A 137,396-nucleotide genomic window follows, 5' to 3' on the forward strand; every position below is an offset into this window, starting at 1 on the left:
TATAAATCAGGATTTAAGGAGTATAGCGAGAGTGTTTCCTGGTTAATGTAGTATTAATGGGTCGTGCTTACTATTTATACTTGTTTTATGTATGACAACAGAAAATATAATGTGAACAGCTTTATTGGGCATTCAGTTGTATTACAGTTGTAGAACATCTGAAGTGCCAAAACTCGTCTGAATGCAAATTTGACGCAATTACGTCATGAATATGCAAATTAATGTGTGACGTCACCTGCCACCACAAGTCTCACAAAATCCTGTGGGAAACTAGCAATCCACATTCAAAATAGAAATTTGAAAGGTATCTTCTGTGGCAAATCGATCAATATTAATAAGCCAACTGGCTGATGACACAACTCAGTCTTTGAAAAATAAAGATCAAGTTCTTTTAGACAAAATTAAGTTTTTTCCTCTGCTTCTGGTTTGTGTCTTAATATCCATAAATGTGAACTTTTACCCATAAAAGATTCTATTGATGTTAAAATTTGTGACATCCCAGTCAAATCTGAAGTCAAATATCTAAATATAATTATATGTAAAGATCAGAAAAAGAGATCAAAGCTTAATTTTGAACCTCTTATACTCTCTATCCGACGCAAATTAAATTCTTGGTTACAGCGTGATCTGTCATTAAAAGGTAGAGTGTAGCTTTCTAAAGCAGATGGGTTATCTCGGGTTATCTATCCTGCAATGGTACTGGATGTTTCTGTGGAAATTTGAATGCTGGACAAAATTGTGACCCTGGACCACAAAACTTAAGTCTTAAATCGCTGGGGTATATTTGTAGCAATAGCCAAAAATACATTGTATGGGTCAAAATTATCGATTTTTCTTTTATGCCAAAAATCATTAGGATATTAAGTAAAGATCGTGTTCCATGAAGATATTTTGTAAATTTCTTACTGTAAATATATCATAACTTAATTTTTGATTAGTAATATGCTTTGCTAAGAACTTCATTTGGACAACTTTAAAGGCAATTTTCTCAATATTTAGATTTTTTTTGCACCCTCAGATTTTCAAATAGTTGTATCTCAGCCAAATATTGTCATATCCTAACAAACCATACATCAACGGAAAGCTTATTTATTCAGAGGATTTTTCCACTCTTAATAATTCGTTTAAAGTTAAATGGATAAAGACATTTTTAAACAACCCCACATCCTGTTGGAATTTTATTCCAAATCATATATTTAATTCAGCTGGAGGTTTACATTTTTTGTTTACAACTTTGACATCTCTAAAATACCTTTAACTTTATCTAGTTTTCATAAACAGGCTTTAATAAGTTGGTCACTTATACATAATTATATTTTTTCTCCACATAGCTATTTTATTTGGAACAATAAAAATATTAGATATAATTTTTTTTTTTCGCAATTGGTTTGATAAAAATATACTTTTTGTCAGTCAACTTTCAGATGATTATGGTGTCCTTTTTACTTATGAAAAATTAATGCAAAAATTATCTTTTCCTGTCCCCTCAAGAGAACATGCCATTGTTTTTGGTGCAATTCCTGATTGTATTATACCTTTAGTCAAGTCTGGCCCTAAAGATTCTTTATATATATATATATATATATATATATATATATATATATATATATATAATGTATACATGTAATTTTTGGTTACTCTTTGAATTTAGACCCTTCTCACTGCAAATTTATTATTAATCTATTGCTATTTCTTGCTAAATTTTACGTTTTACGGAAAATGAAAATTTTCAAAGAAAGTTCCTTACTTTTTTATTTTCAGGAATAATTTTGATGTGTATGTAAAATCTTTAAGAAACTAAAACTAAACTAATTCTATTGCATGTAAGACTCTTTCGTGGTGTAAGTTTTATAAGCTAACGTAGTATGCTTTGGATTATTGTTTGTAACCATCATTGTCTTTTGTTCTTACTTTGTCTTTGTTGTTCTGTAATTGCATAATAAAACAAAATAAAAATTTAAATCCTGTGGGAAACACTGATGACATATTAGTTACTTTTACTTTACTTTTAGTCATTTAGCAGACGCTTTTATCCAAAGCAACTTACAAATAAGAAAAATTAACTAAAACGAAAAGTTAATACTATATATACCCATGTAAGAAAATAAAGAAATTAAATAAAAATGACAAATGCATACATTTCAAAACTACACATTTAAATGAAAACAAAAAATAAAGCTAAAAACAATTCAAATACTAAAACAACAAAAGGTATGAGTATAATAATATTCTAACATAACACTAAGCCAAACACCAAAAAAAAAAAAAACTACGTGGATGTACAGCCATACACGCGCACACACACACACATACATATATATAGAATATTAACTAATATATTTAATATTTAATTTGAGTTATTTTAGTACATCAACATACTAAATAATTTATATATATATATATATATATATATATATATGTGTGTATATGTATGTATGTATATATATATATATATATATATATATATAAATTAAATATATAAATTATTTCATTTCCATTTAGTATGTTGATGTACTAAAATAACTCAAATTAAATATTAATTAAATTAAATATATTAGTTAATAGTTCTGTGCCTCAAAAAGTAAAATCATAACATAATACCTTTGCAAATCAGCTAATGATTAATTAAAGCAGACAACTGGAAGTTGATGTATATAGCTTTGACCACTGTGGTATCGCTAATTAACATAAGAATTTACTCATTAGCTAATATAATATGTTATTAGGGGAACTAATGTATTGACACGTTTAACTAATAACAATTTATTTATTACTTATGATTCATATAGAATGTTTATTAGTTGCTGATGTAGTAATCACTAATAAATGGTTTAGTTTTTCATGAGTTATGAGTGATTATCTGTGCATTAGTTAAGCATGAATTATGCATATTTGTGCACCTATATTGTAAAGTGTTACCGTGTTTGTTGTTCTCTTTTATCGCCAGCGCGCGCTGATTCGAATCACTGAATCATTTTACGAATGATTCTGTCCAGATGATTCGGATTCTCAGTTTCTCTCTTCTTTCCCGCACTTGAACGATGTACTTATTCACGATATACGGAGAGAAATGAGACGCACCTTTTCTGTTATTAATGAGAATATGCTTTACTCTCAAAGATAACGCTAAATAAAGTATTACAACGTTATATTTAAGATTGATTAATTTATTTTAGGTCGTTTGTAAAACAAAGTGATATAATAGTTTGAACTGATTGAAAAACCACAAACCTTTCTTCAGCCAAATCTCAGCAAATGCAGGAGCGCGGCGCAGCTTTGTGACGTCACAACACCAGACCAAAATAAAAGTCCCGTTTACACAATAAGGTCTATTATATGTTTATGATAACGCATTTCTACAGTTAGCATCATATATATATATATATATAATTTTGTTTTTTTTCATTGAAACAGTTTCATCTATTTTTTTTATTTTGCTATTGGGTCAAATGAGAACACAAACATATACAGTGCCCTCCACTAATATTGGCACCCTTGGTAAATATGAGCAAAGGCGGCTGTGAAAATTAATCTGCATTGTTCATCCTTTTGATCTTTATGGGCTTTCTGACCCCAACTTCATTCATTCATTCATTCATTCATGTCCTCTTCCAGGCAGATTTGTAACATCTTTAGTTGATTGGAACCTCTTAATTATTACCCTGATGGTGGAAATGGGAATTTTCAATGCTTTAACTCTTTTCTTACAGCCACTTTCTGTTTTGTGAAGCTCAACAATCTTGTTCTGCACATCAGAAATATATTCTTAGGTTTTACTCCTTGTGATGGATGATTGAAGAAATCTGGCCTTTGTGTTCCTCATATTTATAATCCTGTGGAACAGGAAGTCATTGCTGGACAGTTTCATGCTCCCAGTGCTAAAAAATGTAAATATGAATGGGAATATACTTAAGAGATATTTTACTCATAAGAATTTCTAGAGGTGCCAATAATTGTGGCCAACATGCATTGGAGAAAAACATTTATTTCATCATGAGATTTTCTCCCCACTTTCAATTGTTTTACTTCAATGATAGGTTAGAATTTTGTGAATTGTTTTAATGAAAGATCAAAAGGATATACAATGCAGATTAATTTTCACGGCCGCCTTTGCTCATATTTATCAAGGGTGCCAATATTAGTGGAGGGCACTGTATTTGTTGCAGTTTCCATTCATTAATACAGAAGTTTACACAACTATGATGACTTTCTCTTCCGAGAGCCCATGTAAACCTTGTAATCGTCATTTATTAACAACTCGACAAAAGTTCTAAAACAAGTACATAAATAGGCTTTGCTGGTAGCAAGTTGATACCAGAAGGGTTCAACACCCCCCACCCCCACCCCCACCCCCAAGTTTACAACAATATGTGCTATTGCATAGACCTGAACAAGCAACAATCACTTAATTAACCCTCGCATTGAGTTTCTCCATGAGACTAAAATTTATATTAAATGCACCAGCTCAGCAAAAATGTGGAGGTTACTTGCTTGCATTGCCTTTGTGTTAAGGGATTCCCTTTGTCCTCTTTGTAGAAAGGGGGTTTCCCGAGGTTGCTGATAGGCTGACAGTTCAGCGGTCGTTCCTAGTGAAGTCTTGGGAAGCCAATGGTTGGATATTGGCTGACGAATGGTTTCAGAGTCCATTGCTAGTTGAAGTTTGAAGCGGGTGCAGTCGGAGCTGGACTTTGTGGCAAACTTAACTTTTGAACACGAAACTCAATGGAAAGAAAAGAAACTAAAGTAAAAGAAAAAAATGATGTAACAAGACTTGGTGGTTTTTCTTCTCATCTCAGCTGGCAGGCAGGCCGAAGCACGCTGGAATGGCGCTCAAAGAACGCAGAAAGTGATGACAAAAAGCATGGCTAAAAAGTTAGAAGAGAGATTTGATGGTGTCCTGAGTTTTTAAACTCGGCTTTTGGACACCTCCCAACTGGTGTGTTGACCAATTAGATATTATCTTAGCTATGTTCCGTTTCTCCTCCTCATCATAAATCATGTATCAGTCACATGGTCCGAATTTCCCTGCTCTTGTAGAATATAATTTGGGACATGATTTCTATAACCAGAATATGATACATTTGACAAAGAATTAATTGAAAGAAGCGTTTCAAGCATGATTTTCCAAACTCATACATACCAAACATGAAAATGAACACTTAAGCTATTCAATATTTATTAAAAAGACATACACAATATGTGATTAAAACATGATAGTCAAATGTGTGGGCTACATACATAATATGGAGTTATGCATAGAAATCATTAGTTGCTCATAAGTCCTTTTAAGATGATTTTAGGTGCATATGGAAAAGACAGTGTCTGCGTAGTTCTGTGTAGAACATAAGGACATGTTCTGTGAAAAAAGGAATTTCAGTCTGGTCTGTGTCTTGGGTGGGGGAAACCAATCCAAGAAAGTCTGTAGTTCGTGATTTCTATCACAGATTTACATGCGACGGTCATGCGGTGCATCTTAAGACGCAGAAGTTTCAGCAAAGGATTAATGGATTTCCAACACTAAAAATCACTTGCAGTAGCTCTGCTACTAAATTTATTTAAAAATGCCTATCCCTGTACAGCTATGATCAGCTGTTCCTTCATCTTGGCTGAGCTTTCAATGTTGTTATGGGAAAGGATGAAGCTGATTGTTTGGTTCTTGTCACATGACCCGTGGTGCACTTGCGGCATTCTGAAAAGTTTAAATGTTTTTATCTCGATGCGGTGTGGACGCGCCTGGAAAAAATGAGCGCGTCGCTTCCATTATGAGCACGTCTGCTGCACGTCTACATTTGAAATAACGAACTTGAGAGTGCAAAAGACGCGATATGTGAACGGCCCCTTACAGAGTCACAGCGCGGACCTTTTCTATCCCGAAATCAACCGTGTGCAGAGTTGTACATAAAATCGCCTGTGAAATAAAGAATGCAGTGGCAGCAGGCTGGGTCATTTTTCTTATCCTCGTCCAGACCAACTTCATGTCATTAGCCTTGGATTGCGCAACTGGCATGACATTTGGATCTTACCGCACTGCATCTTATTTCATCTCTGTGTCTGATTTGAAGCGGGCAGAATGCTAGCGCTAACAAGCTGTAACTGACGAAAATTTTTACCCTTCTGGTCAAATATTGCGCTGCAAAGAGCAATCATAGTTTTAACTTGTCTATAACTTGGCAAATGACTATGAAATCAGCGGGATAATCAACGGCTAGCCGCGCATTAAAGGATTTTAAATGCACTTCGTGGTGGTTCTTTGCCTCCATGTCATACATTTAAAATCGGTGTGATCGTGGACTTGAAGCTTAAAGTTGAGGACTTGCAACTCAACTTGGACTTGACTCGAGACTTTTCTGTCTTGACTCGAGATTTGAATGCAAAGACTTACTTGTGAGAGATTTACTTGTGACTTGCAAAACAATGACTTGGTCCCACCTCTGATAATTCCCTCTCATGAATAATTCTCCTTATAATACAGACTGTGTCAAAACACTTAAGAGATTAACAGGAAAATTCAGATTCTGCTGTAAAGCAGGTTTAAGTTTGAAATGACATAAATTCAGCTGTAAACAGTTCTACAAAAGACAGCAATGTAGTTATTCAATTAGAAACAGTTCAGTGTTGACTGAATTCAGTTAGGTACCAATGTCAATATTGCAAGATGCGATTCAGCTGTAAAGCAGCTCTACAGAAGATGGTATGCCATCATCCAGCTTATGTGAAACTCAAGATTTGCTTTCTTTCTGGAAGTCTTTACACAGTGAATGCACATGACAGGCTTCTCTCTGATGCACCTGAATGATTCCTAGGTTTTTCTTGTCTGTAAAACTCATTCCACACTGATGACATTTAAACAGGTCCCTCTTGAGTAAATCTTCATGTGGTACCTAAGGTTACCTTTTCAGTTGAAACTTCTCTCCAGTGTGAATTCTTCTCATGTGGGCTTCAAGGTATCGTTTTTGATTGAAACTCTTTCCACACTGAAGGCATGTGAAAGTCTTCTCTCCAGTGTGAATTTTCATGTGAACTTTAAGGTTTCGTTCTCGCTTGAAAAATGTTCTACACAGATGGCAGATGAAGGGCTTCTTTCCAGTGTGAACTTTAATGTGGTAATTAAGGTTTCCTTTTTTGTTAAAACATTTTCCACACTGTTTGCAGGTGAAAGATTTTTCTCCAGTGTGAATATTCATGTGGATTTTAAGGTTTCCAGGATGACTGAAACTCTTTCCACACTGATTGCATGTGTAAGGCTTCTCTCCAGTGTGAATTGCCATGTGCCTGTTAAGGCTTCCTTTATGAGTGAAACGGTTTCCACACTGTTGGCAGGTAAAAAGGCTGTCCGTGTTGTGAATTTGCCTGTGGATGTCAAGGTTTCCTTTTTGATTGAAACTCTTTCCACACTGATTGCATGTGTAAGGCTTCTCTCCAGTGTGAACTCTCATGTGCGTGTTAAGGCTTCCTTGTTGATTGAAACTTTTTCCACACTGATTGCATGTGTAAGGCTTCTCTCCGGTGTGAACTCTCATGTGGACTGTAAGGTTTCCATGAAAACTGAAACTCTTTCCACACTGATTGCATGTGTAAGGCTTCTCTCCAGTGTGAATTCTCATGTGCGTGTTAAGGCTTCCTTTACAAGTGAAACTGTTTCCACACTGTTGGCAGGTAAAAAGGCTGTGGACGTCAAGGTTTCCATTTTGATTCTCATACTGATCTTTCTCCTCAATTTCATTCAGTACGTCCCTCTCCTCTTTCAGTGCCATCAGGTCTAAGGTGGAAAAACAAACATATAAGTTAACCCCAGTTTAATGGCTCAAAGCAATCAACATCAAAACATGTAGATATGAAATGCATGTATGCTAGATTCTACACCAGGGTGTCCAAACCAGATCCTGGTCAGCCGGTGTCCTACAGAGTTTAAGTTGGCCATTATACAATGAATTAAAAAAACTACATTATCTAGATTTCCTAAACTCAGTCATTAGATTTAGACTGATCTCAGTATACCATTATGTCTCCTATAGGATAAAATGCAACAAATTTAGAGGGAGAGGAAAAAGGAAAAGGGGACAACCCCCTGCCCCCACCATCAGATGAAAAATGCATCACACATTAATTCCTTGTAAGGTTTTATTAAAGGGGGCAATGATGTTAGCCAATCATAAAAGTGGGCGGTTACACTGACCTCTTGAAACACCCCAAAACCAACTGTTAGTCAGAGAATGATAAACAGGGTGGAAAAGGTCATAAATTACTTCATTTTGAATGTTTTTCATCCAAAAAAACTTTAATAATATTATAATTACACCTCAGGGAACCTAATAAAAAGTAACAAAACCATGTTTAATTTGCGGGTCACCATGGCTACAAGAACCATGATTTTTTTTTATTAGTGTTAAAACCATGGATAACTTTCGTAAGGGAACATGGAAACTCGGAGAGAATATTAGATGTGTTGGTGGTGGTTCACAGGATTATGAATGTAGCCTAACGTTACCTGAAAGGTAATGGGCTTCGTTTTCAGCCTTCTTTTCTTGGCGCCGGATTGCTGATGTCTTTTCTTGGGCATAGTTATCCATCAATTATGATCATTTGCATTCAGCTGCAAACATGAGGTGCGAGCGGGCACGAATGTGGGAATGGTGCCATGTTTTTTTTGAGCAACTGGGATGGTGCCCCCCTGGGAGTTGGTGCCCTACGCAAACTGCGTACTCTGTGTATAGGGAGCAGTGGTACTGCTAATAATGTAATATATTAAAGCTGCAGTCCGTAACTTCTTTTGGTTAAAAATGATCCAAAATCAATATCTGAGCAAGTACATAACCAACCAGTGTTCAAAACTATCGCCTTACTTTAGCCCGATTCACAACGGTTAGCTTATAATAATGTGGAGGTTTTCGCGGGAAATTCGAGCATGGCACTTCATCATTATGTCTCATCTGTAAACATAAAGAAGTTTTGCCGGCTAGTATGCTATCGCATGTGAGGATCCTGCAGGTGACGGATCGTTTATAGCCTTTTCTCACAGCAGCTAGAATAATGAAATGTTTGATGGCGGATTGTAATCCAGAAAGGATTATGTGTTTATGAAACACGTGAATGAAATTAAATTATATTTCAGTTTTAAATGTGCTTCTGATTACAGATAGCCTGGGATTACACAAGATTTGTTTTTTAAAGAAAACCAGTTCGAAGGGAAAATAATTTGCTTTTTGGGTTAAAAGAATTTCTTAATATGAAATTCGAATGGTATGACAATTAGATATTAGACTGTACAGAAATTTAAATCTACACGCTAAAACACACTATACTCAGTCACGCAATGCTGATGTTGTTAACATTATTAATTTGAGAATAAAGTATAACAATAATAATACTTTGCATGGTTTGATGTGATATGAACTAACTGATCATTAGATTAAATCATTGATAGCACGATTTATGGTAATGCTTTCTTCCTTTTTTCGCAAACGTGGCAGACTTGTTACTTGTTCAGATGGCAATATACGGGGGAAAATTCTTGTTTGGGTCATATATTCCAAGACACAGGCTAGAATCTGTGATTGCGAAGTACAGTAAACATTCACACTGGTGCGGTGACTGACAGCCACACATTCACCTCAATACATCAGATTCATTTAAACTTAGTGCAAATAGCCCCTGCTGAATACATGTATTCTAAATTCATTTCCATATGTGGTACTAAATACGATACAGGTCAACTAAAATCAATGACGCTGTCAACATTGGACTGATTGGACTTGTTTGAGAGTCTCCTAGCTTTGCCTGGAATTTAGGCAAGAGTGAAGTAAGTGCAGTCGAGACAGACAGCTGTCATATCTTATAGTGCAGTGGTGCCCAACCCTGTTCCTGAAGATCTACCTTCCTGCAAAGTTCAGTTCCAGCCCTGATCAAACACGGCTTAGCCAGCTAATTAACATCTCTAGGAGCACTTGATAATTAAAGGCAGGTGTGCTGAAGCAGAGTTGGAACTGAACTCTGCAAGTAGACAGATCTCCAGGACCAGGACCAGGACCAGGGCGCCACTGTTGTAGTGTGTCAGCCACCTACAGTATGACATCAAAGGAGGATAGTGTGATTCACACTCATGTGCTTTGTTATATAGATGTAATTTAAATTCTGTTGTTTTGATATGAAAACAAATATTATTTATTAAGAAAACTAAAGTACTTATGTAATTTGGGAATATACACATGAAATTTGAAGATAAATTAAAAAATAAAAATAAAATATTTTAGAAAAGAACAAAACATCATGGTAGTTCAAACCAATGAGAATTAAGTTGCCACCAGAAGGTCATTTCCCATTCTATCTTTTAGGCCTGGTCCACACTAATTTGCTTTTGTTTGAAACCTTCCGTCCACACTGAGATAACATTTTTGTCAAGGAAAACTGAGCTTTTTGAAAATGCTCTCCAAAGTAGATAAATTTGAAAACTGCGTTTTCACGTTTTAGTGTGGACTGTGCAAACGGTGTTATTTGAAAACGATGACACGTTTAGTAACTGTCCTAGGTAATTTTAGACCAATCTCCAGCCTTCCCTTTTTTATAATGTCTTAGAAAAAGTGGTTAACACACAACTACAGTCTCATTTGGATAAATGTAATTTGAATGAACCATTTCAGTCTGGATTTCATCCTCTCCACAGTACAGAGGCTGCGCTTCTAAGAGTAGTGAATGACCTTCTCCTTTCTGGAGAAACTGGAGTTGTCAGTCTTCTAGTCCTCTTGGACCTGAGCACAGCTTTTGATACCGTTTCCCATTCTATACTCCAGTCTCGTTTGTCTGCGGCCGGCATTACAGGAACTGTCCTGCAGTGGCTAAGCACATATCTCTCAGACAGGCAACAGTTTATTAGCATTGATAACAAGTCTCGTTCTGTCACTTCTTCCTGTGGAGTGCCTCAAGGATCTGTTCTTGGTTCACTTCTGTACTTAATCAACATGCTTACTCTGGGTCAGATCATCAAGTACCATGGTATAAATTTCCACAGTTATGCTGAGGAAAAATTGAATACTGAAAAAACAGAGATTCTGTTAAGCCCTATTCGGACTAGTTAGAGAAATGTGTGTTTCACAGACGTACTTGGTGATTCTAATCCCGTCCGAATCTGCCATGTCTGTGTTTTTCTCACACAACCTCTGTAATAATTCCAGAGCAAATTACCTACTGTTTTTCAGCAAACTCAGTGATCCTCTGAGAAAACTAATCCCGTCCGAATGCGATGTCTGTGATTGCCGGTGAGATTTTTTTTCACAACGCGATTTCCTTTGTGTTTTGGCCAACGTGAATCACCGTAGACGCTCTTACCGTGCTCAAGTTTTATATATTTGCCTCCCGGCAAGGAAAAAATAAGTAAATAAATTAAAAACAATAATAAAATCAAGAGTCGGATCACGTAAACCATTCAGACTGGCTATTGTAATATCTGCGTCATCTAAAATTACTCGCGTTCATTTCTGCACTCAATTACATAATGTTTTAATTACATATGCACCTTTATGAAAATTAAACACGGGTTTACTACAAATAAATAACTAAAGTAAAACTAAAGCAACCACACATTAACATGGTTTTGGTATACTAGCCATATAGCTTCACCATGGTATTTGTAGTAAAACTGTTATACTAATGGTAATCAATCCGAATGACACACAATGCACGCAAACAGCGCGTGACCTTTGAAACGTACAGATGTACCAAACAGACCCTCCCACCTCTGTAATAAACACAGAGATGTTAGTCCCGTCCGAATTTGTACATGAAAATCGCAGACGTCAGGTGATAAGAATCGAAACTCAAACGTAGTTTAGAAAACTAGTCCCGTCCGAATAGGGCTATAGTTGGCCCTCTCCTCTCATCTTGACTTTTCTAATATCGAGTTACAGTACATTCTTCCCCTACTGAACATAATCTTGGTGTACTATTTGATTCTGCTCTATACTTTGAACCCCATATCAATTCGTCAAGTATTGTTTTTACCAACTTCGCAATATTGTCCATTTACGACAATCACTAAATTTCAAGGATGCTGAAACTGTTATTCATGCTTTTATAACTTCATGCCTGGACTATTGTAACTCCTTGTTATATGGCCTACCTAACGCAGCCCTTAATTGCTTACAGCCAATTCAAAATACAGCTGCTCGTGCCCTTACATTTACCAAAAAATCAGCCCACATCACACTCATATGACCCTCTTCATAAATATCATTCATTTCTGTAGAGCTGAACATTTTTTAACGATCAAATGAGTGAGTTCAGCTTTGAGAATGAAAACCAACCTGTTTGTTCCTCAGGATCTTCATGTTTGACTCTGAATGTTTCTTCAATCCTCATGTCTTCACTCTCCTCTTTAATAAACGCCATCTTTGTTTGTTCCTCAGTATCTTCATGTTTGACTCTGAATGCTTCTTCAATCTTCATGTCTTCACTCTCATCTTTAATAAACACCATCATTATAACAGTGTGTCACGTGAATCTCAGTTGCTTCAGCAGGAGTTTTTCTCTGCGTGTGGACACTTTGTCATGTTTAAGAAGAAAATAATTAACAGAAAGTAAATTATTCTCTAAAATAAAAGTAAACTATATCTATGGTGCGTCTCAATCAGACCCCTAGTTCAGTAGTCAGCGCACCGGTAAGGGAGTCAGTCTGACTGACAGTTATGCTGCCTTCACGTACTTTCGGAATTATCGTAAATACGAGTTTCCTAATCGGAAATTGGACGTGAACGGCCTCTCAAGTCGTATTTACTACTGGGAAATTCGGAAATAATTTTGATACCAGAGTTTCCGAGCTGGGTGGGTCATGAACTTTAAACATGGTGGAGGTGACAATCATTGCTGTTCTCACAACAACTACATCCCTTTGTCTTGTCGCTAAAGTAGTGTATTTATAGGCTAGATATGAACGATCACGCAAAGCATATTGTATGTTTTATAAGCAGTGAAATAAGCATATTGACAGAAATACCAGAATTGTCAGCAAACTGCATGTATAGAGCGGTGAATGTTTATATGATTGTCAACCAATGAGATGCTACATTTTATTCTTTGCGACATTAAAACACAACTTCATAAGTGGGAAATAGGAAATTTCCGATAGCACGTGAAGGCAGCATTAATGGACTTAAATGATTTGATTAAAATATATAGGTAATAGTAGGTATTTATGATTTATATTTGGTATTATTATTATTAATGTTTTTTACATATTAAATAGATTCCACTTTAATGAAACCTGGTTTGTAAAAGTTGTTATTACACCGTTTGTGTTTGTGGTAACACTTTACAATACGGTGGCACTAATATGCATCAATTCATGTTTAACTAATGTACAGATAATCATGAGTTAATACATAAGAACTAAACCATTTTTTAGTAATAATTTATTATTATAATTACTGCATCAGCAACAAATTAACATTCTATATGATTCATAGATTAAGTAATAAATTGTTATTAGTTAAATGTGTCATAATGTATTAATTCCCTATTACATTGTGTACATAGCTTTGAGCACTGTGGTAATCAACATATGAATTTGCAGCATTAGTTAATATAATATGTTGTTAGGGAACTAATACATCGACACATTTAACTAATAACAATTTATTTATTACTTAATGTTTATTTGTTGCTAATGTAGTAATCTTTAATAAATGGTTTAGTTTTTCATGAGTTATTAACTGGTGATTATCTGTGCATTAGTTAAGCATGAATTAATGCATATTTGTGCACCCTTATTGTAAAGTGTTACCGTGTTTGTTGATCCCGTTTATCGACAGCGCGCGCTGATTCGAATCACTGAATCATTTTACAAATGATTCTGTTCGGATTAGTTTCTCTCATCACTTCTTTCCCGCACTTGAACGATGTACTTATTCACGATGTAGGGAGAGAAATGAGACGCACCTTTTCTGTTATTAATGAGGACACGTTTTACTCACAAAAATAACGCTAGTAATACACCGTTATATTTATGATTTATGAATTTATTTTACGTAGCTTGTAAAACAATGTAAAGCTGTTTGAACTGATTTAAAAACCACAAACCTTTCTTCAGCCGAATCACAACAAATGCAGGAGCGCGGCGCAGCTTTGTGACGTCACATCGCCAAACCAAAATAAAAGTCCCGTTTACACAATGAGGTTTATTATATGCGTATGATAACGCATTTCCACAATTAGCATCGTATATATTCATTCATTCCCCTCTTTTGGAAAGTCATTGAAATGGATTTTTTTCTTTTGCTATTGGGTCAAATGAGAACACACAAATATATTTGTTGCAGTTTCCATACATTACTACAGAAGTTTACACAACTATGATGATTTTCACTTCCGAGAGCCCCAGAAAATGTGAAAACGGTCTATACATACAAAAGGTAAAAAAAAAATTTAAAAAGTGAATGTCTTTGGGATGAAGAACATCCTAAATGCATTTTTATCTTTGCCTAAAAGTTGTGTTTTCTCTAGGAGGCCAGCTAAAACCTCAGCATACTTCAACAGTCTGAGGTGTTTCTCCTCGATCGTAAACTCACTGGTGAAAAGAGAACAGTGGAGAGAAACAGTCTTGTGGACAGTACTCACAGTGAGCTCATCTCCTCTGACACAGACCCTCAGTGCGCATCAGGAAAGAAAAGTTTCTGATCCAGAGAACTCAACCCATATTTATATTGAGATCAATGAGCCTTTTCAGGAGAATATGTGTCTTTACTGAATTTCACAAATAAAACTCAGGCATATTGTTTAGGGTGCATAAGGTGTTTGTGTATTAAGCAGGGTGAGCACAGCCTCTGTCTTTATTATGTGTGAACTGGAGTGGATCTAGCATTGATTCATCTAGCATTGTGCGATGAATCAAACAACAGAAAAACCGACAAAGAATTTGTCATCCTTGCAAGAAGTTATGATGAGTCCAATCTGGAGGTGACAACGAAGTTCCTTGAAATGCCCATATGCAATGTGGGTAATGCAGAAAAGCTATATGAAAAGCTGTCCGTAGCATTGACATGAGGGAAATGCACTGTGTTTACCTAAGTTTGCATTTAATTATAACAGCTAGAACATTTTTATTTCAGTTTCACATGATCACAGTTTACATCAAAGCTTTTGTCAAATAGGTTATTTTGTAATTTTGGGCGTATTGTTTTGATTTCCTGTTTTCAATAGCATTTCCTAGCATTCAATAGCATGTCCCATGGGAGAATGTCATTGCCTTCAACTCCGACAATGCAAGTGTAATGAAAGGCAGACACAATTCAGTGATTAGCAGACTAAGAGGAAGCCAGCCTAATGTCCAGGACCTTGGCTGCATTTGCCACCATGTCCAGCTTGCCACTGGTTGTGGCATCAAAGCAACCAAACTTCCAGTAGAAGACATGTTGGTTGGAATATACACCCACTTTGACAAAAGGTAAATGTAAAATAAAAGTACTCACTCACACACACATAGCTCTTTATCTAGTATTACACCATGAGCAAACTGAGACCACTTACTAAACTCAAAATTATTATTTCATTTCAGTGCAAAAGAGATGTGAGCTCTACAAGGAGTTTGTAGAGTTCGCAGACTCTGACAACCTTGAGCTGCTGAGTACCGGATGGCTCAGTCTGCTTACATGCATACAGAGAGTACTGAACCAGTGGAATGCTCTACAGGTAGGATTGTAATGGCAAACTCCACTTAGCAGATATCTTGTAAATGTATTATGGTGTGCTTCCATTGCATTTTTTAACCATATATTCCCACCCTATATCCCTAAATCTATAGGCATACTTTGACAGTCTTGAGGAGGTGGAGAGGAATGTCAAAGTTCGTGATCTGGCAAGCCATCTCCGTGATCAAGTTATGAACCTGCCTTTCAGGTGGGTGTCATGATCTCTTGGGATAATAATAGATTAATAGTCACAAACCGTATGATAATACAGTATGTATTATTTCAGTTATTTTATTGTGGTTACCTGTACTGTCTACAGTCAGAGGGAGAACAGATTCACAGGCTTGAAGAGGAGATGTGCAGGCTGATCAGGCGGTTTTTGGGCTACCTCATACCAGCCAGGGCCATCTTGGATGTGGCTCTCAGGGAGGTGAACTACGGAGAGGGACATCAATTGGAAGATGAAGACCTCTTCATTGGAGCAGAGACAAGTATAGTTTCAGCTATAGAATTTAAAGGGGTCATCGGATGCAAAATACACTTTTACATATTGTAAACATAATGTAACGTTGTAAAAATGTAAACATAAATGTGTGTTTGCAGTGTGCGTACACATCCACCCTATAATGATAAAAATCCACCCAGTTCTCTGTTTTGTTTTTTTTTAAATCCAGTTTCCCATACATTGATTTATTTGTGGCGGCCCGCCACAATATCAAAACTGACCACCACAAATAGATTTTCCGAAAGGCTTGACTTCGTTGAATAAACATGAGCACTGCACGTTTCAAAATTCAAACCCGGTGCGGGTGTTTTTATATCACTGAAGGAAACCGACTGTCTTCTGAAAATTTTGGATGTAATTTTCATTTCATCTTGCATGTAATGCCTGATAAAGCAGCGTTTGTGAGTGGAGCACTGCTTTTACAGCAGTACAGCAGTTACTGGGGAAACCTCGATCTCTCCCACTCTAAAAAAAAGTGCCTCCTGCTGGCAGAGAATGAATTTGCATATATATGGCGCCACAAATAGAGTGTAAGTCTCTGGGAAACACTGAAATCCCCAATAATAATGATCACTTTCTCAGATCAGGCTCTTCTGAGATTTTTGCAGAGTCACATAGTTCTGCACAGGCCCCTCCCACGATTGTTGATTGACACTGGCGTTTAACCATAGACCTGCCCTGAGTGAGCTGTCATCAGTCCACCATTGTTTCGACGCCGGAGCAGGAGTGGACAAGAATGGCTCCTAAGCGTGTTCTGTTGTTGGATGTAATAATGAACATAGCAGTCGTCATTTACTCCCGACATCTGAGCCACTGAAGACGCAGTGGATTACATTTGTTTTTGAAGGGAATGTGCCCCCTGATCTACCTAAATGCCTCTATGTTGGCGCAAATCATTCGTGATCCAGCTTTACAGAAGAAGTGAGAATACGGTTTTTATGAATCTTTGCAAATCGCCTTTCCTAATAATGTGCTAGTTAGCAAGTTTCACAATGAAAGCGGCTAAAGTTAAATCAGTGGTTCAACCGTAATTTTACGAAGCTACGAGAATACTTTGTGCACAAAGAAAACAAAAATAGCGACTTTATTCAACAATTTGTCTCCTCCACGTCACCCTATAGTTTTGGGGAGTGTCACATATGTAAACAATGTATGCTGTTCTGTGTCAGTAGAACCGTACACTGTTTACGTTGTTTACGTTTTGATCTTAATGTAAACAATGTATCCGCGTACATACGTTGTTTACATAAGTGATACTCTCCAAAATGGTGCCAGGGTGACGTGGAGGAGACGAATTATTGAATAGTCATTATTTTTGTTTTCCTTGCACACAAAAAGCATTATTGTAGCTTTATAACATTATGGTTGAACCACTGATGTCACATGGATTATATTAACAAGCTCCTTGCTACGTTTCTGAGTCTTGTAAGGATCCTTGCTATCTATGGGAGGGTCAGAGAGCTCTTGGAATGCATCAAAAATATCTTAATTTGTGTTCCAAAGATGAACGAACATCTTACGGGTCTGGAACGACATGAAGGTGAGTAATTAATGACAGAATTTTCATTTTTGGGTGAACTATCCCTTTAACAGTCTCTCAGAGAACTGCTCATCACCTCACTGAAGAGAGGGGCAGGGTCAGCAGAGCTCATTAGCATTTAAAGGGACATGCAACAAAACAAGTTGCTGTGAAAAGAGCTGTTGTTGACAAGGTAAAAAGGGTGCTGTTTTACACTACCATTGAGAAATTTTAACCAAAGTATGTTATATACTTTACATTAAGACCCTAACATCCAATGACCCCTTTAATATAGAATGCGATAGTGTAAGTTCATCTGCATTTAAATGAATGGGAAAATCCACATATTGCTTAAATGTAGGCAGATCTTCAAATAAATTACAAAAATGAAAATCTCCAAGAATTCAACTGGGTTGATCTACAGAATGATTGCAGCATTGTAGCTCTTCTCTATTCTCTCCCGTTCTGTCCGGGTACATAAATAAATATAACAATATTTTCTCTGAACTCCAGAGGAAGATAAAATGGTCTAGAGGAGATTGTTAAAATATCAAAATATGGTACTGTGTGGCCCAGCTTATGTCAACAAACACACCCAGCCCTCCTCCAATGGATTTAGATGAGCTACTCTTGTCTCTGTCCACTCTTATTGTTGTTACCCTGTTAGGCACGGCATTGCATGATTTAAGCCAAGCTTCTGTAAAGCAGACAAAATTGCTCTGATTTGCTACGAGTAGTGATTGTGAGGTATTTGCGGGAGTTCCACAGGCACCTGAAGGTAATCATGTGAGAGATCTAGCTTGCTAAACCGCTGACCTCCAGCCAGTGACGCAAATAAATCCTCAATCCGAGCTGTTGGATTTACAGTTATTTTGAAGCCTCCGCAAATTCTCACATTGCCAACCTTCTTGACTACTGGCACGATGGGAGTTGCCCATTCACTGAACTGAACAGGTGAAATGATTCCTTGATTGAAAAGGAGATCTAACTCTGCTTCCAAATTAAGTCTAATCAGATATGGCACAACTCGTGTTTGGAAGAACTTTGGCTGTTGTACTGGTTTCAAGATCTGGGCCAATCTTCTCTGTTGGCCCCACTGCGGTCACCTGCGCCCCACACATTCACCCGAGTATAAGGAGGAGAAGGTTTCGGGAGAGCCTGGAAGAAGATGGTTCTCAAGCAGGTAGCTAGTTGACATAACATATGCCATGTTCTGGATGGGGTATTTCAAAAGAAAAATGTACAGGACTGCTATAACTGTGGATGTAAACGAAGATGAAAAAGTAAATATGTACTTGTCAGGTTTTGGAGAGTTAGGCTAGTTGACATAATGTATAATGTAATGATCTGGCTAGCTGCAGAAGTATTGTTATGATAAACACAGCACTGGCAGCAATGTGTTTTAGAAGTGTTCAATTCTAAATGTGAGGGTTAAATTGTTTTCAATACAGGTGCACGTTGAGGCAGGCAGGCAGGCAGGTAGTTTCACTTTCACAACGAAACACAGCGTCTCCAGGACATGGCGCCAGCGGCAGCAACAATACTACAGCGAAAATAAAAATCACGCCCTCTTTCTTTGCGTATACATTTGGGCGGTGTTATGCAAATCTTCCCACACCGTGACGTAGACATGGGGGCGTGTTTAAATGAGCTGTTTTAGGAGGGTGTGGACGAGTCTTAACTTTTATAAAGAATATCTCTTTGGGTTTGAGTCTTTAGTCTTGGCAACTTGAGGGATCTTATCTATGCACAAACAGCTTGTAACACTCCAAAGAGAAAGGAAAACTTGAAATTGCATCATGACCCCTTTAAAATCTAATAAACTGTACTGATGTCCTTTGAATAAGCTGGGTTATAATAAATGAAAATTTGGCATTTCAAACAATCAAGGTAATTTATTTATTGTACAAGTTCGTAGGCCTTTCATGCTACACACACAGAACTTACAACAGATAATTAAAGGTATATTAGAATATGGTAACATAAAAATAAAACAATGCAGTAATTATATATATATATATATATATATATATATATATATATATATTGTGACGGATCGGTGGCCCTCCCCCTCATCATCATCACCACCCCGTCCCTTATTCGCCGCCCTTCACCAGGCTCCCGACTGGAGTGGGTGGATGAGAGGAGGGGAGTGGGTGGATGAGAGGAGGGGCGTGGGATCAACGCGGGCTGGCGGCGTGTGATGAGGCACAGCTGGACTGAATGAAGCCTCATCACCGCCGCTGTTAAATGCCCAGCGCGCCTCTCCTCGAGAGACCGGTCTCTTCCCCCGTGCATGCACGCTGGTGTCCTCGTGGGTCCAGAAAGGGTGCGTAGAGGGACATCGCGCCACCGGAGACGTGAGCTGCCGAACCCGCGGTCCGGACGAAAGCCGCACCCGTATTACGGCCGTCGGACCAGGATGTCGGGCCGTACAAGTCCTGCCAAAGGCCGTGGACGACGTGTAAGAGCCGCCGCTATGATGAAGCCGCCGCCCTCGCGCCCCGGACCCGAGTGGGAGCGCGTGCGGCCGCCGGACTCCGCCCCTTCCCTGGACCATTCCCCTCCTGGAACACTGCCCTCCGGCACAAGCCCCGCAGCACAACGAGGACACCAGACCCCCCTGTTTATTTTGGACACTTCTTCCCCTGGACACTTTATTTTGTCAATTTTGTTAATAAAAAGCCTCTCCGAGGCCTGACGCCACACCCACTGTGTCTGTCGTTGGATCCTCCCGTCACAATATATACGGACATACGTATTACACCCATTAACCTGTTTTGTGACTTTTCAATCCAGTGAAATAGTGAACTCTGTCAGGGCTGGAAGAAATTTGACTGAAGGAAAAAGTTTGCTTCCATTTCTCCAGTTGTTTTTTCAATTTGTCATCTCTTCCCTCAGCATGACATTCTCCACCTCAAGTGCCACAAGACTTTTTGAAGTACTAGGGGTATCTGCAGTTGCCATGTCAGCATCCGTTCCCTCATTCTCACCACTGCTAGGGACCATTTGTTTCTGCTGTTTAGGGAGATGGCTGAGGCTGATTTATATTTTGAATAAATATAATTATTCATCAATGAATCCTTATAAAAATACCACAGCTTCCAAAAATTTAAATAAGCAGCACAACTGTTTCCAACATTGATAATAACTGAACATTAAATCAGCATATTAGAATGATTTCTGAAGGATCATGTGACTGAAGATTGGAGTAATAATGATGCTAAAAATTCAGCTTTACATCACAGAAATAAATTGTATTTTAAATTATTTTAAAATAGAAAACAGTTATGTTAAATTGTGATGACATTTCACAATATTACTTTTTTCTGTATTTTTGATCACATAAAGGCTGGCTTGATAAGCATAAGAGACAATTGACCGGTACTGTACCTTGTTCCTTTTGTTTCATACATGTTATGACTTTGTGCCTTTTGTATTCTTTCAGAACACAAAAGATATTTTAAATATGACAATATGATGAAAGAATTTATTTTTGTGGTGAACTATGTCATATATTATTTTTTCCATTATTTTTTTCTCCTTCTTTACCACACACTTTATAAATCTTCTATGATTCCAGTGAGCCACACATTTTAAATGTATTGGTTCAGGCTGGCTGTATGGGCCAATGAACTTAGAAGCCATTCTGGTGGTAAACAAAAGTACAGAACTTTAAAAACAGCCTGGTTAATGGCAAACTGGACAACTGCACAACTTCAGTGTTGTTGATGGTGTTATCACTCGTGGCCAAAAACAAATCAATTTGTCCAGTGAGCAGAGTATTCTCTAGTTTTTGCAAGATCAGTAGACCTTCCTGCTCAAAACGCTCATTGAGCGCCATCTCAACAACATCAAGGACCTGATAAAACTCACTTCTGTGATGCTCTGTTGCTGTTTTTTGGCTTGTATGTGCTTGCTTCTAGACTAAAACGCTTAGGCAGTTGTCTCAGTTCTGGGACTTTGATAGGCTCTAGGTTTAGCGAATTGACAATCACAGTTGCCTGCTCAAAAAGACTTTGAAAGGCATCTTCATTTCTTTTGTCTTTCAAAACAGACTGAACACAAGAAACTGCAGCTTTCATGCCAGAGATAGTTTGTGTTTTTCTTTGGAGCGAGGTATTCAGACATTCCAACTCTCCAATCACAGCTCCTGCCAACCCTTCTAAAAAAAACAACAGAAGCCCAATAGCAACAATCACAGAAATTCAAGTGGTTTCCATTAAAATACCATTATGAACCATTAGCTTTTTCCAGTAAAACCATTACAAAATTCCTTTTTGTAGTGTGTTCTGGGCATTTTTCCAATAGGATTTAACATCCCACCATTAGAATCCATCACATACCAGTAGACACCATTATAGTTTCCATTAAAACCAGTACAATTCCCATTATAACCATTAAATCCATTACATTTTCTATTGTGTTTTGGGTAGGGAACACGAGACCCAGTACTGTCTTGCCTTTGAGAAACTGTTGGTGCATGCCATTGGCAGTGGATGCACTAGGAGCATTGCTTTTTGACATTTCCTCTAGGGAAGTGAGCACAGAATCATACTGCTTGAGAACAGATGTTATTGCTTGGTGTCGTAGCATCCATCTTGTTTGACAGAGAGGCTTTAGACTGCTTGAGATACCATGATCTGCCATAGCAATCTGGTTAAACATTTCTTTGAATTTACCAGACAAGCCACACAAATTTCCAAGCTGATGCACCCAGTCAAGAGAATCTCTCAGCAGTTTTGAAACTGTGCATGCCTTTTGAGTGACTAGGTTTACACAATGTGCTCCAGTCCTGCACGGCGTTGTAATTGCTAGTTTTTAATATTTGGGGGGCTTTTGGATTTAGGGCAGGTAACAGCCCTTGAAAAACTACTGAACTGCCTTAGTTTGATTGGGACTATGGGTCTCCAAATATTGAGAACAGGGCCCGTATTCACAAAATATTTTATCTTACCACTAAGAGTTCTCCTAAACAGCAGTAAAAGTTTCGGTAACACTTTATTTCGATAGTCCACTTTGACATTCTACTAACAGTAAGTAACTTTGCAACTACATGTCAACTAGTAGTCATTAGAGTATTAGTAGACTGTCTGCTTAATATCTTCTAACACTTTATTTTGATGGGTCCACAACATACTGACTATGAGAAACTTTGCATGTCAAAGTATGTCAACTTATTCTACTAACACTAAACCTACCCTACTGAGAGTTAGTAGACATGTAGTTGCAAATTAAAGAGAATTAGTTGACATGTAGTTACAAAGTTACTTATAGTTAGTAGAATGTCTGTGGACTATCGAAATAAAGTGTAACCAAAGTTTTTAGCTAAGAGTTGTCTCTTGAAACCTATTCACAAAGCTGCCGAGACAAACTTTTACTAAGGAATAGAGAGAAGTCTTAAAGGAACACACCACTATTTTTGAAAATAGGCTCATTTTCCAACTCCCCAAGAGTTAAACAGTTGAGTTTTACCGTTTTTGAATCCATTCAGCCGATCTCCGGGTCTGGCGGTAGCACTTTTAGCTGCAGCTTAGCATAGATAATTGAATCTGATTAGACCGTTAGCATCTCGCTCAAAAATGACCAAAGAGAGTCGATATTTTTCCTATTTAAAACTCGACTCTTCTGTAGTTACATCGTGTACTAAGACTGACGGAAAATGAAAAGTTGCGATTTTCTAGGCATTCTGGCGTAATAATCGAGGAACTTTGCTGCCGTACCATGGGTGCAGCAGGCACATTGATATTATGCAGCGCTGAAATACCTGGGGACTATTTTCAGGCGCTGCGTAATATCATTGCGCCTGCTGTACCAGATTCAATGCTAAGCTGCAGCTAAAAGTGCTGCCGCCAGACCTGGAGATTGGCTGAATGGATTCAAAAACGGTAAAACTCAACTGTTTAACTCTTGGGGAGTTGGAAAATGTGCCTATTTTCAAAAATAGTGACATGTTCCTTTAAGCTAAGAGTAAAGTCGGGGTTGACCTCGTTGCTATGGATGATGTCAGTATGCTTACTAACTATGCACACAGTGATTGGCTGATAGGGGGGGGGGTCTCTGTCAGAGATTTATTCATAGAAATATTGTAGAGTGCGATATTATTTTGGCATATTCAAATAAAGGTTTAAAAATGCAGGCTAAGTGTCACTAATTAAACAAGTACATGTTCAGCTAATTGACAGCCTCTTGTCAGCGCTGGAGTTTTAAATTCATGTTCTTTTAATTCAGAAAGGAGATCATGCTGTTATGTATCGATCTGCCGTTGGTCACACGGTGTCACGTTGATGCGAATTCGCAGGGCAGAGTTCACCAAGCTTGAACTTTGGAACGCAGCGAAATGCGAAAACTTTTCGCACGGGCTTGCGTTTCCGTTCTGATGCATTCGCATGCGTATGAATGGAAGTCAATGGAAGGAAAAGTCTAGTGTGACCGCGGCTTTAGGAGTACTACTCCTAACATTTCACAGATTTAGGAGCTAGTTTTAGCGCTAAAACACTTTGTGGAATACTCTTAGAGCAAAAGGACTGGCACGCCCATTATTTTTTAAGATTTTCTCCTAAATCAGCAAGTTATGAGCTACTTTTAGCCTTAAGATGTTTTGAGAATACGGGCCCAGAATAATAAAGAAACAATGGAGTCATGGGGAAAATCAGTCTTAAATATCCTTGAATAAAAACAAAACACTTCACTCAAGAACTTATACATTTTTGGACAGAACCAAAATAAATGACCTAACTTTCTCTCATTGGATTTGCATCTAATACATAACGGTAGCACAGAGGGGTATATAGAATGTAACCTGGTGTGAGAATAATGCAATCTGTGCACAACTTTATATTGAATGAGCTAAAAGTTAGAGCTGGTGGAACACTGTTACGGGGCTGACGAGACGAGAGGCGTGCGGATCCATGTGCAGACTTTTATTTGCAAGAGACGTGGTCATAACAGGCAGGGTCAAAACAATGGCAAACAGGTATAATATGGGCGAGACAAAGAGTAAACAGAGACAAGCGTGGGTCGACGATCGGCGTACAGAATCCAAAGGGGCGAGACAGGAGAGGTAATCCAAAACGTTAGCTATAGTCCAGGCAGGGGAAAACACAATCCGACAAGGGCAAGGCAAGGCAAGGCTAGGAAAACTAACGGGCTCTGTAGGGCAGCGATAATGCATACAATACTCGGCAACGGAGGAGAGAATGTCCAGGGTTGAAATAGTGTGTGTGATTGGTGATGCTGTGTGATCAGGTGTGCATGTGATTGGTGCGATGAGATATTAGTGACAGCTGTGATCAGAGTGGGATGATGGGAATTGGAGTCCATGTGATGTGTGGTGTGAAAGTCCATGTGGTGAGCGGGTGACCTCTAGTGGTGAGTGACCGGGAGTGCAGACCAGATTCGTGACAAACACCACCTAATGTCTTGAAGTGTCTTCTGAATATACCTAGGTCTTTCTCCCAGGACATCTTCAAATTTTGTGGGAGAAACCCTTTGAGTCATTGAAATATTCAACAAATCCAGAAACAAGACCCTTTGATTTTTGACTTCAGATGTCATACGTAGATAAAGATAGTCAGGGGATTTGTATGTTTCAAAATTGGTATATTACTTTTAACGTAATTCCATATCTAAAGAAATGAGAAAGAAATCGCTCCTTTTTCTAAACCTTGTCACTCTGAGGAAAACAGCAATTTCTTCCCAGAATGAGTTTGTAAATGATGGTTCAGTTCATTTAGATTCTTGAATAAAGGCACTTGTAAGGTCTCGCTCCTGTATGAACGCTCATGTGAATCTTTAGGTTCCTTTTTACTGTGAAACTCTTTCCACACTGTTTGCAGGTGAAAGGTTTCTCTCCAGTGTGAGCTCTTGTGTGTTTCTCAAGGTTTGCAGTGTTTTTTAAACTCTTTCCACAGTGATGGCACATGAAAGGCTTTTCTCCGATGTGAATTTTAAATTCACATTAATACTTTTTGAATAAATTATGACAGTAGTTGTATCTGTCTGTTATATCTTCTGTTTTATTGACAAATGGTAGGTTTAGGGGCAGGGGTTGGGTTACGTGCTCATAAATGTGTAATGCAATATAAATAAAACTGTTGTGGCTGTTTACATTGAAAAATCACACCCCAACATATATGCCATAATGGCAATGTTGTTACCCAATATATAATTTACAACCTGGTCTCACAGAATTCCGTGTAATGGATCCGTGCAGCATGGACCACAGCTGATGCCTGTCACTGACTTGCATTGGTATCACTTCTGTGAGCCCATCATGGAAATTCCGGCGATTCCGTGATGCCACCACAGATTCGGAGTTAAGGGTCTGTGGTCATTACATGGAATTGTGTGAGACCAGGTTAATAAGAAATAGTGAAAGCATATAAGATTTGCATGGAAGCAGGATGCAGTGCTCATTAGCATTGATAAACATGACTGAACATCTGATTTGTTTAACAAACAAGGTGTCACATGCACGCAACAACAGTTATCTCCTCACCTTTGAGAAAAACTGAGAATTCATTGCACAGACAGAATCTGAACTAAAAAGGCAAACTAGTTTCGGAAAAAAAAGAGGTCAATATTTGACTGTGCTCTACTAAAGAACTGTAGCAATAAAATAAAATACTAAGTCTATTCAGTTCATAATTTATTAAACTGATTTGATTGATTGGTGGCACTCAGAATACAATGCAGCATTACACCAGGTTCACACATTCTCTGTTTGCAGTTTGTATGCAGTGCAGTCCCTCGGAACAAGACTACGGGAACCAGACGCGTCCTCTGCTCAATCTGACTTGTGCTGCAGCTGGTTTCATCTAGCCAGAGGAGAACGGGCCCCATGACTGAGGCTGCTTTCTCCCAAGGTTTTCTCTCCATTTCTGTCACCGATGGAGTTTTGGTTCCTTGCCGCTGTCGCCTTTGGCTTGCTTAGTCGGGGACACTTGATTGATTGCACAGACACCATTGGAAGAGAACTGAACTGGATGATGACATCACTGAAGCGTCAATCAACCGGCTTTAGCTGGAAAATGACTCTTTGTTATTGTCCTCTTGCACTGTTGACAAACTTACTTTCTGTTGACACTGTAAAGCTGCTTTGACACAATCAGTATTGAATAAAGCGCTATATAAATAAAGGTGACTTGACATATTTTTTTCTCATGCCCATGTTAACAGGTTAGAGCAGGGGTGCCCAACCCTGTTCCTGGAGATCTACCTTACTGCAGAGTTCAGTTCCAACCCTGATCAAACACACCTGTCTGTAATTATCAAGTGCTCCTTGAGATCGTAATTAGTTGGTTCAGTTGTGTTTGATCAGGGTTGGAGCTGAACTCTGCAGGAAGGTGTATCTCTAGGAACAGGGTTGGGCACCCCTGGGTTAGAGTATTCACAGTTAGGGTGAGTAAAGTTTCATTTTTGGGTGAACTATCACTTTAAGAGAATATTACCATCTTAGTCCAACTGTGATTAAAAAATAAATTGTTCTTTCTTTAGACATAATGTGTTTCTGTCCTGAGTCTGTTGTTTCTGCCTGAAGCTAAACTACATGATTATTCAGTATATGCTCTCATCTGTCTCATTCAGCACATCACATCACATCATTTGGTTACTACTCTAAAAAAAAAAAAAAACCTTATTCATTTTTATTTCTTATTCGATACGTGTCCACATCATTTCCCTGTTGGACATATTTTCTGTGATTTATTTATTTTTTTAAACATTGAATGTTTGAATGTTCTAGAGAGTGGAGGGTCTGTACCTTGTATTTCCATAGCTGCTTCAACCTCAACATTTGCATTTTCTATTTTTATCATTTGTTTTCCATTAACATTTTTTGGCTGTTTATTAGTACTTATAAAGTACATACAATAGTATAATATAATTTTTTTTTCAGATCAGACCAGCACCCAAAAGATCCACCAGCACACCAACAATTCCAAGCTGGTCCCAATGTGTAAAACATACCTTATGCTGGTCCACCAACACACCTGCTCACCAACACAACACAAAACTCGCATGTTGGAGATCAGCAAACCAGTAGCCAGAGTCCCATACTGGTCCCAGCATGCAAAACATACCTTATGCTGGTGACCAGCAATGCTGGATTAAATTTCCTGTCAGGAATAACCAAGCTAAGCAGACTGTGTAAAAGTGATATGATGGCCCTAACTTAAGACAGGAACTGCACTCCAATGGTTTGAGTCTTACCTCTCAGATAGGTCCTTCAAGGTATCTTGGAGAGGTGAGGTATCCAAGTCGCAACATCTAGCTACTGGGGTGCCTCAGGGCTCAGTTCTTGGACCACTTCTCTTTTCTGTCTACATGGCATCACTAGGTTCTGTCATTCAGAAACATGGCTTTTCATATCACTGCTATGCTGATGACACTCAACTCTACTTCTCATTCCATCCTGATGAACTGAAGATAGCTGCTCGCATCTCAGCATGTCTAACAGATATTTATTGCTGGATGAAGGACCATCACCTTCAACTCAACCTAGCCAAGACAGAACTGCTTGTAGTTTCAGCAAACCCATCACTTCATCACAATTTCACCTTCCAGTTAGGCTCATCAACCATAACTCCTTCAAAAACAGCCAGAAACATTGGAGTTGTGATTGATAAGCTGACTTTCTCAGACCACATTGCTAAAACTGCCTGGTCCTGCAGATTTTCATTATACAATATAAAGAAGATCAGGCCCTTTCTCTCGGAACATTCAACACAACTTCTTGTTCAGGCTCTTGTTCTGTCCAGACTTGACTATTGCAATGCTCTCTTGGCAGGTCTTCCAGCCAATTCCATCAAACCTCTACAATTAATCCAAAATGCTGCTGCAAAATTAATCTTCAATGAGCCGAAAAGAACGCATGTCACACCTCTGTTCATCAATTTGCACTGGCTACCAGTAGCTGCTCGCATTAAATTCAAGGCATTAATGTTTGCCTACAGAACCACCACTGGCTTTACCTAAATTCATTACTTCAGACTTATGTGCCCTCTAGAACATAGTTTCCCAACCGCTGTGCCGTGGCACACTAGTGTGCCGTGACAAGTTATCAGGTGTGCCGTGGAAAATTGTCAATTTTTTTGTAAATACATTTTTTAAAATTATTTATTTATAATTTTAAAATATATTCTAAATATACAACAACGTTTCTACAATTAAGAATATATACAAATTTGTTGTTTTATTATAACACAGTAAGAACTTTACCTGTGACCTCATCGCGTTTCCAAGTAATCTGGGATTTTCCCATATGCGAATTTCACACTTTATTACAACCACGCTAATAAAACCTACAGAAAACATGGATAAATTCTTGAAAAGAAAATCTACCGACCCTGAACCGGTACCTGGACCCTCTAGCAGTGGAGACATAAGAAAGAAAGCAAAAACGGTGAGCTCGAGACAATACAGTGACAGTTATCTGTCGTACGGATTCACTTTCACCGGGGATCCCTCGGCAGCACTCCCCTTATGCTTAATCTGTGGAGAAGAACTCTCTAACCATGCAATGGTTCCTAGCAAGCTTAAACGCCATCTACAAACAAAACATCCATCACTTATTAAAAAAGACAAACTATTTTGTGCGTTTGAGAGATCAAACAGAGAAACAAGCTTCTTTGATGAGAAAGAGTACCACAGTGTCTGAAAAAGTTCTCGAAGCTAGCTGGATGGTGAAATCATCAGAGATAATTTTTTTTTTGCAAAGAGTTGCCATCAAAAACAACAGGAGAGGAAATATTTTGGGTGACATCTGATTACATTGAACATCAAGGGTTAAAATGGGAAAACTGTGTAAGTGTGTGTACCGACGGAGCCGCATCTATGACTGGGCATCGATTCCCGTCTCGAGGTCCTTTGCCGATCCTGTCCCCCCTCTCTCCACCCAATGCTTTCCTGTCTGCTCTCTACTATTGTCCTATCTAATAAAGGCATAAAAAGCCCAAAAATATAACTTAAAAAAAAAAAAAGTTGTCGCGTGTCTACAAACTGAGGGAAGAACTGAAAATCTTCTTAACAGCAGAAAAATCACAGTTCGCGTTGCTGTTGGCAGATGAGGAAATGGTGTGCACGGCTGGTATACATGGCAGACATTTTTGCACACCTCGATGAACTGAACATGCGAAGGCAAGGAAGAAATGAAAATTTACTAACTAGCACAGACAAACTGCATGGATTTCGATCAAAGCTTGCTCTTTGGCGACAACACCTGGAAAGAGGATCTCTTGAGATGTTTCCCCTTGCCCAAAGTGGACATTCAGACAACACTGCTGCATTGTGTGAGGTCATTTCTAAGCATCTATCAACTCTTGAAGAAAAATTCTCTTTTTATTTCCCCTCAACTTCACCTAAAGCCTTTGACTGGGTTCAAGACCCATTTAGCTCATCTGCAATGGATAACGCAAATGGACTGTCACTGCAGCAACAAGAGCAGCTCACTGAAATGAGACAGGACCGTGGTTTAAAAATTACATTCTGTGACCTACCTTTGGACAGTTTCTGGTTGACTGCTGCCAGAGAGTACCCAGTCATTGCAGACAGTGCAATCTCAGTGTTGCTATCATTTTCCACAACCTACTTATGTGAGCTCAGCTTTTCCAGTTTGACTTACATAAAAAACAAAAATAGAGAAAGACTGAGAGCAGTTGACCAAGAGCTCCGTGTGTCGTTGTCATCAATTCCAGCAAGGATATCATCTTTGTGTTCATCAAAACAAGCTCAAGTTTCACATTGACAACACGTGAGTACTTTCAATATAATATACTGTTTTATCAAGCCATTTGAAGCATTTCAATGCATCTTTGTGCAATAGTAGTGTGCCGTGGAATTTTTTACTCATCAAAACTGCCGTAACAGAAAAAAGGTTGGGAAACACTGTGCTAAATGACTAAATGTAATGTAAGACAGCACAGTGTAATAAACTCCACAGCTTCATTTAATGTACGTGAATTAAAAAGAGAATGTCCATTCCTTCTTATGAAGAAGTTTTTAGTGCAACACTTCACTTCGAGCCTAAAGAAAGACTGAGAGAATGCATTGCTGGAAAAGGAAGGAGGGTGCTCTAGTTCTTCAAAACTTTTCTTCACTTTTTTTAGAGAGAAGGATGATAAAATTTTTCTTCTTGCTGATCTGAGTAATTATTTTACTGGATTAAAAAAAATTGCCAAATTAATATATTTTCTGAGATGTCTCAAGGTTTGATGTGCTACTTCTGTCTACTTTTCTGTGTGACCACTACCCATGCAGATAATAAATTTAATTCAAAAGTTGTTGTAGTGCAAAATTTCTGACTTGGGTCTAAAAGATAATGCTGCTCTTTAAAGTCAAGTTTACAAATTGGTCTTTTAGGAGATTCTACTCGAGACATAAAAATTAAATTAAATTAAAATAAATAGAAATAGGATAACTTCACATCTTTTATGTCTGTCTTCTTTATTTCTTTAAATGTAGAGTCTGCATCAACCCTAGAATTCAGAGAAAACTTTTGACGAAAATTTGGACTTTACCTTTTGGCATGGGCGGATCAAGATGAGTACACTCCTGGAAAGTGTAGCGTCTGAGACAGATGAGACATGCAATTATTTGTTAAATATAACAAATAATCCACAATACTTCTCAACCAACAAGCAAACTATGTAGTAGAGTTCTGTGAACTACCCCTGAACTGCAACTAACAGCCAGACAGATCCAGGCCTCTGGTTACCAAGGCATCAAAAACACATCGGGAAGATACAATGATGCAACTTCATTTACTTCGTAAAACAGTATTGAAATTATCTTCTTTTGATATCCTAAATAATGATGTTTAGTATGTCACCATAACTTATATAATACTGTTTTAGTACATTTCTGTTTAATACTGCACAAATCCTCCAGACCCCCATAAATATGCAAATAAGTTGTCAGACGAGACAGAAACATTTTCCCACTCAAAACTAAAGACTCTGAGATATGAAGGATGCAACTTTGGGGAAATAACCCAAAGTATAGGTAATATTTAACCCTGCTGTTAACCCAGAGTTCATTTCAACTTTTGACTGGTTTCACATGAATAGTTTAGAACATGGCATAACACAGCACTTGGATCAAACCAACCCACAATGTGTTCTGTCTCATAGTTACATATTTTAATTACTGATAGCCAGGAATGCAAGCACAAAACCTTCAACTGGTAACTTGCAGTACATTAAAACCCCTCTGGTATTGTTTATTTACAACCCCAATTCCAAAGAAGTTTGGACATTTTGTAAAATGCAATAAAATCAAGAATCTGTGATTTGTTCATTCTCTTTAACTTTTACTTAATTGACAAAAGTACAAAGAAAAGATTTCCGAAGGTTTCACTGTCCAATGTAAATTTAGATTTTGATGGCTGTGTAACGGGGCTGACGAGACGAGAGGCGTGTGGATGCATGTGCAGGCTTTTATTTACAGGCATGGTCAAAGATACAGGCAGGGTCGAAACAATGGCAAACAGGTATGGCAGAGACAAGACAAAGAGTAAACTTAGGGCAAGCGTGGGTCGACGATCAGCAAACAGTATCCAAAGGGCAAGACAGGAGAGGGAAACCAAAACGTCAGCGATAGTCCAGGCAGGGGAAAACACAATCCAACAAAGGCTAGGCTAGGCTAGGCACAGACTGCTGAGTTTTTGAAGTCTTGTATCAAGCGAGACTGGAAAAAAATTTGGCTTGCAAAACTTTAACAATTAGTATCCTCAATGCCCAAACAATGAAACATTGTAATTAAAAGGAAGGTTGATGTGACACAGTGTTAAACATGCCTCTTTCCCAACTTTTTTGGAGTGTGTTGCAGCCAAAATTAAAATTTGTTCATATTTGCAAAATACATTTACGTTAGTCAGTGAAAACTTTGGAAATTTTTTATTTGTGCTTTTGTCAATTAAATAAAAGTTAAAGAGATTGAACAAATCACATATTCTTGATTTTACTGGATTTTACAAAATGTCCCAACTTCTCTGGAATTGGGCTTGTACAAAAGTACTTGAGATTAAACAGAGGTTTAGCTAGGTGACAATCCGAATTTTTCATTTTAAGTCACCATTATGGTTATTGGAGTTTCCTTTAGTTGAAATCTTGACTCTTCATTTTTGTTAAATTAACTCTCTTTCATTAATTGCAATAGCACTTTACTAAAAGCACTTGTGTATTATTACGGAAATAGATTGAAGGTGAAACAGCTCAGCTGAAGTTAAATGTTTATAACTTTCAGTTGACTCTGATACATAGATAAATAACAAGAATCCCCCAAAAACTTAATTATCTCATTAACTGCAGCACTTCTTTTATTGTAGTTCACTTCTCAACACTTTGGAAAGTGTTCATTTTGACCAAAAGCAACCCAAGTATGACTACTCTTTTAAAACAATTTTTTTTTTTTTTTTTTTAAACAAGAACCCCAATAGTCATAGTCTATGTGTCTGCTTATACTAACAGCTATGAAAAATTGACTTTTAGAAAAGAATGGAAATTGAAAGCACATACATACATACATATACATATATATATATATATATATATATTTTTTTTTTTTTTTTTTTTTAAGTAGTAAAGTATAAACACTTTTTTCCACGTTTATAATGATTAATTGTTAATATGAGTGTACTCACAACACAACAATGCTATTTGATTTAAATTTATTTGACAAGAGGAAAATTAATACTAATTATTTCAGATTTATTACACTTCTGAGATGCAAAAGGGTTTAGTCTGTTATCAACTAAAAAAAAGTTACCTGGTTTCACTATGGCATTTTCACCACATTTCACTACACATTTACGAAAACTTCTCTTTTTGTTTTATATTTTTTGGTGGTTTTAATACTTATTATCTCATAAAATGGCTAGCTTTGCCATTTTTCATAATCACCTGAGCTCCACCTTCTTCCCCTTTCATTCTGTGAAAAAGCAGTTACACTTATGACATAAAATTTGCATTGGCTTACCTCGGAAGTCTGAACAGAACTTCAGAGTAAAGCACGAAAAACCAGCTGAAGAGAGGATTTTTTCCCCCCTGGTAAAGCAGTAAATATACTTACTCTACATCTGAATACCTTTATACAAATTTGTATGTATGTATATAAAACTAAAATGTTAATAATTAATCAATTTCCTTAATAATTAATCGATTTGGTAATAAGGGGATTTATAATGGCTAGAAGGGCACTTATATAAGTGTCTTTGGAATCGAGAATCTGCTAAATGCCTTAAATGTCAATGATATAGACCAGTTTTAGTTGATAACTATAATTCTACTGATGATAATAACTACTATAGCATAACTGCATTCATGTATGTAAACAATATAAAGCCCAAGTTTATTTCAATACGTTTAAGTAAAAAAAAAAAAGTGTTTCTTTTCTTTTCTTGTTAACAACAATGCTATTTGATTGTTTTTCTTGTTAACAAAAAATCTATTTCATAATCATATAATTTACATGTTTTGATTTACTATGATTTTGTGCAGATCCTGAGACGAGAATGTCGACTGCCATACCCATGAATTCTTTTGTCATCCAGCTGCAATCACCAATACAAACAACAGCAGCTGGGACAAATGCTCCTGCGCCTGTTTATGTACAACAGGTAGCAGGACTTTCACCTCTTCATGGACTTCAGGGATTTCTGACAGGCCAACCAAAAGCTCTTGGGGTGAGAAACTTTTCATAAACCCAAATAAATATTTTTTATTTGTACATGACAGTGTGAGGTAAGAAAAGTACATGAATCAATTCTAAAGAAGGAGGGGTAAACACATTAACAAAGCATACACACATTTTATTGAAGAATGTGACTTTTTGTCTTGGTGACAATGCAACAAAGACACAAACATAAGATGAGATTTATCATTTAGAGAGCAAAATTGTAAAATTTACAATGTTTTAGAAGCAAACTATCAAAAAATGTGAAACAATGGCCAAATTTAGCATATCTGCAAATCAGTATGTGAAATTATGCATTGAAAATTGTACACTTGTAGATATATATATATATATATATATATATATATATATATATATATATTTTTTTTTTTTTTTTTTTTTTTCCTGTAACTACAGCTGCAAAAAAATTTATTCTACATTTAATACTGTTTAATTTTATAAAAGATTCTTCTGTGCTATTCAGAATGTACATTTTTCTTGTCCTACACAGACTGTCCAGATAATGATTGGTCTGATGACTCTCCTGTTTGGCATTGTGGCTGCAGTTTATGCAGAATCCGCCTTTGTCTTTATCGGTGTTCCTTTCTGGGGATCTATCATCGTAAGAAATTACACACTTTAGCGTTCTGTCTTGTATAATATAAGTTACAGTAGGTAGTCAACCAAAAATTCCTGTTACTGCCATGTGTACCTCCACCGCAAGGACATGACAGTAAATACAACCGTTTGAGAAATTAACACCGGGTGGCACAAAGAGACAGCTGTCAGCATTGCGCAGAACTGTACTACTCCTTTATAAATTAAGATAAAATAATGAAGTAAATTACTGGCAGCAATAATAATATCAATGATAATGTAGCATTCTAATATTTAATCATGACTAATTAGTTACAGTTTATTTTACTGTTACAGTAAAATATTACAGTGTCGGTAGTGCTTGAAGTGTGCTTACTTTTTATTGTATTGGTGTGCAATTATACGATAAAATAAATAGAAAATGTGGATCATAATGGGAACATTATGAGTGCCTTTTCTAACACATTGATTTATTTATTTTGTCAACATTGTGACCACATTAACTACTTATGTCACATAAAATGTTTCAAATTTACAATAATTCACTGATGCATTTCAACAGGTCTTAGGCATACTTATTTGTTACACTAGGTGTCCTTTTTTGACATTTATTCCCTTACAGAGCCCTGTAAAAGACTGAAAAAAACTGAAATTGAAAAAACTAAAAGGTAGTGACCAATGTGCTAAATCAATGGAACTAAAACTCTACATGTTTCAACTACAGCAAATGATTAATAAAACATACTAGTGAGTCGATTTTTTTTTTTTCACACACGGCCGAGGCTACACATTTTCAGTGTAGGTCTACATAAAATCTGAGGACGGTTAAAGGGATAGTTCTGTCATTAATTACTCACCCTCATGTCGTTCCAAACCTGTAAAACCTTCGTTCATCTTCGGAGCACAAGTTAAGATATTTTTGATGCATTCCGAGAGCTCTCTGACCAGCAAGGTTACTACCACGATCAACGCTCATAAACGTAGTAAGGACATTGTTAAAACAGTCCATGCGACATCAGTAGATCAACCGTAATTTTACGAAGCTACGAAAATACTTTTTGTGCGCAAAGAAAAAAAAAAAAAAAACTTTGTTCAACAATTCGTCTCCTCCGTGTCACCCTATAACACCATTTTGGAGAGTACCACATACATAAACAACATATGCACGCGGATACGTTGTTTACGTTCAGATCAAAGCTTAAACAACGTAAACGGCGTATCCGCGTACTGTGCTGCTGACACAGAACAGCATATGTTGTTTACGCATGTGATACTCTCCAAAATGGCGCTATAGGGTGATACGGAGGAGACAAATTGTTGAATGAAGTCGTTTTCTTTTCTTTCTTTTTTTTTGTGTACAAAAAGTATTCTCGTAGCTTCGTAAAATTATGGTTGAACCACTGATTTCACATGGATTATTTTACCAATCTTGCTACGTTTCTGAGCCTTGATCGTGTAAGGATCCTTGTTGTCTATGGAGGGTCAGAGAGCATTCAAAGTGCATCAAAAATACCTTAATTTGTGTTCCGAAGATAAATGAAGGTCTTACGGATTTGGAACGACATGAGGGTGAGTAATTAATGACGGAATTTTCATTTTTGCGTGAACTATCCATTTAAACTTACTAATTTTTGCTGGTTACGCAGTTCAGTGATTGTGTTCCCTGTGTGATTTGATGTATAAATGAGAATTACAAAATCTGTTCTGAGGCCAATATGTCATTTCTGTGATTCGTACAGTTTTGGTGTGCATGTGGTTAAGGGAACACAACACAAACTAACAGTTTCCTCATTTAATGATATCCATTTATATGTCACTGCATCACATTCACATGCATTTCTCTGAATGACAACCCTTGATTCACAAAGTTTACTTCCAAACACAGAGATAAAGTGTAGTAAAATGTGTCAGATTATAAATGTAACCATGGTTCCCTGAGAGGTGGAACGAGACTCTGCATCTGCTGATGCTATGGGGAACGCAATCAAGCAAGTGTCTTAAACGCAATAATCTTATGATACACATTGCAGTAAAAAAGCTTATTCTGGTTGAGTACCATCTGTAAATATTCCAACAAAAGCCTCAATGTTTGCCCTTCTCTCTCCTCTCAGTACATTATTGCAGGCTCACTGTGCATTGCTGCAGAAAACAAACTTAATTCACCCTCCAGTTTCTGTTTGGTATGTACACAACACTTGCTATTTTTAAGGGTCCAAGCACCTGAAGCGCTGGAACACTATTGTGTGTACTGATTTTTTGTAATGATTTCTGATGTTTAATTTCTGAAAATTAAAGACGTGCACCAAATTGCATCAAAATTGAACCTATTAACTACAACTGAAATACCTTAACGTAACTGTAGGATTGGCAAAAAAAAAATCAAGCGTAGCGTTAGTTCTAGCAGGTCCGTAACGTTATGAAGCTACGAGAATATTTTTTGTACGAAAAAAAAAATATATATTCAACAATTTGTCTCCTCTGCGTTAGCGTAGCGCCATTTTGGAAAATATGGCGACGTCTTTCATACTTTTCTGGGCTAAGACAGTGGAAATATGGAATATGAATTATTAAATTTGTAATTATGAAAATGTGCATGAAATATTTTGAATTGAAATATTCACAGCTTAAATAAACAACTATGTTAAATTTCAGGACCTAAAAATGCAAGCCCTGGAAATACAAGGCATTAAAATGCAAGCACTGTTAATTGCAATGCATCTTTTTTTTCGATCTGTGGAATTCAGCATGCTTTGTTTCAAAAACTATTGTCATTATTATGCTTCCATAGACCTTTTAAATACGTCTGAACATATAAAATTTTGAGGTGCAATTGAAAATTCCACACTTATTTGAAATTGACATTGTGTTCATCGAAGTGTAAATGTTTAACGTGAGTTCGCCTACAAAACATCCCTTATGATCACATGCCTTAAGACAATAAAAATTTGTACTGAAGTGTACAGAGATTTTTTGACATCAGCATATTTACTGTAACCTAATCTTTCAGTGAAGATTGGCTGGATTTTGCTGTAAAAAAAAACACATTATGAAAAAAAATGCATTGGAGTTGTATCATTAAATAATCGACATAAGGCATTGGTGCTTGGACCCTGATGACTATTTTATTTATGCATGTCAAGTAGTTTATTTTTATCACACTCCATATACTTTCACAGCATATGAAATAATGTTATGCTGGTTTTCTGCCGATAGGTGAAAGGTTCACTTGGAGTGAACATTTTCAGTGCTATAACCGCAGGCATTGCCCTTTTTTGTATTTCACTGGATTTGGCTGTAGGAACACTCAACAATTACTCGTACACTTACTGCACCACTTATGAATTTTACAGTATGAGAAAGTATGAGGTATGTCATAAGCTTTTATATGCTTAATTATATTTACAGTAAGATCACTGTGTGGTCAGTATACTTGTCAAAGGGTCAAGCCTTAATCTGCACTCATCTGTCCAGTCTTTTCCCCAACATTTCAGAAGTAGTTTATAGATCTCTTACTATTATTTATCATTTACAGAACAAGAAAATATTGACATTATACATTAATTGATCAATAAATATATTACCACATCAACCTTAAAAATAATAGATACCTGACTGCTGAGCAGCAAGTGTAGCTGTTTGATTACTAATTATCAATTATTTTGTTATTATTATTATCTGTGCTAATGTTGATTTTTCTCTCAGACTCTCTTTAAGGGAATCAGTGGTGTTTTGCTGGTATTCACCCTCCTTCAGTTTATCATCTCCATCTGTCTGTCAGCATTTGCTTGTAAAGTCTCCTGTTGCCGTTTTCCTCCTCCTCAGGTGAGTGATGCATCTAGTCAGGGGTTCCCAAGCTTTTTTTGTCAGCTGAACTCCTCAGATATGTATATGCATGGATATATCTACACACTTGGGTTCACACTTTACAAGAATCAACAAACACTACAAGTTACATTACAAAAACTTGTCTGCACTCTTAAAATGTTCAAACCCTCTAGCTTTTGATGATTCTGTCCACAAAAAAGTATTATGAATTATAAATCTGGTTGCAAGCATGTTTCCACACCAGGACATTTCAGAAGCATTTCTGTCTTTTTTCAATTCCATTTGAAGTACAATGAGGTCTACACACCTGTAATACTGGAACTGTCTGCCAGTTTTACTGCATTTATGCCATCTGACAGCAAGAAGGCATAAAACATTATAATTATGTGCATTTTCCCAAAGGTGCCGTTTGTTCCACCAGTTTTAACTCCACAGCCCCCTGATTTCAGGCCCAATAATTTCCATGATCTTAAAAGCTCAGAGGTAAGAGGCTTGAAAATAATTCATTATTTGGCTTTAGTGTTCAGTGTATATGTACTGGACATGTGTAAAGCACTCAGTATGGGTGCAATAATTGTTTAATAAGCAATCAATAAGTAAGGAAGCTGAAAGTATACAGTTTTTTTCTCTTGCAGATAACTGTGGTCAGCAAGTCTTCCATGAACCACCATCATGAAGAATCTCAATACAGTAATTGTGAATAAATATTAATGGTAGGCAAAGTTTGGTCCTGCAGTGTGTGATGGGACTTTCATGGGACACATGGGTTTCCCAACAATTTCCTGTCCGTTATCTTTAATGTCCTTTCATCACTTTATCAGAAAATAATTGGATTTTTAAAAATGACGTGTGCAAAAAAAAAACTATTCAAGACTAGATATGCTATTCCGTGATTTTCTTTATTTAGTTTCAAGAAAGTCAGTGAAACTGGATAGATTGTTTTGAACAACTGTAATTGCTTAATACCATATAATCTGTAAGAATAAAATATACAGAAGGAAAAATTTGCTAATTCATGTCTTAATTAAAACAGAAAAAATGGTGTTTCTTTAACAAGGGTGATGGAACTGTGACATTCACTCCTCAAAATAGCCTTACTTCTTTTGCTTTAACAATGATAAACAGATATAAACATAGATATAAAACAGGATTCTGTTTGTAATAAAGTGAGCTCCATCAGCTTGTTTGAAATGAAATTCACATGTAGAAAAACACATATGGTCACATATGCATGTGATTCTGCACATGTGAAATTTCACAAGTTTGTTTCACTTGTGTTTCACAATCTTAGCATTAATGGTAAACAGATTTGGCTTGATGTCCGCAATGGACGGCTCAGAGAGACTATTCTACTCGAGCTCCGATAGCCCCCCTATAGACAGAAGGATAAATGAAATAAATATGTGTAAAGGAGGAGATGGAGAGGTGGAGGGATGCCGAAAGAGCTAATGACGGAAGTGGTAAGAGGCTGTCTTTTATACTTGGATATTGATTGGAAGATTAGATGGGCGTACTCCTCCCAAAATTACGTTAATAACTTCATGTCCTGTGTGAAAACATGAGAAAATCACATGTGAAATGTGCTTTTGGAACATTTTGATGTGAATCCTGTGTGAATTCCCACGTGAAACACATTAGATCACATGTGAAACACGTATATTATAAACCTGCTTGTGTTGCAATCCTATAATTGTGAAATGACTTTAAAAACTCTATTTCACTCACGCACAATATACATCTAAAAAGATACATTGAGTAAACATCAATTTACCACAGCAAATGGTGCCATGTTTTTCCTAGGGCCTATACAGCCATGCTTCCCAACATCAAAACAACATAACAGATTCAAATTGAGCTTTTATTTACGAACATGCACTGGAAAATAATTGGTCCATGAAAAGTAGCTAAATTCCTTTAAATAAATAAACAAGTAATACAAATTGAACGTTTGTTTGCAAACATCTAAAGCAAAAGCACATTAACAAAACTGTCAAAATAACCATGAAACCATAAAAAAAAAAAAAAAAATTGTGCAAAGAAAACAAAAATGACGTCTTTTTTTCACATTTTCGTCTCTACTGCGCCAACATGATATATTTAATATTAATATTGCATGAGAGATGTAAACGGCATCTCTCATTCAAACTCGATTGCTCCTGCTCTTGTTTTTCAGCTTGTCTGTTCTTGGATTGTGGGTAATAGTGCTTCAGGGAGCGTACTTCGGTTGTACACTCGAAATCAGAATGCATTGTGGGTATAAAGTAGTGAATAAATGTAGGGGAATTAAGTTGTTCACTCATAATTCAGAAAGGACTATAAAATGGCAGACACTCAATATAATGAATGTGCGCGCATGCTGAATGTAAATAACTCTGATTACGTTCTGGGGTACTCTCCAAAATGGCGGAAGACGGTAACTCGGGTAGAAGAATTGCTGAATAAATGTTATTTTTGTTTTCTTTGCACAAAAAAGTATTCTCATAACTTCATAAAATTACAGTTGAACCACTGATGTCACATGGACTACTTTGTTGATCATCTTGGTACTTTTCTGGGCCTTGAACCTGGTAGTACCCTTGCTGTCTATGCGAGGGTCAGGGAGCTCTCCAATTTCATCAAAAATATCTTAATTTGTGTTCCGAAGATGAAGGAAGGTCTTACGGGTTTGGAACGATATGAGGGTGAGTAATTAATGGCAGAATTTTCATTTTTGAGTGAATTATCCCTTTAAATTACAAAAAATGATAATTTGGTGGATGATTTAAACATGATCGTTAATCATCAGGTAGCGTGTATATATTGTTCTCATAATAAGTCCAGTCCAGATATGTAGAACAACTCAATTTTATTTTGTCTCTCCAAACCCCAAACTTAACTAAGGCTGCATCCGAAACCGCCTACTTCTCTACTATATAGTAGGTGAAAAGCAGTAGGCGAGCCAATAAGTATGTCCGAAACCTCAGTATTCATAATAGAGTAGTCGAGAAGTTCCCGGATGTCCTACTACTTCAGCCCAGATTCTTGAGTGCTCATCGATGGACACTTTTCAATCCCAGAAGCCCACGGGAGATCAATACGTCATCATCGAACGTGATGGAGAACAGCGACGCGGGTGTTTACAAATGTGAGTATTACAAACCAAAAACACAGTTTCCTGTGTTAAAATCACATTTGTTGAGCTACTGTAGAGTAAACTGTTGATTTGCTGAAGGTGTGAAGACGCTAGACAATAATGTTACAGTATATTTGTGATTTTGTTGTAAAAACATGTCTTATGTATAGCGAACAGCGGAGCTCCAGTAAACACATGCACGTCTCCAGAGTGCATTTACATAAACCATATACATCTTAAAGACGATTACTAAATGTCTATTTAATATGAGACAGGAAAATGTACTAAAAGAATTACAGATGAGCGCATCACAACATGAACACACATCTGAGTGAGTGATGTATGTGTTATTATGCAGAATACACTGATGTCAACACGGCTTTAGATGAATGTAATGTAAATATACAAATCTACGTGGAGTAACTAAACATAACTTATCTGTTTTATTTGTCCATTAGTATTGTAGATAAACTGAGGAACATTTGTGTTGAATAAAAAGTGAGTTAACGCATCAGCGTCTACCTCAACATGTAAATGCAGTATTGATCAGATAAATCACAGCTGACTGACTCTTGTCTGGATGTTACAAACACGAGTGTTTATCCGCTGAAGACTGACTGATGGAGGAATGCTGCATCAAAGGCTTTGAGTGAGTACACTATAGAAATGAATAAAACATCTTTTAAATCTGAAGGTGTAGTTTATTTTGAGTTGGGGGGAACACGCACACACACACACACACACACACACACACAAGGAGCACAGCATTGAGGCAAGTAAATAATGAATGAATATAAATATATATGTTTGAAGAAATAAACTAAGAAATAAGCAGCTTTATTGAGCGTTTGTGCCAAGGCACAAAATAGCATTTACATTTAAATGTTAATTTATTCATTTTTTTTACATTTACAATTATACATTTGGCAGACACTTTTATCTGAAGCGACTTACAATGCTCTTATTACAGGGACCCCGATCCCCCCGCAGCAGCTCGGAGTAAAGACACCGGTGGTGACGACTGCGGAGATCAAACCAGCAACCTTCTGCTGATCAATTCATTACACCGCAAAAGTAATGAAGCTATATAAAAAATTAGCATGTAATTGTAAACATATGAAATTTAAATTTGTCAAGAAATGGAATGCTGACAACATGAGATGTAAAATGTTTTGCTCTGTGTAAATGTGTTACAGGTAGTTGTTCTCATAGAGAGCAGCACACAGATGTTTGAAGCAGACACAGCAGCAGCTAGATTGTCTCACACGCGTTCTCCTGCTCTTGTTCAAGATTGTGTGTTTCAGGGAGCCTCATCCTCTCTGTGCACTCAAACAATGATGGCCTCAATGTCTCTTTCTCATCCATGATCAGATTCAGTGTGACTGCAGCAGTGAGGGACGTGATGGACGGCAGAGACAGGTGAAGGTGGACGCGTGGTGGTCTTCATCAGAATAAAGCTGCAGAACTGGCTCAGCTGTGTTGAGATGGCAGTAGGATGTGGGCTCACCGTCTGTAAATACATGATTGTTAGAACAATATGTTTGAATAAAGCTTTGTTTCATGTGTTGTTGACTTGTATTTATTTATTGTCATGGTTACTTTTATTTACATTTTACTCATTTGTTCATGTTTCCTGTTGTTGTCAGTAAATTGTTTATAATTTAATTTTATATAATTGTTTCATTAACGCATGCATTAATTCATTACTTGTCTGAAAACTGAGATGTATTCACTTTGGCTGCATTTGTCTAGTGTGTGTAGTCATGCATAGCTATGGCATATGAAAAAGCAAATTACATTTTGCTTGTTTTATTAAAAAATATAATTATTGGTCAGCATTTATGATTATTATTGTTCATAAGTGTTGGGCTACCACTGCTTTCTGAGGTAATCTTAAATTCTAAGTAGTAATACTCACATTTTTTGAGTAAAATCAACAGTCTTCTCCAGAGATGAGATCTTTTGAGCTGATCGATGTCTCGTTTGTGCAGATATTACAAACATTGCAAACATGGAGGAAAACGTACTAGGTATTGTGGATTTATAGATGCTATGAGCTGTTTGTGCGCCTGTCGCTTTTATTTTCCTTTTATTATTATTACTGAAGAACATACAAGCTCAGGGAAATATGGTAGTATCTGTAACAATGAACAATCATAATGACCAAAAAAAAAAGAAAACATAACTATAATGGGTTTACGTACATCATAGTATGATATTATACACAGGAAAAAAAAGATTGAATATCTTTGAATAATCATAAAATTCATATCATGCATTAAAATTGCATTTGTTTTTGTTATTTATAAGCCTCAGGGATGAAACGAGAGAGATATTCAACCAGAAAAAGAGGACAACAAGGAGATTTAAGCCAGTTTTACGTGTGGGTGAACAATTTTGCACATGAAATTAAGAAATTAATAGCATATTCAAGAGATAACAATTTATAATTTATTTTTAATAAAAATATATTTAAGGATTAAACTGTTGGTTAGTCTATATTAGTAGTTAAAAATATAAAAACTTAAATCAACCCCAAATTTATTGGTTATAGCCTACTACAATCATAAGGGCAGCTGTTTCTTCAACAAGACCAAAAATGAGCAAATTTCATCAACATCAAAATTTACAGATAGATGAATTAAGCCTGTAGCTCATATCTGTGTCATATTGTGTTTGCGTTTGTTATAACGTCATAAATCACATGATAACGTAAACATGGCAGACCGCATTCATACTCAACAAGATTTGCTGTAGAGTACGTACTCTTTTAGCGCTCGTTAAGTAAGTACTTCTTAAAATTAAGTACCTACTCATTGAGTAGGCGGTTTCGGATGCAGCCCATGGTTATGTAGGGTGTGTGATTGTGTGATAGTTCTCAGGTGTGAGCGTGTGATTAGTGCAATCAGCTGTGTGTGTCGTCAGTGCAATGGATGATGGGAATAGTAGTCTGGTGAAGTGCAACAGTAGTGTGGTGCAAGAGTCCATGTGATGAGCAAGTGACCTCTGGTGGTGAGTGAACGGAAGTTCATAGACCGGATTCATGACACTTATAAGGAAAACAAACTTTAATTTCATGTTTTTGAAGGCCTAGGACCGATTGTTCCAATAACCTGCCACCAAGATTAGAGAATGAACATCTAAATGCACATCCAGTCACCCACTGAGGAAAATAGCTCATCTGTTAAATTCATCGATTTAACAGATGAAAACGCAGACGTGGTAAACTTCAAGTTTGTGTTGCTAAGAGTCCTGCCATCACACATTTTCTTATCACGTTTTATGGTAGATGCTCTTAAGAGTGTCTTTAAAAATGGTATTTAATTTTTCTAAATTTCCTGTCTAAAAATATTGTCAGGAATACTTAAGTGAATGGCGGAGGATTCGTGAGGAGCAGGATGAGGAATATTATCAGTCTTTGATAGCAGATCAAGCCAAAGTATGTTCGGTAAACTTTATAACAGACATTCATGACATTCTGTGTAATCTTTCTGTCGCATTACAATGTAATGTCTGATTTTGTAATTTGTTGTTTCTGGAACTTGTGAAGAATCTGAGAATAGACGCAGAAAGGTAAGTCTAAGTAAAGGGAATCAGGATTTTGCAGCCTTTTAAGACATTAAATATTTACCTGTAATGGCTTATGTGCATTTATATAGCAGTTAACTTGAAGCAAATTACAAATCGAGAATATTAAAAAAATATTTGCCACTAGATGGCGGGCCAGAACATAGTCAAAGGATAATTTAAGAAATGAATTGATAAAAAAAAATACAACTACAGTTGCCTGACAGACTGTTACAGTATCTTTTGTAACTGGTAGTGAGCTGTTACTCTGTGTTAAATCCTGGAGGACAGTCATTAACAAAAAGACACATTTATGTGGCGGTGTCCGGCAGAGTATGTGAGCGGAGTGGAGCGTCAACAATATTCCCTCCGTGCTCCGAGCATTTAAATTTGCCGCTCCCGCTCCACTCCTCGCACGCTGATATCAGAAACACCGCACTGCTTTAGCTATCTCATGAAAAGTATTTCAGTAGATTTGAAATATCACAGTTCTGTTCATAAAAAACATAAAATAACAGGAGAGTTTCAACTTGGCTTATTGGCACACTAGTGTGCAAACTTTTCCTACCACATGAGCTAATAACATGGTTGTCAGCATTAACAGGTATAATTGCTGCTTTTTGCAGTGCAAATTTTGTTTGTGATGAAAATAACACGTTTTCATCAGTTATTTTACCTACAGATCGATGCATTTCTTACAGATTTCTGCTCATTCGAAATCGGATACAGATGAAGTAGCACTGTAAGATTACATTTGTTTGAATGCATTATTGAGAGCGCGATTGCGTGTGAATAGGTGTTGTAGTACTTGTTTAAATCATGCCTTCGGCTGAAAATATTCACTATTATATTCACTGAGAACTGCCTTCACATTCTTTCTGATTTGAGTAATCCTTCTCTATCAAGCTAGCTTAATATGTTTAACATGTGAATTCTTGCTAAATATGCAGTTATATTAGGAGCTGTTGGCATGAATTGTACTCGGGATGGAGCGAGTGAAAACCACCACGCTCCAACTTGTAAAATCTCTGCTCCTTGCTCCATTCAAAATCACACCGCTCCACTCCGCACGCCGCTCCCGTACTCTGATTGTGAGTAACTGTTGCTGTCATGACGGATCTATTTCAGAACCAGCCGCTATCAAAATAATCTGGCTGTGGGCACGGGCCAGATTGTCACAAACAGAGTCGGAACAAGAGGTGAGTGAAATAACAGGATGATTTATTGCACAAAAGCTGATCATGAGGAGAGAATGGCAGGTGAGTATCTTGGAGATAGGAACAGTTCAGTGGGTCTTAGCTGTCAACTGATGTGAGTTTCTTTGCAGGATCGATGGAGAGCGGGAACCAGGAACAGGGGAATCTTTGACGGAGAGGAGTAGGAGGATCATAGGAGAGCTGAAAGGTAAGTATATACGGGTACACACTGGGTCTGGAGTCAGTTCGGGGTAGTGAAAGGTAGACCGGACGATGAGTGTCTGAGGAGTGTATTTGTAGGAGTGATGATTAGTGGCTGCAGGTGCGGGTGATCAGTAGACAGGTGATTGTGATCTGGTGATTGTTGTGGTCGGTGACTGGCCGTTTCTCAATACCAAGTACGCAAAGTTCGGACTTGCGTACTCGGTAGTTCGGACTTCGCAAGTTCGACTCTGGAGTGCGGACTCCTGAGGACGGAAGGACACAAGTCCGGTAATTCTGCAAATGGAACAGCAGCGTACTTGATAACGTCAGTCAGCTCGCCTAATTTATCTACACTGTATTACAATACGACGAAATACGATATTAAACACCACTGCCTCTTTTTGTTTTCATGTAAACAAGCCGCAAAAATGTAGTTCAGGGAACGTACATACATTACAGTGAAACAAAATATTACATCAAACAGTGTTGCCTCTTTTGTTTCATTTAAAATATTAATAGCCACAAAAATGTGGTTCATGCAACAAGTACACGCAATAAAACTAAATTATATTAAACACCACTGCCTTTTTGTTTTCTTCAAAATATAAAACATTAATATGTGGTTTAAGTAATATGTGCACATATACTCTGATTATCACTGTATTTATAATAAAATGAAATATGACAAGCACAACTCTGCCTTTTTTGTTAAATGTCAGTTTTAATGAACAATAATAGCCATTATAAAAGTATAAGAGATCTATGTAATAGGAAATAAAGACAAAAGCAAACAATTCAGTCACGTTAACAAAGTAAGCACTGTATTACGATTAATAAATAAATAATTTATGAAACATAACTTTGTGTTCAGCCAAAACTATATGACCTGGAAGAAATAATAGATTCATGAGACCAAAGATTGCCTGTTAGATTTACCCCAAATGAATTTTACTTCATGTTTAACCACTACAGAGACATCAGAGCCAGTGGTGAGTGTCAGAAGGACTAGCCGCGGTGAGGCTGCTCTCGGCTGATACATGAGCACTGAGCGCACGGTGATCGCGTGGAGCTCACGTCTCCGAAATCGGCGAAACAAATTTTCAAATAGGCGCTATCTTTATAAATAAACCGCAGATTTGAGTTTTAAACAACTACATTCTCGCCTGAAATACTCTTAGAACGGCATTTCATGACACAATAACAGTAATATTTCGAAAATTTTGCGGTTTTCACCTCTGGCATTAACTCTCGCTGATTGGTGCGAAATGCATTCTGGGATACCTGGCTGCCTCAAGTTCGCACAAGTCACCTCTGGATGAATCCTTGATAAAAGGGGCGGAGCAAGAACACATCCGGGGATGTGAACTTTGAATTGGAACAGTACTTGGGCGACTACTGATGACGTTTCACAAGAACACAAAGTACAGACAAGAACACATATTGAGAAACGGCCTGTGACTGTGACTCCCTGACACTGATATTATTGCTGATAGTTTTGGCCCGCGGGCCGCCTGTTGCAGACCACTGCTGTACGGTCTAGTCTCATGTATTGTCAGTGGTTTCATGTTAATTTTCTAACACCAGTCAGGAGGAGTGCTCCTAATTTCACTGCATGCAGAAAAATACAATGACAATAAAATCTTTCAATTCAATTTAAAAGTTTTATTTAGAAATTTAAAACAAAACTCAAAACATCATAACGTTCAACTATTAAAACTAAAATTATAAAATTACTTTTTCCCCTATGTAAATACAACAGCAGACCTTTAAAGTTGTTGATAAAATATGAAGATAATGTATTAATAAAAAATAACATTCAATAATTACATAATTTACACTTCAATTATGAGACTACTTTTCTTCATACTATTGATTTATTTGTGGCACCTGCCACCATATCAAAACTGACCGCCACAAATAGACCGGACTGGGATTGGGAACCGCTGCTGTATACCAACACAACACAACAACAAGAAAAGCTAGTAAAGTTAGTGAAGCTAATAGGTTTCTGCAGCACGAACACAAACATGAAGTCTGCCATTGTTATTGTTGTTGCTGTTATGTGAAGTAGCGGTGTCTGACTAGTGTAAAGATGTGGGGTGATGACTTCGTAGTGGTGGGCGATATGGAAAAAATATCATATCTGGATTTGTTTTTTTTTTTTGTTTTTTTTAAGTATCACGATTCACAATTGTATCATTATTCTTTGTCACGTCGGTTGTATGAGCATAACAGCCAAACTAAGTTTCTCATTTTCCTCTTTGGTTTTCAAAAAGCACAACGGACCAACACCAGCAGATGACATTTCACCCCAAATCACCACAGACTGTGGAAACTTAACACTGGACTTCAAGCAACTTGGGCTATGAGCTTCTCCACCCTTCCTCCAGACTCTAGGACCTTGGTTTCCAAATGAAATACAAAACTTGCTCTCATCTGAAAAGAGGACTTTGGACCACTGGGCAACAGTCCAGTTCTTCTTCTCCTTAGCCCAGGTGAGACGCCTCTGACGTTGTCTGTGGTTCAGGAGTGGCTTAACAAGAGGAATACGACAACTGTAGCCAAATTCCTTGACACGTCTGTGTGTGGTGGCTCTTGATGCCTTGACCCCAGCCTCAGTCCATTCCTTGTGAAGTTCACCCAAATTCTTGAATCGATTTTGCTTGACAATCCTCATAAGGCTGCGGTTCTCTCGGTTGGTTGTGCATCTTTTTCTTCCAAGCTTTTTCCTTCCACTCAACTTTCTGTTAACATGCTTGGATACAGCACTCTGTGAACAGCCAGCTTCTTTGGCAATGAATGTTTGTGGCTTACCCTCCTTGTGAAGGGTGTCAATGATTGTCTTCTGGACAACTGTCAGATCAGCAGTCTTCCCCATGATTGTGTAGCCTAGTGAACAAAACTGAGAGACCATTTTGAAGGCTCAGGAAACCTTTACAGGTGTTTTGAGTTGATTAGCTGATTGGCATGTCACCATATTCTAATTTGTTGAGATAGTGAATTGGTGGGTTTTTGTTAAATGTGAGCCAAAATCATCACAATTAAAAGAACCAAAGACTTAAACTACTTCAGTCTGTGTGCATTGAATTTATTTAATACACGAGTTTCACAATTTGAGTTGAATTACTGAAATAAATGAACTGTTCCACGACATTATAATTTATTGAGATGCACCTGTACACATTAATACAAACATCTTCAGACATACACAATGTGCACATGTTCTTGTATGTATCTATATACATACATACATACACATGTACTACATGGATACATACAATTACACACAAACGTCTGCAAACATACATAATGTGCACATGTTCTTGTATGTATGTATGTGCATTTATACAAACACCTACATACTGTACATCTGCAGTCATGCATGCATACAATTGTGGGAAGTCCTCTACCATAAATTACATCCCAACATACATCCAAACCAACATCTGTACCTGCCTACCCCATACATGCATGCCTACAGTGAGGTTCTGGGAAGTGGTGTTTCTTACAAAAAAAAGGAAAACATTTTTTTTTAATCTAAACGTGCATACACGCATTTTCTAATTATGAATTGTCATCCCTTTGACAACAGACCATCTTTTATTTACTTTAAAAAGCAAGGTTGTATTACAAGCAATTATTTATATTATTATAAGTACCTTTAAAGGATTATCATTTAATGTGACTACCATTTATATACAACCTAAACTTGTGTGGCTGCATGTGCGGCATAATTTAGAACTTTTCAAAAAACCTTGGAGTGAGATTTTGTCAGGGGTGATCAAAATTATGCCGCGCATGCAGCCACACAAGTTGGTGGCTCAGATATCAGAGAATTGGGATTAATTTGATGTTGTACCCTGCATTCTGGTGGTTTGTGGGAGGCCCAAAGCCGTTGATAGGGGCAGCCTGCTGGAGATGGACAATATTGGTTACATTCAGTGAAGCAGACATAGCTGAAGGTCCACCCCCAGGAAATTTTGGATTAAGTAGATGTGATTTCCTGCATTCTAGTGGATTTTTGGGTGGTCTGCTAAAGATGTGCAATACCTGAACTTATTCTGATTCATGTTCGGCATAATGACTTGTAGGGCCTTCTAGACTTGAGCTGAACATTCAACCAGAAAACTATTGTTGTGCCTAAATGACTGCCTATGTACCACAATAAAGCCTTATTCATAGACCAGTGTTTAAGATTTGATCAAGGTAGGTTGATTGATATTTTGATTAGAAAGCCCCAGTAACGGCTGTAATCTAAGCAGGTCCGCTCATGAACGCTACTTTATCAGATAAAATGAAAATGCCATCAAAACTATTTTGAAGACAGTATGTTCCCTTCAGAGATACATTCATATAAATCACCCGCTTTTTGAAACGTGCAGTGCTCATGTTTATTCAATGAAGTCAAACGCCACAAATAAATCAATGTATGGGAAACACTGGTAATGTATATCGGAAATGTGTTTAAAAATCATATCACTGTTATTGAAAAAAATTATCGCGATACATATTGATATTGAATTATTGTCCAGCCCTAGCTTAGCGCTACCTCCACTTGAACTGAGTGATACTAATATTACTGTACATTAAACAGTATGCTTTACATGTAGGTTGAACAGAAAAAAATCGACAAATCAACTTCATGTCAGAGTAATAGCTTACTGATGTTAAGGTCGAGACTGAGGAGCATTTTGCAAAGGGTAGCGAACTAATGTAGCAATAACGTAACTTACTTACTTCATAGCTATTGCAACAGCAGCCTCACGAAAAAAAAAAAAAAAAAAAACAGCAGCCTCACACGGTAATCAACATTTATACTGGAACACCATAATTTATAGCATATACAAATGCATTCCGTCCTGCTCTACAGCAAACTTAATTTAACTAGCAACAAACAGGCTAATCTAACCACCAACATAACCCAATTACTTCAAAAATAAGTTGTGTAGGGTTAAGGTAACCTTGCCGTAGGGTTGTCATGATACCATAAAAATATCTTACGATACTATGCCAGCTGAAGTATCATGATACCATGCAGTATTGTGTTAATTTAAAATTCAATTCTACAAAATTAATCAAAATTTAATAAATAAATAGATGTAAGTGAAAACAGACAATATTATTCTCTGAATACTTAATTAATGTGAATGAATGACTGGCTATTGTTATCCATGAAATGATCTAAACAAAACTCATCTTAGCACTGAATAATGCACAGAAGCTGCATGAAGTGACATTTTTTGAATATAGAAATATGTTGGAAAATAATGTAATATGCCTACTTTTAGATGGGAAATTTAAAAACGGCCTGCAGGTGGGAGAAATTCGTGATTGAATCACTGAGTTATTCAAACGATTCTTTCAAAACGGCTGAATCCTTCAGGAGCGAATCAAATGACTGTGTCTGCGTCCCAATGTGCATACTATCCATCCTAAATTCTATGTGATATTAGTAATTTTCAATACTATTTAGGGCAGATAGGGTGAATAGTATGCACATTGGGACGCAGAGTGTTTTTATGAATGGCTTAGTGAATAAGTGATTCGTCCCAAGCCAACGCGGATTTGGATTCGAACACAAAAACAGCACTCTTGCTCGTGTCGTATTGCCGAACTGTCAGGACCATTTTTTTGCTTGCATATCTTGAAATTTCCGAGTTAGCAGCATGTATATTAAAACATAACATTATAAATGAATAAAAATATATAATGATTGATAAGAACCAAATGCAAAGCCGCTATGCTGATGAATGGATTTGCATTCGTGATCGCAAAGATGCTTCCAGAAACAAACTATTACACCTGTTCTAGAAGTGGTCAAATTAATTAAACTGTGAGAATACTTTCTTGTAAGATATTATGATGTTGAATAAGTGATGCTTTAGCTGCTGTTTTTTAAAATGACATCAGATGGTCTGAATCAGACCCTTTCTTCTGATAAACTGCGGCATGAACAATGACGTGAAAGTGCGACTTCTTATTGCAAACTGAACTGAAGCATCAGGAAACACTCAACACCATATAACTCAACACAGACTATACTACACAGAGCACAACAAAAAGACATTTGACAATCAACTTGTAATGTTTCTGCTGGCATGCATGTTCAAATGAACGTTTTAAACAATGTTCACGTCGTGCATACAACATATCTTACGGTACTGTATGGACGATACTACTGTTTAAAAAAAGCAATGGCACCGCGGGTATTTTTAAGCTTTAGTATTGCGATACTACCATAGTACCGGTGTATCGTGCAACCCTAGCTTGCCGTTAGCTTGTTCCTTCACATTTTACGTAGCCTCTGGAAATATGGACAGTCGCCTGCAGCATCTAAAAGTTATGCTTCAGGAGTGAGATTGGTTGGATGAGGGAAAGAACATTAAGGTAAGCCAATCAGAGGCAGAGTAGGGCGGGTCCATTCCTTTGCCAACAGGGGGGAAAAAAACGCCACAGGTGACGTGACTAGGGCTGTAAGATTACGAAGATTTTTGGAAAATAACCAGAACATTAACAATAACACCGATAGAGCTTGTGGTTTATCTGTCAATCAGATGCACTCTCAACCTTTTTTTCTTTTAGAATTATCATTGGCTGATAGAAATAAAAAAATTTATTTACAAATTGTATTTTTTTTTTTTTTGAACTGGTTCATTAAAACTATCCGAAAGAAACTTTTCGTGGAAACGAATCAGACTTCTAATCACTTTTAGCGAGCATGAGGTGAAGGGTAAATATAAAAATGAAATAGATCTTTTATATATAAAAAATAATCTTTTATCTTTTATCTCACAGCTCTCGTAATTATGGCTTTTATCGAGCATGAGGGAGGTGAATGGTGCTTCTCAAACGAATCCTCAAATTCTGATGATCTCAGTACCGACTCGTTTTCTTTCAGTTTATTTTCGTGAATTTAAATGTGTGCAGCCTTCGTAGGATGTAGCCTTCCATTTGAGAGGCACCCATAGATAAGCTTTGTTGAACTGAAAAAAGCTCTGAATGAGGAGTGCTCTGAATTCCCAGCGCCTCGGAATCGATTCTTTTTGGAATCGTTTCCCAGCTCTAGACGTGACACAGATGACTCACAGATACGACCCCCACCCACCAATTTTATTTATTTTTTGACAGATCTACACGATTCATGTGAACGACCTATTTCAAGGTGAAAACGGCGAATTTCGCTGAAAGGTGACAAGTTTGCACCCCTGAAAAATATTGACGACTGCTCTCTCTGAAGAAGCAAGTTGAAAGAAGTGAAAGTTGGTACAGTGGCTTGGAAGAAAAGCAGGTACACTTCCGTCATAGGGTCAGTTAATGTCTGCACAAGGCTCTTGAACCTGGCCTGATTTTCATCTTGAATCAATCAATAAATAACACAAAACAAGAGGTTGTCATTAATACAAGTATGTGACTAACAATCCATGTAGTTGCTGCCTAATGAAATTGAAAATTGATGACCATACTAGCAGATTTGTAGTAGCTGGCCAGAGGTTCGTACAGCCTCAGGATCCTGGTCACACAATGTTCAAGGCTTAGCCAACGAACCGAGATATGCAGGAGGACCTCCATGTACTCCGCTTCATGGAGCTCACAAAACTCTGTTTCAGACATTTAATTCTATATCATATATTTTCTACAGCTCAGCATTTCAATATTACACTTAATAGTATCAAACAGGCATACCTGTCAGGTATCCTTTCCGATTTGTGCTACCCTTGAACCAGTAACCGATGTCCACTACCATATCCTCCAAATTAAAACCGGACACCTGCAATGCATTAATCAAATCATAACACATTCAGTCAATGCACGTAATTAGGATACAAATATCCTAATGTAAATCAGGCCTTAACTCACTTTAAAAAAATCCCACTCCTGCAGCTTTGGCGGTGTTACGTGCCACATGACAAGGACAACCATGAATATAGGTGTTGGGATGCTTCTGGAGGACCCTAGAGGCAATGGAATTATGTGATCCAATGTTCACTGCTGCATTGTTGACTGAGAGACCAGTGCAGTTCTCCCAAGGGATGCCATGCTCCTCTAATGTGGAGTTCATTTTGGTGAAGATCTCACTTGCTGTCCCATATCTCGTCCCACTTGTGGTGGACAACTTTGCTGCCCATGAAGACCCGGACAGTAAGCGGGTTCATCTTTTGCACTCCTATAATAATGACAAGTTAGAATCATACAGATGTTCATGTTGTTAGATGTTTAAAAATATACAAAGCAAATGCTTTGCAGAGGAGAAAAATCTCAAATAGTTTGGGAAATACCAGTGTCATTCGACCCATCTGTAACAAGGGTATACAGGGCTTTTTTCATCTCCTTCACAAGCTGCTGTGTGAAATATGGTGTGATTGCTTCATTGGTGATGCAGGATGACTTAGTCCTGGCACACCTGTACTCCTGCACTGTCTTTGAATCTCCGAAACATTCTTTTAGGAGAAGCCCCAGGTGGTCCGCAAAGGCTAGGGGGATGTTGTGAACTATTAGCCCAGCTGTCACTTTGACCTCAGCCCTTCTTGTCTGTAAAAAATTAAAAATCATTAATCCTCCCAAAAGATTTATTTCAAACAGACACCTGCGATAATAGGGCACAGGTAAAAAAACACATTCAGCAACTAGGATCTTCTCAAGGTGGTAGTTTCTCTCGTTGTCTTTCGGGGTATCTCTTCTTCTGTCGCTAACTTCGGGGTGCAGCCAGCCATAGATGCCATCAGCGCCATCTACCGTCGGGGAGTTTGAAAAGGAACGAACGAGTCTCGGCCCAAGATCGTTTTTGCATGAGTAATCGGATGTGAGTGCGTGTGAAAACAAGCAAAACCGTGTGTCACATGGCGAAAGCGTGAGAGTTGGCAGCACTGCAGTGATATCAGATCTTCGAGAACTGGAGACAAATGGACTGAATATTCAGGGAAACATTGTAAAAGCAACAGTGTTTTGCATTGCAGGTGATAATTTGGGCTCCCACACTATCGGTGGCTTCACAAAACTTTAGTACATCACAGTATTTCTGCCGATATTGTCATGTGACTAGAAGCAAGCTAGACAATTTAGAACCAAGCTCCAATTCGCACAGTACTAGACTACAATGACACTGTACAAAAGGTGCAGAGTGATGCTGCAAGTCAAGTCAGAGGTTTGAAATTTGACCCCGTCTTTAATTCTCTGGCATTTGTTCATGTCTTCCAGCCAGGCCTCCCACACTGCATCGGCCATGATTTGTTTGAGTGTGTAGTGGCATCCGACCTTGCCATTTACCTCAACTACTTTGTCAAGGTGAAGAAATTCTTCATGTATTCGGAACTTAATTGTAAGATCAGACAGGTTAGATACCAAGGATCAGATGCTAATTCTCTACCCTCAGAACTTTCTGAAAAGGGTGTGAAATTAGGTGGACAGGCAATAGAGAACTGGTGCCTGCTTTGGCTTCTCCGTGTTATAATCGGTGAGAAGATCACAGACTGATTGGAAACTCAGTCTGAACGAGGTAGTGGAATTGAGTTGTGCCCCTAGAATATCAGTACCACAGATTGCTTCGCTCAATGTTCGGATCCATGACTATCCGTGACCCAAGCATCATTATCTAACTCACTACCCTGCATTGATATTGAAACTTGGTCCACTAATCGCTTCGAAAGTATTCATATTTCAAAAGATGTGTGTGCCAGGGCCGGATTATCCATAGACGGGATTGGGCGAGTGCCCTGGGGCACCAGCCAATAGGGGGGCACCAAGTGATTACGATAATGACAAGACCTTTAAAATATTTTTTCATGTTTTGTATATATTATTTTGCTGGAAGAGATACAGATGCATAGAAAATGAACAGTTAATGATACAATATACAGAGAGAATATCAAATATATGCACGCATATAAAGAATTGCGATTGGGTCAGGTCCCAGTGTATTTGCCCCTCCCCAGTCAGAGTCGAGCATATTTATTCACAAATGGATAGGCAGCATCGACTTGGCGGTTGTGCGAAACGTAAATTTAAAAAAGAAGAGAAAATATCATGACACATTGCCAGGGCTATACAGGGCGACTGAAAAGTAGCTACTGTGTGCGACTATCAAAACATATTTAGGAGCACCTGTGCGACTAACCCGATCAGCCAACCCATTCTCACTCCCAAGGCGTCAAAAACTGAAGCATGGTCAAACGCCTTCGGCGTCACTATGAAGACGCCAAAAGTGCCCCTAGGCGTCATTATATGACAAAATAGGAACTCCATTGCTTTCAATTGCTTGCTTTATGCGTCAGGTCAAGACGCTTATGGAAAATGACAATACGTTCTCCACCGTTGTTTTCAGTTGTTTGTCTTAGTTTAATGGTTTGCATGCATTTGTAAAAATATAAATAATTTTATATACATTTATACTTTTATTGGAGCACCTTACCCACCCCTACCTAAACCTACCCACTTCTGAACAACATAAAACACGTAACAGTTAACAGGCAAATGTAAGTTAAGTCACCGGTGTTTATTGCAAAACTGCCCATAAACAAGCAGTATAAAAGCATTACAAACAAGTCGTGCTGCATTCCAGGTCTTCTGAAGCCATACGAAGTCTTTATGAGAAGAAGAGAGCAAAACATAAGGTTTTAATCGCTGAAAATGATCCCGCTCCGTTAACGCTCACATCTCATTCAAAAGATACTCAAGTCCCGTAGCATGACGCAATTGGTCACGAGACACAGAAGAGCCAATAGCCTGTCAGAACAGCAAAACGCATAATCGGTCACGAGACACACAAGAGCCAATAGCATTTCACAACCAAGGCTTCTTCTGGCGGCATTTTTGAATTCGCGCACAGACTGCATACGGGATGAGCTTAACGTCTACTCCTCTCACAAATCAAATGTTTTGCCTCGGAAGACTTGGAATATTAATATTTTTGAATAAATTATGACAGTAGTTGTATCTGCCTGTTATATCTTGTGTTTTATTGACAAATTTAGGGGCAGGGGTTGGGTTATGTGCTCATAATGTGTAAATAATGTAATATAAATAAAACTGTTGTGGCTGTTTACATTGAAAAATCACACCCCAACATATATGCAATAATGGCAATGTTATTACACAATATATAATTTAATTATGACGATAAAATTCCCAGTATGGCGTCGGCATATTGACGCTAAGGGTTTCCTATTTAAAGCAACGGAGGACCCTGCAAGTCGAAAAATGACGCTAAGGGGTACCTTGAGCGTCAAAAGCGACGCCAAGTGGTCCTGACCAAGCTTCAATATGTGACGAGTTGGGTGTGAGAATGGGTTGGATCAGCATAGGCTATTTGTGTTTGCGCTGAGAGGAGCTTCAAAGATTTCTACTTGCGTGTTTGTGCAGCGTTGAGTAATGTATCGCAGACATATGTTGATTCCTTGAATGCAATGTTAATCAGAATCCACTCACTGCTCAAAATACTTTTGTTCATTGCTGAGTTATGCACGCTCACAAATGCTCTCGTTATAACAAACAAAGTGTAGATGGTGTAAATAAGAGATTCGTTGTGCAGTGTAGAGAGCTTCATTGATTATAATGGAGTTTTGTGAGATTGCTGAAGTGAGTAACAGCTTTTAAAGATTATTAAAGGTGTTTGTAAATGTGATATTAAATTAATACAACAGCTCAATAAACAATAAGTTATATAAAGTGATGTACATTGTATGACTTTTAACAATATTGCCTGATTTTGCTCTATTTAGTCAAGGAACATAGTTTCAAACAGTCACAGCCGAGCCGCTGCGTCTCCATTCAAACATAGCGGTGTTTCATTTATGAATGAACCTGCGTTTTTAAATGAGTCTAGTGAGTCAGTGATTCAATTACCCACTCATAAAGTGAGTCACTTGCTTCGTTCCTGAATGAATCAGCTGTTCAAACGAATCAGTGATTTACCGCCACCTGTTGGCAGTTTTATTTTTATGTTTAAAGTGTCCTTTCAGTTATTTAAATAATTTCAATCAAACAGTAGTTCTATATTCAAAATGTTATATTTAAAACATTAATCTCACAACATTGTTATGAATTTAAAACATCCATGCCACCTCTGAGCCTCTCTAAATGTCTGTAAATTTACCTACATGCCACTTTTGTGTTCTTCTGTGCCACCTTTGTAGTGGAAACTAATTTTGTTAAATGATTTCTTTTGATTAGTAACTTATTCTTCTTATTCTACCTGTTCTTATGGAATTTTTTTTTTTTATTAAAAAACGGGGGCACTTCAAATGTGGTCACCCTAGGGCACTACACTGTGTTAATCCGGGCCTGGTGTGTGCAAGACAACATTTAAAAAATGTAGGCCAAATACTTGCCAGGAACCACCAGCTACTGCAAGCATACCTACATTCAGGTTCCTTTTTTGCACCATGATTGGTGCTAAAGAACAGTAGGATCAAGCGTGGCCAAAGAACCCAATATTTTGTAATCTACTGAAGTACATTGGAAAGGGACTCTCTACAAAAAGGGGTTCTTTCTTTGTGAGAGCCAAGGCGAGTCCACTGAATTCAGACAAATTGTGCTCATACTGGTGAAGGAGAAGCATGTGTTACACCTGTTACACCTCATGATGTGTCATATTCACCACAGTTCGGACTGTATGAGTTGAAAGGGGCAAGGCAGAGCATGAAGTGTAGCAAACCAGAGCCCACACTGGATTATTATCACAGTTTCAGATTTTAAAAACGTCCATTTATTTTAAAAGGAATTAGGGAGAATCATTAAATTATGAATAACTTATTCCAGCATTCTTGACATAACTTAAGGAAGAAAGTCATGAAACAGTTTCTAGTTTTGAAGAGATATCGTTTGCACATATTTGACTTATGTGAAAACTGCAATATTATTATCTGAAAAAGTTATTTCTTTATTTGCTTTCATCTTTTCTTTTCTAATGAGAGATAATGGGCAGTGGGAAAACCCATCGCAAAGAAAATATATTTTCTTAAATATTAACTATCAGTGTATTAAATTGTTTAATGTTTACATAAGGAATGGCTGCATGTATGCATTCAATAATATTCTTCAAAATGTATAGATATACATGTGAAATAAGTAAATGTATACTGTGAGATAAAGTTATAAATAACTATGTAAACACCAAAACGCAAGTGTTATTCTGATTTTATTACATTTAGAGTAAGTGTTGAATAGTGAATATAGCTGTATATAATGCATCTATTGACAGTATAAGTTTCAGCTGCTGAGGCGAGGTTCACGCAGCCTTTCCAGGAGTAATCAAAACGCACAACTCAGAAACTCAGCACGCTGAGGTAAAAATTCAAAATGGAAAGTTTTTATATTTAAAATGCAGTTAGTAAGGCAACATCACTCAACATTTTCACCATTACGACTGTTCAATAGTTCCATAAACAGTTCAATGAGCAAATACAATAATAGATCACTTACATTTTTGGCGGAACCACAGCGCATCTCAAAGCAACCATCGCTGTATGATTCAGTGTTTTGAACGAATCGGTTGACTCAATGTTTCATTAGCCCATACATAAACATCTGAAGAATCTTGAACGAATCATTTGAATGAACGACTCAATGACTCACTCATTAAACGTTCACTACTGGCACCTACTAGCGTTTTAATTTCGTTGAAAAGTATAATTTCCACCATCATTTCTTGTTTGTATATTCAATTAAATTAGTTTTTTAAAAATCTCATAATTTAATGTAGTTGTATTTTTCATTGTAAATTATTTAATGTGATAACGTATAGATAATAACAATCACATTATTATAATTTAATTTATAGATCAATTGTAAGAATTTGAAATGAAAGTTAGTGGGAAAATGCCCTCTATAAAGGTAAAAAAAAAAAAAAAAAATGCCCTTGGATAAAATATAAAAAAAACATGCAGATTTATAGCCTATGTCACAGCCAGGTCACAGCTGATAGAAAACCGATGAGAATATTGCATTAGAATAAATCATATTTGCAAAAAAACAAAACACACACACGTTTGGTTTTGTGAAAAGTGGGGACATCCCATAGGCGTAATGGTTTCTATACTGTACAAACTGTATGTGCTATTGCCCTACACCTAACCCTAAACGTGCTATTTCAGATTTTCAATACACTCCATTCTCTGTGATTTATAAGCATTTTGAAAAGTGGGGACATGGGGTAATGTCCTGAAAAGTCACCTTCTTATAATACCTATGTCATACCCTTGTCATTATACAAATCTATGTCCTCATTTGTCACAAAAACGCGCGCGCACACACACACACACAATACATATATATTTACATTGTCCTCATTTGTAAGTCGCTTTGGATAAAAGTGTCTGCTAAATTACTAAATGTAAATGTATGTATACAGTGGCCTCCAAAAGTATTGGAACAGTGAAGACAAAATTGCTCTGTTGGCTGTGGAGTCAAGACATTTACAAATATGATGGAAAGATGAATATGAGACAAAACTACAGAATGTCACATTTTATTATTAGCTGTTTCAACACATACATGTTTTACCAAATAAAAAGAACAGCACTTTTAGAGTTCATCCCACTCATTGATGTGAGTGGGATAAACCCCCAATATTATAAGCTGCGAATGCGTCACATACCCAGGCCGTCTGAGAAAATGAGTTCACGGGCTAATTAATATAAATATGATTATTATAAGTTGATACCTTATCATTTGAGATGTGACTTAAAGCTTAATATAGCGTTGGGAATAAGTACGTAAAATTAAGGTAAGCTGTTCGTGAAGCGCTCACCCAAGCAGAAAAATGCGCTGTTGCTGCCAGATCTCGATGGCCGAAAATCACATTGTGCAAAACTAACTCGACGAAATCATATTAAAAAAAAAAAAAAAAAAACATCATGTATATTTTCATGCTTTCTCAAGCAAAGCAAATTTTGGAAAAAAAAGTTTATAAAAATGTATATAAAAATTTAAATAATAATCAGGAAAAAATAGGAAACAATACCTATGTTTTCTGTATACTTGTGTCACTTATAGTTAAAGTCCTTCTGTGATTTTATTGTTATTTGCAACGTTACTTGGCAATATTTTTAATTTTTATATTATTGTTAATTTATTTATTTATTGGTATTTTGCATGGTCTATTATTGTCATCCGGGTTGGAGTTTTAACTCCTATTCACTGGGAATAAAAAAAAACATTCAGTTGATGCAGAGACATCTAGACTGGGGGAATTCCCCATCTCCCCACGCTCTGAATATTACGTAGCCTATCATAACGTAACTACATGTAAATGTTATTTGGCGGTTTTTACTTGAAAAATCAGCTGTTTTCTAGCATTCGAATAACTATGTATAAACCTAAAACGATAGAAGAAGGATTGGAGATGAATTTCATTTACAAATAGCCTAAGGTAAATGTGCATACTTTTAAAACGACACCTGCCACGGTGTTTTCCTCTTTGAGTGTGTCCTAAAAGCGATGAGGGGGGAGGGGGGCTTAATCTTAGCACTCAGCATACCCGGTTAAAAAAGTCACTGCTCGCCACTGTTATGAACTTATGAAATTATTATTATTAAATTCCAAATTAATCATCCATCACAATGAGAAAAACCAAAGAATATATTTCTGATGTGCAGCAAAAGATCATTGAGCTTCACAAATTAGAAGATGGCTTCAAGAAAAGAGCTAAAGCAGTGAAAATTCCCATTTCCACCATCAGGGCAATAATTAAGAATTTCCAATCAACATAAAATGTTACGAAACTGCCTGGAAGAGGACGTGTGTCTATATCATCCTATTGCACGGTGAGAAGGAGAGTTTGAGTGGCTAAAGAGTCTCGGAGTCAGAAAACCTTAAAAAAATATCAAACAGCACCTACATCACCACATGTTGTTTGGGAAGGCTTCAAGAAAAAAATCAAGAAAAGAAAATGCTTTCACAAAAAGCAGCATATCCAGCATACCAAGTTGTCAGACACGACTGGAACTTCAAATGGGACTGGCTTTTATGGTCAGATAAACACTCAGCAAACACTCAAGATGGGTTTGATGAACACAGGTATAAAAAGTACCCCATGTGTACAATGAAATATACTGCTGTATTTTTAAAGTTGTGAGCCTATATTTCTGCTGGAGGTCCTGGACATCTTGTTTAGACACATGGCATCATGGATTCTATCAAATACCAACAGATAAAAAATGAACAAGTGACTGACTCTGTTAGAAATCTTATAATGGGCCATGTTTGGATCTTCCAACCGTACAATAATCCAAACACAAACCTTAAAAACACCACAAAAATGGGTCCCTGGGCACAAAACTATACTGTTTTGGAAAATGGAGTTTTCAAAAAGTATTCAGAGATGCAAACAGGTAAGGGGGAAAAAAGGTGAGAACCGGGGGCATGCTCCTCATGGAATATTTTATTTAAGATATCTGCTTTACATGCTCATTTGTAGTAAAACAAAAAAACAAAAATAAATAAATAATAATAATAAATAAATAAATTCTTGTTGAATATATTTTATCAAAATCCTATGTTATAAAAGATGAAGTGCTATGCAGGCTATTTAAGAATATATTGGTTGATTAGACGGCAATGCTGACCTAAAATGCAAAATGTCTGCCCTCTCTCTCTTCACTGTTCCCACATCTGACCTCAAATACACGAAATATTACCCTTTTTAGACATAGATTATAAAGAGTAAAGAAAATACTATACAAAACATACAAACATACTTTTCCAGTACAAATAAGACCAGTCTAGTTTTTCATAACTGAATTAAAAAAGTTATGACCAGTCAGCAACTGGCCCCAGTTCTTTATTTACCCTTGTAAGATCCCCCTCATAAAAACACTTTCCATTGGATCTAATCTCATAGGTGACCTATTTTGATATCAAAAAAGTGAGTTGTCACCTAAAGGTGAGGAGTTTGCATCTATGATTATTGACTAAAAGGGTACCGTTAATCGTGTCAAATGTGTATTAGAGAGAAAGCATTTATTGCATAATGATATTTCCCCCTATTTTAAATTCTTATTCTCCAATGAAAGGTTAGATTTTTTAAATAATAGATCAAAAGGATTAACAATGCAGATTTATTTCCACAGCCTTCTTTGATCATATTTACCAAGGGTACCAACAATTCTGACCACGTGTGTATGAAATGTGTAAATATGCAAACAATAAAGTGATAGTACAGTTTATGATTATGTGTTCATCTATATGCAAACCCAAGCATTAACTCTTGAAAGAGTTACTCTGGTTTCAGTAAAGCCATTACACTCTAAAAAACGCTGGGTTATTTTTTCAACCTAAATGCTGGGTTGAGACCGCTGGGTAAGGACATTGGGTTGTTTTAACCCAATTTTGGGTTGAAAATTGGTCTTGAGCTATAACCCAGCAGTGCTGGGTTGGGAACGCGGACGTGAAAGATAGCACACACGTCACGTTAACATTGGACGACACCAGTGCAAGAAGCCGCCATTTTCTCAGCGTCTTCAGATGGAAGCGAGTGAAATACCTTTATGGTAAGTAAAGATTAAAAATGTAAAGTCATCATTCATTGTTTGTGTCCGAGAGTATTTTGAGATTTCATAGAAGGCGGAAATAATCCAAAAAGAGCTTATATTTAAAAATACACGGATGCGGTTTTCGGCTCAGAAATAGTCTTAACGGCCTCTTTTACTGAACGGAAATACTTTTAATATAACGTCCGTGAGTGTCTTATTTACATATTTACATAAGATTTTACAATATTTGCACTTTTTGAGGTGTTAATAGATGCTGATTAACACATTTACATGTTAATTCGTTATCTTATTTTTAAATAATTATTATTATTATTTTAAGTTTCCTAAAGGAAACGGTGTTATGTAATAAAGACTAGCATAATTATTTTGAGGCTGATGAAGTGATAATTGTTAAAAGTAATGTTTTGCATGTAATATTTCAGACTTGTTTTCACACTTGGTCCTTTTCAGGGGCCTGAGCACGGTTCGCATGATTTTAGGTCCATATGTGAACACTCCAAACAATCTTAGACCCCTCAGGAGCGAACTGAACTGAGACCATCTTGGGAGGTGGTCTGAGTATGGTTCGCTTTCGGCTAATGGTACGGTTCGCTAAAAACGTGTATTGTGAACACAAATTGGCCCGGGCTCACTTGATTTTTCCTTTCACGAATTTCGATGTAGTTTGGCCATCAGATGTTCCCGTACAAATCAGCTGTTCATGGTGGCTGTTGCTTCTGGCAGATCTCTACAAATTATTCGCTACTCACAACGTACACTCGTTTATTTTAATTTCACCCGCTTCCAAACTGTGTAAGAGAGACGCGGCTGTGAGACTGGCCAGTTTAAACTTTTTTATTTAATTTTTTTTGTGATATACGAGCGCACACATCCCAGCGGGGGCTAAAGTACACTCTCTTTAGCGTTTATTGTTTCAACTGTCAAAAACACTAATGGTTGACAAACACAGTCGGTTTTGTCTCAATCAACTGTAAACATCTGGGAAAGAAATCGCATATCAACTGATCTGTGCATTATTGTAGTTCTAGTACAGCAGCCTAATGAGAATCAGTAGAATCTATAAGATTAATATGCATTTTATTATTATTTTTTCACTTGATTAGTAAATTTTTTACTTAAATACTGTACTGTATCTGGAAAATTTAAAGCAGTTTATTATATTTTCTTTTATTTCATTTGTCCAATTTAATTCTTAATCTCAATGTCAGCATGCCTTTTCCGCGGGTCATAATTGTATCAAATTTAAGGCCATAAAATGTACAATGGGGATGGAAAGACAATTGCCTGCTTAATGTAATGATTAAAATGAAAAAGGCTATGATTTCATTGGATAAATATGAGCGCTGCTTTTTCGATTCATCGTTTTTTTTTAATGACGCCGATTCGATATTGATTCTCAAAAGCCGCGAATCGATCTTTTCCGGTATTTATTTCAGCACGCATTTAAAACAAGATCTGATTAATGTGATTCTTATCATGAGTCTTCTCCACTAGATGTCACCCTTATTTACCGATGCGCGATGTTACAACAGAAAGCCTGTCATTCATTCAGTGCTTATCATGGCGGAGATACTGTTGATGAGAACCAAGAACAAAGCCATACGCGTGATTTGTAATGCTCAGGTGAATGCTAAAGTAATACTATAAATCTGGTTCCTCACGGCAACCTGTCAAAATAAAAGTTTAGTTTAACATTAAGAGCAGTCTTAAGACTCAATGCTACTACTGCTAATAAATATGAATAAATCTTTATTTTTAAAGGAATAATCCCATTTGTTTTCTTTCTAATTTTAACAGTAAACCTCTGTTGTGCAGCACTTTGTTTGCCAAAAAATAAAAGGGTTTAATTTTCATTTGATTAGGATAAATTAAATTAATTTTTTTTATGCCTTCATCTGATTACCAGAAAAAATAAGAACATTTTATAGGGCTCTATTATTGTTTAAGAAAGGACCCTATACAAAAAAAGAATAGGTTTAAAATACAGGCCTGTGGGTCTTAATTTCTTTTTATTAATTCACCATTTGTAAACTGCGTTTACTGTTAATTTTTTTAGAAATATCAATAGCTTTTGTCTTACAACTATATTCACGGAATGTAATCAAAACAATCGAATCGAATCGAGAGCTTGCGAATCAAAATCGAATCGAATCGAATTGGGACATCTGAATCGATACCCAGCCCTAATTAAGACAAAAGAATACTTATTGATAAGTCCAATGCAGGAAGGAGATCGTCATATTTGGGGGCAAGTAATCAAGATTAATGGTCAAAGAGATGCACCACGTGACCGTCACATGTAAATCTGTGATAGAAATCACGAGCTACAGACTTTCTTGGGTGGGTTCCCCCACCTAGAAGACAAAGACCAGACTGAACATGCCAGCTGCTACTTAACACCACGATGAGAAGAAAAACCACCTAGTCTCGTTACATCCTCTTATTCTTTTACTTTCCACTTTTCGTGTTCAAAAGTTAAGTTTGCCGCAAGGTCCAGCACCCACTTTAAACTTCAACTAGCAACGGACTCTGAAACCATCTTCAGCCAATACCCAAGACTTCACTACAAACAAGCACTGAACTGTCAGCCAATCAGCAACCTCGGGAAACCCCCTTTCCTGCAAGGAAGACAGAAAGGAATCCCTTAACACAATGGCAATGCAAGCAAGTAAACCCCAGATTTTTTCTGAGCTGGTGCATTTAATATAAATTTTAGCCTCATTAAGAAACTCAACGCGAGGGTTAATTAAGTGATAGATGGTTGTTCAGGTCTATGCAATTGCACATATTGCTGTAAACTTGAGATTTCACATTTTCATTCTCTAAACTCATCCTGTCCTCACTTTCTCTTTTTCTGCAACGTGTGAATGCGTGTGTTCATGTTAGATTAGTTTACATGACTTAGGTTTATATAAATAAAGTCTTATTTATATTGAAAAGAGAAGTATCTTGTGTTTTGTGCTTACAAGTTAATGTCTTAATCTGCCGATCTTGTTACTGTGCTATTTAATAGTGTTTTCACTATATTTTGGATTTTAATATCCAGTGCAGAGTTGAAGTTATACGACTCGTTCAGTGAATCGCTGCCGACTCAGTGATCAGCCGCAGAACAGTGATTCTGTTCAAATTACCTATAAAATCATAAATGATTCCCTTTGAGCTAAATTTACCTAGTTTACATTAAATATTACCTTACACAAGTAAACTTCATAATTCCATCATGTTATAATTTTTTTATTTTTTACTAAGAGTATGTTTGTTTTTGTAGATGTTGAAAACCAGAGACATAGGAAAACTTCATTCTTTAGAGACTGATGTGAGTTATTTTTTAGAAAATAAATGTTTCCGTTGTCTTTTGCCTGTTTACTTCACATTTTGATGCAACAACAGTATGATTATGTGTTCATATTTTATGTGAACCATTGATGTCCCTTTTTTTCATTGCAGAACTCAAACTAACTTTGGAGTTAAGGACACAGACGCCTGCTTGTGTGAGGAGGAGGCGATTTTCTCAGCTTCTTCAGAAGAGAGGGAAAGACAGTTTAAGGCAAGTAAACTTCATAATTCCATGTTATCAGTTTTTTTTTTTACTAACAGTAAAAGAATGTTTGTTTGTTTTTTGTAGATATTGAAAGCCATAGACATAGGAAAGCATCATTCTTTTGAGATGGATGTAAGTTATTTTTAGAAAATAAATGTTTCTGTTGTCTCCTGCCTGTTTACTTCACATTTTGATGCAACAACAGTGTGATTACATGTTCATATTTTATGTAAACCATTGATATCTGTGTTTTTTCATTGCAGAACTCAAACCAACTTTGGAGTTGTCTGATTTGGAGAGTCATCATTCTTGCTCTTCCTTTCTTAAAGGAATAGTTCACACAAAAAATCATTTACTTGCCCTCATGTCATTCCAAACCTATAAGACTTTTGTCTGTCTTTAGAACACAAATGAATATATTTTTAATTTTCTCTCATAATATTTTGTTAATCCATTGAGAGTCTAGATAATCAGTATTTTCAAGCTTCAAAAATACAGAGTTATTGTAGAAGTAATCCATGCCGATATCAGGAGCGTTTACTCTGAGGAGGCAAGGGAGGCGGTGTTTCCTCTCCTCAAAACTGGATGAGAAAATAATCAATATTACAAAAATAAAGCAGCGCAAATATGATTAAATATGATATTAAAAGTCACTCGTTTTTATAAAGTAACGCTGTCCAACAGCGACACCCGCAGGTAAAGTTACAGCGGAGGCTTGCCTCCCTTCGGTCCATAGACTTAAAACAGAGACCCCAAAGCGTGCGGTGACTTTTCTTGAGGCTCATTGAGATGAATGGGGGAAAATCACATGAGAGGAGGCAATAGGTGCGTTCGAGATGCACTACAATAGCCTGCCACCAGCTGGCGAGAGCAGCCGCTTGCAGTCGGGGCGGAATTAAAAGTGGAGATGTCAAGTCGGACACTTTCTGCTCCCGGTAGTGATGCTCGCATGGTGTTTGCATGCTCTTATCACAGACGAAGTAAATTAAATGCTATATTTTTCAAATACACAGAAACGTTTTCATGAGCAACAGAAACATGTTTTATGTACTGCTTAATACAGCGCCATCTGTTCATGAATAAAGTTCAACATTAACATAATACTATTTAAATAACAATAAAGTGGGGGTATATATGCTTTTATCTGTGTTTTATTGATAAACATGATTCAATATAACAGTGCGATTACAATAAAAGTGCTTTTACTGTTAAAAAAAGCACAGATTTGTGAGCATTATTGGAATTGAATTGTTAGAATAAACATGCAACACACCTCGTGCTTACCATCACAGAATCTAACCAATGAGAATAAAGTGTGTTGTCATCGAGGCTCTTGCAGCCGATTTTGAGTAACTGCAGCGCCTGACCTCGGCGGCTGGTCTCGTTTTGCTCTCGCGGTACTTTGATGGAACATGTGATCGTAAGGCGGCTGCAGCGCTGATCAAAGTCGGACAAACGTTCTAACCAGAATGCATCGCCTTTATCAGGCGGCAGCCGATTTTTGCGGCACTGTCTAAGGTTGTCTTTTTCAAAATCTTCTCGTAGTCTTTCGTTTTCATGATTTCTTTGACCATGACGAGATTCCCAGCTCCAAATGCACTAAAACATCCCCACAGCATTACACTCCCCCCTCCATGTTTCACTCTGGAGACGGTGTTCTGTGGGTTGAGCTCCTGTCCCTTCTTACTGCAAACATAGGCAACATCTCTATGACCAAAGAGCTCTACTTTTGTCTCATCTGACCAAAGGACACGTTTCTAGTGTGCATAGTTTTTCTCCAGGTTGTTCTTCAAACTTCAGAAGAGTAGTTTTTCTTGGTCGGCAACCTCGCAGTCCATTCCTGTCCGGGCCTCTAGTGTCCGTCTTCGTTGAGATATCAATCCCAGACTTGACTAAATCATTCACTAGTGTCTTGGCAGTTGTTCTTGCATCTTTAGAAACCTCTCTAAACAGTTTTCTTTACAAAGTTTTTGAAATCTTTCACTTCCTGCCGCTGTTCTCCACTGTGTGGGTTTCTTCAAACTTCTTGATAATACTTCTCACGGCAGTTCTTGACACTTGAAAACGCTTTGATAAATGTGTAAATGCTTCTCCTCCTTTGTGAGCATTAACAATTCTTTTTCTCAAGTCTAAACTAATTTTAATGTCTTTGCCATTATGACAGTACATTATATTTTACAAGTTGTTTTGAAAGATACTAATCCTCAGTTTACAGTGCAATTTAAAGGCTTAGAGGGTTAATTTAGGCAAGTTAGGTTAGTTAGGCAAGTCATTGAACAACAGTGGTTTGTTCCGTAGCCAATCAAACAGATAATTTCTTAAGAGGGCTAATAATATTGACCTTAACAATTTTTTTATTGTTTTATTCCAGGCAAATTGAAATAAATAAGGCTTTCTCCAGATAAAAATTATAATGAGAAATACTGTGTTAAAATTCCCTTGCTCTGTTAAACATCACTTGGGAAATATCTAAAAAAGAACTGAAATTTCATAGGGGGGCTAATAATTTTGTCTTCAACTGTATCTATGGAGAATATTCCTGGTTGCAGCTAAAAAGGCTATTACTTGTAAATGGCTTCAATTTAATCCACCCATTCTAGAAGACTGGAACACAGTTGTAATTGAAACACATAAGATGGGAAAGCTTACTTTTTCTTTAAAACAATTCCTAGGAAAATGACAGACTGTGATTTCCCTCCAGGATTTTCTCACGTCTCTCTTGAAAAACTGGTTTCACTTGTTTTCCCGGAGGTAAGCTTCAGAGCTTGTTCTGAAAAAAACAGTTCAGAGGTGAAACCAGAAGCCTACAGTTGTCTTCATTTTACTGGCAAATTAGTATATACTGCTTCATAAAATTCTGACTTATCAAGATTTTGCTCATTAATTTTTGTGCTCATTAATAAAACTTATTTAATCTTTATAAACCAATTAAGATCTAGACAGATAAACTGAAGAGATTTAAATGGTGCTTAAAGGGTCATTACTGTGTTTCAAGTGCTGATCTGGAGAAGGCAGATACTCCTGACAGAGTGGATCTGACAATTAATCATTTTGGACCAGAACAAGCTGAGAGGATCACGTTGGACATCCTGGGGCAGAATAATCAGAACACTCTAGCTGAGCAGCTGCAAAACAAACACAAGCGAGGTAACATGTTATTGTTAAAATTAAGTTATTAAATGAGTCATTTAAAAAAAGAGAAACTAAGGAATTGATATTTCTATAATTGAAATATGCTAAATTTTGTGACTTTTCAGATCCCTTTAGCAATTTTTCCCCCCAAGACTAGCACCTAGAGACAAACCATCTGTTATGTTGAGTGTTTAATCTAGTCATTTTACATTATTGACACACTATTTTGCTATTTGATACAGTAAAGTTGCTTTGACACAATCTGTAAAGGTGACTTGACTTGACTTGTATCGTGACCCTCGTTCCCTGATGGAGGAAACTGGGACATATACATCTGTATTGATGCTGTACGTTTATGGGTGTGTATAAACTTAAGTATTCAAATCTTAGATGTTTACTAAGATAATAATAATAATAACAATTCCTTACATTTATATAGCACTTTTCTAGGCACTCAAAGCGCTTTTTACATTGTGTGTGTGTGGGGGTGGGGGTCTCCTCATCCACCACCAGTGTGCAGCATCCACCTGGATGATGCGACGGCAGCCATAGTGCACCAGAACGCCCACCACACACCAGCAAGATCCTTTTATTATCTATTGAAACCCACAATAATATTTAAAATATTAGCAAGCTTATAAAATCTTAATTTAGTGGGCACTTGCAACTGGGAGGTGGCTGTCCCGAAATAATTTTTGCATTTTATTCCATTGTTGCTTTGTAAAATATATTTTTTATTTTAAAAAAAATAATAATAAAAGGTGAAGTTAAAAAAAATATATATTTTATATTTTCATTGTAAATTATGAAACTTATGTATGTCACTACCAAAACTGTTTTAGTCCATTGGCTGAGACTGATTTTAACTACACCCCTACATTTATGATCAGGAAATATTTATGTGTAATTCTCTCTCGTAGATACATGGTGAGTAGATAGGACCCATCATTTTGAGGTAAATATGTTCAAAAATATGAAAAATCTGTGTAACTTTAAAGTGTGTCATGACCGAACACCATTTTTCTGTAATTAAACACACTTTTTTTGGGGAGTTATTCTATAACATTTCGTTTTTATATGTGTACAACTGTTGAGAACAGTGCTAGCTAACCATGTGCTGATTTAGCATCTGTCAAAAGCTAGGTTCAAAAGTATCTCAAATTATCACTACCGAAACAGTCACAACCAAAACATTTGGTGAAGTTTTGGTAATAACATCTTTGTTTTTTGGGGGGTGTTATCCCATAAAATTGTCACTACCGTAACAGTCACAACCGAAACATTTCGTCATTGTGTTGGTAGTGACAAAAGGGAACACACAATCCTTTATTTGGGGGAAATAAGCAAAATTTTAGAATAGTTATGCAAATTTTTAATATTTTAGTATTTATTATATTTTAGTAGCGTTTTACAATGTGGGTTAAAATTCTGTAATGTGATGTGGTTGCTACCAAATCATTACTGTCACTACCAAACATGAGATGTTTTGTCAAAAATAAAGTATACTGAATTATCAACTAAGACATTATGATAGTGTTTGATTCAATGTATATTCAAACTAATGAATACTTAAGTTCGAAAACAGTATGATCAACTTTTTGCCTTTTACTTAGAAAAATTGGATTCAAAATACAACAAATCTCATAAATCACACTTGAAATATTGTTAAAATTGGTATTGTTTTACCTCTGAAAATCTAAATATATATTTACAAGGAAGATGTAAGCAAAATCTTAATAGGTCAGTATAATACTTCTTATTAAATTATATATAACTGTGTTTCGGTAGTGACAAATTTGGGGAGAGGACAAATATTCCAAACCTTTATGAAAATACAATATGAGAATTAACGGCACAATTACTGGAAATGTGATATTCAAACGACGATTGTTTTTCTGTCATACGAATGATTCATGAATCACATGTGAACTCTGTCGTAAGTTGATTTATGCGCTTGGATCTGTGCTCGTTTCTACGTTAGAATGATAAATGAGGCCCATTGAGATAACTTCCGAAATTTAGAGCAGACAAATGTGAGAGCTCCCGAGTCTTTAGTGTAGGAGAAATATCTGAGCACAGTGGCCCTCATTTACGAAATGAACGTACGACAGAAAAGTGGGCGTACGGTCATTTCAATGTGAAACTTGGAATTTATCAATATGGACGTGAGCGGTGACTACGCTCAAATCTCACGTCTGGCCTCAGCTCAGCTCAACTTTTTTTTTAGCCTGTACTTGCACGCATCATATAAATCTGGTGGAGAATTTTAGAATTACATAATTTTATTCATTTAAGTTGTTTTCCTGACCGACAACCGAAGCTCATTAGTCGATCACTGACCAGTAAGATTAGAATGTCTTTTTAAATTATTTTTTTTATTCAGGGCTTTAGCTTTATATGTGCGAATAGCAGCGTAAACCACAGACCATGAGGATTCACACATGGTCGAATCACGCACCTGCAGCACTTCTGTGAATGGAGAAATAAAATAAAATAAATAGGACTACACAAAATATATAACAGGTTATATGCCTAATATAATTAACATAAACAAAAGGAAAAAACTGCAACAAGTATAGGCTATAGTTTTTGTAACACTTAATGCATTGTCTTTATATCTTTATTTGATTTAATCCATCTGATTGCACAGGTACCTCACACACACACATAAACAACATTATTTCTAGCGTTGCCTGACATTTCAGCCATTCATCAACAAACTAAAATGCAGTCAACCAAACATAAAAGTTTATTTACACTGTTTATTTTAAAAGGCCCGCTGTAAAAATCAACGTGCAGCGTCTAACTAACATTTTTGTACATGTGAAGGATTTTACACGGATATTAGAACATGAGTGAAGTATAAAGCCTTATTTAGGCTACATAATGAATAATAGTTTAGCAAACCCAATGTTACAAATATGGCAAAAATGGAAACATTTGGATTCTTGTGGAATGAGACAGGCTCGTGAGCCCAATGCAGTTTCAGTTTTGCTTGTATATAGGCTATGCTGTGTATAATGAATGCCACTATAGCCTATTTTGTGTTTTATTTTATAGTTAAATATATATTTTTAGAACTACTTATTTTTCATTCTTGTTCTGTTCTAAATACCGTTAAATTTAAAATATTTGTTGTAGAGTGAGGGGAACTAAATAGGCTTTAATGTACATTTACCAGTATTTTAATATTATGAAATATAATATAATAATATTATAAAATTACATAAATTAATGTATCCTAATTGTTTGCAATTACAAGGTTAACGGGTGTTTTTGGATTAAGATCAATTTCTCTTTAATGAGATTACTTCCTCCTTTTGGCCGGGTTTCGTTTCTCCGTGTCGTAAACTCTAGAGCGAGGCTTCTAAACTGGGGTGTTTTTAGGGGCATGATATTCAAACGACGATTGTTTTCTGCCGCCACATTTATCAACGTGCGATCATCATATATGGTCTTTTTCAAGTTCTTTTTTAGTTTGACTGCTTTATGATTCCTTGCACCTGAGTTCCTTATTATCCTCGATTGCTCCTCACCTGTCTCAGTTCTCCCTGATTACGTTCCATGTGTTTATAAGCCCTGTGTTTTTTTCAATTCCCTTGTCTTGCATTGAAGTTGGTTTGTGGTGGTTGTCTCCTGAGTTCTCCAGTTGTCTTGCTTTTGAATATACAATTAAAGATTCTATGTTTGTATATCCCTTTGTTGTTTGCCTCGTTTTGACCACAGCCTGACAACCATTGTGAGAGTGCTAGTGTTTTTGTCTCAGAAGACAAGTTTGAGGAGCAGGAGACTTGAGCAAAAGTTTCCATTTAATATTTACTGTAACATGAAATGAGTAAATGTAACCAAGATGTAACGACCATTTGGATCACTCAGAGTGGAAACATGTCTAAAAGGAACTGTTACGGATTAAGATTGCAACTCCTCTAGCCTTGCTGGAAAACGTATACTGAAAGATATGACCAGTCCAGCTGCATTTGAGCATCCTCTCTTTCGTGGGCCTAATATATGTCTCTTGTAAGTAAATAACATCAGCAGACAGCGATTTCAAATGCGAACATACTTTAGCTCGCTTGATCACGTGACCAAGGCCGCACACGTTCCAGCTGGTAAAGGTGATGCCACTGCCCCTTGAAGGTAAATTAGGATTCATACAAAAGTTGAAAATAAACAATGTACGCCCTTTTGAAACATTCATGGAGAGAAAAAAAAAACTCAAAGAAAAAGGAGAACATTATCCCCCAACCCCCGTCCCACTTTCCCAAACAAAGTGAGAGCACACATCCCCAAAAATCACTGAGGGGTTGCCGAACCATTGGAACAGTGAAGCTACAGCTTAACAGAAAAGCCCTAAAGCTCCCTCTCCAATCACATGAACAAATATTTATAAACCAAACTGTTGACGAGCCAGTTGAAGTATTTTCTCCTTCATTTGAAAGTGATGAATCCGGGCTATCATCACGTGTGTCCGCGCATCCTCTCCGAGCTGCCTCCCCAATTGATGAGCGCGATCCATCTCCAACGGCTTAGAGAAGTTGCTTGCGCCCAACAGGTCAGGAATAAACTTAATCAGAAATTCCGTGGGGTGCCCATTCTCGATCTTCTCAGGTAAACCAACAATTTTAATGTTTTGCCGCCTGGAGCGAGCCTCCAGATCGATCACTTTATGACGGAGCTCTTCATTCTCAGACTGTGTTTTCGAGCACTTCTGCTCGACGAGAGAGAGATGGCGGTCATAATCCGCGGTGGCATTTTCGACCTCCTTGATTCTATCCCCGAGGCTGACTAAAGATGCTTGAGTGGACGCCAAGGATGCTTCTAGGAGATCAAATCGATCGGTCATCGTTTTGCTCATATTCTGTATTGCCAGAAGAATACTGCTAGATTCCGCTTCAGACTCAACACTTGACTCCGAGGCTGATGCGGCCTGTTCTGCCATCCCCAGCGGCGACTCAGCATCATTCAACGGCTTATCCAACTTCTTTCCCCTTTCGGTTTTAGGCTTGGTCATTATACAGTTCTTTACCAAACAATGTTATGTAAAGATACCGGTGAAAAAAAAAACAAAAAAAAAACAGAGTAATCAAAATAATGACTGAATAATTTCAAATATAGAAAGGAGCTCCACTAAAACACGACTACTCCATTCGGTACTCACTAGCGCCCCCCTGGAGACCACTTTTGAATATATCTGTAAAGAAAATCAAATGATGATCATATTGTCTCACAAATAATTGCTTTTGTACAGTATATCCACATTATTGCTGTAAAAAAAATTGGTTGTGAAAATTTGCAAACGCATCAGCTGATGTGGTCTCAGCCATAGCAATTATTTAAACCTTATAAATCCAATGACCCATTATTATAGATTTTTTTTTTTTAATGATATAAGACTATATGGGTGTCTGGAGGAGAAACTTCCAGTGATGAGAATTGACGGACCCCATGGATGCATCACTATGAAATGTAACATCACTACAGCTCTTGTTGACCATAGCAAGAGCTAATGTGACAGTAGCTCTGTAGCTACTCTGATAAGCAAGGTGTAACAAGTGCCCTCAACGTAAGTTGGAGCAATGGACCAGTTTCTAGGTACGTGGAGAACAGAATTGATGATGGCAGTAAATGAAATCACACAACCATGTAAAGAGAATAATTCCAAAATATATATTGTAATTTAACAATCACATAAACAACATGAACTAGAATGAAACCAAAATAAAAATAATAAATTGATACACAACTGCTGATGAATTCTCTGTTGTCTTTCTTTCCGTCTTGTACAAATGGTAATAAGATTTTATTTCTTTTTTTTTCTTCTCTTAAATAGAACAAATAAATTAGATTAACGTTTCCTTAAGTCGTAGTGATTTTGAAAACCTTTGATTTGATCTTGCTATGTTTCACCAGCTATTAAACTTCACTGTCTTTTGGGTTTAGAGTTTTGGTTATTATGCTAGTTTGCTTTTAAATTCACAATTTCTTACACCATTTTAAACAAACCAAAGAAAATCCCATGAACAATGCACAATGGCATATAACCACAGTTCGATGTAACAATTCAAGTAAACTGGAACCTCTTGTCATAAATAAATGTTCAAAAGAAATCCCAAAAATCTACATCCAACTCGCATTTAATAACAATCAATCAAAAATACCCTTTTGTTAGGACCCCTTTTCTTTTTCAATTGTCTTTGAAAATTGTCCAAAATGTCCTTTAAGATGTCCAGTGAATGAGTGCAAATTCAGTTAAATCCTACCAGTCAAAATAAGTGTCCTGCAAAAGAGAAATGTCCTTCCAGGTGAAGAAAAGTTGATGAAATGAAAAGTTGATGCAACGAATCATCCACGTGTCACAGCACAGAGGTATCCTTCCAGGTTCAAGAATCAAAATTCAAGTTTGGGTGGCTCGCCATCTCAAATCCAAAAGGGGGAGCTTACACTCAAGCAATAAACCTGACCTGTATTATCATAAGTGTCATTAACATTAAATACAACTTCTTTTAAACTTTTCTTGCTCTTTAAATGGTTTAAACATCCATCTAAACTTTCATGAGGAACGAGTGTCTTCTTAACAGAATATTGTGGATGTGCAAATTAATAGTCATAAAACAGAATTACATCATTCAACTTTTCACGATAATTCATAAACATTGAGAAAATATGCAATCGATCTTTGAAATGTACACAACGATAGGCATAGCAACATAAAATACATCTTTCAAAGAAAAGAAAATACAGATAACTCACCAAATCCTGTTTTTAACAGTTCGTTAAACACCTGCTTCAGATTAAGGGGAGCTTCAAAATCGGCTAGCATCGACGTTCAATCGACAATCATCATTAAACATCAAGTATTATAAGCTTGTTTTTAACCATATTTAAATGAATTTTAAACCATATAAACCTGTTTCATCGTTCTCGTGTTCTCGTGCTCATCTCATCTCTCGCACTTCTGTGAGTCATCTGCTTACATCATACGCAACTCGCATTCGTGCATTATTTTTCTCTCTACATAACTAAATCGCAGTGTATTTTAATAGATTACTTCAGTCTTTTAATTAGAAGTATAATTGCAAAATGCAATTATATATTTTTTTCTAAGCACCACATTTAACATGGGTTACAGAGGCTTAAGATGGTTAGATGTATCTTTATCAATCCATGTAGGAGAAATTTAGCTTGACACAACAGTTACACAAATAGACATGCATTAGTGGAATAAAATCAAATTATGAGTTTTTTTTCCAAATGTGTATAAGCCCTGCGAAGTAAGTAAATGATGACATCTTCCAGACTGATATCAACCTGATACACAAACTGCTAGAGATCTTGATAGTTGCATACCAAGGGCCTAAAATGTTGCAGGAAACTGCCTCTCAAAGATCTACATGTGCATCTCAATAAATTAGAATGTCGTGAAAAAGTTCATTTTTTCTTGTAACTCATTTCAAAAAGTGAAACTTTCATATATCTTCGATTTATTACATGTAAAGTAAAACATTTCAAAAGTGTTTTTTTTTTTTTTAATTTTGATGATTAGAGCTTACAGCTCATGAAAGTCAAAAATCAGTATCTCAAAATATTAGAATATTTACATTTGAGTTTCAATAAATACAGTATAAATTCTGGGTATCTCTTGTTCTTTGAAACCACAATAATGGAGAAGACTGCTGACTTAGCAATGATCCAGAAGATGAACATTGATGCCCTCCACAAAGAGGGTAAGTCACAGAGGGTCATTACTGAAAGGTGTGGCTGTTTACAGAGTGCTGTATCAAAGCATATTAAATGCAAAGTTGAATGGAAGGAAGAATTTGGGTAGGAAAAGGTGCACAAGCAACAGGGATGACCACAAGTCAAGAAAAGCTGATTCAAACACTTGGGAGAGCTTCACAAGGAGTGAACTGAAGCTGGAGTCAGTGCATCAAGAGTCGCCACGCTCAGATGTCTTCAGGAAAAGGGCTACCAAGCCACTTCTGAACCAGAGACAACATCAGAAGCGTCTTACCTGGGCTGTGGAGAAAAATAACTGGACTGTTGCTCAGTGGTCCAAAGTCCTCTTTTCAGATGAAAGTAAATTTTGCATTTCATTTGGAAATCAAGGTCCCAGAGTCTGGAGGAAGAGTGGAGAGACACAGAATCCATGTTGCTTGAAGTCCAGTGTGAAGTTTCCACAGTCAGTGATGATTTGGGCTGCCATGTCATCTGCTGGTGTTGGTCCACTGTGTTTTCTGAAGTCCACAGTCAACGCAGCCATCTACCAGGAAATTTTAAAGCACTTCATGCTTCCTTCTGCTGACAAGCTTTATGGAGAGGCTGATTTAATTTTCCAGCAGGACTTGGCACCTGCCCACATTGCCAAAGGTACCAAAAGCTGGTTCAATGACCATGGTGTTACTGTGCTTGATTGGCCAGCAAACTCGCCTGACCTGAACCCCATAGAGAATCTATGGATACTGTCAAGAGGAAGATGAGAGACACCAGACCCAACAATGCAGATGACCTGGAGGCCGCTATCAAAGCAACCTGGGCTTCCATACCACCTCAGCAGTGCCACAAACTGATCACCTCCATATCACGCCGAATTGAGGCAGTAATTAAAGCAAAATGAGCCTCTACCAAGTATTGAGTGCATATAGAGTAAATGAACATACTTTCCAGAAGGCCAACAATTCACTAAAAATGTTTTTTTTATTGGTCTTATGAAGTATTCTAATTTGTTGAGATAGTGAATTGGTGGGTTTTTCTTTAATGTGAGCCTAAATCATCACAATTAAAAGAACCAAAGACTTAAACTACTTCAGCCTGTGTGCATTGACTTTATTTAATACACGAGTTTCACAATTTGAGTTGAATTACTGAAATAAATGAACTTTTCCATGACATTCTAATTTATTGAGATGCACCTGTACTGTTGCAGTAGTCCAGTCTGGAGGTGAGATTGATGCATTGGACAGTTAGTTCATCAATATAGAATATGGGGCTATGTATGCAGTATGATGCACCGAAGTAAGCAGGAAGATGGAACATGTCTTAATTCATATGAATTGACATGCACAGGCTTTTAGCATATGGGTTACAGTTTACATAGCCCCATATTGTAGATTGAGGAACCAACTTTACAGGTGGTGCATTTTGGCCTATTTACCAATGAGGGACAGCTGATTCAACCACCAAAACCATATATTTTTCTAAAAGCCTATAGCCTGTAAATGTTCTGTCAATGGTTGGAGAATTATTTAGGAACTGGTCTGTCCCGAAAATTACTGCCCACATGCTGTCTTATGATCCGAGGATGTCTGGGCCCTTGACTTGCCAAAGCAGGTCAGCTATGAAACTGGATATATTTTAGCAAAACATATACATCTGAATTTATTTTGCCAAAATTGCACATATCTTTATGTTTTATGGTCATGATTATTGTTCATGACATGCTCATGAAATTGTACTGTATCTCTGCATATGATATGCCTGGTGTGTGTGGCAATAAAATGACATATGTTATTTAACCAGATAGAAGGAAGCATCTGAGGAAATTTTACTGCCCCTGGACCCCAGGTTATCTCAGTAGAGCCCACCAAAGGTATAAAAAAATGGCACATTCAAAAGGGCTTGAATCCTTGAAACACTGGACAGATCTTTCTGAAGTGTGTTATGCTAATTACTTAAGATATGGTTTATAATGATTATATCTGTTATTGGTCCATCTCATGTACAAACATGTTATATGAACCACAGCATACAATGACAAACAATAAAAACAGTGTAATTATACAAAATATATAAAAAATGTGTACTTCTGACCCCTGTTGCTAGGCAACACCCTGTACAGCTTGGCTAAAGAACAATGAATAGGCTGCATGAAACTACAGAAACTTATAATTTAATATGCATTAAATTATTTATGCTATGGATTATCAATACAAGAACATTCAGTCAGAGGAAGAGTGTCCACTCCACACACATTGGGGGCACACCCGGAGTAGTGGGCATACTCTATTTGACTGTAAACATCAACACCTATCAAATCAACTCAGATCACAAACTGCACAACTACCTTTAACAATAAAACACTGTTAACGTACTAAATTTAAAAACTATTCCATGTTTATTAATGTAATGCATACTAATTTCATTTACAGACATTGTTTGCTTTTTTAAATTAATTTGTACTTTGTTGAATGTTGTCGTCTATATGAAAGTGACAAAAGTATCATGTAATATGTAATGCTCAGCTGACATTTTCCAGTGGGTGTACAGAAGTTGGTAAAGTAAAAATTTGAGGATGTCCAAAACAGTACAACACTTACTTATCTACCTTACGAGGGACCACTGATGGAACTGCAACCAAATAATGGAGTGGGACCACATCAGCCTATCAGGAGCAGTGACTGGTAAAACATCAGTAAAAGGGACAGATGTAAGGTAATTTAAACCACCAAGAATAACAAGTTTCAGCTAAATCAATCACACACACACACACACACACACACACAACCCCCAAACCAATCCCAAATTAACAAATATTGTAAATAATCACACTACATCACCTTCTATTGTATGAATGTTGGAAACTGGCAGGTTGGAAACTGCCATGCATATTACATATGGAAACGTGTTTGTGATGATCATTATGGATATTGCACATTCATTTTAAATTATTAACACTGTTTTTTTAACACAGGGATTTTTTACAGCATGTACAGAGTCCTGCTTCCATTTGTGCACGCATTTTGCTCGGTTGAATAATTTACTAACCTCTTGATAAACCACATATCAAAAGACGAACATGTTTCTGTATGGAGTTAGGCATTCTTGAATTATCCAGTTCTGAAATGGCAGGAAATGTTGAACATCTACCATCTTCAACACAGGGCTTGTAAAAAACTATTTACTTTGTATAGAAATATCACAAAATTACTATAAAAAAAACTTTATTGTATATGCAATGTACAATAAAAAAATAAAACAACATATTACTAAATGAATTAACTTAAACAAATGACTCCTTGGGCTCCCAAGTAGGAGTCCACTGTTTCCCACTGAAAACAGAAGGGAGACAATTAAGTTACATGTGATATTTCAATTATTCGATTGGGCATGTTAACTTCAAACACATTTGCACATTCTTCAAAACAAGTCTAGGTAAACGCAATTGACTTCAAAACGTGTGTGAGAGTGAGAGTGAAATAGAGAGTCAGAGCAATCTTATTTCTGTATTTGTCATATAGTAGAAAACATACCATGCTGTACAAGGCTTCCAGTCAATCAGCAATTCTGTTTGGCCCTATGACAGGAACAACAATACATGCTTATATATTTTTTTGCATCAGGCTTTGGTAACAGCCACCATGTTTCCTGTTTCATGTTTTACCATGATATTTAAAGTATTTTAGTCAAGAGACTGTAGTATATACTGTATACAAAATTTACATTGTTTGACTATTTGCCAGCTTTACTTCTGTGATTGACAGGTATTTTAACTTAACATCTTGACTTTAGTTTGACGTAAATAGAACAAATAAAGAGTAGTATGGTGTTCTGTTATGCATGTCTTACCTTTCTCACTCTTTCTTTCAGAGCACTCCTAATTGGATAAACACCTAGGCCTGTGTGGTAGGAGCAATCTGAAGGCATCAAAACTCAGATTACGAACACAACAACATCAGTAACATATTCAGGTCAAGCATTCACATCAAACTGATCAAATATCAAGTCTGAATGCAAATGTATTGAGTCATTTAAACTTACTTTTTTTTTTTTTTTTTTTTTTTGCTTTTATCCATTTCTGCCTCTGTGGGATAGAAAAAACAGACATATATCCACTCAAAAAAGGCAAACAATTAAAAAATTATTGCTCATCATAGCATTTATTACAAATATCAATATCATTAAAAAAACCTGACAAATGCAAAACATGCCTGACTTCCGCTTTCTCTTCCCTGTTGACCCTGTGGTTTTGAAGAAGTCAGATGTCAAACTAAGTATGGAGTGGCAAACAATTAAGGACTATCTAGGTATGTCTTTTTATACATTCATTAAAACAGGCACACATTCACACACTCACTTGCTCGCTCACACTCACACTCACACTCACTCACACACACACACACACACACACACACACACACACACACACACAAACCCACATGTGTAACCTATGTCATACCACAAAAATGATCATGAACACCCAATCAGAACTAAATCAATCGGTTGAGAAGTTGCCCAACAAAATTGCTGAAAAAGTTGTTGGATACAGTACATACCATACTCTTTCTTATGTGTGCAATAACCTCCATTGTAACAACTGACATCATTAGCTTACCTTGGCCAAATCACAGGAGTACTTGGGCCAAGCTAAGCTAATGATTTCAGTTGGAGACAACTAGCCTTTAGCTTACATGCTAGTCGGCCCCTCCGACTTCAATTGAATTAGGCTAATAGGGGGATATGTCGAACCGGGATGTTGCATGCAAATACAAAAAAATTATATGTCCCTCCCTAATCTAACTCTCTGGTAGACAGCAAGTGAGCGAATTAAAAAAAAAAAGCGGAATGTTGCTTTAAGAGCTTTAAAAGTTAGCTGTAAGAGTTACCTTTTTTAGGTAGATGTATTTCACCCGCCTCCTCCACGAGGCCTTCAGCCTCAACAGCAGGGCTTTCCAGCCCCACCTTCTACAAAAGGCCTGCCGTCTCCACAGCGGGGCCTTCCAGCCCCACCTCCTCCACAAGGCCTTCATTCTCCACAGCGGGGCCTTCCAGCCCCGCCTCCTCCACGAGGCCTTCAGCCTCTATACCGGGGCTTTCCAGCCCCGCCTCCTCCACGAGGCCTTCCAGCCTCTACACCGGGGCCTTCCAGCCCCACCTCCTCCACAAGGCCTTCAGTCTCCACAGCTGGGCCTTCTAGCTCCGCCTCCTCCTCCTCCGCCTCCTCCATGAGGCCTTCCGGCCTCGCCTCCTGCACAAGGATTTCTGACCCCGCCTCCCCTGAGGTGCCCTGCTCGTCACAGGGGGTGAGGGTCAGGGTGAGGACAGTGTCCTCACTCGCCTTCCAACCTGTTCAAATTTGATTAGAAAAAAAAGTAGGAATGAGGCTGAACTATAATGTATTATAAAATTCAAACAGGCAGATTATTTGACATTCCCGCACACAAGAATTTTAAGACTATATTTCTTAGCTTGTATGCATTGCTGCGCAACTTCTTGTCCAGGCCCTTGTCATTTCTAGGCTGGACTACTGCAATGCTCTTCTGGCTGGTCTTCCAGCAAACACAATCAAACCTCTACAAATGATTCAGAATGCGGCGGCACGACTGGTCTTCAATGAGCCCAAAAGAACCCATGTTACACCTCTCTTCATCTCACTGCACTGGCTACCAGTCGCGGCTCGCATCAAGTTCAAGACACTGATGCTTGCATACAGAACGACCACAGGCTCAGCACCCTCCTACTTCCACTCACTATTACGAATCTACATCCCCTCCAGAAATCTGAGATCTGCTAGTGAGCGACGCCTCGTGGTACCATCACAGAGAGGCTCAAAATCACTCTCCAGAACATTCTCGTTCACCATTCCTGGCTGGTGGAATGATCTTCCCACCCCTATCCGGAGTGCTGGATCCCTGTCAATCTTCAAGCAACAACTCAAGACTCATCTCTTTCGGCACTACTTGACTTCATCCTAAACTTGTTCGAAAAAAAAAAAAAAAAACTTCCCCTTTATCAAGCTAGCTTGTACTTATTTGAACAATGACTGAGACTTGGTGTTACGAGCACTTCCTCTGTCTGATTGCCTCTTCAAGATGAATCGCTTTATGTACTCCCCAATTGTAAGTCGCTTTGGATAAAAGCGTCTGCCAAATGACTAAATGTATAAACTATAAATATTTGATAAGTGCTGAAAAAATAGGGAAGGATTGACAATCAACTGTACACTGTATGGCGACTGAAAAAAAAATACTGTACATCTCACCTGCACAAACCAACTCATAAAATGCTGTTATTTTGCTGAGGTGTTGTGTAGCCAGTGGGTCCAGCTCACATCTTGGGGTGAGGGAAGTTATTTTAGGTTTCTTGCCATTGCCTTCCTTCTGAAGGAGGAGGAGGAGTGGCTTGTAGCCCATTGCATGTAGCTTCTCAAGCTGCAAAGACATTTATTTGTAAAGGATAAAAAATTTATGTTATCAAAAAACCTAAGTGTAAATTCAGTTTGAGGCAAGACTTGAAATTTGTTGTAAGACCAAACATTGACAAAAAACTGCACATTATTACATGTCATATTATACTAAGTTCCTCTGATCATATTGACAGAATTTGAATGCACTTATAACCAGCAAAAGCAAAATTACGGAGTCATCCTCAAAAGTGCCATCCTCACCACTTTTTACAGGGGCACCATTGAGAGTGTGCTGACCAACTGCATCACTGTCTGGTATGGGAACTGCAGTGCTGCTGACCGCAAGACCCTACAACGGACAGTGAACACTGCCGCAAAGATCATCGGTGCCCCTCTTCCCTCCATCCTGGACATTTTCCTTGCACGATGCTCCAGCAAGGCCTCCAGCATCGTGAAGGACCCCACCCACCCCTCCCACAACCTCTTCCAGCTCCTGCCATCAGGTAAAAGGTACCGGAGTATCAAAGTTCATTCTATCAGATTGCTCAACAGCTTTTTTCCCCAGGCTGTGAGAGCTCTTAACTCCAATCTCCCTGTCCCCGCTCTGAAACCATGAACACCTCAGCCCCCCAACTCATTAATAACTGTTGACAATTTTCCTAAGTGCAATTCTGAGTGTGCTACACACAGGTGAGTGGGCTATACAAACCATCTGTAGTAACACACTCATCCCACTATGTGCACACTAGACACTCTCTATAAACACTCCCTACTACAAAGACTCAATAAGATAAAATATGTTTACTTGAACATTGCACTACAAAATCTTTTTGCACTATGCGCTGCTTCCCACAAAATCTCTCTTCTGCACAATTTCATATACAAATATCTCTTTTGCACAATTTCATGTAAACTTCTTGTACAGTCTCAGTTTGTGTATGTGTAGTCAACTAGGTATAGTAGTTATAGTATTTATAGTACATGTGAGTCAGATGGTTAAATTGTTGTATAGCTCTATTGTTTTTCCTATATTTGCATTGTTGTATGTTTATCTTATGTTTAACTAGTATGTAGCACCGTGGTCCTGCGAGACACGACATTTCGTTCCACTATATGTCCACACATGTAGCAGAATGACAATAAAGCTCAACTTGAACTTGAACTTGACAAACATCAAAAGCAGCTCCGAACACAGCATTCTCCATTCACCGGTTGTTGGTATTTGTAAATGCTGTGAATAAAGACATGGCTGTCAACCGCTTCAGAGGTCCTGCTGCCGATGCAAATGCCAGCAGGAAACTGGCACGCAGGGCAAATTGTTTCTCTAGGAACAATACTGCTGGCTATTTCCTTGAACTGAATTGCTAGATCTACACTGTGTGAAAGCGCTTAATAGCAGCAGAGATGTCCCTTGACAAGTTAAGGCTCTCTAAATGGCACTGTTACTTGTAGTTTGGCTCAAAATCAGGTTGAAATTTAAAGTTGTAGCCTTCGACAGGCGACTGAGGAAATTCAGGGGCACCCGGTTGTTTAATAATGTCTCTACTTATCGCAGAAGGGCACTGGTAAGAGAGCACAAACCCGAATGGCATAGGGCCAAAGTTAGAGTCCACAAAATTAAGGCATTCAAGCCTGTGTAGCAATTTGCAAATGCCTGGTTGTGGGCGTATGTCTCGCAGTTTCTCTCCACTGGCCATGATGTGAGGATCTGGAAGAGGCCCTGATATAAAAGTGAGATATGTCAAGTATAATCTATATATCATCATAACGTCACTACACTTTTCAAACTATAGTAGACACCAGAGAGATTAATTTATCGACTCTCTTTCAATATACATTAAAGTGTGAAGTGTTTTGTTAAGCTGACCCAAACCCCTATATTAAGAATTATAATTTACTTTAGATAATAATATCAACTGAAGACTTCTACAAAAAGTGAAAGATATCTGTATTAGATTACAAATTTATTAAAATACATGGACAGCTGTAGGTTCATTCAGACTTTCCATCATATGCTCTGTACAGTGTACATTTCAGACCAGCTCTCACATGATTCCTGGTCTTTGGTACTGGTTTACACACTGTCATGTCATTTGTCGCCTCTGGTGCAATTCCCTGTAACAAAAATGATGATAAACTAATTATTGACAACAATCATTTTAAACCGCTAGTCCAACATAGTTAAATGTAACAAATGTAATGTCTTACCTGTGTCCCAGGCCAGTGCCAGGTCTGCAGCGAGCTGGTGCATGACAGTGGCAATGGCACAGTATTTTGGTGAATACATTAATTACTGAATTTTATCTTACAATCCACAATCTATAGCCAACATCAGTATGGAAACACAATTGCAACAAGATTGAGCAGACTGCATTATAGTAATTAAATCAAGAATATGAGAGAACTAACAACTAAATTACTGTTATCCTCACTTCTCCACTAACATAAGCTGGGCTGGACAATAGAAGAATACTTCTAATACCTTCATAATCAAACATTTACTGCTCAATGAAGAATTGGAACATGGAGGGATATAAGAAATAGTGGAAGTATACAGGTGCATCTCAATAAATTAGAATGTCGTGAAAAAGTTCTTGTAACTTATTTCAAAAAGTGAAACTTTCATATATTTTAGATTCATTACATGTAAAGTAAAACATTTCAAAAGTTTTTTTTGTTTTAATTTTGATGATTAGAGCTTACAGCTCATGAAAGTCAAAAATCTGTATCTCAAAATATTAGAATATTTACATTTGAGTTTGAATAAATGACCATCCATACAGTATAAATTCTGGGTATCTCTTGTTCTTTGAAACCACAATAATGGGGAAGACTGCTGACTTGGCAATGATCCAGAAGATGAACATTGACACCCTCCACAAAGAGGGTAAGCACAGAAGGTCATTACTGAAAGGTGTGGCTGTTTACAGAGTGCTGTATCAAAGCATATTAAATGCAAAGTTGACTGGAAGGAAGAATTTGGGTAGGAAAAGGTGCACAAGCAACAGGGATGACCGCAAGCTTGAGAATACAGTCAAGCAAAGCTGATTCAAACACTTGGGAGAGCTTCACAAGGAGTGGATTGAAGCTGGAGTCAGTGCATCAAGAGTCACCACGCTCAGACGTCTTCAGGAAAAGGGCTACCAAACCACTTCTGAACCAGAGACAACGTCAGAAGCATCTTACCTGGGCTGTGGAGAAAAAGAACTGGACTGTTGCTCAGTGGTCCAAAGTCCTCTTTTCAGATGAAAGTAAATTTTGCATTTCATTTGGAAATCAAGTTCCCCGAGTCTGGAGGAAGAGTGAAGAGGCACAGAATCCATGTTGCTTGAAGTCCAGTGTGAAGTTTCCACAGTCAGTGATGATTTGGGCTGCCATGTCATCTGCTGGTGTTGGTCCACTGTGTTTTCTGATGTCCACAGTCAACGCAGCCATCTACCAGAAAATTTTAGTGCACTTCATGCTTCCTTCTGCTTACAAGCTTTATGGAGATGCTGATTTCATTTTCCAGCAGGACTTGGCACCTGCCCACACTGCCAAAGGTACCAAAAGCTGGTTCAATGACCATGGTGTTACTGTGCTTGATTGGCCAGCAAACTCGCCTGACCTGAACCCCGTAGAGAATCTATGGATATTGTCAAGAGGAAGATGAGAGACACCAGACCCAACAATGCAGATGAGCTGAAGGCCACTGTCAAAGCAACCTGGGCTTCCATACCACCTCAGCAGTGCCACAAATTGATCACTTCCATGCCACGCCTAATTGAGGCAGTAATTAAAGCATAAGGAGCCCCTACCAAGTATTGAGTACATATACAGTAAATGAACATACTTTCCAGAAGGCCAACAATTCACTAAAAATGTTTTTTTTTTTTTTATTGGTCTTATCAAGTATTCTAATTTGCTGAGATAGTGATTTAGATAGCCTAAATCATCACAATTAAAAGAACCAAAGACTTAAACTACTTCAGTCTGTGTGCACTGAATTTATTTAATACACAAGTTTCACAATTTGAGTTGAATTACTGAAATAAATGAACTTTTCCACGACATTCTAATTTATTGAGATGCGCCTGTATAAGATTTGCATGGAAGCAGGATGCACTGCTCACGGAAGAGTTTAGCATTGATAAACATTACTGAACATCAGATTTGTTTAACAAACAAGGTGTCACATGCACACAACAACAGTTACCTCCTCACCTTTGAGAAAAACTGAGAATTCATTGCACAGATAGAATCTGAATTAAAAAGGCAAACTAGTTTCGGAAAAAAGAGGTCAAAAGAGGACTGTGCTCTACTAAAGAACAGTAGGAATAAAAGAAAATACTAAGTCTATTCAGTTCATAATTTATTAAACTGATTTGATTGATTGGTGGCACTCAGTATGCACTGCAGTGCAGTCCCTCGGCACAAGACTACGGGAACCAGACGAGTCCTCTGCTCAATCTGACTTGTGCTGCAGCTTGGAATTAAACCACACCATGCTGGCCTCCTGACTGAGTCTGGTTTCTCAGTCCATTTCTGTCACCGATGGAGTTTTGGTTCCTTGCCGCTGTCGCCTTTGGCTTGCTTAGTCGGGGACGCTTGATTGATTTCACAGACACTATTGGAAGAGAGTTGAACTGAATGATGACATCACTGAAGCATCAATGAACTGGCTTTAGCTGGAAAATGACTCTTTGTTATTGTGCTCTTGCACTGTTGACAAACTTATTTCCTGTTGACACTGTAAAGCTGCTTTGACACAATCAGTATTGAATAAAGCGCTATATAAATAAAGGTGTCTTGACTAATTTCTTTCTCATGCCCATGTTAACCGGTTAGAGCAGGGGTACCCAACCCTGTTCCTGGAGATCTACCTTACTGCAGAGTTCAGTTCCAAGCCTGATCAAACACACCTGTCTAATTATAAAGTGCTCCTTCAGATCCTAATTAGTTGGTTCAGTTGTGTTTGATCAGGGTTTGAGCTGAACTCTGCAGGAAGGTAGATTTCTAGGAACAGGGTTGGGTACTCCTGGGTTAGAGTATTCACAGTTAAGGTGAGTAAAGTTTCATTTTTGGGTGAACTATCACTTTAAGACAATATTACCATCTTAGTCTAACTGTGATTTAAAAAATTAATAGTTCTTTCTTTAGACATCATGTGTTTCTGTCCTAAGTCTGTTGTTTCTGTCTGAAGCTAAACTGCATGATTATTCAGTCTCTGCTTAGTCATCTGTCATTCAGCACATCACATCATTTGGTTATTACTCTAAACAAAAGCCTTATTCATTTTTCTTTCTTATCCGATACGTGTCCACATCTTTTTTTTCCTGTTGGTCATATTTTTAAACCAAAATGACCAAAACATTTTTTTTTTAAACATTGAATGTTTGAATGTTCTAGAGAGTAGAGGGTCTGTACCTTGTATTTCCATAGCTGCTTCAACCTCAACATTTGCATTTTCTATTTTTATCATTTGTTTATCAAAACATACCTTATGCTGGTGACCAGCAATGCTGGATTAAATTTTCTGTCAGGAATGACCAAGCTAAGCAGACTGTGTAAAAGTGATTTGATGGCCCTAACTTAAGACAACACAGTGTAATAAACTCCACAGCTTCATTTAGTGTTCATGAATTAAAACCATTCCTTCTTATGAAGAAGTTTTTAGTGCAAGACTTCACTTTGAGCCTAAAGAAAGACTAAGCGAATGCATTGCTGGAAAAAGAAGGAGGGTGCTATAGTTCTTCAAAACTCAGCTTCTTCACTGGACTAAAGAAGTAAAAATCGTCCTTGCTGACACTGAACATCACCAAGGCAAATACATGGACTCAAAAATTGCTATCCTATTGCTGATGATGTTTTTGTTTTTAGAGAGAAGGATGATAACATTTTTCTTCTTGCTGATCTGAGTAATTATTTTACTGGATTCCAAAAAATTACCAAACTAATATATTTTCTGAGATGTCTAAAGGTTTGATGTTGTCTCACACATAAGCACTACTTCTGTCCACTTTTCCGCGTGCAGGTCACCACTACCCATGCAGATGATAAATTTCATTCAAATGTTGTTGTAGTGCAAAATTTCTGACTTGGGTCTAAAAGATAATTCTGCTCTTTAAAGTCAAGTTTACAAATTGTCTTTTAGATGATTCTACTCATTAAAATAAATAGAAATAGGATAACTTCACATCTTTTCTGGCTGTCTTCTTCATTTCTTTCTGTTTTTAACCTGGAGTTAACCCGAGAGGCTGCATCAACCCTGGAATTCAGAGACAACTTTTGACGAATTCATAAAAATTAATAAAATAGGAAGTGTTTTCTCTTTACCTTTTGGCATGGGCGGATCAAGATGAGTACACTCCTGCAGAGTGTAGTGTCTGAGACCGATCAGACATGCAATTATTTGTTATATTTAACAGATAATCCACAATACTTCTCACCCAACAAGCAAACTATGTAGTAGAGTTCTGTGAACTACCCCTGAACTGCAACTAACAGCCAGACAGAACAAAGCCTCTGGTTACCAAGGCATCAAAAACACATCGGAAGATACAATGATGCAACTTCATTTACTTGGTAAAACAGCATTGAAATTATCTTCTTTTGATATCCTAAATAATGACGTATAGTATGTTACCATTACTTATATAATACTGTTTTAGTACATTTCAGTTTAATACTGCACAAATCCTCCAGACCCCCATAAATATGCAAATAAGTTGTCAGACGAGACAAAGAAACATTTTCCCACTCAAAACTAAAGACTCTTCAGAGATATGAGGATGCAACTTTGGGAAATAACCCAAAGTATAGGTAATATTTAACCCTGATGTTAACCCAGAGTTCATTTAAACTTTTGACTGGTTTCACATGAATAGTTTAGAACATTATCTCATTAACTGCAGCACTTCTTTTATTGTAGTTCACTTCTCAACACTTTGGAAAGTGTTCATTTTGACCAAAAACAACCCAAGTATGACTACTCTTTAAAACAATTTTTTTAAACAAGAACCCCAATAGTCATAGTCTATGTGTTTGCTTATACTAACAGCTATGAAAAATTGACTTTTAGAGAAGAATGGAAATTGAAAGCAGTAAAGTATTTACTTTACAAAAATCCGCTTTGGAACAATGATTAATTGTTAATATGAGTGTACTCACAACACAACAATGCTATTTGATTTAAATTTATTTGACAAGAGGAAAATTAATACTAATTATTTCAGATTTATTACACTTCTGAGATGCAAAAGGGTTTAGTCTGTTATCAGCTAAAAAGTTACCTGGTTTCACTATGGCATTTTCACCACATTTCACTACACATTTACGAAAACGTCTCTTTTATTTTTGATGGTTTTAATATTTATTATTATTATTATTTCATGAAATGGCCAGCTTTGCCATTTTTCATAATCACCTGAGCTCCACCTTCTTCCCCTTTCATTCTGTGAAAAAGTATCAGCAGTTATACTTGTGACAAAATTTGCATTGGCTTACCTTCGGAAGACTGAACAGAACTTCAGAGTAAAGCACGAAAAACCAGCTGAAGAGAGGATTTTTTCCCCTGGTAAAGCAGTAAATATACTTACTCTACATCTGAATACCTTTATACAAATTTGTATGTATGTATATAAAACCAAAATGTTAATAATGAATCAATTTCCTTAATAATGAATCGATTTGGTAATAAGGGGATTTATAATGGCTAGAAGGGCACTTATATAAGTGTCTTTGGAATAAAGAATCTGCTAAATGCCTTAAATGTAAATGATATAGACAAGTTTAAACATGAGCTGTTTTCAATGTAATAGATTTATTATAGTTGATAACTATAATTCTACTGATGATAATAACTACTATGGCATAACTGCATTCATGTATGTAAACAATATAAAGCCCACATTTATTTTAATACGTTTAAGTATTAATTTTCTTGTTAACAAAAAATATATTTCATAATCATATCATTTACATGTTTTGACTCACTATGATTTTGTGCAGGTCAATTTTCAGATCCTGAAACGAGAATGTCGACTGCCATACCCATGAATTCTTTTGTCATCCAGCTGCAACCACCAATACAAACAACAGCAGCTGGGACTGTAACAAATGCTCCTGCGCCTGTTTATGTACAACAGGTAGCAGGACTTTCACCTCTTCATGGACTTCAGGGATTTCTAAAAAGCCAACCAAAGGCCCTTGGGGTGAGAAAGTTTCATAAACCCAAATAATTGTTTTATATTTGTACATGTCAGTGCGAGGTAAGAAAAGTACATGAATCAATTCTAAAGAAGGTAAACACATTAAGCATACACACATTTTATTGAAGAATGTGACTTTTTGTCTTGGTGACAATGCAACAAAGACACAAACATAAGATAAGATTTATCATTTAGAGAGTAAAATTGTAAAAATGTACAATGTTTTAGAAGCAAACTATCAAAAAATGTGAAACAATGGCCAAATTTTGCGTATCTTCAAATTAGTATGTGAAATTATACATTGAAAATTGTACACTTGTAGAGATATATATATATATATATATATATATATACAGCTACCAAAAATTTTTATTCTACATTTAATATTGTTTCATTTTATAAAAGACTCTTCTGTGCTATTCAGAATGTACATTTTTCTTGTCCTACACAGACTGTCCAGATAATGATTGGTCTGATGACTCTCCTGTTTGGCATTGTGTCAACATTTTATGCAGAATCCATCTTTGTCTTTATCGGTGTTCCTTACTGGGGATCTATCATCGTAAGAAATTACACACTTTAGCGTTCTGTCTTGTATAATATAAGTTACAGTAGGTAGTCAACCAAAAATGCCTGTTACTGCCATGTGTACCTCCACTGCAAGGACATGACAGTAAATACAACCGTTTGAGAAATTAACACCGGGTGGCACAAAGAGACAGCTGTCAGCATTGCGCAGAACTGTACTACTCCTTTATAAATTAAGATAAATTAATTGCAGCAATAATAATATCAATGATAATGTAGCATTCTAATATTTAATCATGACTAATTAGTTACAGTTTATTTTACTGTTACAGTAAAATATTACAGTGTCGGTAGTGCTTGAAGTGTGCTTACTTTTTATTGTATTGGTGTGCAATTATACGATAAAATAAATAGAAAATGTGGATCATAATGGGAACATTATGAGTGCCTTTTCTAACACATTGATTTATTTATTTTGTCAACATTGTGACCACATTAACTACTTATGTCACATGTAAAATGTTTCAAATTTACAATTCACTGATGCATTTCAACAGGTCTTAGACATACTTATTCGTTACACTAGCTGTCACTTGAATCAAGTTTAATACTGAAAATGCAGGGTAATCCAACTCGGGAGCAAAATCAAACAACGAGTAACAAAGTAGATCGGACAAAGAACTAAGGAAGAGACAGGAACTAATATACACAGGATAATTAAACACAGGTGAAACAGAACGGACAATGATTAACTAATAAGAACAGGAACTACCAAATAAGGTCAGACAGGAACACAATGGCAACACACGTGACAACTAGAGAGTCGATTTATTTATTTATTTTTCCCCCACATCACAAATGGGGCTCCATTAATTGGCCCTGGCTACACATTTTCAGTATAGGTCTACATAAAATCTGAGGACAGTTAAACGGATAGTTCACCCAAAATGAAAATTCTGTCATTAATTACTCACCCTCATATCGTTCCAAACCTGTAACACCTTCGTTCATCTTCGGAACACAAATTAAGATATTTTTTATGTATTCCGAGAGCTCTCTGACCCTCCCATAGACAGCAAGGGTACTACCAAGATCAATGCTCATAAACGTAGTAAGGACATTCTTAAAATAGTCCATGTGACATCAGTAGATCAACCGTAATTTTATGAAGCTACGAAAATACTTTTTGTGCGCAAAGAAAACAAAAATAACGACTTTATTCAACAATTTGTCTCCTACGTGTCACCCTATAGCACCATTTTGGAGAGTATCACATACGTAAACAACATATGCAACGTATGTACGCGGATACGTTGTTTACGTTCAGATCAAAGCTTAAACAACGTAAACAGCGTATCCGCATATGGTGCGTATTCTCGTAGCTTCGTAAAATTATGGTTGAATCCCTGATTTCACATGGATTATTTTACCGATCTCCTTGCTACGTTTCTGAGCCTTGATCGTGTAAGGATCCTTGCTGTCTATGGAGGGTCAGAGAGCTTTCAAAGTGCATCAAAAATATCTTAATTTAACTTAGAGTAACTAATGACAGAATTTTCATTTTTGCATGAACTATCCGTTTAAACTTGTTCGTTTTTGCCGCTTACGCAGTTCAGTGATTGTGTTCCCTGTGTGATTTGATGTATAAATGAGAATTACAAAATCTGTTCTGAAGCTAATATGTCATTTCTGTGATTCGTACAGTTTTGGTGTGCATGTGGTTAGGGGAACACAACACAAACTAACAGTTTCCTCATTTAATGATATCCATTTATGTCACTGCATCACATTCACACGCATTTCTCTGAATGACAACCCTTGATTCACAAAGTTTACTTCCAAACACAGAGATAAAGTGTAGTAAAATGTGTCAGATTATAAATGTAACCATGGTTCCCTGAGAGGTGGAACGAGACTCTGCATCTGCTGATGCTATGGGGAACGCAATCAAGCAAGTGTCTTAAACGCATTAATCTTATGATACACATTGCGGTAAAAAAACTCATTCTGGTTGAGTACCATCTGTTAACATTCCAACAAAAGCCTCAATGTTTGCCCTTCTCTCTCCTCTCAGTACATTATTGCAGGCTCACTGTGCATTGCTGCAGAAAACAAAGTTAATTCACCCTCAAGTTTCTGTTTGGTAAGTACACAACACTTGCTAATTTTAAGGGTCCAAGCACCTGAAGCGCTGGAACACTATTGTGTGTACTGATTTTCTGTAATGATTTCTGATGTTTCATTTCTGAAAATTAAAGACGTGCACCAAATTGCATCAAAATTGAACCTATTAACTACAACTGAAATACCTTAACCTTAACACCGTAACTGTAGGATTGGTAAAAAATCAAGCATATAGCGTTAGTTCTAGCAGGTTTGTAACGTTATGAACGTAGGCAAAAAAAAAAAAAAGAATTTATTCAACAATTTGTCTTCTCTGCGTCACCATAGCGCCATTTTGGAGAATATCCGCTGGACGCAAAGTGCGTAGCTCTTCTGTGTCAGCTGCACCGCTGACGCAGAGGAGACGAATTGTTGAATAAATTAGTTATTTTTGCATACAAGAAGTATTCTCGTCGCTTCATAACATTACTGTTGAACAGGCAGATGGACTATTCTGGCGACGTCTTTCATACTTTTCTGGGCCAAGACAGTGAAAATTGGCAGTCAATGGGACAGTCACAAGCCTCCCGGTTTCATCCAAAATATCTTAAATTGTGTTCCGAAGACGAACGAAGCTTTTACAGGTTTGGAATGACATGGGGGTAAGTGATTAATGACAAAATTTAAATTTTGGGGTGGAGTAACCCTTTAATGGCCAAACGGATGTTTATAGAAGTTACACAAATCCGCCATGTTTGTAGTTTTTATTTGAACCGAATTTTTAACCGAATCCTTCACCAAAGTGCCATGGATTGTGGGCAATATTTGTCCTTAGAGTGTGCATGGATCTACCTGAAATAGTAGACCATCCAGGAAATTTTGGCATACTATTTAAGATGGATAGTATGAACATTGGGATGCAGGGCCTGTTTTCCGTGTTCTGTTCCTGTTTTTCCTGTGTTCCCGGTTACCTGAGTTTCCTAGTTAGTCTCCTCGATTGTTAATTAGTTCCACACAGTTTCAATTCTGGTAATCATCCCCTGTGTATTTAAACATTCCTTTATTCCTCAGTTCTTGTCACATGTCTGTCTACCCTAGTCCTCATTTCCCTTATTTGGTTTAGTTCCTGTCCTCATTAGTTAATTATCTGTCATTGTCCCCACCTGAGTTTAATTACGCTGTTTGCTCTTTTGTTCCGTTCTCTTTATAAGTCCTCAGTTCTCCCCTGGTGTTTGTCGGATCTACATGTTTAATAAATGGAACAAGTGTGTTGAAGCCGTTTCGTTCTCCTGCCTTTTAGTTATCTTCCCTTTTTGCAATTGCCACAACCACTATCCGTAACAGTTCTTTTACAAATCACCTTCAATCTTTTATAATCACCTACACATGACAATTATGAGACCAGAAATATTATACAATAAATACAAATAAAAGGGACATTTATGGAAGCGGAATAGTGACAATAGTTTTTGAAACATAAAGCATGCTGAATTCCACAAATCGAAAAAAATATGCATTTTAATGCCTTGTATTTCCAGGGCTTGCATTTTTAGGTTCTGAAATTTAACATAGTTGTTTATTTAAGCGGTGAGTATTTCAATTCAAAATATTTCACACACATTTTCATAATTAAAAATTTGCGTCGCAGCGTCACACACGCCATGATACAAAGTTACAGAAACTAAGAAAACGAAAGCAATATATGTCTTCCTCAGATGTAATGTTAGTTCTGTACTTCAGCGTTGGGTAAAAGAGCATTATAATCTCCTTTGTGGTAGAGAAAGCTGCTTACATGTAGGCTATGGGAAACAGCGAAGATGTTGAATTAAACATATACACAATCAGCTTTTCCACATGTTTATACTGGCCCCGATAATTAAAACTTATACTTAGTGCTTGCTCCATTTCTGCAAATCGGTTTTTGTAAATGAATGACTTGATCCACATATGGCCTTCATCAAGCGCCGCTTGCGCCACCTGCAGGTGAGCGGTTGACATCAGCTGGAGATCATGCATCGGTGCTCTACTGCTATTCCTGCGGTTCCCGAATTTTAACCAGAATTTAACCAGAATTTAACCAGAATTTCCCGAATTGTGGCAGCAAATTTGGAAAGTGAAATAAAATGACTGAAATTTGCCTGTCGAATATTATACATCGTATTTTTAAACAGATTGAATATTTTGGAAGTGAATTCTGGAAGGTGGATATGAATTATTGAATTTTTCATTATGAAAATGTGCGTGAATTATTTTGAATTGAAATATTCACAGATTAAATAAACAACTATGTTAAATTTCAGAACCTAAAAATGCAAGCCCTGGACATACAAGGCATTAAAATGCAAGCACTGTTAATTGCAATGCATCTTTTTTTTCGATCTGTGGAATTCAGCATGCTTTATGTTTCAAAAACTATTGTCATTATTCTGCTTCCATAGACCTTTTAAATACGTCTGAACATATAAAATTTTGAGGTGCAATTGAAAATTCCACACTCATTTGAAATTGAACTACGATATTCAGTTCATTGAAGTGTAAATGTTTAACGTGAGTTCACCTACAAAACATCCCTTATGATCGCATGCCTTAAGACAATAAAAATTTGTACTGTAGAGAGTGTACTCTGTACAAGTGTACAGAGATTTTTTGACATCAGCACATTTGCTGTAACCTAAATTTTCAGTGAAGGTTGGCTGGATTTTGCTGTAAAAAAACACATTATTTAAAAAAAAAATGCATTGGAGCTGTATCATTAAATAATCGACATAAGGCATTGGTGCTTGGACCCTGATGAATATTCTATTTATGCATGTCAAGTAGTTTATTTTTATTGCACTCCATACACTTTCACAGCATGTTAAATAATGTTATGCTGGTTTTCTGCCGATAGGTGAACGGTTCACTTGGAGTGAACATTTTCAGTGCTATAACCGCAGGCATTGCCCTTATTTTAATTTCAGTGGATTTGGCTGTAGGAACACTCAACAGTTACCCATACAACAGTTACCCACTCAACAATTACACTTACTGCAACAATTACAAATGTTACAACTATTATTATGTTACAGTAAAGTATGAGGTATGTAATTGTCGGTCCTCTGTCGCTCTTGTGTTTCCCGTCCTCATGTTTCTTTATTTGGTCATGTTCCTGTCCTTATTTAATGTGATTATTAGTAAATTCTTGTCCAGCTGTGTTTGATTATGTTCGTTATTATCCTGTTTATTTAAGTCCTGTCTGTTCAGTTAGATTTCGTCTGGTCTACTTGTTACTCCCCAGTGTTCCTGTGTGTCCCAGCCTTGCCTTGTCCTGCCCTGTCTATTTTGGATTTATTAAAGACTGTATTTTGAGTTAACCGTGACAGTCATAAGCTTTTAAATTCATATTTATATTTACAGTAAGATCACTGTGTGGTTAGTACACTTGTCAAAAGTCAAGCTTTATCTGCACTCATCTGTCCAGTCTTTTCCCCAACATTTCAGAAGTAGTTTATAGAACTCTTACTATTATTTATCATTTACAGTACATGAAAATATTGACATTATACATTAATTGGAAACTCGTCCAGTTTGATCAATAAATATATTACCACATCAACCTTAATAGATTCTTGACTGCTGAGCAGCCAGTGTAGCTGTTTGATTACTAATCATCAATTATTTTGTTATTATTATTTGTGCTAATGTTGATTTTTCTCTCAGACTCTCTTTAAGGGAATCAGTGGTGTATTGCTGGTATTCACCCTCCTTCAGTTTATCATCTCCATCTGTCTGTCAGCATTTGCTTGTAAAGTCTCCTGTTGCCGTTTTCCTCCTCCTCAGGTGAGTGATGCATCTAGTCAGGGGTTCCCAAGCTTTTTTTTGTCAGCTGAACTCCTCAGATATGTATATGCATGGATATATCTACACACTTGGGTTCACACTTTACAAGAATCAACAAACACTACAAGTTACATTACAAAAACTTGTCTTAAATTCTTCACTCTTAAAATGTTCAAACCCTCTAGCTTTTGATGATTCTGTCCACAAAAAGTTGGAAATTATGTGAATGTATGAATTATGAATTATAAATCTGGTTGCAAGCATGTTTCCACACCAGGACATTTCAGAAGCATTTCTGTCTTTTTTCAATTCCATTTGAAGTACAATGAGGTCTACACACCTGTAATACTGGAACTGTCTGCCAGTTTTACTGCATTTATGCCGTCTGACAGCAAGAAGGCATAAAACATTATAATTATGTGCATTTTCCAAAAGGTGCCGTTTATTCCACAAGTTTTAACTCCACAGCCCCCTGATTTCAGGCCCAATAATTTCCATGATCTTAAAAGCTCAGAGGTAAGAGGCTTGAAAACAATGCATTATTTGGCTTTAGTGTTCAGTGTATATGTACTGGAAATGTGTAAAGCACTCAGTGCAATAATTGTTTAATAAGCAATCAATAAGTAAGGAAGCTGAAAGTATACCTTTTTTTTTCTTGCAGATAACTGTGGTCAGCAAGTCTTCCATGAACCACCATCATGAAGAATCTCAATACAGTAATTGTGAATAAATATTAATGGTAGGCAAAGTTTGGTCCTGCAGTGTGTGATGGGACTTTCATGGGACACATGGGTTTCCCAACAATTTCCTGTCCGTTATCTTTAATGTCCTTTCATCACTTTATCAGAAAATAATTGGATTGTGTGCAAAAAAAAACAAAAACTATTCAAGCTATTTCGTGATTTTCTTTCTTTAGTTTCAAGAAAGTCAGTGAAACTGGATAGATTGTTTTGAACAACTGTAATTGCTTAATACCATATAATCTGTAAGAATAAAATATACAGAAGGAAAAATTGGCTAATTCATGTCTTAATTAAAACAGAAAAATGGTGTTTCTTTAACAAGGGTGATGGAACTGTGACATTCACTCCTCAAAATAGCCTTACTTTTTTTGCTTTAACAATGATAAACAGATATAAACATAGATATAAAACAGGATTCTGTTTGTAATAAAGTGAGCTCCATCAGCTTGTTTGGAGATGTAGTGAGTGTCTGTAAAAGATGTAAAATGCTGTCTCAGCCCGCAAGGTAAAGTTTTTATTTACAGTGCCAGAAACCCAGAAATGTATATGAAGAGTTCAGATGCAAAAGCCTCTAAGTACCATCAGAAATTTTCTTCTAAAATGAGCATTTTTAATCAAGCTCTTGTATTTATGTTCACTTATTTCACATACATTGCCATTAGAGTAAAATTACTGAAATAAACATAGGAGCCCGATAAAAATGCAAATTTTAGAAGAAAATTTCAAACGGCACTTAGAGGCTTTTGCATCTGAACTCTTCATACAGAAAAACCACATGAAATTCACATGTAGAAAAACACATATGGTCACATGTACATGTGATTCTGCACATGTGAAATTTCACAAGTTTGTGCGCCCATATAATCTTAGCATTAATGCTAAACAGATTTGGCTTGATGTCCGCAATGGACGGCTCAGAGAGACTATTCTACTCGAGCTCCGATAGGCCCCCTATAGACAGAAGGATAAATGAAATAAATATGCATAAAGGAGGAGATGGAGAGGTGGAGGGATGCCGAAAGAGCTAATGACGGAAGTGGTAAGAGGCTGTCTTTTATACTTGGATATTGATTGGAAGATTAGATGGGCGTACTCCTCCCAAAATTACGTTAATAACTTCATGTCCTGTGTGAAAACATGAGAAAATCACATGTGAAATGTGATTTTGGAACATTTTGACATGTGAAGTATATTATAAACCTGCTTGTGTTGCAATCCTGTAATTGTGAAATGATTTTAAAAACTCTGGTCAAAATTTCACTCACGCACAATATACATCTAACAAGATACATTAAGTAAACATCAATTTACCACAGCAAATGGTGCCATGTTTTTCCTAGGGCCTACACAGTCATACTTCCCAACATCAAAACAATATAACCGATTCAAATTGAGCTTTTATTTGCGAACATGCAATGGAAAATCATTGGTCCATGAAAAGTAGCTAAATTCCTCGAAATAAATAAACAAGTAATACAAATTGAACATTTGTTTGCAAACATCCAAAGTGTAATGAGGAGTCAAAGGCGAGCGGATCCATTTGCAGTTTTTATTAGTTCAAGGTCACCAAAACAATGATCAATCACCAGCGTCAGGGATAACACAGAGACATAGACATATTCCAGGCAGAGGTCGGGGCAGGCAACAATCAGCATAAACGAGAAACAAGAGCAATGGTCAAAGGGGCAGGCGGTAGGAAATCACAAAGAGTACAAACAGTCCAAGATAATACATGGCAGGAACAAACAAGGAAACCGCTCAGAAATGTCAGACTGTGCGAAACAAGACTTCGTGCTGAACTGAAGATGTGAGTGGCTTATATGCAAGTCTGTAAATGAGGTGCAGGTGTGATTGCTGATGGGAAGCAGCTGTGACTGTGAGATCATGTGATCGTGTAATGCAGTGACTGATGGGAAGTGTAGTCCGTGTGATGCAACAGTCTGTGTAGTGCTCGTGTCCAAATGATGAAAGGGTGACATCTGGTGGTTGATGGGTGAATGATCCTGGACCGGATCATGACACAAAGCAAAAGCACATTAACAAAACTGTCAAAATAACCATGAAACCATAAAAAAAGAAAAAGAAAATTGTGCAAAGAAAACAAAAATGACGTCTTTTTTTCACATTTTCGTCTCGACTGCGCCTACATGAAATATTGCATGAGAGATATTGCAATGTCGGAAGACGGTAACTCGGGTAGAAGAATTGCTGAATAAATGTTATTTTTGTTTTCTTTGCACAAAAAAAGTATTCTCATAACTTCATAAAATTAGTTAAACCACTAATGGCACATGGACTACTTTGTTGATCATCTTGGTACTTTTCTGGGCCTTGAACCTGGTAGTACCCTTGCTGTCTATGCGAGGGTCAGGGAGCTCTCCAATTTCATCAAAAATACCTTAATTTGTGTTCTGAAGATGAAGGAAGGTCTTACGGGTTTGGAACGATATGAGGGTGAGTAATTAATGGCAGAATTTTCATTTTTGAGTGAATTATCCCTTTAAATTACAAAAAATGATAATTTGGTGGATGATTTAAACATGATCGTTACTCGCCTATAGGTAGCGTATATAATGTTCTTATAATAAGTCCAGTCCAGATATGTCAGAACAACTCAATTTTATTTTGTCTCTCCAAACCCCAAACTTAACTAACTCTCCCTTGCTGTTTTTTCTTCCCTTTTTTCCAACCCCCCAGTCCTTGCCTGTCCCCTAGTGTTCTTTAACACAGTATTATAATTAAACATTACAACACTAACACAACATTAGACATTACAGCGTATTCATTCTAAAGTAAAATTAACGGTCGCCTGAGGGCGCTCTCTGAGACTATTGTCATCGAAAACGCTGCTTGGGAGAGTTTCCAGATACTAAAAATAGCCTAATAAATACATAAAATTATGAACCTGTGTCAATATGTGTTTATTTTTGCTGACAGTATTTTAATAGTATTTAAAAATTATGAACATATAAGCATTACAAAACAAATGAATGATGATAATAACTATTGATGAAACCACAAAGCCGACGCGGGGGTATGTATAATTTAGTGCTGGGCAACGATTAATCTATATTAATCTCATCCAAAATAAAAGTTTTTGTGTACATAATATATGTGTGTGTATTGTGTATATATGAATACACACCCATGTATGTATATATTTAAGAAAAATGTGTTGTTTATATATTAAATATATTTATATATAATATACATTATATTAATATAAATATATACATGTAAATATTTTCAAAATATATACTGTATGTGTGTGTCTTTATATACACATAATAAATATTCACAGTACACACAGATATATTATATAAACAAAAACTTTTATTTTGGATGAGATTAATCTAGATTAATCGTTGCCCAGCACTAGTGTAATTACAATATAAAGTAATTGTTATTGTTATTAATATTATTTTCTAAAATAAGGTACATGTAAGATAAAAGTACATATGTGATGGAGTTCCGCACATCACCGTCTGAATTTGTTGATTTCATTCACTCTTTCTGATATAGCGCACTCAGCTGCAGGACACTATATAGGATTAGAGAATGAGTGAACAAGTGAGTGATTTCGGACACAGTTTAGATCTCCAGGAACAGGATTGGGAACCCTGATAAACAGAATAAATATGGTCACCTTTCTGCTTGTCTTCTGCTTTTAATTTTTGTGCCATGCAGACCTTGATCTCAGTGTCTCCAATGCCTTTGTGAACTTTCCTGACATGGTCTGTAAGAAATAACATCAATTATATAAAAATTTGTAAACAAATTTGGAGTTAGCTGCTAAAACGGCCAGTGGTCAGACCCTTTACCACTGCAGTGGTAAAAATTGCCACCATCACAACCCTAGCTATTGAAATCACTTTTGAATTCTCACTCGCTTTTCACTTCTGATTTCGTGATCATGCATTTTCTGTGTATAGGAAGTGCATGAGCAATTGTGAGTTTTTGCAACTGACTGTTTTGTGAATTATTCTAAACATTCTGCTAATTTTTCAAAATATGGCAATGCCAAGCATTTTGTCCATGGAGGAAATACAGATAAGTACATTTATTTTAAATCTGTATTTCTAATAAACACAAAAAAGCGCTTAACACTATTAAGACATCGAGCATATAATAATTTGAGTGTTGCCAATAAAATTAGCTTGAGTCCAAATTTTTTTATTAATATTTGGAAAAAACTATTTGTACATTTCAAAGCTAAATTCATCAGTCTGCTGCACTTTGAGAAGTTTGAGAGCTCAAAATTAAGAGCTTCAACCCATGTTAAGTGTCCAGTTTGAATAAAAGAAAAAAGTCGCTGAACTTAAAAGGGGACTCAACCCTCAACCCTATTAACTGTCCTTGCTGCTGCTGGTTAGTAGCTGATTGCCTGAGTTTCGTGTGAATTGGTCTTTCTCTGATCTCTCTGATAACGAGTGCTATGTAAGGTAAGTATTTTGTTCTCAAAACTTCACTAAAACACTAACATAACATACTTTTTTAAGATTTACAACTATAGAGTTTGATTTTCTAATAAACTGGTTATTGCATCTTGTATTTATTAACTGATCTGTTCACTCTAAACAAAGGAAGATGAGGAGTAATAACTGAATATGTTGAAAGATATCTGTACTTCAAGATACATTCACATTGTGACGGTTCCTCAGGTGCAATCAAAACTGTTTACAAAAGTGTGACCCATTAGGTCAGCATTAGATCAGTGTATCATGGACTCTCCATGGTGTGTTATTGTATTGTGTGTAGCACATTTGTTATCAGGTATACATGATCAGTGTTGCCAACTAATTTTCAGGGGAAGTTGCTAAAGGAAGGTCGATTTGTTGGTAAAAGTTGCTAAATGAGGTAGTTATGTCATTGCGCGATGACATCATTGCGTTTCACAGACGGGGCTTAGCTTAAGCCAGGACTAGGCCTTAGTTAAATTAAGATATTTAAGCAGCTTTTATAAAAATGCCTTCGAAGAAAACGTTACAGGTGTGCATCTTGAGACGGAACAATGGACCTGACATATTTTAAGATGTCAGAGCAAGATATTTTCAGTTGAGACAGCTCAAACAAGCATTTTAGTCTGGGACTAGCTTAAGCCTTGTCTGTAAATATGTTAATTTAGATTTGTTTGTAAAAATTATATGCATAATATTAAAGTATATATTACTGTATTTTTAAATACATTGAATTATTGAAAACTTACACAAGTTTGAATGATTACAATTTAGTTTTTTTATAGCTAGTAAACTAGTAATACACATTCCCAACAATTATGCTTTATGCAGTGTATTAGTACACTCTAAGAAAAGTCTGTAAAAATAGGGCACAATCTACTATGTTAATATTAAAGAATTTTATGTATTGTTTTTTTACCTGCATTTTAAATTACCCATTGTGTATTCGGGTCACAATGGATAATGTCCTGGAAAATTACTAGTATCTTTTTCATTTTTCTTACAGTGTACTGATCAACAATTGCAGGTACAAGCTAATGAACAATTATTCAGTTATTATTATTATTAAATTTAACAATTGCAAATAGCAGCTAACTCAGTTCACGTGATGTGTGTACCGTGCGTCTTTGGTTTCCACTTTTTGTGTAATTTGGTTGGAAAATGTGTGCCTTTTTATTGTCTGAGTCACTTATCATAAGTTGCTAAATTTGTTGCTCGGTGCTTTTAGAAGAAAAAGTTGCTAAACTTAGCAACAAAATTGCTAAGTTGGCAACACTGTACATGATGTGTGTGAGTGTGTGAAATTATATGATTTTAGCGAAAAAGACTTTTATTTTGGTCTGGCGTTGTGACTTCATAACTCTGCGTCGCGCTGCTGCGTCTGTGATTCTGCTGAAGAAAGGTGAGTGGTTTTAATAGTGTAAATGTTTAAATCAGCACAACTCGTTTAGAGAATTGAGCATAAAACTGAAATGCTTTATTTGTAATGTTATATTTATAGGGTGATATTAATCAGCAAAGGTGCGTCTCATTTCGCTCCCTGTATCCTGAGTTAGCTTATCATGAACATTAATTCAGTCAGTGGCAATTACTGACGGAGAAACGGAGCTTTTTGAAACTCCGAGTCAACTGAATCAATTGCTTCTCAAAATGATTCACTGTTTTGAATCACTCGAAAAGTGCTCAAAACAGTGTAAATACGAGACCAACACAAAAACATGAAAGTGGAATATTTGTAATATAACCTACAAATCAACACAAATGTATCATTTGTTTATTTATTTGAGTGCTTTTTTGTTGTTGTTGTGAAGTCCATTAACTCTCACTCTGACAGACTCCCTCACCAGTGCACTGACTACTGAACTATGGAGCTGATTGAGACGCACACAGAGATTTAGTTTGGATTTATTTTTCATTTTGTTAATTGTTTTAATCTTCAACAGGACAAAGTGTCCAAACACACCGAAAAACAACTGCTGAAGCAACTGAGATCCACATGACACACTATAAACATGGCGTTTATTAAAGAGGAGAGTGCAGACCTGAGAATTGAAGAAGTATTCAGTGTCAAACATGAAGATACTGAGGAACAAACAGGTTGGTTTTCATTCACAAAACTGAACTCACTCATTTTTTCACTAAATGGGACCCTGGACTACAAAACAAGTAATAAGGGTCCATTTGAAATGGAGATTTATACATCATTTGAATAAATAAGTTTTTCATTGATGTATGGTTTGTTAGGAAATGACAAGAATTGGCTGAGATACAACAATTTGAAAATCTGGAATCTGAGGGTGCAAAAAAAATTCAAAATATTGAGAAAATTACCCTTAAAGTTGTCCAAATGAAATTCTTAGCAATGCATATTACTAATCAAAAATTAAGTTTTGATATATTTATGGTAGGAAATTTACACAATAGATAGATACTTGATATCCTAATGATTTTTGGCATAAAAGAAAAATTGATTATCTTGACTCATACAATGTATTGTTGGCTATTGCTTCAAATATAACCGTGCTATTTATGACTGGTTTTGTGGTCCAGGGTCACATATATAAATGTCCAATTCTACAGAAATGTAAATATTACAGAAGTAGGAAGAACAATTCTTTTAAGTAACATTAATCTAGGGGTGTGCACAAATAGTTGAACATTCGAATATTCGGTCTGTAATTGAAGAGTTAATTTGCAAAAACCGATAAATGGCACTTCTAAAAAAAAAAAATGAAATGAGTGCCATGCATTATTCTCCACATATAGCGTGATCTGAACCCTAAACACGTTTTGTCAAAAAAAGCCGGTATTGTCCACTTTCAAGGCATCACACGTTCATGTCAGGAAAATAAATAAAAATGGAGTTATATGTTTTTGCAAATGAACTCTTCAATTATTATTCGAAAAATAAAAACACAATTCAAATTTTATCATGTGTTTGAGTGAATGTAAACAATGTGATTATTGATCATGAGCCCAACTCCCACTCGTGATCATGAGCTCAACAAATTCAAGCGGTCGACTTCACATTGCTTTCATATGCAATTTTTAACTACCACATTACCATTTACGATCGTTCTTGTAGCACGTGAAGGCAGCATCAGTGACAACAGGCATAGACAATGATAGCTTTAGCAACATTAGCCTTACAGAGTGCCAAGGAGGCACAGAAAAGGCAATTTGGAAGAAAGCCAATCTGGAAAACAAACGAGTGATACTTACTTTGTCTGGAGCTGACGTTCACACACAAAGCGTTGGTATTGATCCCCAACCATATAGGGGACTTTACTGTTTTTTCCCTAGGACATTTCCTTCAAAAATGAAAATATATTGGTGGAATTTGATGAAAGCAGTGGCAATATGAAAACCAAAGAGTATCAGTGACCTGGAAGCTTTTTATGCAAGGAATGGGCTGAGATTGTAGTAGAGAGCTGACAGAAGCTTATAAATAATAAATTAAATATAGTTTATAAATAAAATATTCCACAACAAATTTGACTTTTGGGGGTTGAATAATTTTGTACATGAATGTTTAGAGCCCTTTTTTTTTTTTCCAGTGTTCATCAATTTTACATTCTCAGAATCACTCAAATGTGTATTAGGGTTGTTGACATGACATGGCATTTTCACTATCACACAAGATAAAAATTAATATAATTATTATTGTCATATTTAAAATGCAGTAAATGGTTAAACATTTCTTTGTCCTACATGGACCTGTTGTAAATACTGTGGTGTTATTTGATTTTTTTTAAATTTTTGAGCCAAATATCAAAATTGTCCAATGGTGTGACTGTCTCAAGCATGGTTCAATAAATTACTTCTTTATAAATTAAAAATGCAAAACAAAAAAACCTCAGGCATAGTTTTAGAAGTGTCTATTTTAGTTAAAAAAAATAATAAAAAAGCTTAGGAACTTGATGACAGTTTGTCATTGATGGTGTCTCCGGTGTGACACCATATCCTTATTTTAAATTGAACAGTTTCACAGACAAATTTTAAAGGGGTCATATGATGCGATTTCAAGTTTTCCTTTCTCTTTGGAGTGTTACGAGCTGTTTGTGCATAGATAAGATCCCTGAAGTTGCAAAGACTAAAGTCTCAAAATCAAAGAGATATTCTTTATCAAAGTTAAGACTCGACCACGCCCCCCTAAAACGGCTCATTCAAACACGCCCCCACATGTCTACGTCACGGTGTGGGAAGATTTGCAAAACAATGTATATGCAATATAAGAAGGCGGAACTATTATTCTCGCTGTAGTATTGTTACTGCCGTCGGCGCCATGTCCCAGAGACGCTGTGTTTCGTTGTGAAAGCGAAACTACTTTGTTTGGGCTTCCAAAAGAGGACACAACTAGAAATCAGAGGTTAAGTTGTATTTACAACACTGTTCTAGAACGGTTCAATCCAAATATTAGAGTGTGTGCAGCGCATTTTACGGAGGACTATTTCCTGAACCTGGAAGAGTAGCCTACAATGCTGGCTTGCAAAAAGGCTGTTTCTATAAAGTGGGGCAATTCCAACATTGCAAGGACAGTCTGGTGCTTCTGACTCACAGCCTGTAAGTACGTTTTCTTATTTAAAGAATTTGCCACTGACTATTCAAACGTGAGTTTTGAGCTGTAGTGCTTGTTGTTTGTCGTTTCTCCGATCACAAATGCAGACATGGTAATGTTTATGCGGCGTGATGCAAAAAGACAGTATAAGTCATTATAATCAGTAATTATGTCCCCACTGGATGCAACAAATGCCTTGTTTATTATGGGTTTTATTGTTTTTGTGTCGTCGTGCCGGGACATGGCATCACAATATGGTAAGGGGCGTAACATTTCCGTCTCACGCTTGAGGTATTCGGCCAATCACAACGCACTGGATAGCTGGCAAATCAGAGCACATCTCGCTTCTCAGAACGATGAGCTTTGTAAAAATTGCCGCATTTCAGAAAGGCGGAGCATAGAGGAGCAACAATAATATACAGTATGTGGAAAATGTGTTTTTTGAACCTTAAACCGCATAAACGCATTGCATTACACCAAATACACAAAATAATGTTCTTTTTAGCAACGTTAAAACGCTTTCATATGACCCCTTTAATTAGTTGAAGGACCCCATTCAAGTTCATGTTACTGAAGCGCCCTTTTTGGAACCAGTATAAAAGTGCTAAGTTTTCTTGTCTTTTGGTGCGACACCCCTAAATTATATTTTTTTAATTAAAACTGTATGTTAAACTACATGATCATGGAGAATGAGCGATAGTGGTGATATTCTCATCAATACATTCAATCCACCATATTATAAAACAAAACCAGCTGTTTCAGTGTCTTACAAATCCAGCTCCGCTCAAGAACTCACATGTAATGAAAATTATACACCAACAGAGTCTCCTGATAAACAGTCAGCGACAGAGGATGTACCAAACCCCAAAGAAACTTTCGCCACCCACAAAAATGACTGCTACGTCTGCAAGAAACCTCAGTCTAAAATTTCACGTCACTTCAAACAGCATCAAAACAGTGAGATGGAAATTGCTGCTGCATTCTCTCTCCCTAAACACTCCCAGGACAGAAAACGGTTACTTGAGAAGCTACGAAACAGAGGCAATTACCAACACAATCAAGAGGTTATAGAAAGAAAAAGAGGACCACTGAAAATTAGAAGGCGCTCAGGAAGATCAGAAATCGAACTGAGAGCCAAAACATTTGTGCATTGTGTATACTGTAAAGGCCTGTATGTTCGCAAGGAGCTGTGGCGCCATACGCGGAGATGCCCTTCAAATATGTCTGAAGCAACTGGCAAGGCCAAAGTATTAGGTTTGGCTGATATTGCAGAGTCAACATTCTCCCAACAAATATCTCCTGCGTTGTGGAAGATCTTGGGAAATATGAAGAATGATGACATTTCATCAGTAGTTCGAAATGATTTCCTCATACTTCAGTTGAGTCAGTATCTTTACAACAAGCATGACATTGATCCAACAAAATCTGAATACATCAGACAGAAGGCTCGAGAAATGGGCAGACTCTTGCTAAGATTGAGAAGAAAGTACTCCATATATAGCTTTGAAGATGCTATGAAACCGAACGATTTTTACAAAGTCGTTGAGGCTGTGAAAGATGTTGCTGGTTACGATGAAAAGAGCCAATTGTATAAGACGCCAAGTCTTGCTCTGAAGTTAGGACATTCCCTTAACAAGATTGGTGACATTATTCTCTGCAGGGCCATCGCAGTAGAGGATGATGTTATGACAAAAGCAGCAGAGCAATTCAAAAGACTGTGCTCAAGTGAATGGGCAGGACATGTCTCCCATGCTGCTCTTGCTACTTTGAGCAAATCAAAGTTCAACAAACCATCTACTATACCATTCACACAGGACGTGCAGCTTCTCCACCAGTACCTAGAGAAGAAATCAGTTGAAGCTTTTCAAAGCCTAAAAAATCATGAGTCTTCACATACATATGCAGAGCTCACCAAAGTGACACTTGCGCAAGTAATAATATTCAACACACGTTGTGCAGGAGAAGTCTCAAAAATGACGCTCGAGTGTTTCAAGAAAAGAAACCAGACTGAGCTCCACGAGGGCATAGCTCTCGGTCTCTCTCCATTTGAACAAAAAATGTCCAAGCATTTCAGCAGAGTAGAAATCATGGGCAAGAAAGGGAAAAAAGTTGCTATTTTGTTAAATCCTGAACTTGAAAGAGCAATTAAACTTCTTGTGGAAAAGAGAGATGCATGTGAAGTAGACATGGACAACCCCTTCCTATTTGGAAGACCAAAGTACTCACCCACCAGCTTCTTCAGTGGACAGGACTGCATCAGGCTTTTTGCAAGTCAGTGTGGTGCGAGGAACCCAGAACCTCTCAGGTCTACACAGCTCCGCAAGCAAGTGGCAACAATTTCCCAGATTCTCAGTCTTAAGGATAACGAGCTGGACCAACTTGCCAACTTTTTGGGCCATGACATTCAGGTCCATAGAGACTATTATCGGTTGCCAGATGCAACTATAGAAATTGCAAAAATCTCAAAGCTGCTACTAGCAATGGAAAAAGGCGATCTCGCAATATTCCAAGGAAAACCTCTCGATGAAATAGAGGTTGAAGGTATGTGCATAGTTTTATATAATAATAATAATATAAAATTTCTTTAAATAATAGAAGTTTAGGAGCTATATGTGTGTGTACTTTAATGCATGTGTATGGGTGTTTGTCAAATATGCTTTTCTATAGATGAAATTGATCTGGAATTAGACGAGGAAGAAATAAGTGCTGAAGATGATGAAGAGTCAGATCCTGCCCATGGAGTAAGGGGTACGTAATGAATTTTATTCCAGTGTGCATCAATGGTATAGTGTATTCACTACAGAATTTACCACAGGAGGCCCACTACAGTCTTCATACAGGCTCGCAAGTGGCCGCCTTCTAGTCTATAGCCGTGTTTCCACTGTCGGGCCAAAAGCGGGCGTGCTAGTGCGTGCCAGGGCCAGTCGCGTTTCCACTGTCACTTCCGGGGCTTGATCGTGCCTTGTCGGTGCTTCCTTGGGGCCAGCGGCCAGGTTTTTTGGCCCGACGAAAACCTTGGGCCAAAGCGGGCCAACTGGGGTTAGAGGAGTGGTTATGAACAAAGGCGGAGTTTCTCCGCGTCTGGAGAGCGTCACCGCGGATCATTTCATAAAGTTAACAGCTGTAACACCAGCATTAAAGACTTTTAAAATAATTTTAGCTTAAAACTCACTTTCAAACAGCAGCGAGTGTTTGAAATAACTTGTGTCTGAGATCCGATGTGGATTATGATCACAATATAAGGCAGAAATAAGCGATGCAAAGGACTATGCACGCTAGCCATTACCATAGTAAACATGGTAAAAACAACCGCTTGAAGAAATAAGACGTCAGCTTCTCAATCAGGCTATCACAATCGTGTATTTATTTAGTATCATATTTTTCTGTCATAAGTGTCATCTCGAGACTTTAGCTCCGTATTTCATAAAAAAAATATAATAATGATTTTTGTTCGGGAGCTCCTCTGCTACTCGTATTTTTGATGGAAAAATATATAGAAATGATTCTAAATGTGATGTATTCTGTGACTACAAATAAACAGAACTAGACTCGACTGAAAATAGGCAATGTGTCCCTCTTTCTTTTGTGAAATAACGGTTCATATCGCTTTATTTCTGTGTGACTAATTTTCAATCCTGATTAATTCATTATGACCAATGTATTACTAATTATTGTAAAACATCGACGCTTTTGGATCGAAATCTTTAACAAAACATGCAAACAAACGGCCGCTTATTTAACATGTTCGTTTTGTGATCGCGCTAGTTCCAGTGACTTATTATTAGTTTTCTGATAACTTCTCTTTGTTGGTGAAATGCTGGAACAGCGTGACGTTGTTCCTGAGAGGCGTGTAAAGGGCGGGTTTTAGTGAAGTGCTGCGGAGCTTCTGGCCCGACGGTGGAAACGCATCGTGATTTTGGGCTCGGTGCTACAGGTCCGAGGCTATTAGCCCCGCCCGGCCCGTTTAAAGCACTGGCCCGACAGTGGAAAAGCGGCTTATCTGGCTTTATTAAGAAAACATTTAAATGAACCTAAAAAATAAAATAGGGATGGAGTTGACCAAGGAAGAGGCAGAAAGTTCCAATGGTATTTTTTTAAATGAATTTTAATATGTTTGTATTATATTTATACATATTCAGATTTAAGATGGTCAGAAATTGTTTGCATTGTAGAGGAGAGGAATAGAGTATTGCTTTTTTTCCATAGGAAAAAGAAAAATGTCCCCAGATGAGGCTGAGAGCTCCACAGGTATGTTTAGGTGTGTGTGTGTGTATACCGATTCTTGAGACATGGGTCAAAACATGTCCAGCAATTATAACTGCTATTAGATTTAAGAATGAAAATATTTTCAATTGTAAATGTTATGGGGGATTAATAATAGAATGTGTTTAACACAATTATCCCCTTCAATTGAATTTTATCATTATTATATGAAATCTATGACAATTATTGTCTTCTCACTACATCAAAAACAGTGTCCACACAGAAGGGTTCAATCATTCATATGCTATAAAATGGATTAAAAATGTTTTATTTAAAGCAACACTTAATATCTCATATCAAAGCAAGGTTGTTTTTCAAGGACACATGCATGTTTCATAAGGTTTCAAAGTTGTGTCCCCACCTTTTGTCAACACCGTCAGACATTCATTAAAATGTAAATAAATCAAGGAATATCAGGGGCAGCTGTTGCTCTAACGGACCCCCTTGCCACATTCCACCTTTGCAGAGTACATTAATGTCACACAGGCTCTGTTAAGTTTTATAGTTTTAGATTATATTTTAAATCCTAATGCTAATATTTCCTGTGTCACAACCATGATATATCAACATCATCTTCCAAATTCTGAGGGAATTATTTGAAATATTTAGATAATCTTATTCTCCTGAAGCAGGTTCTTTTGGCATCTAGCATCGACAGAGAAACAAAATGGCTACTACATGAACTCTGTTTGTTCTGTTAAAGAAATGCCAAATTTGTCAACACTGTCAGATGTCACCATCAGAACATACGATTCAGGGAACATAATGCTGAGGCAACACAAAACACTGGGTAAAAAAACACACATCTATACAAAATACAGTTTGTTTGTGTTCTGATCATTTTTAGATTATTTGTTAAGATGATTAAATGTGAATATTAAGATCCTGGTGAATGTAAATGGATAGAGGTAACAACTAATTGCTTTATTTGTTGATTTAACTGTTTAAAAGTTACCTTGTTACCATAGCAGATGCACAGCGGACATACTGTTCTGAGATGAGAGAAAAAACAATTAGGTCCATATATATTTGGACACAGGCACAATTTTTATTATTTTAGCTGCTAACCAAAACACATTCAATTTACAGTTATATATGAATATGGGCTTGAAGGGGTCATATGATGCGATTTCAGGTTTTCTTTGCAACTTTACAGATCTCATCTATGCACAGCTTGTAACACGACAAAGACTAAAGTCTCAAAACCAAAGAGATATTCTTTACAAAAGTTAAGACTCGACCGCGCCTTCCTAAAACTCCTCGATTAAACACGCCCACATCTACGTCATGGTGTGGGAAGATTTACACAACACCAGCCAAATTTATACACAAAGAAAGGTGTAACTTTTATTCTCGCTGTGGTATTGATGCTGCCACCATGTCGTAAAGACGCTGTGTATTTTGTAGCGAAATATAAACTACTTTGTTTGGGCTTCCAAAAGAGGACACAACTAGAAATCAGTGGTTAAGTTGTATTTACAACACTGTTCCAGAACAGTTCAACCCAAATATTCGAGTGTGTGCAGCGCATTTTACGGAGGACTGTTTCCTGAACCTGGGAGACTAGCCTACAATGCCGGCTGTGCACAACGGCTGTTCCAACTTTGCAAGGACAGTCTGGGACTTCTGACTCCCAGCCTGCAAGTATGTTTTCATATTTAAAGAATTTGCCTCTACACTGCTCAAAACTCACGTTTGAATAGTCAGAGTAGCACTTGTTGTTTGTCGTTTCTCTGATCACAAATGCAGACATGGTAATGTTTACACAGCGCGATGCAATGAAACATGTAAAAAAAGACAGTATAAGTCATTATAATCAGTAATTATGTCCCCACTGGATGCAACAAATGCCTAGTTTATAATGGGTTTTAGTCTAGTCTCAACAGGGCATCACAACATGGTAAGGGGCATAACATTTTAATCACAAGCTTGAGGTATTCAGACAATCACAATGTACTGGATAGCTGGCCAATCAGATCACACCGCGCTTGTCAGAACAATGAGCTTTGTAAAAATCCATGCATTTCAGAAAGGCGGTGCAGAGAGGAGCAACAATAATGTACAGTATGTGGGGAAAACTTTTTTTTTTATCTTAAACCGCGTAAACACATTGCGTTACACCAAATACACAAAATAATGTTCTTTTTAGCAACGTCATATGATCCCTTTAAAGTGAACACTCAGACCACTCGTAGCTGAAAGGTGCCGTGACTGACTTCATAACCTGTCCATAAACAAACAGTACTGAGATTAGAGAACATATTGTAATATCAAAATAAATTAAGTATTAACAAATACAATCAGTTTGTAATGCAATGCTAAGAACGACCGTTGCTGACACATTCAGCTGACTGACATATCGTCCTTGTATGTTGTAGTGTAAAATTAAATAATTTACAGCATAGTGATGACTTTATAGATTAAATAAAACATACAAACCTTTATTTCACTTAAGAAGGGCACCAGTTAGGCAGCACTAAGAACCGCTTTCTCCTGAAGAGGATGCAGAAAGCCCACGCTCCGACTGTAACCCAACAGCTGGGTTGAAGGGAGGCATGTATAGTTTCAGCTATCAGTGAATATATTTATTTATTTATATATTTATTTATTTTGCAGAGGCCAAATCAAGGAGAATGGTGAAAAGGCCATGGAGCCCAAATGAAGTGAATGCAGTCATGAAACATTTCAAAGCCCATATTTCAAATGGACACCTCGTAACAACGGCAGAGTGTAAGCAGTGCAAGGCTGCAGAGGACCCTGTTCTAAGAGAAAGAACAGTACAAAATATAAGGGATTTCGTGAGGAACCGAGGATTGCAGTTAAAAAAGAAATGTTTTTAGATTAGTTTGTTTTGTTGACCCAGTGAAGTTCAAAAGAAAAGATGTATAGAAAAGAAAAATGTAAAAGCTGTACCTCTAGGGCAGGGGTGGGCAATTAATTTTCCCAAGGGAACACATGAGAAACTGGGGCGGTTGCAGAGGGCCAGACCAATACACTCGACTCAGTTCTGCCCAATATATTTTATCTCTCTATAAATGGAACATTACAAATTGTAATTTACAATTATACAATGAAAATGTGGAGCACACAATTATGCCATTAGCTAATGAACATTCACAAAAACAGTTTTGAAAATGTGAAATGTGTGTTTCAAAGATTATGGACGTGAAATTCGCAGTCAAAACCTGAAACACACATTCTCATAGATGTATTCATTACCAATAGCTATATTGAGCCGTCTCTTTATATTTTTCTAAACCGCTGAAAATAAGAGTCCAGACATCAGTCTATAAACAATGAAGAAAATAGGATACACATGCATTAAAGACGTGACAAAAAAAAGACCTGAGTTTTTGGAAGATGTAGGCCTATTTGTAGACTTTCTGTGATTTACAATGCACAGCCCAGAAGCAACAATATCTGCCGGATGGGAAGGGTTGGTTATTCACAACATAAAATATAGCCTACATAGGCAACTTTTTTTATTTAAATAAATTCGTTTTTGTGTTTCAGAGGAAAAATCAATGTTACGGACATGACAGTTCTGAAAGTGGAATTTATCTGACAATGGAAATGCTTAGCTAAAATGCTTTAAAAACTTTAACAGAGACGTCTAGCTGGTATTTAATAGGTCTGCCCCCAACAACTTAACTAGTCGTTGATAATAACAGTCCTTATTAACTAATCGCATGTTTATATTAAAGCTAATAATCCAATGAGCTTCAATTCCGCACTCAGGCACGCATATAAAGTTTGCCACCATGCAAGCACAGGCAAAAGTCGCCTAATGATTATGAATGTGTTGGAAAAAAGGATATATTTTAATTATTTATTAATTCTCTCTCATCTCCTGAGTACTGGACGCACCTTTAGAGAGAAATGCAACCTTCATACAGATTACGATAATCAGGAAATATTTATTTTTGAATTTGTTTGTTTAAAAGTAGACATTTTAATCTTTCTATATATAGCCTATTTCACATGTCTGTGAGGCAGCCGTACGCTGAGTTTCGGTTCTTTTTTCTGACGCGCTCCTTCGGAGATGGCAGAAAGCGCGCGTCCTGCTTTCATTATTTTACAAAAGCAACGTTTTTTTTTGTTTTTATGAGTTTACAGAAATAACTTCAAATCAGTTCGAAACTGATTTTATTTCATTATCAGGAAACAAAGCCTGGGTGTGGCCTGGGGGCCGTACAATGCCCAGGTCTGCTCTAGGGGTACAACAGCTTGAGTTATGTGTAATCTTGATACGTTTTACAGTATATGGCAACCATTTCTAGATAATTTGGACCAATGTAATGCTTACTCTGACCAGCAATGTAGTGCTTAGTATTTGTCTGCCCCCTATTGAGTGCTGCTTTGTTTTTCCACTGAAACTGCTTGTATGCCCTGGTTGCTCTTAAAAGTCTGCTTTTTCTTTTATAATTATTATTTTATTATTGTAATTATTATTTTATGTATTTTGTTCTTTTATTGTTTTGTTTTAGTGTGTGTGTGTTTATTGTGCAATGTGAAACTAATAAAAATACTTGTCAAAAAAAACAATTGCTGTATAGGGAGCATGTCAATCGGAACACAGTTCATGCACGGAACTCACTTCTAACGAGCTGGTTATCTGAACCGAGTGTGTTAACTAAGAGAGACATGCAAAATATGCAGAGCGACTGGGATTGGGAACCGCTGGGCTACATCATGTGTCTTTCACTGGTGAGAAAACTTTATAGTACAGTTAGTAAAAGTGCTACAATACCGGGAAGGAAGATCAAGTTGTTGATGCTAGCCTGCCATTCTTGCTCTGTCTGCACAGCGTACGTGAACGCGCTGATGACATATCCTGTCTGCGCGAACAGAGTGCACAGAGGCATGCAAATACATACGTTGACAGGCAGGTAGGAAAGCCAGTTAAAACGCTCGGACCGGGCATTTTGATTGGACGAACATTTCTTGGTCCTACACCTTCCACAGAATGTATAAATACATTTAGACCACTTAACTTAATGATTTCTGCAATCCACTCCTTCAGTTGCTATCAGGATGTGAAGAGACTTTCAACCAGAATAACAAAAAATGTTTCTGAAGACAATCACCTATGGCACATTTAAGATTACTTTTCCCATCAACTGGTCACAATGCACAACACCGCTGTATGCTGCATCAAAGACGTGTGCGCATTCTGATGTATACAAGCACGGATGAGGGGCCCTATTTTAACGATCTAAGCGCATGGTCTAAAGCGCTCAGGGTCTGTCCGAATCCACTTTTACTAGCTTAACAATAGGAAAAATGGTCAGCGCGCCCAGCGCATGATCTAATAGGGTTGTCCCTATTCTCTTAATGAGTAATGGGTGTGTTTTGGACATAACATGAAATAAACCAATCAGAGTCTCATCTCCCATTCCCTTTAAGAGCCAGTTGCGCTCAAGCCATGGCGGATTCGCTATTTACACGGCGGAATTTGCAAGCGCAAAGACTGAATGCGTCTCCAGAAAGGAAATGGAGATGCTCATGCATGAGCAAATAGGTAGTCTAACTACATGCAGTGACTATCCATTATGACATGTGGGCACTTTTATATTTATGTAGCCTACACATTAATAATCTTTTAGACCAGGTTTTAGTTGGTCAATGGCGCAGTCTATTTCAGATGCCTCAAAATAGCAACGTGCCAACAATGTGCCTGAACACACCTCGTTATCAGACCAGCACACCCATCAGCGCTCAAATGGGCGCAAATGCATTTGCTATTTAAACAACGTGCCACAGGATGTGAAAATGATAACTGCGTCGGGCTGAAACTAGCAAAAAATGCGCGACGCATTGCCATGGGGCCCGAGAAGCGCATGGCGGAACATGTGAGAGACACTCTGGATGAAAGCACATTCACTCTCTGACAGCAGATGCCGCTAAACAGCAGAAATGCAGCTGTTACCCGGAAACCCCATAAACAAAGCAGCTGCGCTATTTTTTTTGTTTCTGAAACAGCCATTCAGACTTTTGTATTCGCAATGGTGTTCGTCAAAGCGCCAAATACATAAATATTTAGACTTAATAGGTTGTTTATTCTCAACCTTTTTTACATATTAACCTGGACTACAACATGCCCTAGATATTGTTTGAAAGTGTTTTGATTACTGTTCGGTCACACTTTACATTAGGGCTTCATTAGTTAAACGGCCAGTGAATAATTCTTCTAAACATTCATTAATCTTAGGTAATTCAAATATTTAATAACACGTTAAAATCAAATGTAGCAACTGTGTTATTTAATGAGCTAACATGAAATAAGCGTTCTTTATTTTTTTAGCATTATTATTTAACATTATTATTATTTTTTTTTAACAAAGATTAATAACGTCTGTAGCAAATGTAGCTATTGCTAATTGTAATTATAAATTAGGGTTAACTAATGAGATCTTATTGTAAAGTGATACCTATTGGTCTTTATAATTCTTTTGCACTTTAATCGGTGTAAAATTTTTTACTTTATGTATCGCTTTACTGTATTTAAATGTTCAGTTATTTTTGTTATAAGAAAAAGTTATTAAACACATCCCTAGTCACAAAGGCAATAAATCAAAGTTCATTTTATTTATGTTCCAGGAAAAAACTGAGATGGAATAAGATGAATACATTGACATAATGTTTCAGTTTCAGTTAACATATAGTTAATTCTCTCTACAAGGACATATTAAATTATGATCAACAAATCATAAATGAGTTTGAAATATCCAGATGTTCTTTCCAATCCTGTAATTTGAAGACCAAGATACTGATTCTGTGTGAAAGGTCAAAGTCATTAATCATTAATGATGTTTGCTCCCGGGTACTCACTACTGCTGACCAAGTTAAGGTTACTTCTTGAATAGTACATGCCTTAACTCATCATTAGTTTATAATAAAGTAATATCTGAAAGTAAGCCAGGTAATATTAGTAATATTTAATTTAGTTATTAGTGCATTATTAGTCATGTACTGTTATTGTAAAGTGTTACCATTGCTTCTTGCAGCTATATTTTTATTATTAGTAATGTAATTGATATTTGACAACACATTTTCACAGAAATCCATAAGTTATTTGAGGGTTTGGAGAGGAGAATACTCTTAAAACTGGATCAAATGCATGCTGATATAAAGACAGCACTTGGAGCAAGCCAGCCAAGCACCTCTGCCTCTGACCTAACTGAGGTGCTAGAGGAGCCTTGCAAGACAGTGGAGGAATTGAAAGACCTGTGCAAAATGCTGAAAGTTGTTGACTTTCGCAAGAAGAGATTGTATGTCTTGAAACATGTATCGTACTATGCTGTTTTACATTATGCTATGCACTTACTAGGCACTGTGTAATTTAATAACTAATTGTTGTTGTTTTTGTTTGTAGATGCGATATCTTTGTCTTCAGAGAGGAGGTAGTTTGGGGGATGGCATAAGGAGAATGCTACATAAAATTGGAGAAAATTCCCTATGGGCAGAGTACAGCTACGAAGGGAGAAAAAGAAAAAGACCATTTCAGAAACTTCTGATTAATATTGTGATAATATGCAAGCGTCAAATCTTTACTCATGATAACTTGTCTGTCTCTAAGGTTACAAAAAGTGCACTGGAATGTGACAGAATCTCTTTAATTGAATATTTAAATACTGAGAACACTTGAACAACAGTATGCATATGTAGAGTTGCAATAGTTTGTTTTGAAAATATGATGAATTGTAATACTTCAGAGATTGTACTAATTACTGCGACCTAATAATTATTATCTGAAGGTGGCTGCAGTAAAGTGTACCCACACCACAAATCACAGAGTGTGGAGGAGATGATTGCCATGTCTCTAAAGCATGCCCCACATCGTGAGAAAACAAAAACAATTAATCAGGTGAGAAGATTTTAACTGTTAAATAAGCATTATTTGTAGATAATTTTGTTAATAATCAGTAGAATATGGGGGTAATGTAGTTTATCACACTAATGTGCTTTAACGTTTAAATAGGATGGTTTTATTTAGTTTATTTATTTTTCCAGAAACACCACAAATGTAACTTTGTTCCATTTACAAGATAAGAGCCTTTCAAAACAAACTTCCTGCTTAAATATTAAGGCACATTTTACTGAATATTAACACAATTATGTACAAATAATGCTTTTTCACTCAATAACAGAGGTGCATAAGCTCATATTAATGAGGCCTTCAATCAATCAGATCAATCAAAAAATGGTGATAATATAGCATAACAAGAGATTTATATGCTATTTCTGTAGGCTCGTCATTTTTGATTGGGAACACCACAACTGAAAAAAAGCAGAGAAAAAAATCTCAATCCAAGTCATAATGTTTGTTTGTGTTTAACGGCATGCCAGCTTCTATGGCTATTTTCATGCTCCAGGTCATAATGTCCCGAACACAACGTGAGGTTTACATATAAACCTCACAACAAAATAATAAGTGAATTTACGAAAATGACCCAGTTCAAAGGTTTACATTTAATTTATGCCGTGTGTCATTATCTGGATGAGCCGTGACTGTTTGCATGCTTTGTGATGATTGTTCACGAGTCTCTTGTTTGTCCTGCTGTTAAATTCTCCAGCTCCTGCACATTCTTTAGTTTTCCAGCATCTTCTGCTTATTTTAGCCCTTCCCAGTGTATGATTTTGAGATCCATCTTTACTCAATGTGGATAACTATTTAAAAATTTGAAATATTCACTGATGCTCAAACGGTTTTTTTTTTTACTTTTGGACAGGATGTCTCATGTCTTATGAAGCTGGATCATTGTGTGTTGTCTCATAAGAGAAGTTTTAAAAAAATTATGTTATTAAAGACATTGTTTGTTTTATGTCTAAATATTTAGTCATGGATCCTTACCTCACTGTAACATTTAAAATTTATTAGGTTTGTTAGCTGAAGCCGAAGTGTTACAGTCAGTGACCTAATGTATAGGATGTGTCTTCAGGACATTAAAACATTTACATTTACATTACAGTTACATCATTTGGCAGATGCTTTTATCCAAAGTGACTTACAATTGAGGAATACAACATGCGATTTACCATAAGATGGCAATAAACATAAGAAGTGCCCATTATACAAGGTTTCAGTCAAAGTTCAAAATTGTAAAACGTAGGAGAGGAAGGGATAAGGATAGTATGAGAACAGAAAAAGTGAAGGAATAGAGCAATAATAATAATAATAATAAAGCAATAAGCCTCATGAAGCCGTGGTTTACAGTGAATTTATAACAGTTAAGGGGCGTTTCGCGTCGTGCCTAAAACCAGGGCTTAAAAACAAAACAAAACAAAAAATTCAATCGGTTCACTCTGAACAGAAACGGTATTATAAAGTTTCCGTTCCTGCATTCCTCATTAAACATTACCGTTCCGAAACCGGTTTCATTAGAAAAAATACCAGTTAATAACGTTATTTTGATTTTGCATATACTTTAAACAAATGTATAAACAGACTAATTTTCACTCAAAATTAACATAACACATGATAATTAAACTTGAACATTTAATGCATAACATGGTTGAAACCACAATAGAAATACCTCCATTAATTACAAAGCATAAACAGCTGGAAAAAATATTGACCCGTTTTACTGAACCGTTCGTACTGAACAATCGAAAGTCGCCTTCTTATGCCTAATTCTTTTCAGAAGAGTGATAACGTTCTGTGTACATAACTTTCCTGCAACACTACTTGTTTTAGAAATTACATGAATAATAAAAAGAAATTAACTGGATAACCAGTGCTCTTTCAATGCACCGTCAACTGCTAATTTCAAAGTATAACGCAAACACCTCACTGCGCAACACGTCCTTGCATCACAGAATCAAATTCAGTTTAACATTGTAGAAATTTTGTTGTAATTTTATTTTACAATTTAATACAAATCATTAACACAGTCTTTAAAGAAATCACACTGACCTGTTTTGGGCTAACTGAAAGACTAGTAGAAATGTGCGATAGTTGCTACTTGGATAGGTTTAAACGAAATGCACAAACTGAATCAGTCTATTTGAGACTAAAGTCCGTACTGCTTGTTTAAACGTACAAAAAGAATGTCCTCCAAGACCTGTGCATTCATTGAAGACCTCAGTGGGAAAGAATGTACTTGAGGCATGAAAATGCACGCTCTACGCTGACTTGCGTTACAGGTAGTGCCATTACATTCATAGCAAGTTTGTGCAAATCTGGGTTAGTGGGAGCAACACGTACTTAAAAAAACACTAACTCCTCTTAAGGCGTGCTTCTCTGGAATACATATCCAAAACAGATGAGATTGAAACATTAGTGTCTTTTACTGTTGTACTTTCTTTTGCTTTTGCCATCAACAGCTGTTCTGTCTCGTCGTCATCGTCGGATGATTGGAACAGAGTGTGCTGTGACGTCGCGTTGCTGCCACATAAATTCTGAATGGCTTCCCTGGCACGACATAAGTGAATTTTTGCGCTTTCGGATTGAAGATCGCTGAGAAAAAGTCTGTAACTAGGATCGAAAAATAAAGCAGCCACAATGGCGTCATTGTCAAAGAGGGCTGTTTGTTGTGATTTGAGACCCTGAACTAGGCGTTTTGCAAAAGGATTGTCAATTCTTGTCGGTACACAGTACACACTGAAGCCAAACACCGTAGAAGTCATCCACTGTGAGCTGGTCCGATTGGAGGCTTTTCGTAGCAATTTTTGCTGGTTTCAGTGCACTCACCAAGTTGGATATTCTCTCCCATTCATTCTCCTCAACCTAAATGTAGTTCTTTAAAGGTGCTGTATGTAGGATTTTGACTATACTAAAGCATAAAAATACCATAATATGTTTGCAGATATTTAAGAAACATACTAAGTTAACACTTGTTTATCTGAAAAACAATGCTACAGTCAGTTATTATCCTTTGAAAATGTGCATTCCGGCCTGGAATGTCTGTGTTTGTTATGGTTTGTGAAACCCACACACTGCCAGTTTATCCAATTGTATTTCAGCACCCCGGGTTGCCAGTTGGCGGAAAACACAGCGTATTTAATTTCATTCATCGGCATGTGTGCTCATTCCTGTTGGTGTCATTAATCTGGCAACCTGCGTGTGCGTCAAGTCTGAGGAGGAGGGGCCGGGTGAAAAAAAACGTCTCTAATATTTTGAATTTGGACTGCAATACCTAGTTCAACCGCTAGGTGTCAATCCTACATACAGCACCTTTAATATTTGGTGACGTCCTCGCAAAAATTCCTGAGCTTCCTGAGCATATCGTGTGTTGAATGCCAGTGCGTTGGACAGTCAACAATTGCCATTTTGTGCCCCATTCTTTTAAAGGAACACTCCACTTTTTTTGGAAATAGGCTCATTCTCCAACTCCCCCAGAGTTAATAAGTTGAGTTTTACCGTTTTTGAATCCATTCAGCCGATCTCCGGGTCTGGCGATAGCACTTTTAGCATAGCTTAGCATAAATCATTGAATCCTATTAGACCAGTAGCATCGCGTTCAAAAATGACCAAAGAGTTTCGATAGTTTTCCTATTTAAAACTTGACTCTTCTGTAGTTATATCGTGTACTAAGACCGGCGGAAAATGAAAAGTTGCGATTTTCTAGGCTGATATGATTAGGAACTATACTCTCATTCTGGCGTAATAATCAAGGAACTTTGCTGCCGTAACATGGCCGCAGCAGGCGAAGTGATATTACGCAGCGCCTGAAAGTAGTCCCCAGCTAGGTAAACTAGTTATAATATAGCCGGGGACTACTTTCAGGCGCTGCGTAATATCACTGCGCCTGCTGCGGCCATGTTACGGCAGCAAAGTTCCTTGATTATTACACCAGAATGAGAGTATAGTTCTAGCAAAATCGGACTAGAAAATCGCAACTTTTAATTTTCCGCCGGTCTTAGTACACGATATAACTACAGAAGAGTCAAGTTTTAAATAGGAAAACTATCGAAACTCTTTGGTCATTTTTGAACGCGATGCTACTGGTCTAACAGGATTCAATGATCTATGCTGTTATGCTAGTGCTATCGCCAGATCCGAGATCGGCTGAATGGATTCAAAAACGGTAAAACTCAACTTATTAACTCTGGGGGAGTTGGAGAATGAGCCTATTTCCAAAAAAAGTGGAGTGTTCCTTTAAGAAGAGTGACAACATTCTGTGTGCGCAACTTTTTTGCAACACGTCTCGCTTTAGAAATTAAATTGGATGACCGTTGCTCTTTTAATGCGTTGTCAACTGCTAACTGCGGGGTATGAGCCGAGCACCTCACACTGCGCAACACATGTCCTGATATCACAAAGTCAACTGAGTAAACTTGCTGTAATTCAGCATTATATTCTTCCAATACATCCTTCACAACAGATGAAATTCAGTTGGCTCTCTTACGGCCAAAGTGCGCAACACAATTTTTTCTCTGTCAGTGTACTGTACATTTACGCCAAGAACAGATCGGTCTCTGCATGTAGCTGAATCAATTTTAAGCATTAGTAGCCTTCCCTTTAACACATTCTTGAGCTTTTCCCTTCCCGCCTGAGCAACAATTGACACTCTATTACGGATATTTGAGGATAGCCTCTTGTATTGGCTCGATCATTTTTCTGAAGCCGGTGTCTTCCATTAATGTAAATGGTCTCCCATTTACAGTTACTAGCTGTATGCACGCATCTTTTAGAACATCAGTATTCATTTGAATATGTAGGCCTGTTGTCTTTGACATTTTCACTATGACCTCATGGCAAAGAACAATCTGAGAATTAGAATTGTTGCTCTCCACAAAGATGGCCTAGGCTATAAGACGTTCGGTAATTACACAATCACACAGAGAGAGCACAATCATTTCAAAACTAAAGTAGACAAACCTCTACACAGGGGTTGAATGAGATCTGCGATTATTTGCCAATCCCACCCCATTTCTCTGCAGTTACCCTTCTGCCCTGTCTGAATACAGGCAAAAGTCCTAAAATAGAAAAAACAAAACAAAAAGAAAATATTCACACACAACCACAATGGCACAAAATGGCAGCATATTTATTTTAACAACAAAAAACAGACGTTACACAAACAACCCAACATTAAAAATACATACATCTTTCAAGTAAGTGCAGTAAGTCAATAGCATAAAATTGACATTAATAAAATCGTAACAATCTAGTGTCATTTCTGATACTTGGGATTTAGATTGTTCTACTTGAATGTAAACATTTCAACCATTGTTTGTAAACAAAGCTTATTAGATTCAAATAGTGTAGTGTATAATCAAGTATGTATGTGAGAACAGTGCAAAATATTCTGATAAAAACTCATTAAAATAACAGTCTGAATAGAAACATCAATATTCCCCATGCCCACCACTATCATAACGTGCTATGTGCAAATAGTATAAAACAAGCTTATCCGATTCAAATAGTTTAGTGTATAATCAAGTAACAGTGCAAAACATTCTGAAACATCAATATCGGTGCAATGTGCATTTAGTATAAAAAGCTTATCAGACTTAAGTAGTGTAAAGTAATATTATATTGTATAACTAAAGTATAAGAAAATTCAGTGCACAAAACAGGTATTCTGGTTAAAATTCTGAAAGGCCTCAACAACTGTCTTAAACTAAAATGTTCCAATATAAACTGAGTATCAGATTTAAGTAGAATAAAATACTTCATAAAATGTAAAACAACATTAAGATAGCAATAAATAACAATAAATTGTATACTTGGTCAATTACCAATATCTTAAAATAGCTTACACTAGCAAATAAAACACACACAATACTGTGCAAAAAGAAGACATCTCTCAGACACTTTTAGATGCTGTCATTCATTCATTCATTCATTCATTCTCACCATCCTCAAGGTCTTATTCAATGTCCTTGTCACCATCGCTTGCCAGGATGTTTTCATAGAACTCGTGCACAGCTTTTGGCACTCCCAACTCACCCAGCAGCTTCAAGACATCAGTCCTCTTTGCTTCCTTGACGCAGTTCACATCCAGAAGAGGAGCTGGCTTAACTGACACCACCTCTTACCTCGCTTCAGCGCAGAGTGCTGGCAAAATTCACCAGCAAACACAAGCTTTATCCCCAGCTTAACTCCAGATATTTGCAGCACTCTTGCTTCACTTATTTTGAATGATCTCTGAGTTGTTGTGAACCTGGCTGCTGCTTCTTTGAAGTCATAGCACTGCCAGTCCTTCCCATATTGATGTACAGTGCCATGCTTCTGCAAAATGTTGTTATACTCTTCCGGCAACAGAATAGTTGTATGCTTCCGGATATCTTGCTCAATCCTTCCAAACACTCTGTCAGCCGGAAGGAAACTGTGCCCTCGTATAGGAAAGAAGTAAGTGACATTGATCTGAGGGTACAGCTGAGAACATAGGGCAAACAACATTGACAGAACATTAATGTTTTTATTCTGGCCGTAGCAAGAGTCGGAGAACAGGCGGAGGCTCTGACACTGGTGCAGATCAACTATAGCCACTGTGCTGAAGTAGTGTTGTAGAGCTGAGGCGACAGGTGTACAGATTTATCTCATGCCGACTCTGGGGTTCTCCTCTGCCACGGTGACGAACCACACCGAATACATAAAAGTATACCTGCTGTGAGTAATATGTTTGACCAATAGCAGACCTAGGAAGGACCAGGTTCTCCATTATGTCAAAGCAGTATCACCCACATCATTTAGTGTGTCATAAAACTGACGGGCTCGGCGACGGTAAAGTGTGTAAAGCAGAATCTTATTCCGCTTCTCTTCTGCAGTCAGGTTGGGATCATTGATTGCAATGCGGAATTTGACACATGAAGAGCACACATCTTTGGCAGGATGACCGAAGGCCAGGTTGACGTCATACACAAAGATGCTCCAGAAGAGTGAGTAGGAAACGTGTTGATGATTCTGCTCAAGAAACATCTTATGCATTTTTGCCACACTCAAGTCACTTGGTAGGAACTTTCTCCCAGGTGCACCACGAAGGGCATAGTGGCTTGCTCTACAATTAAAAGACTGTATGTGCTTTCGAACCACGTCCTTCGTTGCAGCTTGCTCTTCATTTTCCCTGGAACCACCACGATTTTCAGGACGTGCATTGCCGTTCTCAAGCCAGTGCAATACCTTGGACTCTGTCTTTCTTGACACCTAAAATGAAAATAAATAGGAAAATTTAAATGGCAGAAATAAACCGAGCTGGAAAGAATAACTACAGCATCACTGAAAAAAAGTTACTAGGTCTTAGATCTATCTAGGCCTATTTATCTATCCATTTATATACTACTCGCTGTGAAATATCTTAAATGGAAATCATGAAACCAATCATGCAGGCATATTACCCATATTACACACAATTTCAAAACATGAACTGACAACAGTCATACGGTTTATTATTCTTTTGCAAAGGTCTAATCATATTACATGCTCTCCCTATTGTGCAATAATAATATGTGCAATACCACTTATATTGATTTGATAGCACATCTATTCCATCTATAGCTCACCTACATACAATTTTTTTTTTTTTATATATACATACATGAGTATTTTATCTGTATTTTCTTTTATCTGTTTCATTATCTCTGTGTTGTTGTTGTCTGTGTGTACTGGAAGCTTCTGTCACCAGAACAAATTCCTTGTATGTGCAAACACATTTGGCAATAAAGCTCTTTCTGATTCTGATATTGTTTTTAACAAATTCAGGTAGCCTATGACCATCAGTGATGTTTTAAGTAGGCTATATGTCCTTTAATACCGCATAGAGAGTCATCATCAGATAATAACTGCTGAAAAAAATAGCCTGTGTACTGTGCACGTACTAGAGGAAGATGATTGAATAAACATGGCTTTGACGACGTAAAAAAACACAAAAAAACCCCACTAAAAATAATTCAAATAATAAGGTACTAATGCAAAAATAGGAAAAACTAATAACTATTGTGATGAGGAAATCTTTGTACTTATAGAAAATGCTCAAGAATGAAGCCTGGCTGACGGGAACTTTCGTTTTGTCTTCTTTTAAAACGGCATACTTGATCGAAACATCTCTTTGTCGTCTCTTCTCTTCAGCCTCCACTTGTTGCCTCCTCGGTTTACATGGCATAGCATTTATATGAGACAGAAAAATGGCATCTTGTTTGACTTTGTCATTGGTGAAATAGAGCTGTTGATTGATGTATAATAAATCAGATTCCTTCAAAGTAACAGCACTGCACGAAAAACTGTTATGAGTGCAAGCTACACTTGAGACCGAGCCATTTCCACTGTATCTGTTTTCTTTTGCCTTATAAAGGGCAGAGTTTTGAGGTAAATAATGTTTTCTTTTGTCATTCAATGTCAGTAGGACAGGCTCATCCATTTCATCGTACTCCATCTTTTATGTTAAAAATCTCGGTAACACTTTACAATAACAGTACATGAATTATCATGTACTAATACCTTAATTAATAATTACTTGACTATGAACTAATGAAGAACTAACTTAACTACGACATGAGTCATATGAATTATGAATGCATCATTGTGCGTTGGATGAGTTAGGTTAAACGTAAATATTGCGAGAAATCCACTGTCATTCACTGATGTTTGTGATATAGCTGCAGGTGGAAAATTTATAAACAATTTTGCAGTGTGCCATTTTCATGAATCTTTCTTCTAGAGCATGTTTGATTTAGTTTACCCCAAAGTGTTAATTAATACATTAACTAACATGCATGAACTAACATGTAATTAAGGTGGTGTTATTCATGAGGTAATTCATATGACTCATGTCGTAGTTAAGTTAGTTCTTCATTAGTTCTTGATTAATACATGTCTTAACTCTTCATTAGTTCATAGTCAAGTAATTATTAATTAAGGTATTAGTACATGATAATTCATGTACTGTTATTGTAAAGTGTTACCAAAATCTGAATCTGAATCTGAATCTAAAACAATCTCTAAAGATAAACTGGCTCATTAGAGCGCCGCTATATTGAAACCGCTCGAAATCATATGATTCGATTCACGCCTTCTGATTGGTTCTCGGAACATAGCGGCTCAAAAAGTTGACTCAATTTAAAAACAAAACAAAAAAACATGCACAATATTATTATTATTGTTATTTTTATTTTTATTTTTTACAGTGAATAGAGGAACATGTATTTCTCAGATTCTGTTTTGAAGATGAAAGTCTTATGGGTTTGGAATGATTCAAGGGTGGGTAAATAATGACACAGTTTTCATTTTGGGTGAACTATCCCTTAAATGGCAATGTGAGCTACCGTGCACAAAGTATTACAGTTCACAACTAACTTCGTTCAACCCATGCTCTGTCTTCAAACAGTGAGTGGCCACAGTTCGGAAACAGATCATTATTGTGCTGTTGGGTGTTCTGTACATAATAGATTTCACTAGAGCCTCTTCACCACTTTCCGATGATGACACATGGCAGTACAGGTGGTAGATTGTGCTCTTCTGCCATTTTTTATCTCCACTCCTTATCAAGTGCATCCAATTTTTTGAATAGGCCTTTTTAGATAAACAAAAAAACTTAAGATAAAAAAATAACATAATAAAAATGAAATAAGTGTGTATTTTTTAATTAATTCTTAAAACTTAAAAAATATGTTTTGTTTTTTCACTGATACATAACTTTGACACATGACATGTACAGGCGCATCTCAATAAATTAGAATGTCGTGGAAAAGTTAATTTATTTCAGTAATTCAACTCAAATTGTAAAACTCGTGTATTAAATAAATTCAGTGCAGAGACTGAAGTAGTTTAAATCTTTGATTCTTTTAAACCTAGTAACGGAGGCTTGAGCCGTTGATAACAGACTAATGCAGTTAATACAGTTAATAACTAATTTATGAGAGAGAGAGAGAGAGAGAGAGAGAGAGAATTACTTCTGTGCGTCTCTCAATGGTGTTCGGCAGCAATGTCTCTAGTTATAGTGAAACTTAGTTCCTTTTGTTCACGAACAGCGCCGTTGTTGTTCCCTTGCTTGTGAGAAGTCATGTAGTTTTTAAGTTGGTTACTGCTGTTGTAAGACCTTTGAAATAACAGAAATCATTTGGCGAAGTGATATGGTCATGTACTGCGGTGAAGACCTGCCTGGAACTACGTTCGCCGTGCGTTTCCCTGAAAATAATCGCACACCTTAGAACGTTCATCAGCCAATCAGATGTCATGTTTTTCAAAGAACTTGTTCATGTCTATTAGACACATGAAAAAAGAAATTCCAGGTTCCCATTACTTCTCTTTCTTTGCACTGAGCAATTTACTTACACAAACCTGTTTACATTTTTGCTCACTACTTCTGAAAATGCAAAAAGTACATTTATTATTACATTTGTTTGCCTCTCTGTGCCCACACAGCCTACTGTATTTTGATGCAGCCAAATTCTCAATAAAACTGTTTTCATTGGTATATTTTACTGTTTCTGTTGTCAGACAACGGAATGAATATGAAATAGTGACTGAAACACGACCCATTAAAACTAGGCTGACCAGCTCTCCTTTCCAAGATGTTAATCTACACAAAAATCCTGATAATCGAGCTGTCGTCTGATGAAATCAAATACACATAAGATAATGACAATAGCTGTGCTGTGATTTAGGCTATACTTGCATGTAAAATTAGTGAAGCAACATACCTTATTGACCCGAATATAAGATGACCCTGATTATAAGACTACCCCCCTTTTTCCTTTTGGAAAAGGGCTTTTTTGAAAACCAAATTCATCAGGTAGCCCATATGAATTATATAACATCTAGGCTATCCATCTCATAGTAACCTACCAAAAATGTATTATCAGTAGAAGTGAAATCTTATTGTAGTCTTCAAATCTTTGTACTGTCTTATGTTTTAAAATCACTTACAGAGGAAGTTTGGTCCCATCAGGCTAACATGACAGTCACGACTCATGCCGCTGTAAGCTTTTCTTTTGTTTTCACTCGCGATCTTTACAGCACATGTTACATTATATATTTCATGGCATCATCTTATGCATTTTTGGCGCCACCTATTGTTGTGGGTGTATTATTGAAATGTCAAAGTCTAGACCCTGAATATAAGACGACCATGTTTTTTCAGATGTATTTCCAAGAAAAAAAACATTGTCTTATATTTGGGTCAATACGGTAATGTCTATGGTTACCTGAAAGCACTGCTCCTCTCCGCCACTCGTTGAACAATGCAGACGCACAGAGAGAGAAAGAAAGGTGTGTGTGCACGTGCTGGGAAGCTCAGAAACTAAATAAGGTTTGGGCAAACCCTAAAGGTTTGTCGCTAGGCGCTTTTTTGAAGGGGGAGGTGTCACTAAAGGGGTCTGCAAAGTCGCTAAGTTGGCAACACTGCATCTCCATTTCTCCAACTACGGGCTAGGCCAATAAAATTAATTGCGCGTTAATAAAATTTGTGGAGTTAAAATGAATTTGCGAATTTACGAATATGGACAAAACAGATTTCATATCCATATAAACTTTCTATCAATGGGGTATGATCTATCCAGTAAGTCTTGTAGTCTGCAGTGCAGCTCTTCTGTCATCTTCACTTTGAGGATCAAAAAGCACTGCTTGAGTGGTGTAATGTCTCTGAAGCAAAGTATAAATATAATTAAATATTATTTTAATATGTTATTACCTGTCCAGACCAGGGTTTTACCTTCAACATTTGGGAGCAGAAAAAAATTTCAACATAAGGTGGACAGGCAAATAACAAGTATCCTACATAATAAGGTTACATTGAAATTTCAGAGCTACAGACAGTACTGGCACTTTCGTGTGAAGTGCATTTTTGAGAAACGCACATAGAAAAGGAACAAAAGCTTAACATTGCACACAGAAAACCATCTTAATCCATTAGGAAATTCCATGCAAGTCACTGTATTTGCCACTGCATCTTCGCTTATCAAGCTGGTTAAGGCAAATGATAATGTAGCCTAGTATGTAGTGATTATAGATAATGAGTAGTCAGTTGATTCAGTTTTATAGAATATTAGTATATGTCAGTGATGAAGATGACATCAAGGTTTAAACCCACTACTGTTTTTTGTTCATTTTATTATTATTATTACCGTATTGACCCGAATATAAGACAATGGGTCTCATTCACTAAACATGCGTACGCACAAATTTTTGCGTGAAATGTGCATACGGACGTTTTCACGAATAGATCATGATTCATCAAAAACTTTCGTACTAAAATTGATTCTAAATGTACGAAAAAATTCAAGAACAACTTATACCACACGTACGCAATAATCATGTACGCCCAGGGGCCTTATAAGCATGTATAAAGAACGCTACATATAATTAGATATGTTATTTACAGGGTGGGTGAAGAGTAACTAGACATTAAAATTGATAATAAAGTATAATTAGAGGTCCAATTATATAAATAGATGTATATTTACTGTAATTAGAGGTCCAAACTACAATCACCTGATCTATCCGTATATAAACGGTGATTATTGTGTCTCACCTTGTGTTTGGAGGCATGGCACACTTGGTACTGCTTGAAGACACTGCTTGGTGAGTAGAAGTGTGTCCAGAATATTTTTTAGTTCATTTAAATAAAGGTTCGTTATCATGATGCTTGTTGTAGGTGACAGGAGTTATAGTCTCAAAACATGGCTCATGACACCTCTAGCCAACCCAACGACCCCTCAGGAAGTGCGCTACAACCTGAAACATGCCCGTGCACGCTCAGTGATAGAACGCTTGGATGCAGCTGGTGGAATGCTGTTATACAGGCCAGAGAAAATCAGTCAGATTGTTTTAGCATGTTGTGAACTGCACAACATCGCAATGGCACGGGGTATACCTGCTCCGCCGGAACCTGTGGGTGACGAGATGCACACGCCAGCCCAAGCAGCGCTTCAAGCACGCCTTCAGTTGATACAACGTTTATAACAGTATATATAATCTCATTCTATTTTTTTAAATAGCTTTTGTAGTTTGCTGCAGTGCACATTCTATAATTGAGCAAATGGAATTTGTAAAAGTGCTTTTAACGACTGAAAAAAAGTTTTAGGGAATATTAAAACACATCAGAAAACAGAATTTTGCCACAATATATTTATTCACATTTATGCACTTCTGTGACTGCCAAGCAATGCTATCAATTTATTCAGTGACTCATTTATTTCCAATAGGCCAGCTGCCACGTCCTTAACGGCAAGGATGAGGGCATCTCGACTAGTGAGCACCTCGTCGGTCAGGACTCGTGTGCCGGTGCGCCTCTGTGAAGGGGTATAACGAGTGGATTGGGAAATAGACGGCTGGACTTCAGCTTCTTCATTTCCATCTGCTGTCTGTGGATGTTTTGCAAAAGCCGGAAGTTTTGAGTTATGATGATTACTTAAATCAAAATCTTTATTTCAAGCAAATTGCCATGTTTGCTCCTGTATTAGGTCACTCTCACCCTCACTCCTTTCTATAATGCTGCTCAAGCTTGACTGTCCTATAATTGCAGACATTCTTTCATCGAAGGCAGACAGATCAGGTGGCCCCTGCCCTCCACCCGTGTCTTTTTTCCTCTGTTGAATTGAAATTCTTCTTTTGGCCTCGAGCTTCATGTCAAACCACTTTTTTTTAACCTTGGCAACCGTCCAAATTTCTGGTGAAACCACATTAACGGCTTGTGTTACCACATCCCATGCTTCTTTTTTACCTGTGCCCGTTACGCCAGTGGATACATTTTTTCCGACTTCCACCTCCGACAGCAAAACCTCACGTTCATTATCGTTTAAGTTCTTTTTCTTTGTCTTTTGTTTCGGTGTCATAATTGTCTTTCTCTGGACAAGTGCCGCTTTGCAGAAAGCCCTTATATGGAGCTGGTTTGGGCGTGTATTATGCTAATTATGCTATTATGCACGTGTTGTGAATTAGGTGGAACGTTTTCGTGAGAAGTTCAAATGTGCGTATAAATACGAAAAAAGTACGCAATTATTAGTGAATGAGACACAATGTTTTTTTTCTTGGAAATTCATCTGAAAAAACGCGGTCGTCTTATATTCAGGGTCTAGATTTTGACATGTCAATAATACACCTAGAACAATAGGTGGCGCCAAATATGCGTAAAACAAGTGTGCCATGAAATATGTAATGTAATGTGTGCTGTAAAGATCGCGAGTGAAAACAAAAGAAAAGCTTACAGCAGCATGAGTCGTGACTGTCATGTTAGCCTGATGGGACCAAACTTCAGCTGTAATTGATTTTAAAACTGTAAAAAAAAAAAGAAAAGTCAGTACCCAGATTTGAAGACTACAATAAGATTTCACTTCTACTGTTAATAAAATTTTGGTAGGCTACTATGAGATGGATTAACTAAATGTTATATTATTCAGATGGCTACCTGTTATTTTTATGGTATATCAAAAAGTGTATTTTTGGTACATTTTACCAGTATTTACCATACTTTAAAAACAAAAAAGTAGAAAAAAAGTTTTGTTGTCCTCTTGACGTCTAAAGAACCCTACACAAAGAGGTTCTGGGGACCTTTTATTGTTAGCTGGGTTCTCAAATCATCACGACTTGCCTAAAATAAAATCTATAGATATAAAATAGTTCAAGCATATAACAAGGTTCATTTAAACGTTTAACCTAGATAAATGTGCGCTATTAGGTGCATCTCATTTGTGAGGGTGGAAGCTGAAGCGTGCTTTGCAGGACATGGAGGCGCCTGCGTGATCACTTGCATTTTGAAACAACTTAAAATACGAAGTCACTTTAGTTCATAAAGGTAAGAGTAATTCATAATTTGGAATTGTAAAGGGTCTACTTTTATTAGTGTGCACTCACAATATCAACAAAACATTGTGCTTTTATAAATAGGAAAAACAGGATGCGCTTTTTGCCTTCTCGGCCTTGAGCAGGAGTGCTTCACAATGATGAACTGAAACTCAGCGAATACTTGCCTCACAGGCATGATAAATAGAAAGCGTTATATTACTACTTTAAATCAAAAACTCTTTCATTATGTAATCCGTAATGATGCATTTCTCTCTCTAAAGGCATGTCCAATGAGGAGATGGTGAGTCATTTTTTTTAATCACCATAATTGATGGATGTCTAAAATATAAAAATAAGGAAAAGCCTAAAACAGGTCAGATTATAATTTGCATTTTATTTTATAATTGTATACAATTAAAAAATAAAACAAATTATCATGGCATATATGTAAAACTTTGTCCTATAGCCCAATTGTATAGCTGCTTATATTTTATGATTTTTATGTTGCTCTGCTCTGAATACCTTAAAATTTAAAGGATTTGCTGCAATGCAAATTTGTCTGATATGTAAATTATTTGTTAGCCTATTATTATTATTTTTTAATCAATGCATCAAATGCTTTAAAACAGCTTTAAAAATTACTTTATTGCACTCCAGATGCTTTTAAAGAACTTATAAGTGGATAGTTTGAATGTAAAACATTGTCATGAATTTATTATATTCTCATTTGTAAAATACAAATTAATTGTTGTAGGCTAACCCAATCTCATGAAAGTGTGTATAGCATGATTTTCTGTTCCAATTTGGTGTAATATTTATATGCAGGAATTGACTTTGACTGATAAATTCATAATTAATGGCATGGCTGGTTCAGTCGATAAATATATGGAACACATAGGCCTATAATAATTTAATTAACCAT

General features: G+C 37.0%; 4 protein-coding genes and 1 long non-coding RNA gene across 15 annotated transcripts; 4 read left to right on the forward strand and 1 right to left on the reverse strand.

Annotated features, from left to right (window-relative positions):
- Window positions 1–5,159: 5,159 nt before the first annotated feature.
- On the reverse strand, window positions 5,160–14,218 carry LOC131539396 (gastrula zinc finger protein XlCGF8.2DB-like). Of its 2 annotated transcripts, none has more exons than XM_058773969.1 (3): window positions 14,068–14,218; window positions 12,297–12,452; window positions 5,160–7,759 (listed from the first exon to the last, which is right to left on the reverse strand). In XM_058773969.1, exons 1-3 carry the CDS (start codon window positions 14,216–14,218, stop codon window positions 6,888–6,890), a joined length of 1,179 nt encoding a protein of 392 aa, XP_058629952.1. In that variant the 3' UTR covers window positions 5,160–6,887. The 2 variants fall into 2 exon arrangements, with proteins under 2 accessions (XP_058629952.1, XP_058629953.1); XM_058773970.1 differs by having other exon boundaries at window positions 12,297–12,533; window positions 14,068–14,124.
- A 1,072-nt stretch (window positions 14,219–15,290) lies between these two features.
- LOC131539461 (uncharacterized) lies at window positions 15,291–26,893 on the forward strand. Its single transcript, XR_009270866.1, has 5 exons — window positions 15,291–15,430; window positions 15,542–15,675; window positions 15,788–15,882; window positions 15,994–16,165; window positions 26,430–26,893. It is a non-coding gene; the product is annotated as an uncharacterized LOC131539461 (long non-coding RNA).
- Window positions 26,894–30,195: 3,302 nt separating this feature from the next.
- On the forward strand, window positions 30,196–43,990 carry LOC131539430 (membrane-spanning 4-domains subfamily A member 4A-like). 6 transcript variants are annotated; one of them, XM_058774032.1, is made up of 11 exons: window positions 30,201–30,449; window positions 31,160–31,465; window positions 34,195–34,379; window positions 34,881–34,991; window positions 37,078–37,146; window positions 38,180–38,332; window positions 38,669–38,788; window positions 39,194–39,274; window positions 39,427–42,552; window positions 42,874–42,977; window positions 43,100–43,749. In XM_058774032.1, the coding sequence occupies exons 2-9, from the start codon at window positions 31,444–31,446 to the stop codon at window positions 39,493–39,495; spliced, it is 810 nt and encodes a 269-aa protein (XP_058630015.1). In that variant the 5' UTR covers window positions 30,201–30,449; window positions 31,160–31,443; the 3' UTR covers window positions 39,496–42,552; window positions 42,874–42,977; window positions 43,100–43,749. The 6 variants fall into 6 exon arrangements, with proteins under 6 accessions (XP_058630020.1, XP_058630015.1, XP_058630016.1 ...); XM_058774033.1 differs by having other exon boundaries at window positions 43,275–43,748; XM_058774034.1 differs by having other exon boundaries at window positions 30,203–30,449; window positions 31,160–31,473; window positions 43,100–43,748.
- On the forward strand, window positions 33,675–100,669 carry LOC131539427 (membrane-spanning 4-domains subfamily A member 4A-like). The gene is made up of 8 exons (XM_058774028.1): window positions 33,675–33,744; window positions 93,138–93,340; window positions 93,789–93,899; window positions 95,940–96,008; window positions 98,859–99,047; window positions 99,668–99,787; window positions 100,223–100,303; window positions 100,449–100,669. The coding sequence occupies exons 2-8, from the start codon at window positions 93,164–93,166 to the stop codon at window positions 100,515–100,517; spliced, it is 816 nt and encodes a 271-aa protein (XP_058630011.1). The 5' UTR covers window positions 33,675–33,744; window positions 93,138–93,163; the 3' UTR covers window positions 100,518–100,669.
- Window positions 100,670–105,862: 5,193 nt separating this feature from the next.
- On the forward strand, window positions 105,863–118,309 carry LOC131539370 (uncharacterized). Of its 5 annotated transcripts, XM_058773917.1 has the most exons (6): window positions 105,863–106,389; window positions 106,931–107,084; window positions 110,368–112,086; window positions 112,213–112,293; window positions 113,752–113,793; window positions 116,425–118,309. In XM_058773917.1, exons 2-6 carry the CDS (start codon window positions 107,000–107,002, stop codon window positions 116,646–116,648), a joined length of 2,151 nt encoding a protein of 716 aa, XP_058629900.1. In that variant the 5' UTR covers window positions 105,863–106,389; window positions 106,931–106,999; the 3' UTR covers window positions 116,649–118,309. The 5 variants fall into 5 exon arrangements, 3 of the variants coding, with proteins under 3 accessions (XP_058629900.1, XP_058629901.1, XP_058629899.1); XR_009270840.1 differs by lacking the exons at window positions 105,863–106,389; window positions 106,931–107,084 and having other exon boundaries at window positions 109,140–112,086; window positions 113,752–115,452; window positions 116,425–116,564; XR_009270841.1 differs by lacking the exons at window positions 105,863–106,389; window positions 106,931–107,084 and having other exon boundaries at window positions 109,140–112,086; window positions 113,752–114,598; window positions 116,425–116,477.
- Window positions 118,310–137,396: the final 19,087 nt, after the last annotated feature.

Source organism: Onychostoma macrolepis, chromosome 04 (assembly GCF_012432095.1).
Source record: "Onychostoma macrolepis isolate SWU-2019 chromosome 04, ASM1243209v1, whole genome shotgun sequence".
NCBI lineage: Eukaryota > Metazoa > Chordata > Actinopteri > Cypriniformes > Cyprinidae > Onychostoma > Onychostoma macrolepis.

What these genes read in the sequence shown, in the direction of transcription:
- LOC131539427 (XM_058774028.1), top strand. Translation starts at nt 93,164, where the DNA reads ATGTCGACTGCCATACCCATGAATTCTTTTGTCATCCAGCTGCAACCA. An exon ending in GCCAACCAAAGGCCCTTGGG is followed by an intron (nt 93,341 to 93,788) that starts GTGAGAAAGTTT and finishes TGTCCTACACAG; the next exon opens with ACTGTCCAGATAATGATTGG. An exon ending in GCCGTTTTCCTCCTCCTCAG is followed by an intron (nt 99,788 to 100,222) that starts GTGAGTGATGCA and finishes ATTTTCCAAAAG; the next exon opens with GTGCCGTTTATTCCACAAGT.
- LOC131539396 (XM_058773969.1), bottom strand. Translation starts at nt 14,218, where the DNA reads ATGAATATATACGATGCTAATTGTGGAAATGCGTTATCATACGCATAT. An exon ending in TGTGATTCGGCTGAAGAAAG is followed by an intron (nt 12,453 to 14,067) that starts GTTTGTGGTTTT and finishes TGTTTATTAAAG; the next exon opens with ATGAGAGTGAAGACATGAAG. An exon ending in AGATCCTGAGGAACAAACAG is followed by an intron (nt 7,760 to 12,296) that starts GTTGGTTTTCAT and finishes TTTCCACCTTAG; the next exon opens with ACCTGATGGCACTGAAAGAG.
- LOC131539430 (XM_058774032.1), top strand. Translation starts at nt 31,444, where the DNA reads ATGATGCAACTTCATTTACTTC. An exon ending in CACCCTCCAGTTTCTGTTTG is followed by an intron (nt 37,147 to 38,179) that starts GTATGTACACAA and finishes TTCTGCCGATAG; the next exon opens with GTGAAAGGTTCACTTGGAGT. An exon ending in ATGATCTTAAAAGCTCAGAG is followed by an intron (nt 39,275 to 39,426) that starts GTAAGAGGCTTG and finishes TTTCTCTTGCAG; the next exon opens with ATAACTGTGGTCAGCAAGTC.
- LOC131539370 (XM_058773916.1), top strand. Translation starts at nt 110,235, where the DNA reads ATGAGCGATAGTGGTGATATTCTCATCAATACATTCAATCCACCATAT. An exon ending in CGATGAAATAGAGGTTGAAG is followed by an intron (nt 112,087 to 112,212) that starts GTATGTGCATAG and finishes GCTTTTCTATAG; the next exon opens with ATGAAATTGATCTGGAATTA. An exon ending in TGAGGCTGAGAGCTCCACAG is followed by an intron (nt 113,794 to 116,424) that starts GTATGTTTAGGT and finishes TTTATTTTGCAG; the next exon opens with AGGCCAAATCAAGGAGAATG.